Source organism: Perna viridis, chromosome 15 (genome assembly GCF_037379345.1).
Source record: "Perna viridis isolate PV_CMFRI_1.1 ecotype Kerala chromosome 15, ASM3737934v1, whole genome shotgun sequence".
NCBI lineage: Eukaryota > Metazoa > Mollusca > Bivalvia > Mytilida > Mytilidae > Perna > Perna viridis.
Genome location: NC_142459.1, coordinates 26,774,462 through 26,918,640, shown reverse-complemented (window position 1 = coordinate 26,918,640; position 144,179 = coordinate 26,774,462). Strand labels below are relative to the sequence as shown.

Below are 144,179 nucleotides of genomic sequence, written 5' to 3'. Positions count from 1 at the left end.
TGCTGCTGTACTTGAATTTCTGTATAATTCAAATCACCAGTTTACAGCTTAAATATGTAAATATATCTGACATATAAGATTGCTTTAGGAGTTTCTCTTCCCTTTTCTCTCAGCTGATTTATGTACCAAGTTATTTCTTTAACATGGTCCATTGCAAGTTCACTTTTGTAGTGAAGAAATATATTTGTCCTGAGAATATTGCATGTTTTATTTCAGGACATGTAGCGAAAGAATCAAGAAATTAAAAAAAAAAAAAAATACATCATGACATAGGAAAAAGCATTTCCAAAATTAGCCAGGCTAATGTGAAAATATGTTAAAAACGTCAATTAATATTATTTTCGCTTCAGTAACTCAAAATAAGCCCCTAGTATTTAAGCTTTGTCATTCTTTTAAAGGTAACACATGTTCAACTTTGCAATATATTATGAGTTATATATATACAAGAGTATTGCACTTGTCTGGAGATTTAGAGATGACAGAGTATTAGTCAATGAGAAGTTTCCTAGTGACTGATGTTAAAATATCCTGATTTAAAGTTGCCGTTAGAAGCAAGAATGGTGTCTCCGTCAGATGGCTTCTTATTTCAACAAGCTTTGAGAATGTGGGTCTAAATTTTTCACCCCTATAATGTACAAAAAAACTCATGCCTGATTTTAAATGGACACTCATTGATTTAAATTGAGAAAAGTATTATAGTATACCATCTGATTGATTAATATATTTATAGTATCACAATTTCTTTTGCATGAAATTTTTATTTTCTATCGAAGATTTATGCAAATAAAGTTTAGTGTTAGTCTCCCGTCCTATGTATTACTGTTTTTTTTTTTTTTAATAGAATAATTTAGTGTGATTGGTCTATTGATTAACTCCAGATTACATGGTGTTTATTCCTGTTTTGAATTTCTTTGCTTCAATAATAATTTCACGATGTTGTTATATATGCATTTTTAAGGTTGAGCTTTATATTGTTGCTCTGTTGTTGGACTTCATTTGTTATGATCAATTTAGGCCTGCAATTAACTTTAAAATTAAATTTCTTTTTTCTGTAAATATCTTACCAGGTTTCCAGTAAATGGGCATTATCTATTACTATGGCACATATATTTTGTTGATAAATGTCAGACTTTAATAATACTTTCTACCACTCACTATCGAGAAGCATTTCAGGAGACATATACACTAATGCAAATTTTCCTGTTTTAATTCCTGCAATTTTACAATTTAAAATTATACAGACTTTTATTTTCATTGTAAACACGAGAAAGGTCCGATAAAAACAACGATTACAATGAAAAACCGGCGGCATCTTAGTTGATCAGACGCTTTTTATGGGACAGGATAGATTTTACATTTCGCCAGGGAATTTCGAAAGGTTTTCATACATGTAAGATACTGGTTGATAATTAAGCAGACCCAGATCTGGTTTGCTAGTGTGACTTGCTTTTTCTGTATGGAATCTTCTATACACTAATCATCCCCTTAAATGCCCTTATAGTAACTACACAAAATATATGTTTATAAATGGCATGCAGTGATTATATTTTGTGTGCATTAACGATGATCATAAGAAGTTTAAATGCTATATATATATGTACAAAAAATTTAGCTACATTTATTAAAACATGTATATACATGTGTGGAGGCACTCTACTGTTCACCTCAGAACATTATGGACAACAATTTTTACCAAAGCAACAAATCTACATGAATATTGTAAGATAATAATGATGATAAACACAAACATATACAGTACATGTACATGTAGATTGACATTTTTGTTTGAACCCACATTACTGAACATTTACTACAAGAAAGTATGCAAACGTATGGTATTGATAGTGTTTTGGGCTACTTACCGAGGGAATATATACTTATTAATTGCACATTCTAGTAACTTATATAATTCTACATAATACGTTGATATACGAAATATAGATTGCTCCTGGTCTGTTACTTATTAACCAGTCTTAAACGGAAGTGAGACAATCAATGTTTTGTTCAGGCTAAAAACAATTTGTAACGAAAAAGAAAAGTATTTGTACATCCTGATAGCGTCTTGGATACTTATACATGTACTTGTACATTGTAACAAAGCGTTTTTATAGGCAACAATGTCATTTTTTTAAAGGATAATTTATGTCTTAGCACAAGTTTGTACTCGTGTCATTATTAGTTTGAAATATGTATGCATGCATACGTCATTGTACATGTACTTTTGACCATAACATTTATGTATTATACTTGGTATTTTCCTGATTATCGTACTACATACATGTTTAAGCATCAAAGAATTGAAATGCTAAAAAGTATTGTGACATGGGGTCTCACTTGCTTTCCATGAACTTTTGTATTGAATCATGCCTAGCAAGTACAAGTACTTGAACATGTACATTTTCATTTAGGTGCTTGAGAATTATATGTGCTGGCCAATTAGGTCACTAAGTCAATAGTAATTGGGGTACATTATCTGATGTGGCATGTTCATGATGTTGACAAAACTATTTTTCGATCATTAAACTAGATTGAATGCAATGCATATGGTTAACACTTGGGGACAGTAATTTTTTATCTCGAGGTGTGGGTTGGCATTATATAAATTTACCTTATAAAAACACATTACGAATGTCCCCTGTCTTGACATTGCCCTGTATGATACTGTTCGTGTGTTTGTGTGTGTCCTGCTTGACATTGCCCTGTTAAGTACAGTACATGTCTTCCCTGCCTTAGACATATTCGATTTTCGAACAAGGAGTCTATGAAGTTTTCCATTTTTTTTTCTGTATACGCAATGTTCATTGCACGTTTTATTTATAGTCGTCGGTGTGTAGATGGACGAACGAATTCGCCTTAAAATCTCGGTATCTGATGGAGGTGCGGGTTGGTCCTTTGGATCCGCCTACCAAGACTTACATGTACCCAACTGGGCAAAGTAAAAAAGAAAGTAAAAGGAAATGATTCTAGAACAAAGAAAGTCAACTCCTTGACTACAGTTCCGACTACATGTACATTTCAACTCGACATAGTGTAATATTATACTACTATCATTAACTTATTTCTCTTTTTTTACAAAAGATAAATAAAGAAATAAATAAACAACTATACGTCAGTTCAATTTTAATGAGCTTCATTTTAATTCAAAATCGCTTTCAGTAGGTTTGTTTACCACTTCAGTTAGCATATTGTTAAAGTACAAATTATCACCGTTTTGTTTTAAAGTACGCGTTTTATCCCTTTCCAATACATAAGATGGGTAAAGGGACTTATAGGAAAAAAAATTCCCCAAAAATATGTATTGAATTTAAACTCGAAATTAAAATCGAACTTTAACTCAAACTGTGAAAAAAAACCTTGGATCCAGTTTTTCCCGTACCCTCAATAGATATTTCCGACTGGAGTAGCGCAAGATGAAATGATAAAATATGAACAATAATGCCATTCTTAATTTTATCAAATTTCCGTTAATATGAAGTGCATGACGAAAGACTATTGATACTGATACATGTAACTATCGGTTTGCACGATAACGATCATTGAGTTTGATACTTGTATTTTAATTTTTTTTCTCGCGGTTAGAATCAGACGTACATGCATATACAATTTACAAGTATCACTGAAACTCTAGAATTCTACTTCCGAAATAAGACAAAAAACCTGATGATGTACAACCTCAAACTCTTATTCTCAAGGCCCAGGCTCAGTTCCAGATTGTTTTTGGAATGGCTTCTAATTTCCTGCAGGATTTCTTCACGTATCGATTCGTACAACAATGTGCGATAAAGTTTAAGTACTCCTCTGTATCAGAATCAAGCAATGGGTGGCGCATCATTATTCTAAATATTGTCTTTCTTGTCGCAAGTTTATTTATGCAATAATTCTAGAAAACAAACGAAAAGCTATTAAACATTTGTTGTATCTGTGATGTATAGATATTTGTTTGACTGCAGAGATATGAAGCAAGTGCGGGAAAACTAAATTTGACATTTATTAAAAAGGCAAATTTTATAAACACTTTGATGTTTATTTCTGGGAGTTATCAAGTAAAAATACTTGGTAAATGCAATTTTTTTTTCTTCATATGCCATACCTTATGCATATTCTGCCTGATTCTTAGACAGAGGAGTACTTTTAAAAATACATAACTATGATCAAATGTATCAATGTCTTGTTTTGTTCTAGAGCCTACAGGGGTTCCAGTCGTCTAGAGCCTGCAGGGGTTCCAGTCGTCTAGGGCCTGCAGGGGTTCCAGTCGTCTAGAGCCTGCTAGGGTTCCAGTCGTCTAGGGCCTGCTGGGGTTCCAGTCGTCTAGAGCCTGCAGGGGTTCCAGTCGTCTAGGGCCTGCAGGGGTTCCAGTCGTCTAGGGCCTGCAGGGGTTCCAGTCGTCTAGAGCCTGCTGGGGTTCCAGTCGTCTAGAGCCTGCTGGGGTTCCAGTCGTAGGGGGCCTGCTGGGGTTCCAGTCGTCTAGGGCCTGCTGGGGTTCCAGTCGTCGAGAGCCTGCTGGGGTTCCAGTCGTCTAGGGCCTGCAGGGGTTCCAGTCGTGTAGAGCCTGCTGGGGTTCCAGTCGTTTAGGGCCTGCAGGGGTTCCAGTCGTCTAGAGCCTGCTGGGGTTCCAGTCGTCTAGCGCCTGCTGGGGTTTCAGTCGTCTTAACCCAGTTTGTAAAAATGTACGGGTTTCAGACGTTGATTATCATTAGGAAACATAGTGTATATAACATTAATTTAATATACACAATGTTTGCATATGATAGACTAAGACAATCATACTTCTTTTTTTTCAATAACAGAACTTCGAATCAAATAGTAGTGAAATCGTATGATCCTTTCATGATCCTTGACATCCTCCGTTCACGATCAAGATGTAGTATTTGACCTGTATTATAGATCTTTTCACGATCATTCCTTTCGCTTGACAGTGTGACGGGGAGGCACTGTTTCTCTTACAGATCCATTCTTAGAACAAAGGGATGACTTTGTCGCCTATAGGTCTCAGTATCGTATTAATATTCCCATAGACTTCTGTAGTGAAGTGCATATGTTTAGGATTTTTTTTAATATGTAAATTGATTCAATAAAACTTTCACATGTGAAAAAATAATTTACTGCAAAAAAAAGTAGGGTGAGTCCACGAATATCGGATAGAAAGGTAGTCTGAACTATAAATAACCATTTTCTCTACTTTAACTTTCGTTTTGCACTCATCAAAGCAAACTTTTCAGTGGAACATTTTTATGTTATTACGTTAGATATTCATAAAAGTTTGTCGTCTTATAGTGCTCTATTCTATAAGTCATTGTTCATACCTTTTGACAAAAACATTAGTTTTTAGAGAGGCAAAAAGAAAATGCACTTTATTTTTATAGCATCCATGTTTTGAAGTATACCCTCTCAGGGATATGTAATGCAATACTGGTACCTACATGTATACCTCATGATGGGACAGTAAATATATACGATGTAGGCACCCCCGAATTTCCGAAGATGTAACAAATTTGGTTATTGAAATAGTAGCGGATTTTCATTTAACCAGATTTGGGAAGTCTCAGTAATTAGGTGTAAGTATTTGCTAGAATCAGGCAAAATTAGAAAAATCATATACATGCATGTCAGAAACCCACCGATCTGACAATATAGTTTCCCTCAAAGATGCTTTTATATTTGAAAAGACCATTATTCGATCTCCACATCACTTGATTTTCTCAGAGATTTTTCAATACAATGATAAAAAAACTAGAATTTTGACAGAGTTATCTTTCCCTGAAATGTTCATTTTCAATGAAAAGATAATTCACTACAAGGACATGGAAAGTATATTTATTCCCCTTTATTCTGATGGTACAAATAGTCAATATTAACTATCACAATGGTTTTTTTTTCATACCCTGTTTCACTCACTGCCAGATTCTTACGAAGACTGCTGACACTTTAGTTAGGAATAACCCCTCACACAACAGGGCGGGGTTTTACATATTCACAGATTTTATTGAATTTGGAATATTACTTTTTGATATTGAAAGTGAATGCACATCTACAAATGTATTATATACCGTCTCTGAAAAAAAACTTGCTTGATAGTAATCCAAGTTAAAACTGCATGTAAAATATGACAGACTTTCCAATTTTATAATGACTAAAAAGGATACTAATTGTCAATATATCATTTCAACTAGCTCTATAAACAACAGTAAACTTTCGTGTTATACACATCAACTGTACTTATGTAGCAATATCGAGAAATTAACACACACACACACATCAATACCACAACGTGAAACAAGAAACAGACATGTTGACGTATTTGTCTAGATTGTCCACTTTTTTCAGTGTAAAAGTGGAAAATATGAAATTTTCTTGGCATAATATGTAGTGTGTTTGATATGTGAAATATGCTTGTGTTAACATATTAGCTGGAAAGATAACATTTTTCAAAATTGTATCCCAAAACGAGCTCAACAGTTTTACGTAGCGCAACCTCGACTTATATTGGTTATTAAGAAAACATGGCGCGATAATGACAAATCAGCATGTTTTAATCCCGCCCGAAGTTGGAGATACAAATATCAATATGTTTGTTTACATCTGTAAGTCCGTCCGTCTGTCATACTTTTTTGCAACAGTTACTCTACGACTTTTCCTGATATTTTGACGCAACCTCTTATATGGGTGTATCATATTATGGGATTTGATTTGGGGTTTAAGAATTAACAACTGCATGTTTGCCGGTTATATTTTGACCACAGCCATGAATTGGTATGTGGGGTATCACTTGCAATGATCTGCTTTCATCTTTCTGTTTTTTCTTTGTTCAACTTGCTGTTTTTTGCTTGCATTTTTTTGTTTTGTTTTGTTTTTTTTTTTTTTTTTGGTTCGGGTAAAAATGGGTCAAGAGTCATATTAAGTTTGAAGATGTCACAAATATAATGCACCCGTCAGCATATTACCCCGATTACCCTGAGTGTAAAAGAATAGAAATGGGGAAAGTGACTAATTGGTAACACAGATGACTCGGTCTGTCTCACGGGGATTTAAATAACCGTGGTCTCCTATATAAATGTATGTTACAATAACAAACTGCAGGGAACACGTGTAAATTTTGAGGTGGTAGACGACTTTGTGAATGCACTGGAAAAATGACAAGACTGTGACTATGTATTGTGACAGACAGACAGACAGATTGACTTACATTTACATTTTGTATTTAATTAATATAGCTTCCCACATCAATTCATTAGTAAACGATCCTAGGAAAGAAGTTACTTTGACAGGCTGACAATAAGTACGACTTTCAAACAATAAATACCACGTTTTACGTCTTAGAAGCGGTGATTACCAAAGCAAGTACCAAGTTGTGTGGCTTTGAGTCATTGCCTGTCATTCTTTATATCTTTAAAGCAGTGGCCACCAAGTTTTGACTTTTTCATAAGATTTGAAAAAATCGGTTTTTTTTTCAATAGGACATAAAAATAATTATCTTTTCACTTATGGAAAAAATATGCGAAAAAGACTATACATTTTTTTATAAAGAAGCTATATGTACCCATTTAGACCTAATGTGATATCTTACTTAATGTTTTCACGATACCGTATGTTTTCTTTTTTTTTATTCGATTAAACATGAACAGTATGTATTATTGGGCTTCATCATTTCTCAGGCAAATGTTCAACTTCCAATAGTTTGACATATGTTGTAAGTTAGACTTTTTTTCGCTGTGTTGTTTTTGCAGCGGTTGAATTATTATAGTTTTGTGTTCCTATAAACCGGTTGTTGTTATCGTCAATAAAAATATTTCCGCCGATGTGTGGAAATCTTAAAACCTGGGAAACATATTGTAGTCGATATCATATCAATGAAAAATTATTTAATCCAGAATTAAAATGATTTTCGATTAATTTCCCGAAAATCCTAAATGTGTAATACATGTTTTTCCTCTTTTTGTTGTTTGTTTTGAATTAAAAAATATTAAACTGACCTACATGACTGTGTTGCATGGTGTACTTCAATGCACGTGGAGTTTTCTATAAATTAGTGTTTTTTAAGACGAATACCTTCCTGTCGACTGCTGCGTTTTTACCCATAATGCTTGACATGTTTTAGGTGAACTATTACTATCGGTGTGGATTTTCACCGTATGAATGAAATGTGAGACAATTGCGGATCCAGATTTTATAACAAGGGAAGGGTCTAATCCCGAAATTATCAAATCATTGTTTAAAGGCTACCGTTTGCTCGTATTTTTCCACACTCAGACAATTTTCCAACGAAAAGACCAAACCAACTACCGGAACCCCCTTTCTGAATCAAGCTTGTGCTGATCAAAATAAGTTGTTTAGTGGTATTTGGCCCTGGGGTTGTATATATATATATATATATATATATTTTATTGTTAATGTCTTTGTTTTTGTTTTTGTATTTTTAGGTTTTTTTTATGAAATAATCATTTTTTTACAATTTGATGTGATAGTTACTGATGTTAAAAATTGTTCCTTTAGTTTTTTCTTTCCATACTAATACGATAAGAGCTGCAGAAAATCAGGGCCGAGTATATCTTTTATAATGACAATTGTTTGTTTACTTACTTTTTTCTTACTTCTCTTAAATAAATGATTTCTTCGTCGTCCATGCCTTCAACAGAATCATCAACTAGCATGTCCTCTAATGATCGGACTGTTCCATCCAAGGCCTTAATAGTTATTTTTGGTGCTTTTATCGCTGTTGTCTGTTTAATTGGAAAGGGCAATGCTTCTGTTTCATCATATCTTGATTTTCTGTCTGAGAGCTCCTCATTTGCGCTGAAACCAGGTGCCAAAACTGACTTGCTAAATGGCGGTTTGTCTCTTGGTTCAGATGTCGTTAGGATCTTTTTTGTATCCTCATTAAGAGTCCTTTCATACGCTTCAATTTTTAATAATGGTAAAACATGGAACGTTACATCTGACCTTATATATATTGTCATATGTTGATAAGTTAATAAAGTTGTGAGTTAAGGACGTAGGCCTAAGGTAAGGGACACAACTTTTGCATATCATTGTAACGTTTGTATTCAAGCTCTTTAGATCAATCTAATGTAAGCAGTACCTTGCGTTGATTTTATTCTGTTTCAAGTGAAAGATTGGAAGGTGTTGGTAAAAATGAATATGATACAAAAATATAACTGATTTAAAGAGTTATGTCCCTTACACTAGGTCTACCTCCTTAAGTACTCATGCCATGTACAAACGTTAGATCCACGATAGAAAGCTTAATTTCGCCATCAAAATCGAGATATGGATGACGGATTTGCCATTATGATTGCTTCAATAAGGTAGAGACAAAATGACAGATTCAATTTGGATAGGGTAAAATTAATGAGCGTGATTCAGTAGGGAGTACGCTGTCATATGTGAAAACATGCCCAAAGGGTGGTATGTCATACTCATCCGTTTCCAGTCCTTTTATTTTTGAAAAGTCGTTTTAGTATGTTTTTGTTTTAAAAATGAAGTCGTTATAACGAAAATGTTAACGATTTCTTGTGGTTGTAGTTATTTGGAAAAAAGAGGTTTTACAATTTTGCTTAATTTTCTTATATCTGAAACACTTTAATGTAATGATTGAACGAATTTCACACATAATACCGTTTCAAAAAAGCACATATTTCTCTCAACATTATGCAATATCTATATTGTTTTGTCACAATCTATTAATTCAAAACCATGTTCATTCTAGAGATAGGAATATAACTTTTTCGTACATTTATTTATCCAAATTCTGATGTATATAATAATGAATTGAATGTAAAAAAAAATAACTCACATCCTTCTTCAACACACATGTCCTTTTCCCTAGGAACCGATAAAAACATGCAAATGTTAATTTCATAATGAACATCATTCAAATTACATTTTTAAAATAATTTATGATAAAAAAAAATGTCAAAAATTCATTTGGTTTTTATACGTAAATTATGATTCCATATTTTTTTCTTTTATTTTAAAAACCGGTTTTTAGAAGTTGGCAATTAAACTTAAAATCTTGATTACTTCATTCTTAAGATATTTCCTTAAAATAAGATGAAAGGTTCTTTAAAATCGCAATGACAGCAAGTTTCTTTTTGAAAACAGTATTTATTTCGTATTGGTTCTATGGGGGGAAATAAAAAATTCGACACAATTTTGGAACGGTGCTGTAGTCAAGTCAGAGAAACTATTCAATGTAAGACTTACTCATATGTGATACAATCATCAATGTCAGATATGTTAAATGACTTTGTTCTGACGAGGACCTCCTTTGCGGCAACAATCCTCTTGGTACCATCTAATTTATTAATAGTTATACTTGGAAGGGACATTCGTTGACCTTGAAGAGGTTTGCATTTCCAGGAAGGCATAACAATGTCTGGAAATTCATGTTTATCCTCTATACGGCCATCAGTCGTTGTTTCATGGAACATTTGGTCGTCATCCAATCTGGTTGTTCCAGTTGCAGTCATACAACTTCCCGTATCTGTCTTGTGCTTCGGATTCTGAATATCCGTGGTGTCTTGTTTCTTATCGCTTTGTTCATGTACAACAGTCAAGGGATCATTAGGATCTAATGATATCGAAATATTGTCCAGTGGTTGAGGGCAAGGGACAACTGTAGAGGTCCTGTCTAAATAGTTTTGGTCTTCATTTATATCTCCTTCAAATGGAACTCCGACGACATTTTGAAGATCGTGAGACTGTTGTGTACCCACATCTAAAGAATTTGTCAGATAATTTGCACCGGTTTCGTTTTTTCGCAAACTTTCATCTGAAGAAGATGAAACATTCTCCGAACAATTTATTGTGTCATCTGACGAAACTATCAAATCTAAATCTGATTTTATCGCTTCTCCGTCAAGTTGGTGTTCTCCCTTTTGGTGCTTTTGATGCAAATAATATCTTCTGACTGGCTAAATGCCAAACCCTTAAGTTCTTCATTTTCACCTATAAAAGAAAAAAGATAAATCTACAGAATGTGTCGATCTTTCTTCTTAATAGACATATCTGCTCTATTAATAGAAAGTGTCATTGTTTTATTCAACGTATCATAGTTTCTTTTCCTTGTTTGTTTATCAAGGACTTGACTTTTTTTAGCAACTCGTCTGGTTTTTCTAGAAAAGCTGAGGACGTTTACCCTACCGGTGCATCTGTTCCATGCTCCAAGTTTTGAGTGGAGTCCGAGTTGCTCATTTGCTTTTGTTACTTAGTAAGTCCGATTTCATTTACTTCATGTTGTTCGTTGTTTTCATTTTGATTACCGCTATATCCTTGGTATCCTTTATTACTGTTTTGAACCAAGTTTTAAAAGCATCTACTAAATTCATAATCTTAGATATATATTTAAACTGAAACAATAATGTTAAAAACAACCGCAAGAACGAAAAAGTAATACACAGATAAATGTGCCACAGATAAGAATCATATTGTTTGCATCATATGACTGTCATGTAAATCGAGCACCATATGATAATTATATGATTCGTTCTACATATGATAATCGCATGATTTCATATGATAATCATATGCTTTTTCACAAACATATGATTGTCATATGTTTTCAAACCAACATTAACACATGAGAACCATATGATAATTGTATGACTATCATATGTTAGATATCATATGATTTTCATATGATTACCATATGATTATCATATGAATCGAGGACCACATGATTATCATGTGTGGCACATATGACTGTGTAATACATTTTGTAGTTACGTTATGCTTATATCGTTCATACGTTTAAATGTTGTCTTCACCTTAATTTTATTCGTAATATTTATTTTCTGAAAGGTTGCTTCCCTGATATCAACTCTTCATATAATGTATAACCTGATTTGGTACTGTGTTTTCATGTAAATATTAAATATGTTTCATATAATAACTATGTGTTTTGTTTCACTTAAAGTAACAATTACTTAAGAATCATTATTCAAATGAAATTCAAACATCATAGAAAGCCCTCCATCGTATAATCAGTGCCCAAAACTAACATAAAAAAATAGGCTAATTACGATAATATGATAACAACATGAGAACAATTATCACGAACAATAAGTTTACAATCAACATGCTAACCTTCTTTAACAACTACATTTATTTTCCCTTTGAACAAGACTCCATCAGGCAAGGTGGCGTCGCACTCCATACTATCTAAAAAATAATTTTAATGAAACTGAAGTATATGCAATATTGTACAAGTTTTGAAACGTTTAATATGGGCATTTTACCATGTATACACCATGCATCGTACACGTGGCATCCTGAAATGCATTATGTATATTTCAAACTGATTTATTCAATGGGTCATGGTTTTCCTTTCCTCGTTTGACTTGACTTTTTATGAGCAACTCGGCGGGTGTTTCTAGAAAAGCAGAAGACTCTTACCCTAACGGTGCACCTGGTCCATGCTCCCAGTTTTTATTGGAGTCCGAGTTGCTCATTTACTTTTGTTACTTTGTATGTATGATTTTAGTTACTTTATGTTCTTTGTTGTGTATGTCTGTTTTCCATGTCTTTGGTCTTTGGTCTTTGTCCCTGGATTACATTCTTTTGATTACCGCTATAACATTGGTTCCCTTGAATACTCTTTCAAAAATAATTACTGATCGAATAGATCTTTGATGTAGGTTGAAATTGTTTCTCTTAATTTCAGCACGAAACTGCATGTTAATACAAATCGCTCATAAGAGAATTACTAATATTACAGGGTTTTTAAAAAAAATAATAAAAACTAATTCATTCCATTATTGTAATTTGTTTCCACTATTTTTTCATCATTTAGAAGAACGTGCATTTAACGCACTTTGTGCAAGTGAACAATGTCAAAGACGATCACCGAAAGAGTGAGCGTTTTCCATTGTATAAATGTTGGAAGGATTATCTTTCTATAAAGTTCAGTTCACTTGTTATATGTGTTACATGTGTATTTACTTAGGTATTTAATTCAAATTCACTGAAAACAATATTTTTTTTAAATATCATTGTCCTTCCTTTTACAAACTCCCCCTTTATTGTACATGAATGGATGATTTATTAATTATTAAATTATACTTTATTATATATTACCTTCATTACTCCTTTCGTCATCCCGGTTAGATGGCTCTAGAACACCAGACACGATAGTATCAAGGTGATTTAATAACAAGGCATCAATCAATGTTAAGACGTGTTCGGTCTTTCCTTTGAAAATGTCTATAAGGAATTCGAGACATTCTAGATTACCATTTTGACATCCGTCAATCAGTTTACAAAACTTATGTTCATCTATCATGTTACGATCTCTAAACACGTCCGCTATACTATCAAGATTCATCTCCTCTATTATAATGTCAACTACTCTCAGTAGATTCTGCCGAAGTGTGTTTATATCTAATAAATTTAATTACACATTATATGTATATTGTGAATATGACTTCATGTGTTCAGAGTGTTACGGCTTTTTTTTTAAATAAAACATTTACATTCACATGTAAACAACACAGGCGAAATTATTTCACAAGACTTTCACCCGGACTGAGCAAATAAACTTTGTGACACAGTTCACATTAAATTCGCGTGAATCGAGTCTTCACATGCAATTCGTGTTGAGTGAATTTTACGTGAAAATTAGGGCAATTTCATGTGAAGTTCACGCGAATTTCATGTGAAGCTCTATTAACACAAATTGCAGATGAAAAATATTTGCTCGTGTAGTTATTAATTGACAGACTTCGTATGATTATGGTCATATGACATTTCAATATTTATATTAAAACCCCAGACATATCACATACAGTGTACATTCCAGATGTACAGGCTTTTTGTCAATAGATTTTTCCTATATTACAGAGTGTTTTATGGGTTCTGAAATTACTGTTAAAACTAAATCTCTTTGGTTAAAAACTACCATCCATAAAGAAATTTAATGATACATTTTTTGTATATCGGCGTGTAAAAGCATTTTTTGTGTTATATCGGCGTGTAAAAACATTGACAGTAGCATATTTTATATTACACATCAAACTTTCTATTGTTTTTATTACATTTGAAATATTCCTTTATTTAAATTCTATTTTATTTTTAGTAATAAAAAGACAATAAGCGATACATTGTGTTCAATTAGAATAGTCGACTTAATTGTTGTCGAGGCCTATACAAATAACAAGAAGAAGTACTTTCCAATTCATAATGATTTACATCATAAAACATCATTTGTAAAAACGATTATATACCAAATAAGAAAATCGTATCGAATCATCTATACAGTAAATGAAATTATTAATTAAATAACTATACAATACAAAAGAAACAATCACATATAAATGATGCAAAAATATACCTATAGCTCTACTCCTTTCTCATAAATTTATCATCCGTGATACATAATGCATTTTCCTCTTTTCAATTACGTCAACTAGTATATCAAATGATTGTTCCGCTTCAATAATCTGTAGAAATGTTTCTGTCCTTTTTCGTCTGTCTTTGATGTCTCGAAAGTTGATGTTTACAAATGCCGTAAAATTGGCAGGAAACGACTCCACAAGAAGCAGCGGTTCTTATTTCCTCAACCAAAATTTGCCTGCTTGCAATTAAGATATTGGTATATTCTTTAGAAGATTCTAGCAAACAATAGGACGAAGTTGCAAAATCACCTGTAAAATTAAATGTTGTTTTCATAAAGTGTAAGTGTCAGGCAAAATGGAGAAAATCTAAAACATGCATGTCAGAACAATACCGATCTGATAGTATAATTTTATTCAAGGGTGTTTTCTCTTTTTTTGTAAAAGACCATTATTTGATCTATGCATTTGCTCAGATATTTGTCAAAAGAACCTTAGAAAATTAGGTTTTTGACAAAGTTATCTGCCGTTATAATGTTCATTTTCAATGTATTGCAATGAAATTGCCTCATGATATGAAAAATCTTGTCTGTTTTCTATTATTCTGATGGTTCAAATAGTCAAATTACACTGTCAAAATATTTTTTATTCACACCATGTTTCACTTACTGCCTGATGCTTACAGAGACTGACACTTAATATTCTTTGCAGTTTAGAGTATGTACTACATCTTAATGACGATTCAATTACAGTGAATATTGCCTATACTAATACTTTGTAGGATTTTTGAATTGTTTGGTTTCGATAATTTAAATCGATATGATTGATTGATTGATAGTTGAGGTTTAACGTCCGAGCAGCAATAGTTCAGCTATATTCAAACTATGAACATGAAATAATGATGAAATAAAAAAATGGAATAGACACAAGGATAAAAGGACAAATTTTGAATGTCACTAGAAAAAGGGGGGATGGGTAAGGTCGAGCAATTTAGCCCCTTGTGGTGGAGCGGAAAGGTTCCTACTCCTATCGAATACCACAGCAGGGTTCTTTAACGTGCGAGGAATGTGGCATCGTTCCCAACAAGATTAATCGATATGAAAATACGTTTAAACAAAGTCTGCTGTAGATAAGTTTCAGGAATATTCACGCTATGTCAAACCTCTCGTTATTTTCCTCTTGTGTTTATTTAGACAATAGCATTATTTAATACCAAAAAAAATACCAATTATGTATACGTGTATATTGCTGTACACGTTTTTTTAAGGAATAATCTCTTGTCAGCAGATTTATAATCAAATATGTAGAAAGATCATAGTTGTAAACAAGAAGTACTCATAACCAAAACTAAAAGGTTCTACCACGTGCAGTAAAAGGAATGAAGCATCAGTGTTTAAATATATTTAAAATTTGTAATGGTAAATATGACAAGTAAAATATGATATAATTCGGGTTCATACAAGACTGAGTACTAAATTTAGTACCTAAATCGCCTAATCGAGACAAATATTTGTGAAACATGATACTTATAGTAACATAAAGACGTTTATAATTCTTTGTAAACCTACTTGATATTTCTTTTACAGTAAGTTTATGTTCCGTAAGAGTGATGCCAATTGAAAATTCTCCACAAGGTAGACGATATTTCACTTCATCTTTTTCCAAAGCTTGTTTCAATGCTGTGACCAAGTGGCCCTTGGTAATGCTTTGCTTAAAATTTCTTGTACAAGCACTAGTTAGTGGTTCAATGAAAATAATTATGGAACCATCCTTACATCCAGTTATTTTAAATCCGTCTTTCATCAACTGTGAAAATACTTCCTCTTTGATGGAATCTACAATTCTCTTGTTGTTCCCAATTTCAGGAGGAAATTTTATAGTCATTATTAACGGAACTTTTAAACCATGTTTTCCTTCTGACACAATGAAATTGGCCATTGAAAAATCTGTTTTTAATGAAATGATGTTTGCGTTGTTTTTTGTTCAAGTTTCTTTTTTTTTATTTTATTCTATTTTTTTTTCTTTTATATTCTTCCTTTGTTTGTTTGTTTGTTTGTTTTGAAAAATTGTATTACGACTTTAAGTACTCTTCCATTTGTATAATTATCAAAGTTAATAAGCTTAAAAACGGCTAAATTTATATTGATTGATTAATTGTCGTTTAACTTCCCATAGCGGGTATCCTGCCATATAATATTCCAACATACTTTGTTGTACTAGACAGAGTAATGAAGGGAACCAAGATTATAGGGTAATCAAAAGAATGTAATCCAGGGACAAAGACCAGACATGAAAAAGAGGCATACGCAAGAAAGAACATAGAGTAACTAAAATCATACATACAAAGTAACAAAAGTAAATGAGCAATTCGGACTCAACTAAAAACTGGGAGCATGGACCAGGTGCACAGGTAGGGTAAGCGTTCTGTGCTTTTCTAGAAACACACGCAGAGTTGCTCATAAAAAGTCAAGTCCAGGGTAGACGAAAGAGGAAAGGAAAACTATGACAGCAACCCATACTATATTCTAACTTGGATCGTCGATCTATTCGCTAAATTCCGCTATTTGCCGGCGAAGCAGCGAGTATCGGTTCAGTTCAGTTCAGTTTAAGCTAGCAAACTGGCTTCTGGAAGAGGGTTATGTAGCTACAAAATCGAAGTCACAACTACAGAAGTTTTATGGTCGTCATCATGAACTCGTGGATTGTTTTGGTGTATCCATCTGCGCCATGAAAACATATTTATTCAACGTGTCATAGTTTTCATTCATCATTTGTCTACCCCTAACTTGACTTTTCATGAGCCCCTTGGCGGGTATTTAGTGGAGTCCTAGTTGCTCATGTGCTTGTGTTAGTTTGTATATATGATTTTAGTTACTTCATGTTCTTTGTTGTGTATGTCTGTTTTCCACGTCTGGTCTTTGTCCCTGGATTACACTATTTTGATTACCGCTATAACCTTGGTTCCTTTGATTATTCTTTAAATTTTTTTATGTGTCTCAGACGAAGATCGATACAATCCACGCTAGTCCGTGACCATTTGGGCGGTTCTTATATAGTACTAAGATTATAGCTTATCTTATGCCGGAGAAAATTAAACATCCGGATGTGTCAATTGTGGGACAATACTCATTCGAGTTTGTGTCATACGTGTCAGTTTGCTAGTACTTTCGATGCAATCGTATATGGCCATTGCGTTTAGATCCATACGAAAATATTTAGAGAAAAAACATACCATCAGTGTCACAAGATATATAAAACCTATCCTCCATATTAACAACAGTAGTTTGACTTCTATCATGCCCTGAAGAATAATAACGCAGACGAGAATCATTTATTATTTGAAATTTGAAGACAAAGTCGGTACATAAAAAAACATTTGTGAATTATGATCAATGCTATTTTTGTCACTTTCTGTTTTTGTATTTTGTTAGGGGGGGTGTTTTTGTGTTTGTTTGTTATTTGTTGTCTTTTTCTCGTATTTCAGTTTTTTAACTTTCCGTTACCCGCCAAATGAATGTTCTAAATTTTTTCGCCATTTGTTGTTTTGTATGTTTTCACAATTTTGGATTATGTTCTTTTTTATGTTTGTATTATATTCAATTTCACCAAAACCTCTCAAGCTTTTGTTTGAAGGTGAATAAAATGAATTCATGTGAATTAGATGCTTACATGAGATGGATGTAAAATGCTGAATACAAACGTTTGAGTGATTTTTAAGAGTCCTCCGCCAACCAAAGGTTCTCTTTCAAGAAGATTATTTAAATCTCTATCCCTTGAAAGGTACTGATCACTGTGGAAGATTCGGTTAAGGGTGATTATACCGATTTAAATCTCTGTCACTTGAAAGGCATTGATCACTGTATAGGATTCGTGTATTCGTTCGAATTTCCTTGATTCCATTTCCAGTAATATCATCTAACAAAAAATACTTTAAAGGACATGTAATACTTTTTTTATTTGGAAACTTATAAATTAATTTTACAAACCTGTAACTGGTGTTCGTTGAAGAGCTTCTAGAATGCGTTTATATCCCCTCGCATCGGATGAATTCAGAGTATGTATTAGGTATTGATATGAACCATTACTAATCGTTTCTAGAACAGCTTGGACGAACATTTCTGACATCTCTTTCCTCGTTTGTGTAGAATTCAACAGATCTTCATGTTGGTCCAAATCAAATATGATGTTTTCTAGGAAGTCATCTATATGTTTTTTAGGCATCAATTCTTTCTCCAATACAGAGCGTACCGTAGTTATTTGCTGTTTACACTGTTCAGAATCAATGCCTTAGTATAACGATAAAAAAGGAATTTATGTGTTTTACGAGCTTTAATGTTAATTCTGAAATTATTGCAATGTTGTTATTATTGAACAAAATACAAATTGCTGTTGCAATAAGCCAGGCAGAAGTTTTTAGATTACTAAAGCGGAATTCTGGAACTATAAAACATAGAACCCATTTATTCCTGTAGAAAATCTCATATAGCAATGACTATTGCATGCAATATTTTTATTATACATGGATTTTACTATTGCTCACTAAAATGCCAATAACACGTGACATGATACGTCAGTTCAAACATTTTAAATAATATATCTGTAATATTTCAGTTCAACAGTGGAGTCCGAGTTGCTCATTTACTTTTGTTACTTTGTACGTATGATTTTAGTTGCTTTATGGTCTTTGTTGTGAATGTCTGTTTTCCATGTCTGGTCTTTGTCCCTGGATTACATTCTTTTGATTACCGCTATAACCTTGGTTCCCTTGATTTCTCTTTCAAACATTTTTAACAATATATTTGTAATGACTTCAGGGAATTCTTTGACGAAGTATATGGTGTGTTACCAGAATAATTGGGTTACAATATGATCTGCCCTCATATGAAATTGGACATGTTTGTGGCAAGGTACATGTACGAATCTTAGTCTTACATATATATATACATCAGAATGGGGTGTGTTGATCAGGTACCCATATGGATTAGCTTAGGGCCCACCCTTAAGAATTCATATTGAGTTTTGTAAAGCATTGAAGAGTATCTACAGTCGGTTTTATGTCCGATATAAGTCGTGTGACAGTATTTGATTAAGGATTACGTGCAATGCTTAGCCGATTCAGTAATTAGTGATAATCTTCCAACTATGTAATGCCACACAAGTACATTTTACCAAAACCATTATTTTATTGTGCTGGATGAAACCATCATATTTAGCTTGAGTAGTAAAATATACACGTACCTTCAGTACTTAATCTGAAGAGCTCACAGCACGGTGAGGGCAATTTACTTTTAGTACCTACAAAGTACAAAGAAAAGATGCAGTCAAGATTTAAATCCAACATAGAATGAAAACTTGAGTCAAACATTAGTACTACATTATAAGAATAAAGATACATGATGTAATCAATCAAAATTCAGCTTTCCCAGCTTCCGAACAACGATTAGTTATGATGATAGCTTTAATTTGCTACAAAATCTATTATTTTAACTTAACCTATATAAATATGAAATATACTTAAATTTTAAGCTTTGTGTATTTAAATAGTATAACACTATCATTAATAGCTTATTTAACGAAGCATGCAAGCAACAAAAATTTGTAACTTCCCCAGATTTATTTATATGATCAAATTTCTTAAAAGACACATAAATTCCTTGACCATTAAACAGATAAAAATGATTTCACTTCCTACAATGTGTTGCTTGAAGTTGATTTAGAGGTCAATATTAATTAAGGTTAATATCCAGTACGTAGTTAATTTATGTTATTGTTTATCTTAATTTCCTTTAAGTCGCTAATATGTGTTATTGAAAGAGTAATCAAGGAAACCAATGTTATAGCGGTAATCAAAAGAATGTAATCCAGGGACAAAAACCAGACATTGAAAACACATACACAACAAAGAACATGGAGTAACTAAAATCATATATTCAAAGTAACAAAAGGAAATGAGCAACTCGGACTCCTCTAAAAACTTGGAGCATGGACCAGGTGCACCGGTAGGGTAAGCGTCCTCCTCCTTTCCAAGTCAAGTCCGGGATAGACGAAAGAGGATAGGAAAACTATGACATGGCGCAGATGAATACACCGTGACGATCCACGAGTTCATAGTGACGACCATACAACTTTTGTAGCTATGTCTTTAATCATGTAGCAACATAACCCTGCTCCATATAAAACCATATAAAATAGAAATTGTAGTATGATTGTAAATGAAACAGGTATCCACCAAATACAAAGAAACAATAATTAAAGATTAAACTTTGGCAGGTCACCCTACGGTCTTCAATGATGGGCAAAACCCATACCATAAAGCAAACTGTAAAAAAAAACTAAAACATATGAAGAGAATCTATTCATAAAAGACAAAAATCGATCTATATTTCATAAGGTAGAAATAGAGCTAAGAATGTCCATAGATTTTTAATTTTAAAAAGTTCGGACAAGCATGGTTCCTATTACATAATACATTACATTTAAGTGTATATAAAAGTCAGAATAAAATATTCTTGATTAAAACTATTTTACCTATCTGATCATTCGAAATATCCTTATTCAACAAACAATGAGAGGTATTTGTCACCAAAAGAATGTTTATGGTGCAAATGGTAATAAATCAATACTGCAAGGAACACTTAGTTCCTTAAGCTTATCTACATAAATGTCAACACATTTCAGTCCAAATAAGATGAAAGTGGTTGTGTGTACCCTTTTGTGTATCAATTTCACATGGCGGGATGTAAAACGTTAATCGATGGGGTCATATTCAATGACAAAGGTTGCTTAACATTGTGATCCTGAATAGATTACTTACTATCATAGTATTTAATTCGATTGTTAATTCCTCGAATGGACAAAATACTAGTACGTGTATGCTTTTTTTTTACTTGCTACTGTGGCGTCATTAACATCGATCGGTCTGCGGTCCGCAGTTCCAATTATTCCAAACTGGAGGACGCTTTGACGAAGGGACAATTTTAAGAAATGGTTAGCTTCAATATATCCACCAGAGTTCGAGAGAACAGATATTACAGAATTTAGTGGTTCACCAATTTATGCTCGCAAAATCAATCTTGGGGCTGTTTACGCTTGTTTTTACCGCTTCGCTGTCCATGAAGCATCAACTACTTCAAAGTCGAACCTGGTCGTCTTTCTGTATAGATAATATTTCTTTTATATGTTGTTAATTGTCCACATACAATGAATATAGTGATTCGAATGTGCATGGTCTTTGTATAATTGATGTGACAGCTAAGTTGATAAATCAAATTAATATGATGGCTATTGCAAATAATTATATGTCGCATTCCTTCTATAAATTGTCTTACAAAATAAAATTCAAAACCCATTGTTGACTTCGGGACAAACTTGTAAACCTTTCAAATTTAAGCAGGCGCTACTTGTGATTCAAAGGGAGCATTATGTTTTTTATTGTGTATTTTAGTTTATTATATTATTACATTAATTATATTATTTATTAAACCTAGTTTTTATCTAAATAATGTTTCGAATGAGAATTATCAGAAATTAAATCATAAGTACTAATTTTTAAAAGATTATATGAAATATCATATTCACTGATAGATATAAATGACGTAAAGTGCCGCTAACCAGGTTATCTAATATTGCCTGTTAAAACATTATTGTGCTATCAAAGTAAATAAGAGCTGAAGCTTTAATGTGGATATTTTTTGCAATTTCGTAAGCATAACGTTGGAGTCGATGGTTTGCGGAAAAGTTCAGCACAACACAAATTGTCACAATACTCATTTAACACTCTCAAAAACCTGTTAAAATCGGATGAGTCATCAATATTTCCTACTGCAAACAAAAGCAACATTTGATGTTTTCCTTGCTGTACTCATCCTCTCTGATTCTTTGGTAAAGGATTCGCACTCTTCCAGAGAAATAAGACATTTTTTAAAGAGGCCATCTTTCATTGTTTCAACATCATTTTTTTTAAGATCGCCCCATCTGCCAACGATAAGCTTTCTGATGTTGTCTCGCTCTAAAAATAATACATGAATGAAAATCAAAGATCAATATATCGTTCTTTTCATTTTCATCTATATACAAGTTTTCGTCATTTAGATTTGTTTTTTATTTATTTTTTTTTTCAATCAGGATGCTTCTATTATGTGACAATACTCAATACTAACTATAAATGTTTCTAAATTGAATTTTATAATTCTTTATAAGAAAATCTCATAGTAATTCCACTATTTTTGTTTCGAACGGATCATCGTTATTAAATAGTATAACTTTTTTTTTTCTAATTGTCTGTTCACCCATAATAGTCTATACTTTTTCAGTGTGTACGTTTTTCATATACTTATTTTAAATGAAGGCAAAATGGTACCCCTCGATAAATCAAAAATAGTGTCCTAACGGATAGCCTCAGCGGAAGGTGAATTTCCGGAATTTATCACATTCCGCTTCCTCGTTTTTCGAAAGCATTTTCACACCTTTGCATTCATTTCAGGAAAACTTGTTAACACAGAAAGACACGATGGAAGAAGCCCTCGTTCATGTTTTCAAAGATACCTGAATTTAAGTATGTGATAAACAGATTATTACATAACTTTTATCACATCATTTGATTTGTCAACCCTCGCTCAATTTGATATCACTCCAGCGCCTGGGCTGATACTATGACCTTGGGTTGTTGAATTTCCGGTAAAGTCGTAATGGCTTGACATGTATCAAATATTGTGACGTTATACCCTTTATCACAGCCCTGTATCAATTGGCTTATCTTTATCACACCCCTTTTCTACATGGCTTAATCTTTATTGCATCCCTACTACGATACTAAAGATATTAATACATGTATACTACATGAAAGTTAAACCTGTCTTTGTAGTAATTGTAACATGCACCTTCAAATCAATGCGAAAGAGTAATCAATGCAAGGGAATCAATAATCTAGCTGAAATCAAAAGAATGTGATTCAGGGACAAAGACCAGTCATAGAAAACAGACAGGAAAGAACATAAAATAACCAAATAAATGCAAACTAAGTTACAAAAGTGAATCAGCAAATCGGACTTCGCTAAAACTGGGAGCATGGACCGGGTGCACCGATAGGGTTAGCGTCCTCTGCATTTGTAGAAACACCCGACGAGTTGCTCATAAAAACAAGTCAGGGTAGACGAAATAGGCATAGAAAACTATGACGCATTGAACCAAAGAATGCAAGAACTAATTTTGGACTGTTGCTGTTGAGGGTCTATTAGTGTAGTACACATGTAGATGTTATCTATAGTGACAAAGCTTTAAGATCATGACCACTGAATGATTAGTTACATGATCTGACCGATTGTTCAAAATCATCACATTGTTTTTCAATCAAACATGTACAATTGTTTGTAAGACCCGATATGCTAATAATGTAACCTAGGTTTACGTCGGATGATTCAGCAATAAATTTGGGGAAAAGTACAGGTATGACACTGTGGGGTTTATATTATACTGAATCATTATATCTTTACTCTCCTTTTTTAGTATTTATTAGAATCGTAACACCCAAATCTCAATTAGTACATAATTTTGGGTCTTTTATTTCACTTTACCTGGATAAGTTCAGGCAAGGCTTGATTTTCAAAAATGCAATGCAACCCCTTATTTTAATAGTAAAGTACCACCTCCGGGTCTAGGATACAGTCATCGTCTCTGTCATGACTAATATACTGTTAACTACATTGGATGACACGTGGTACTTTCTTGCTTTCACGCGCACAAGACGTATCGACGCGATAAACAGTTCTTATTAAGCATGGTTTTTACCAATTCTCAATGCGTTGTATTGATGATAAATTTCACAGTGACTTACTAAAGACAAATTATACAAGTTTGTCCTACTACATATACATGTAAAAGCTGTCTGGACGTACGTCAATTATCCTAGTGCGAATAACGAATGTTCTTCGTCTGTTTACTTCATCGAAAAAAGTTTGATTTAGTAAAACTTATAATTTAGAAAAAAAATCCGATACATGCTCCTTTTATGTATTTGTTTTGTTTGATAAGGGGCTAATGTCCTTTACTAGGCAATTATGTATGTAATTATGCAAGGACGGACCTAGAACAAGCCCCGCTTCTTTGAATATTGTCAAAAAAATATTTGGATCAAAGATATGTCCGTCTTGAAGAAGAAGTGAAATAATATAGCGGCTATCCGTGCATGCACAGTCCTTGAACCGATCCACGCAACGATTTGACGGATCGATGACCGTTAACTGATTGATCGCTGACGGATTCGATGACCGGTGACTGATCTGATTGCAGTTTTGTTATGTAAAATGACGTAAGATCTGTTTGAAATAAAAGAAAAGTAAAATAAAAGTATAAATCGATGTTTACATCTATTACATTATGTAAATATGTGTAAAATTGACAAAGAAGACAATAAAAACCGTAAAATACAGTGACCGCTTTGTGGTTACGTGATGCGATCACCGGTTGAATTGATCGGTTTGACGGATCGATTACTGACCGGAAACTGATAGGTGACCGATGACCGATCGCAATTTTTGTTGCACGGATCGGTGCAGGTATTGTAAGTGTCAAGTTGACGGTGTTTTCTAAAACTATCCTTATTTTATATCATACAAAGCTTTCATTGACTCAGTACTTCAGTACATTGATTTTATATCTCTTACGGACAACATGTAGCATCAGTACAATGTTTACTATATCCTTATCTTGATATCATACAGTCATCATTGCCGCAGTACTTAAGTACTTTGACTTTGTATCTCACACGGACATGTAGCATCAGTACAATGTTTACGTCTATAAGTATCAATGCGAATTCCTTATTTGGCCAATTAACTACACTAAACGAAAGCATGCTGAAGGGTCGTTTTAATAATCTTAGAATTAATTCACAATAGTCGGTCTTAGATCGCACCCTTGGATTTTTAATTGTTAACAGAACTTTGTTACAATGTATTACAAATAATGTATATCACGGCAATATATCAAAACACGGGAAATCAAATTTTATAGTAAGTGGCGGATTCGAGGCGGATTCGCCCCATACCACCTCTTAAACCAAAGCATACGGAAGGGTCGTTTTAATAATCTCAAAATTGATTCCTTATAATCTAAGATTGCGCCCTTGAATTATTATTTTTAACAGAACTTTATGACACATAGTTTGTATCAAATCACGGGAACTCATACCTTATAGTCAGTGGCGGATCCAAGGATTGGTGTCGGGCCCCTCTTTTGTGTAAACTTTTGTAAAATCTGTGCACTTTGGGCAAAAACGCACATATAGCCAGGAACCTCTTTTCATCGGGAACCAATATAGGACCCCTGTGTTAAACTGTCTGGACTGGTATCCTCACTGATAGAATAATTGAAGGCAAAACACAAAAAAATTAGAAAGATCTACTTACTTTTTTATCACATGAATATACTTACCTCTCTTCAATATTATTGACGGTAAAGGTGTTGACGGCTAGCTTGCTTGCAGGCTGGTATTGCTGGCAATTATTAGCTACATGTATAAGAGCGTCAAGTAAAAAAGAGTCATGTCCTTTGTGAGAAAGCTTATTTTCTGTACCCTGCAGCTTAACATTTTCCCGAAGAGGCAAGCTCACCGCTCTTGAATAAATATGTTCATTAATTGGTCCCAGTTCCGAGCTCAGGCGTTCTTCTTTATAATATGTGTAAAGCATACCAAAGAATTCTTTTGGGAATATTTGAAACGGTCTACTACGGCTACTACGTCTGCCTATTGTGTGTTTTACATGGATTTTGATTTTTACTGAATCCCAGTAAACACGGACAAGCCACTGTGTGCACGGCGGTCCTATAAACAATCACCTTACCTCATCCTGACCGCACAAAAATAACACCTGTGACCATTATATCCGCTATATATATATATAGTAAATAGAGGAATCAAGGTTATAGCGGTAATCAGAAGAATGTAATCTAGGGACAAAGACCAGACATGGAAAACAGACATACACAACAAAGAACATAGAGCAACTAAAATCATACATACAAAGTAGTGATGACTTCAATCTTGCAGCATCATAACCCTGCTCCAGAAGCCTATTCTAGCGCGATACAAAAAGTCTGTGTAGTCTCGGCAAGCCTTGGCTTATATGAGTTGTGATATGAACATTCCATACGCAGGTGTTGAAGGGATGTTGCCACAGATGAAAGGAAAGTTGACAATTTTGAATGAAAAGTCATCACGTTTGTCGTAAAGTTTGGTCAATAGTTTTCCTATACCATCGATTTCTAAGTGTAGGTCACGATATGAGGCTGACTCCAGAGTGACTGTAGTATCGTTTATCTCAAATTCTTTGGGGTAGATGCGATGTATCAAATCCCCAAAATAGAGTTCTTTTTTCATTATTTTGATTAGTATATTTTTTTACACCAAAAAGTTGAATGATAATGGAACGTTCACATATGTGTTTATGTTGTACCTAGAAGTACATGTACATGTATGCACAAATAAGCTGTAGACAAGTAACAAAACCACATGTATTCTTTGATTAAAGCGGGACTACTCCTACTAATATTTACTCTTACTGATACTTAGCTTCTTTTTAAAAAAATATATATATAACGCATTACGCAAATCTTTTTCATAGCCATAATTAAAATATATTTGAAAAAGATTTCCGTGATCCGGTAACTATGCGATGCTGTTAAGGAATCTACTGGTTTGGTGCCACCATGGTTTATACCACGCAACAGCTTCCCAAAACATCTTTTGCCTCTTTAACCGTTCTCCAATTCTCTGAGCTAACATTCTCGTGTGGTGACTGACTAAGTTTATTTGCCGCATTACAATCCGACGCATGAAAAAAAAATGAAATAAACAAATATTTCTTTGTCAAAGAGAATTACCAATAACAGCCAAGGTCATTAAAAACCTTAGTGCACTTCTATCAGGGTGTCGCTTGTAATGTAAATTACTTATACATGTAGAAGCCCAAAAGTGGATGTGAAGGAAAATATATACTCTGACACATGTCCTTTGTTTACATGTAAATAATCTAGGGTTCATAGGTCACCACCAACTACGGAAATGTACATGCTTGTAATGCAGTACATGTACACTTACATGTAGTCCACTGTTATGTTTTATTTCAAAACGAGCAAAAGGCGGATATTTTGGGATATGATTACAATACACTAAGTCTGAATATTTAGCCATTATTAATTCTATGTGTACCTAGACGTCCATGGAGTAAAATCTATACATATTGTTTACATGTATATATATGCATTATTTGGCGGTATTATGTAATACGGAAACAACAAAACAATAACTTACAATAACAATAAATTAAAAATTAAATGATATAAGAATCTATTTATAAATTGTGTTCTCTGTTTTATTCAATGTCAAATTAGTACTTAGTACAAACTCACATATATAGGTGTACATGTATAGGAGTCAATATCAATGGTTACCAGTTCAATACTCCGAGTTGTAGTATCTCTCTATGGACATGTATGACACACTGACAGGTTACCAGTTCACCACTCCGAGTTGTTGTCTATTGGTTTCTCTCATTTTCCACACCTGATATATGTTTACTTTTATTAAATGTCAAGTTAATACTTAGCACATTATCATATCTAGTCAGTAGAGATGTACATGTATAGGCTGATTGGCAACTGAAAGTAGAAAATTCAAGAGAATTCATTTTTTTTATATTCTCGTTAATTGTTAATGATCGAGCGTAAAATGTTTTAATTAATTATGATAAGCTCGAGATGGCACTCGTGAAATACTTGCTAGGGAGAAGTCTGTTGAGTTTTGACATGATACAAGACAGTTTTTTTAGCATTTAGATATATAAAGCGCCCAAACTTCTTAACCCACGTAGTTGTACTAGAAATTATTCGAAAAAAATGAGAAAAATATCAGTTATGATGCCTTATAGTAAAACAAAAAGTGGCGTTAGACCCCCTTTTGTTAGTTTTGTGTACAACAAAGGCACAAATGTACAAATAATGACCCGAAACTCGTCTGGATACGCCCCCGTGTACTTGCTTTCCCGTAGCTACATGTGTACACTCGTAACCTGCGCAACGGGTTTGCTTGGTTGTTACATGCATAAATATACCCTTTTCGTAGCTCCACAAAATCAAAGTATGTCACATGAGTTACATGTACATTGATATAGTTAACCGGGGTCCCTCAACCAACATGGAGAAAACCAAATCAGTTCTTTTTCAAGAAAAGGGAAAAAAACTCTCGGGCAATTAAAGCAATATCATTTTGGAATGTATAGTAACTGCTTTTTATCTTAGTTTTTTTACGATTTCACTTAAAACCCATGCCGCTTTGGTTGCTTATGCTTTCACTCCATGCCCATGCCGCTGTGGTTGTTTATGGTTTAACTCAATGTCCATGTCGCTTTGGTTGTTTATGGTTTAACTCAATGTCCATGCCGCTTTGGTTGTTTATGGTTTAACTCAATGTCCATGCCGCTGTGTTTTTTATGGTTTCATTCAATGCCCATGCCCCTTTGGTTGTTGTTAAGGAAATTATTGGTTTGCATTTCATTTTCCCGGTGAAAGGGTAGTTGATATTTAAATCTAGAATATAACTTGTCTTAGCCAATAAAATTAAATGCACATTGATATTCCACTCAACAACTTACAAAACCAGCAAAAAAAACAGATAGCTCCCTTCTTAACAAACTTTTAATTCGCCAATAATTTATCATAAAAACGCTTGAAAACGAAGAATAAGCTAAGTTGGTCATACGTGTACTATGGTTTGTAATGGATATGAATAAAGAAACCGTCTCAGCTGTGTCTGTAGGTTTCATTTTTATATACCATGCATGATTAACCATAGTATAACCTAATCATGAAAATAAATACATCAGGTACAAAATTTGTATTTAATTTCTCTACCTTGAATACATGTACATGTAGTAAAATTATTAAGTTCCGCCTTTAATATTTCTATCGAAAAAATAAAATAGCTTTTTTAGATTTTGGGACGTAATTGTAAGTTACTACACATGCGTATGATAATTTAATTAAAATTCGAGACAGAAAATCAAAGGGCGGACCCGGAGCTTTGTTCTTTATTTCAAATATACATCAATTAAGAATACTTTTTGAAATATTTAGGTGGCCCTTAGAAGGACCGTTTTATATCTGTAAACTCAGTATCTATTTTTTGAACCACTGACTGGATACATGTCTATTGGCATATCTAAATAAAGTATCTCTCCATGAAGCCTATGACACGCAGGCTGGTTACTGGTGCACCACTCCGAGTTGTAGTATCTCTCTATGACATGTATGACACACCGGCTGGTTACCAGTTCACCACTCCGAGTTGTAGTACATCTCCATGACATATATGACACACCGGCTGGTTACCAGTTCACCACTCCGAGTTGTAGTACATCTCCATGACATATATGACACACCGGCTGGTTACCAGTTCACCACTCCGAGTTGTAGTACATCTCCATGACATATATGACACACAGGCTGGTTACCAGTGCACCATTCCGAGTTGTAGTATCTCTCTATGACATATATGGTACATAGGCTGGTTACTAGTGCACCACTCTAAGATGCCAGAACTTAAGACTTGGTTTCTCTCAATTTCCACGTCTGGACAGTTTTCTTTTATTCCATGTCGAATTACAGTATCATATCTACAGGTTGAAAGGCACATTTTTTTCCACAACTGCGGACTGAACCGCGATTGGAACTGAAAGTAGAAAATTGAAGAAGAATTTTTTTTTTATTTCTAGTTAGTTGAAAAAATGCGAATATAACGAATATAACGAAAACATATAGTTAATGCTCTTAAAAGGAAGTTTTAGAAACGTTTGATTTTGCTCTGTTTCTTTCGCTCTGAAATTTTGTCCGACCGTGATCTCAAAATACGCAAGGTGGTACAATACAGTTAGGTCATTTCTGAAAATTTGGTCTCATTTTGTTGAAATAAAGCTGTTTTGAGGCAGTCCACACTGAAATTTCTAGTAAATAAAAAAGGGCACGTTTTTTAAATCCTTGGTGTGTTGAGGTTCAAGTCATTTATAAGAAATTTGTTGATTATTCTTATAAAATCCAGTAGCCATGGTAATATACTGAAAAAAAATATAACTGAGTTTTAGTACAAATCAGGGGTGCCTTTCCAAAACTAACAGCCAAATACTATGTTTTATAAAATATCAGGCACTTAGACACTACCACAAGATGAAAGCATGCATGGAGTCCCAGACAGCATGCCTCCGTTGGGCCAACTTTGGCTGATGGCTGAATCGTTGGCTTTTTGAGTTGGCGTTGGCAAGACAACATTGGTCCAACGTTGGCCAAATGTAGTAGTCCGTAGTTATGGAAATGTTTCTTTTTGATTTATTTTTAAACACGACATTTTGAAGTTTCAAATTCTTTCATATCATAAAAAGGTTCTACGTTGGCCCACCGATGGTCCAATGTTGGCCCTACTGTATTTGAACAACCATTTCATTTTATGTTTCTCTTTAAAAACTAGTTTTAGAAGCGAATTCTGCGTAAGAGTATTGTTAAATTTAGATTTTTAAATTAAAACCATGATTAATTATTGTACATTAGTCCAACCCAGAGCCAACAGTGAGCCAACATTGAACCAACATTTAACCAACGTCGACACGACTTTGGTAACAAACATGTTAAAAAAGACTTAATATTATTCTTGATGCATAAATGTATGTCGGTCTCAAGAAAGTAAAACTAAAGAGCAAATCAGGATGTATGAAAGCAAATATTGTGTTTCATCTAAACTGCGATACTAAGTTGGGCCAACGTTGGCCCAACGTTGAAAACCAAAATATACATATTTATTAATATAATTTTACTTCTTTCAAAAAAAATGTTATTTGCTCTTTTATCGAGTTTGTTAACTGCATGTTCAATATTCATGCAACAAGTATTCGCATTAAATATAGAGACCTCAATAACACAAAATAACTATTATGAATAACCAAATCTAATTTATGATAACAACAGTGTACATGATTATTTCCCCTTATGCAGCTTTGTGACTGAGACCACAATACACCTTTTAAAAACAAAAGTTGTGTCTCATTTTAAACAAATGTATATATATTTCAATGTAAATTCATCCTAAACACAAAACATCGACAGATATTATCACATGTCTATTAAATGCAGTATACCAATGGTGATAGTATCTGTTATTATATAATAGATTTCCTTGTTGTAAACTACAATCAGCTGCTTGTCATTGGTATATTCTTACTGTAAAGAATTTATATGATAAACTTACGCTGTAGGAGTGCACAGCACTCTGTGGCATGACCAGGAAATACATAATAAAATTATGTTCTAATATCTTAAGGAATACAATCGTCTGCCCATATGGCTGGGTTAACGTTGGGCTTATGTTGGGCCAACATTGGGGATGCGTTGGGTCAGGGCTGGCATAACGTTGGGCCAAGGTTGACTCTCTTTGCACTTACAGCGTTGGGCCAACATTGGGTACCCTACGTTGGCCCAACGTAAGTGACTCCGTTAAACCAACGTTGGCCCAACGTAGGAATGCTGTCTGGGATAGGTAAAAAAGAAAGGTAAAAAGAGCGTTTTAGGAATCCTTAATGATCCCCCAGATCTTGATTTTCTCAGTAAAAATTGGGCGGTACATTACATTTTATTAGCTGCAAAACTAAGAATCTCTCTCTTTTCAAGAAAATAAACTGAATGAAAATAAAATCTTCAATCCAGGTTCGTCGAGGTCGACACAAATTTGGTTTATTTATTAATTTAATTTTGTTTTCGTTTTTGTTGTTGTGAGAGACATGTTTATTGTGGTAAATTCGGTTTGACAATCCAAGTTGAGGTGACGCAGTATACTAGGATGACACTTACTTGAAGCAATACATGTAAAACATTGTACGAGTTTTAAAGATATTTTTTGTACAAAACGTAATCAGTTGATGCATATAAATATAACGTATGATTTTGGTACTGAGGAAATAATTTGAAATTTGTTCACGATCATATTCACGATCTACAATTTTATTCGCCCCCTCCTTCACGATTATAAAGGTGTTTTTATTTCGTCTAATAAATGTATTTTTAATGGACATTTAGAACATGCAATCTAAAATGACAGGGTCAAGAAGTAATATTTTTACTTTAGCATTTTGAAAGAAAATACGTGAGCCTGTACAAAATGTATATATCAATGAAACTCTGGCATTTTACTTCATCAATAAGACAAAGCCTTGCGACACAGCTTATATTTATACGCTTATTAGCAAGTCCCAAGCGTAGAACCAGATTTCTTTAGGTGGGGCGGTTTCAGACTCACTAAGGCTCCGCCACTATGTGGCTGGCGCCCATAGTAATACCCGCCTAGGTGGTCTAAGAATATCGTGCTCGCCTCGAGTGCGGGAGGCCGTTGGTTCGAACCTCGGCCGAGTCGCAAAAAATTTTAAATTGGTAGCAACAAGAACACAGTATACGGAGATTGAGTGCCGACTGGTTGGCTCGTGGTCAGAATAATGTGTCTGAATGAGGAGACATTTCTATTTGTCCTGTGGGCTGTGGCTTCTGTGAGCTAGTACATGTACAATAAAAATCGAGCTTAGCGTGTCGGACTGGTACAATTTAAAACAAGGTCTGTTCGATTGGTCAATCGTTCTAGTCCTGAAATGCATGAAATATCTGCCCTATGACGTTAAACTATAATCAATCAATCAATCCCTATAGTAATTACTCCGTCCTTCCGTCTGTAATAAATCGTGACCAGCCTGTTGCTTTGTTCTTGTGTAAGCTTTTGACATTTGACATTAGGTTAGATCACAACTCAAGACGATGTGTGGCGTACCATGGTTGGTGATCTTCGACCTTGAATGTTGATGTCAATATCAAATTAATGATCTTTTTTCTGCATACATTGTAACTGTGTTGTGTTTGGGCTGTAATGTGTTTTGCGCGATACATTTTCGTAAGTTGAATATGTTGTGCATTGCTGATGCGTAAGATTTTTTCCTCATAGGGACTCAAACAGATGGATTCCATCTCAATGATACATGTATCTATTATTTTTAGTGTTTACCCTAAAATGTAGTATTTATTTCTGTAGTCGATGATCTATGACTGTTGTACATATGTTTTTTTCCGTTACAACTTTCTCTATTTGTCACAATCACTTGATATTTTAAAACGCAAGCACCATACCGGTGCATCTGGTCCACGCTCTATTTTTAGTGGAGTTATTATAACTAGTTATTATATTTGCTTTGTAGTGTTTGAATATTCTCTTTGACAGGTGGACAGGGAGGTACTTTATCCCACTTCCCTCTCTATATACCACCGCCTCCCACCCTCCCAACAAACGCTTCCCGACCCTTTAAATTTACCCCTGGTTAATTTTCCCAACCATAATCCCCGCTTCTCGTATTTGCCACATCCCGTTCGCCGCCTCCTCGACCACCGTTCCCCGTCCCTTCCAACGCCGTTCTCCAACCTTTAAACCACCGATTCCCCCATCAACGTCCACCCTGCCCTCCCAGTCTTGTCTTTATCTTTGGAATCATTCGAATCTTAGTTCCCTTGATTAATCTTGCATGTCCCTCCATGTAAGTTTATATTAGACCCCGAACACCTGTCTAAACCATTTTTTCCATATAAGTTTATTTTGGACCTTGGTTAATCGCACACCTATCTAAACCAGTTCCTCCATATCAGTTTAGTTTAGACTTTCGTATACCGAACATCTGTCTAAACCAGTCTCTTCAAATAAGTGTATTTTGAAACTTGGTTAAACGAACACTTGTCTAAACCAGTCCCTATATAAGTTTTCTTTATTCCTTTGTAAATTCAAAACCTGTCTAAACCAGTCCCTCCATATAAGTTCATTTTTGAACCTTGTTAAACCGAACACTTGTCTAAACCAGTCTGTCCATATAAGTTTAAATTAGACCTCGGTAAACCCAACACCTGTCTAAGCCAGTCTCTCAATGGAAGTTTATTTTGAATCTTGTTAAACAGAACACCTTTCTAAACCAGTCTCTCCATATCAGTTTATTTTATACCTTCGTATACCAGGCACATTTCTTAACCAATCTATCCATACAAGTTTATTTTAGACCTTCATATACCAAACACCTGTCTAAACCAGTCATTCCATACAAGTTTATTTTGAATCTTGCTTAATCGAACAAGTGTCTCAACCAGTCTCTTCATCTGTTTTTTCATCCTTGGAAAACCGAACACCTGTCAAAGCCAGTCTCCCCATATCAAACACCTATCTCAACCATTCTCTCCATGTAATTTTACTTTGGACCTTCGTAAACCGAACACCTGTCTTAACCAGTCTTTTCATCTGTTTTTTTACCTTGAAACCGAACACCTGTCAAAACCAGTCTCTCCATATCGAACACCTGTCTAAACCATTCTCGCCATATATAGTTTATTTTGAACCTTGGTAAATCGAACACCTGTCTAATCCAGTCTGTTCATGTTTTTTTAACCTTTGTAAACCATACAATTGTCTAAACCAGTCTCTCCATATAGTTTATTTTAGACCTCGGTAAACCGAACACCTGTTTAAACCAGTCCCCCTATAAGTTTACTATACACCTGCACCAGTCTCACCTTACAAGTTTATTTTGAACCTTGTTAAACCAAACACCTGTCTAAACAAGTCTCTCCATATCAGTTTACTTTAGACCTTCGTGAACCGAACATGTTTAAACCAGCCCCCCCATATAAGTTTACACCTTTATAAATTTAACACCTGTCTAAACCAGTCTATCCATACAAGTTTATTATGAACCTTGGTAAACCGATTACTTGTCTGAACCAGTCCTTCCATATAAGTTTATTTTAGACCTTGGTAAATCGAACACCTGTTTAGACCAGTTCCTCCATATAAGTTAATTTAAGACCTTCATATACAAAACGCCTGTCTTAACCAGTCCCTCCATATTAGTTTATTTTACACCTTATACTGAACACCTGTCTACACCAGTCTATCCATACAAGTTAATTATGAACCTTGGTTAACCAAACACTTGTTTTAACTAGTCTCTCCATATAAGTTTATTTTAAACCTTTGTATACCGAACACCTGTCTAATCCAGTCCTTCCATATAAGTTTATTTTAGAACTCGGTAAACCGAACACCTGTCTAAACCAGTCTCTCCATGAAAGTTTATTTTGAACCTTGGTAAACCGAACACCTGTCTAAACCAGTCTCTCCATAAAAGTTTATTTTGAACCTTGGTAAATTGAACACTTGTCTAAACCAGTCCCCCCATGGGGCAGATCCAGGACTTTTTTTAAAGGAATTACGAGAATAACTATATAAAAGGAAACCAGATTATGATATGTTAATGAGTATGACAAATTGCCACAACACAATATTTAGCAGAATACGAAAGCTTTTTTTTTTGTTTTTTTTTTTAAGGGAGGTATGCGCCCATTATACATTCACCATGGACCCACCCTGTGGATTGAATGGCATAAAAAATTATTTTCTCCCCTCCTCCACCTCAAAAAATAAGATCCATGCCACACTATATCACTTTTGAGGAAAAAAACACTGAAACTGATAATATTTTTATTTTATCCTAGAAATCTCTATTTACACCAAATAATAAGAATGTACAAAGTAATATGAACTAGATTTACAGTTTAAAATATTTTTTTTTATACCTCAAAAGATTTTGAATATAAAAATTATAAAATGTTGTCAAAGATGACTGCTTATTAATTTTGTGATATTTGAAGCAGAGAAATTTTGAAAAAACAATTTTTTTTACCAAATCTAAAAATTATTACTTTAATCTGAAGCAGAACGATGAGTTGAGTAAAACAAGACCCCACAACATGGGTCAAAAACTTAAAATATAAAAATTAAATCACTAAAATCAACTCAAAATACAAAACTTCCACTGTACAGAACATTCCAGAAAATTTTGAAAAACAACTTTTTTTACCAAATCTAAAAATTATTACTTTAATCTGAAGCAGAACGATGAGTTGAGTAAAACAAGACCCCACAACATGGGTCAAAAACTTAAAATATGAAAATTAAATCACTAAAATCAACTCAAAATACAAAACTTCCACTGTACAGAACATTCCAGAAAATTTTGAAAAACAACTTTTTTTACCAAATCTAAAAATTATTAATTTTAACTGATGCAGAACGATGAGTCGAGTAAAACAAGACCCCACAACATGGGTTAAAAACTTAAAATATAAAAATAAATCACTAAAATCAACTCAAAATACAAAACATCTACTGTACAGAACATTCCAGAAAATTTTGAAAAACAACTTTTTTTACCAAATCTAAAAATTATTAATTTTAACTGATGCAGAAAGATGAGTCGAGTAAAACAAGACCCCACAACATGGGTCAAAAACTTAAAATATAAAAATAAATCACTAAAATCAACTCAAAATACAAAACTTCCACTGTACAGAACATTCCAGAAAATTTTGAAAAACAACTTTTTTCTCACAAATCATAAAAATAATTATATATTCTGATTCAGCATAAAAAGTTGATTAAAACAAGACCCCACAAGTGATATCTCATTCTTAAAATAAAAGAAATAAAAGGTCATAAAAAATAAATCATGTGTAGATTATTGATATAAAGAATGAATATCAATGTTTAATGTAACTCCATAAAAGTTGTTTAATTGATTCATCAACCCAATCTTTATCTAAAGGTGTGTGACCCCACCTGGTTCTCTGAGTTGGGTCAGCATTATTCTGTAACAACAATCTTACAATGTCAATATGACCCCCCAGACATGCACCAAACAGTGGAGTCTCTCCATCACCACCACTATTACACTGTGACACATCAGCATTTCTATCTAACAACAATCTTACAATGTCAATATGACCCCTCACACATGCACCATACAGTGGAGTATCTCCATCACCACCACTATTACACTGTGACACATCAGCATTTCTATCTAGACACATTCTCACAGTATTAATATCACCATGGCGACATGCCTCCCACAAAACATCTTGAATGTTTACACCATTTGTTATTAACAGTTGTGCAATATTTACATGGCCATTCTTATAACTGTAGTACAAAGGTGAACGTCCCAATATACTATCTGTTTTGTTTACATTACATTTTATAGAAATGAGATATTTAACTAATTCATAAAAACCAATCTTTGAGGCTTCAATCATTGGTGTACTAGTATAATATTTACGTTTGTTAAAAAAGTATCTATTTTTAGCTATAAGACCTTTATCATCCAACTCAAGGAATAATTGTTTACATGAATCTGTGTGTTCTTTTATATATCCCATCACTTTATCTTTATATCTTTTTTCTTTCAACTGTTGATTATAAAAGGACTTTCCATCTTGTTCTTTGAGATCTCTGAATATTCTGTCAAAGTAAACAATCTCAGTATCATCAGATAAATACAGGAAGGAATCATCTTGTTCTAGATTTTGACCTGATTTAAGTTTGAATCTTTCTGCTATGAATGATGAAGGTGAATATTCAATGAAAAGTTCCACAAGTTTTTGACCACAAGTTACAGCAACCATATCATACAGTTTATCATGGGCTATACTGTAGACTGATCCTGTTTTCTTGATATATGTTCCATCAAGTTTATGGAAGGTGTCAACAAGTTGTTTTCTTTTCAGTTCTATTTTTAGATTGATATCAAAATTAGCCACTATTTCTGTTACTTTCACTTTAACATTTTCTGGTGTTGTTCTTGGATTCATATACGATTCTTCTAATTCATTTGGAAACAATACACATAATACCAAGGCACAGAACTCAAAATGTTTATTTTCTATCATGTCTTTGATATCATTCTTTATACTATCAACAGGAGATGTGAAAAGTTCAGTCAACTGCTCTACTTGTTTTCCCTTCGACATTTTACACAGCAATGGAAAAAAGGAGCACCTGTCCATCACTTTATCCATTATTTGTAAGTTATATTCTGATAGAGTTGTGTACTTGCTGATCATATTATGTCTTTCTTTAGGCAGTAAGCAATAATTCTTGGATTGTAAGTCTACTGATGGTTTGTTGAACATCTTCATTGACTCGAATTTTGCATCCTTTGATATTTGCAAACGACATGAAATAAGAATTATCATTCGTCCATAAGTTACCCCCTTTTTATCTGATTTTGCATCTTTTCGGTTTTTATTTTCAGAAAGAAGTAATTGCTCAATTTTGTCAGCCTGTTCTTTCCATGCTTGTAAGTCTTGTTCATTAATAAAATTCTTCCCACAAAAATCATCTATGACAAAAACTTGATTCTTTTTTAAATCTCTGTATTGTACAATATCAGCAGGAGAGGATACAATTGGGATAACATCATATTTCTCTTTTGATTGTAATTCTAGTGCTACATGGTGTATAATTGAAGATTTCCCTGATCCAGAACTTCCAGTAACAAGAACCACACCATTTTCTTGAACCAATCTGGTCACCTGTTCTGTTGCCCTAGTAACAATAAATGTTACTTCATCTTCCTGCCATTGTTCAATGTAACTCTGATATTTTTCTATAATAAAAAAAAAATTATGTTTAATTATTTGTGTATCAAAAATAATAAAATGTTTAGCAGAATGACACAACAATTTAATTTGAAACCTGAATAGTATGGAAAAGTATGGCAAGCCAAAGTGGACAAAAATAAGTCTTTTCTAATATTAAAAAAAATGATTTTTTTTTAATATTACAAATTCATTTTTTTAATATCACAAAACCTTTCTTTAATTTTAAAAAAATATATTTTTGATATTAAAAATTCAATAAAATTTCCAATTTTAAAAATGGTTTTAATATTAGAAATTATCTGGTACTACATGTTGGATTTGTTGTATTCAATTACGATTAGAAAATCAATTTATAATATAAAAACTTGTGACTGATTTTGCAATATTGCAAAATGATTTTTTAATACATTTGTATTACAAAATCAATTTCTAATATTACAAATTCATTTTACAATATTACTAAATGTGTGATATTTTGTAATTTTACTAAATCAGGAATTTGTAATATTAGAAAATGAATTTTTAATATTACTAAATGAATTTCTAATATAATATCAAAAAATGTTTTTTTTAATATTACAAATTTATTTTTATGAGCAAATTGGCGTGTTTATAGAAAAGCAGAGGACGCTTACCCTACCAGTGCACCTGGTCCATGCTCCCAGTTTTTAGTGAAGTCTGAGTTGCTCATTTGCTTTTGTTACTTTGTATGTATGATTTTGGTCGCTTTATGTTCTTTTTTGTGTATGTCTGTTTTCCATGTCTGGTCTTTGTCCCTTGATTGCATTCTTTTGATTACCTCTATAAGCTTGTCGCCTTGACTACTTTTAATATTAGAAAATCATTTTGTAATATAAACAAATGTGACTGATTTTGCAATATTGCAAAGTGATTTTTTAATTTTACAAATTGATTTTCTAATATTACGAATTGATTTTCTAAAATTACAAATTCAATTTGTAATATTACTAAATGTGTGATATTTTGCAATATTAGAAAATTAATTTTTAATATTACAAAATAAATTTCTGATATTACAAAATATTTTCTGATATAAAAAAAATGATTTTGTAACATTAAAAAATTATTTTCTAATATTACAAAATATTGATTTTTGTCCACTTCGACTTGCCATAGACAAAGATGGGTATTCTATATGCTGCAGCCACGGCACAAAGTATGTTTCCTGTTCATTTTGTCTTGATATTGTCAGTATTGTCTCTATTCCATTGTCTCAGTATTGTCTCTGTTCCTATTGTCTCAGTATTGTCTCTGTTCCTATTGTCTCAGTATTGTCTCTGTTCCTATTGTCTCAGTATTGTCTCTATTCCATTGTCTCAGTATTGTCTCTGTTCCTATTGTCTCAGTATTGTCTCTGTTTCTGTTGTCTTTGTATTGTCTCTGTCACTGTTGTGTCAGTACTGTCTCTGTTCCAGTTGTCTCACTATTGCCTCTATTTCTACTGTCTCAGTATTGTCTCCGTTGCTGTTGTCTTTGTATTGTCTCTGTCCCTGTTGTATCAGTATTGTCTCTGTACCAGTTGTCTCAGTATTGTCCCTGTTCTTGTTGTCTCAGTATTTGTGTCTGTTCATATTGTCTCAGTATTTGTGTTTGTTCATATTGTCCCTGTTTCTGTTGTCTTTGTATTGTCTCTGTTCCTGTTGTCTCAGTATTTGTGTCTGTTCACATTGTCTCAGTATTTGTGTCTGTTCATATTGTCCCTGTTCCTTTTGCCTTTGTTTTGTTCCTGTTCCTGCTGTTTCAGTATTTGTGTCTGTCACATTGTCCCTGTTCTGTCACTATTGTCTCAGTATTGTCTCTGTTCTTGTTGCTTCAGAATTGTCTCTGTTCCTACTGTCTCAGTATTGTCTCTGTTTCTGTTATCTTTGTATAGTCTCTATTCTGTTGTGTCAGTTTTGTCTCTATTTGGGTTGTCTAAGTATTGTCTCTATTCCTGTTATGTCATTTCTACCTATGTTCTTGTTGTCTCAATATTGCCTCTGTTCATGTTGTCTTCATATTGTCTCCGTTCCTGTTGTCTCATTATTACCTTTATTCGTGTTGTCTTTGTATTGTCTCTGATTCTGTTTTCTCAGTAATAGGGTCTGTTAATATTGTCTCAGTATCGTCTCTGTTCTTGGCTCAGTATTATCTCTGTTCTTGTTGTCTCAGTTTTGTCTCTGTTCCTATTGTTCCTCTATTGTCTCTGTTCCTGTTGTCTTTGTATTGTCTCTGTGTCTGTTGTCTTTGTATTGTCTCTGTGTCTGTTGTCTTTGTATTGTCTCTGTTCCTGTTGTCTCAGTATTTGTGTCTGTTCATATTGTCTCTGTTCCTATTGTCTCAGTATTGTCTCTGTTTCTGTTATCTTTATATAGTCTCTGTTCTCTTGTGTTAGTATTGTCTCTATTCGGGTTGTCTTTGTATAGTCTCTGTTCCTGTTGTCTCATTATTACCTTTATTCTTGTAGTCTTTGTATTGTCTCTGATCCTATTGTCTCGGTATTAGTGTGTGTTCATAATGTCTCAGTATTGTCTCTGGTTCAGTTAATTCAGTATTGTCTCTGTTCCTGTAGTCTTTCTATTGTCTCTGTTCCTTTTGTCTCAGTATTGTGTCTGTTCCTGTTGTTTTTGTATTGTCTCTTTTCTTGTTGTCTCAGTATTGTCTCTGTTCCTATTGTCTCTGTTCCTATTGTCTCTGCACCTGTTGTCTTCGTATTGTCTCTGTTCTTCTTGTCTCAATATTGTATCTGTTTCTGTTGTCTTTGTATTGTCTCTGTTTCTATAGTCTCAGTATTGTCTCTGTTCCTATTGAATTTGTATTGTCTTTGTATCTGTTGTCTCAGTATTTGAGTGTGTTCATATTGTCTCTGTTCCAGTCATCTCAGTATTGTCTCTGCTTTTGTTGTCTTTATATTGTCTCTGTCCCTGTTGTGTCAGTATTGTCTGTTATAGTTTTCTCGGTATTGTCTCTGTTCCTTTTGTCTCTTTTCATGTTGTCTCAGTATTTGTGTCTCATCATACTGTATGTCCTTTTCTGTCCTCCCAGAATTGTCTGTTTATATTGTCTCAGTGTTGTCTCTGTTCCTGTAGTGTCAGTATTGTCTCTGTTCCTTTTGTCAAAGTATTGTCTCTGTTATGCCAGTATCATCTCTGTCTCTGTCTATGCTGTCTCAGTATTGTCTCTGTTCCAATTGAACCAGTATTGACTGTCCCTGTTATCTCAGCATTGTCTCTGTTTCTGTTGGCTAAATGCTGCCTTTGTCGCTGTTGTCTTAGAATTGTCTTTTTCACTTTGGTCTCCGTATTTCTTATCCTGTTGTCTCAGTATTTCCTTTGTTACTGTTCACAGTATTGCCTCAGTTTATCTTGTTTTTGTATTGTGTCCTGTTTGTTTCAGTATTGTTTCTGTCCTTGTTGTCTCGGTAAAGCTACTGTCCCTGTTGTCTCAGTAATGCCTCTGTTCACGTTTTTGCATTGTCTCTTCTCTATTGTTAGAATAACGCTTCTGTTCATGTTTTTTATGTAGAGCCTTTGTCCCTATTGTCTCAGTAATACTTCTGTTCTGTTTGTCTCAGTATTGTTTCTGTCCCTGTTGTTTCAGTTTTGTCTCTGTCCCTGTAGTTTCAATATTGTCTTTGTTTCTGTTGTTTCAAAAACGTCTCTATTCATATTGTCTCAGTATTGTGTTTTTGTCTCAGTCTTGTCTCTTTCCCAGTTGTGGTAGTTTTGACTGTCCCTGTTATTTCATTGTTGTCAATGTTCCTGTTGTCTTAGAATTGTGTTTTTTGCTCTGGTCTCAGTATCATCTCTTATTCTGTTGTCTCAGTATTGTTTCTGTTCAAATTTACTCAGTATTGTCTCTGTACCTGTTGTCTCAGTATTTATGTCTGTTCATATTTTCTTTGTTCCTGTTGACTCAGTATTGTCTCTGTTCTTGTTGTCTCTGTATTGTCTCTGTACTTGTTGTCTGAGTATTTGTCTGTTCATATTCTATCTTTTCCAGTTGTCTCTGTATTGTCTCTTTTTCTGCTGTCGTCGTATTGTCACTGTTCTTGTTGTCTTAGTATTGTCTCTGTTCCTATTGTCTCAGTATTGTCTCTGTACCTCATGTCTTTGTATTGTCTCTGTTCTGTTGTGTCAGTACTGTCTCTGTTCCCTGTTTTCTCGGTTTTGTCTATGTTCTTATTGAATTTGTATTGTCACTGTTTCTGTTGTCTAAGTATTTGCATCTGTTCATATTGTCTCTGTTCCGGTTGTCTCAGTATTTGTGTATGTTCATATTGTCTCTGTTCCTATTTTCATGGTATTGTCTCTATTCCTATTGTCATGGTATTGTCTCTGTTCTTACTGTCTCAATATTGTCTGTTCCTGTTGTCTTTGTATTGTCTCTGTCCCTGTTGTATCAGTATTGTCACTGTTCCTGCTGTTTTTGTATTGTCTCTGTTCTTGTTGTCTCTGTATTGTCTATGGACCTGTATTATGGACCTGAGTATTTGTGTCTGTTCATATTATCTCTGTTCCAGTTGCCTCAGTATTGTCTCTGTTCCTGTTGACTCATTACTACCTATGTTCTTGTTGTCTTTGTATTGTCTCTGATCCTGTGGTCTCAGTATTTGTGTCTGTTCATATTGTTTCTGTTCCTTGTGTCTCAGTATTGTCTCTGTTCCAGTTAACTCAGTATTGCCTCTGTTCCTGTTGTCTCAGTATTTGTGTCTGTTTATATTCTCTCTTTTCCAGTTGTCTCTGTATTGTCTCTGTTCCTATTGTCTCAGTATTGTCTCTGTACCTCATGTCTTTGTATTGTCTCTGTTCTGTTGTGTCAGTATTGTCTCTGTTCCCTGTTGTCTCAATATCGTCTCTGTTCTTATTGAATTTGTATTGTCACTGTTTCTGTTGTCTAAGTATTTGCATCTGTTCATATTGTCTCTGTTCCGGTTGTCTAAGTATTTGTGTATGTACATATTGTCTCTGTTCCAGTCGTCTCAGTATTGTCTCTGCTTCTGTTGTCTTTATCAGTTTATACTGTCTCTGTCCCTGTTATGTCAGTATTGTCTCTAGTCCAGCTTTCTCAGTATTGTCTCTGTTTTTGTTGTCTCAGTATTTGTGTCTGTTCATACCGTCTGTTCCTATTGTCTCAGTATTGTCTCTGTTTCTGTTGTCTTTGCTTTGTTTCTGGTGTGTCAGTATTGTCCATGTTCCAGTTGTCTCAGTATTGTCTCTGTTTCTATTGTCACAGCATTGTCTCTGTTCCTGTTGTCTTGGTATTGTCTCTGTTTCTTTCCTCTCAGTATTTGTGTCTGTTCATATTGTCTCTGTTCCTGTTGTCTCATTGCTACCTATGTTTTTGTTGTCTTTGTATTGTCTCTGTTCCTGTTGTCTCAGTATTTGTGTCTGTTCATATTGTCTCTGTTGCTATTGTCTCAGTATTGTCTCCAATTCTGTTGTCTCAGAATTGTCTGTTTCTATTGTCTCAGTGTTGTCTCTGTTCCTTTTGTCAAAGTATTGTCTCGGTTATGCTAGCATCATCTCTGTCTATGCTGTCTCAGTATTGTCTCTGTTCCAATTGAACCAGTATTGGCTGTCCCTGTTGTCTCAGCATTGTCCCTGTTCCTGTTGGCTAAATGCTGCCTCTGTCGCTGTTGTCTTAAAATTGTCTTTTTCACTTTGGTCTCAGTATTTCTTATCCTGTTGTCTCAGTATTTCCTTTGTTACTGTTCGCAGTATTGCCTCAGTTTATCTTGTTTTTGTATTGTGTCATGTTTGTTTCAGTATTGTTTCTGTCCTTGTTGTCTCGGTTAGCTACTGTCCCTGTTGTCTCAGTAATGCCTCTGTTCATGTTTTTGCATTGTCTCTTCTCTGTTGTTAGAATAATGCTTCTGTCCATGTTTTCTATGTAGAGCCTTTGTCCCTATTGTCTCAGTAATACTTCTGTTCTGTTTGTCTCAGTATTGTTTCTGTCCCCTTTGTTTCAGTTTTGTCTCTGTCCCTGTAGTTTCAATATTGTCTTTGTTTCTGTTGTTTTAAAAATGTCTCTGTTCATGTTGTCTCAGTATTGTGTTTTTGTCTCAGTCTTGTCTCTTTCCCAGTTGTGGTAGTTTTGACTGTCCCTGTTGTCTCATTGTTGTCAATGTTCCTGTTGTCTTAGAATTGTGTTTTTTGCTCTGGTCTCAGTATCATCTCTTATTCTGTTGTCTCAGTATTTGTGTCTGTTCCAGTTTACTCAGTATTGTTTCTGTTCCAATTTACTCAGTATTGTCTCTGTACCTGTTGTCTCAGTATTTATGTCTGTTCATATTTTCTTTGTTCCTTTTGTCTCAGTATTGTTTCTGTTCCAGTTTACTCAGTATTGTTTCTGTTCCAGTTAACTCAGTATTGTCTCTGTGCCTGTTGTCTCATTACTACCTATGTTCTTGTATTTGTATTTTCTCTGTTCCTGTTGTCTCATTACTACCTACGTTCTTGTCTTTGTATTTTCTCTGTTCCTGTTGTCTCATTACTACCTATGTTCTTGTCTTTGTATTTTCTCTGTTCCTGTTGTCTCATTACTACCTATGTTTTTGTTGTCTTTGTATTGTTTCTGTTCATGTTGTCTCAGTATTGTCTCTTTTCTTTTCTTCTCTGTCCCATTTGCTGTAGTTTTAACTATCCCTGTTGTCTCATTGTTGTCTATATTCCTGTTGTCTTAGAATTGTCTTTTTTTTACTCTGGTCTTAGTATAATCTCTTACCCTGTTGTCTTATTATTGTTTCTTTTCTTGTTGTGTTAGTATTGAATCTGTTTCTGTAGTCTCAGCATTGACTCATTTTCTGTTGTCTAAGTACCGTCTATGTCCCTGTTGTCTCAGTATTGCTTCTGTTCAAATTGTCTTTGTATTTTCTCTTTTCTATTGAAAGTATTGATTCTGTCCCTTTTTTCTCCGTAATGCTTCTGCCCCTGTTGTCTCAGTAATGTATCTGGTCTGTTTGTCTTTATATTGATTTTGTTCTGTTTGACTTAGTATTGTTTCTGTCCCAGTTGTCTAAGTATTATCTCTGTCCCTGTTGTCCCATTATTGTCCCTTTATCTGTTTGGTTATTGAATCTGCACTTCTTGTCTGAGTATTGTCTCTGTTCCGGTTGTCTAAGTATTGTCTCTGTCCCTGTTGTCTCACTATTGCCTCTGTCCCTGTTGTCATTATTGAATCTGTTCTTGTTGTCTCAGTATTGTCCCTGTCCCTGTTGTCTCAGTATTGTTTTGTCCCTGTTGTCTCAGTATTGTCTCTGTCCATATTGTCTCAGTATTGTTTTGTCCCTGTCGTCTCGGTATTGTATCTTCTTCTGTTGTCTCAGTATTGTCTCTGTCCATATTGTCTCAGTATTGTTTTGTCCCTGTTGTTTCATTTTTATCCATATAACTATTGTCTATATTTCTTTGATTCTTATTTCTAGAGGATGAAGTCAATTCAACCTTTGACCTTAGAAGCAGGGAGACTAAGTTAGTCCTATATTTTTTCTCCTACCTTTCATATGCCTAGGAATGCTACTGTCTAGTTCATCTGAAAGTATAAATAACATCAGTTTCTACTATATGGACAAAAGCAGTGATCAACATCGCCTGCCTAGCAAAAAACAGCAATTATTTTTTTAAGATATTAAGAATCTAACAACCACAGGAATGCAAGACTGAGATATCTCAAGCATCCAATAATAAAGTTTTAAGTTCCTTGATGAGACTCAGCTGAGATATCTCAAACATCAAATAATAAAGTTTTAAGTTCCTTGATGAGACTCAGCTGAGATATCTCAAACATCCAATGATAAAGTTTCAAGTTCTTTGATAAGACTCAGCTGAGATAAAGAACTTTCAAATCTTACCAAAGAGTGTCTGTGATTTCATAGTTTTATTTTCTTGTGGTTCTCGACAGTTAATGCAAAAGGGATTTTGTCAAATTTGTAATTTCAAAGGGGAATAACTCCTACAAAAATAAGGGGATCAAAAATTCCTGGTAATATGCACAATAACATATGATGTTCTTGCTACATACCACGTTTCATAAAATTTGGTACAAAAATTTCAGAGGAGTTAGTCTGACAAGGTAGTTTTTGAGAATTTTTGGCAAATTTATTAGTTCAAAAGGGCATAAATCCTACAAAAACTGGGGGATAAAAATTTTCAGGTAATATGCACATTATATGATGTTTTTGTTATACATCACGTTTCACAAGATTTGGGATTAGAAGTTACAGAAGAGTTGCGCTGACAAAGTAATTTATGAGGATTTTGACAAATTTATTAGTTCAAAGGGCATAACTCCTACAAAAAATAGGGGATAAAAATTTCCTGGAAAATTATGCATAACTACATATGACATTCTAGCTACATAGCAAATTTCCTAAAATTCGTTTCAGAAGTTGGAGAGGAGTTGCACTGAAAAACTTTGTGACGGACAGGCAGACAAACACCAAAGTGTGGGAGACATAAATATGTATAATACACGAACAAAATTTTAAAAGGAACAAATCAAAAGGACAAATTATCAAAATTAAATGACAAATAAGCCTTCTACACTAGTTTTTAATAAACATCCTATGATATTATCCCATTTGATCCAGATTAGTAGGGGCTGATGACACAAATTTTTACAAGCAAGGGTCAATGTTCCCAGTTTTTAAAGTACAAAAGTATACTCATTTCCCTTGGTTTCTATGTGTTACTCCATGTTCTTTGTGTCTCTATTGTCTATGTATGTGTTACTTCATGTTCTTTGTGTCCCCATTCTCTATGTATGTGTTACTTCATGTTCTTTTGTGTCCCTATTGCCTATGTATGTGTTACTTCATGTTCTTTGTGTTCTATTGTCTATGTATGTGTTACTTCATGTTCTTTGTGTCCTATTGTCTATGTATGTGTTACTTCATGTTCTTTGTGTCCCCATTGTCTATGCATGTATTACTTCATGTTCTTTTGTGTCCTTATTGCCTATATATGTGTTACTTCATGTTCTTTGTGTCGCTATTGTCTATGTATGTGCTGATTCATGTTCTTTGTGTCCCTATTGCCTATGTATGTGTTATTTCATGTTCTTTGTGTCCCCATTGTCTATTTATGTGTTACTTAATGTTCTTTCTGTCCCCATTGTCTCTGTATATGTTACTTCATGTTTATGTTCTTTGTTTCCCCATTGTCTCTGTATTCTTTGTGTCTCTTTTGTCTATGTGTTACTTCATGTTCTTTGTGTCCCTATTGTCTATGTATGTGTTACTTCATGTTCTTTCTGTTCTATTGTGTATGTATGTATTACTTCATGTTCTTTGTGTCCCAATTGTCCATGTATGTGTTACTTCATGTTCTTAGTGTCCCAATTGTCCATGTAAGTGTAACTTCATGTTCTTTGTGTCTCTATTGTCCCTGTATGTGTTACTTCATGTTCTTTGTGTTCTATTGTTCCTGTATGTGTTACTTTATGTTCTTTGTGTTCTATTGTCCCTGTATGTGTTACTTTATGTTCTTTGTGTTCTATTGTCTATGAATGTGTTATTTTTGTGTTACTTCACTTTCTTTGTGTCTCTATTTGTCTATGTATGTGTTACTTCATGTTCTTTGTGTCTCTATTGTCTATATATGTGTTACTTCATGCTCTTTGTGTCTCTATTTGTCTATGTATGTGTTACTTCATGTTCTTTGTGTCTCTATTGTCTATGTATGTATTACTTCATGTTCGTTATGTCTCTATTGTCTATATATGTGTTACTTCATGCTCTTTGTGTCTCTATTTGTCTATGTATGTGTTACTTCATGTTCTTTGTGTCTCTATTGTCTATGTATGTATTACTTCATGTTCGTTATGTCTCTATTGTCTATATATATGTTACTTCATGCTCTTTGTGTCTCTATTTGTCTATGTATGTGTTACTTCATGTTCTTTGTGTCTCTATTGTCTATGTATGTATTACTTCATGTTCGTTATGTCTCTATTGTCTATATATATGTTACTTCATGCTCTTTGTGTCTCTATTTGTCTATGTGTGTGTTACTCCATGTTCTTTGTGTCTCTATTTGTCTATGTGTGTGTTACTCCATGTTCTTTGTGTCTCTATTGTCCCTGTATGTGTTACTTCATGTTCTTTGTGTTCTATTGTTCCTGTATGTGTTACTTTATGTTCTTTGTGTTCTATTGTCCCTGTATGTGTTACTTTATGTTCTTTGTGTTCTATTGTCTATGAATGTGTTATTTTTGTGTTACTTCACTTTCTTTGTGTCTCTATTTGTCTATGTATGTGTTACTTCATGTTCTTTGTGTCTCTATTGTCCATGTATGTATTACTTCATGTTCGTTATGTCTCTATTGTCTATATATGTGTTACTTCATGCTCTTTGTGTCTCTATTGTCTATGTGTGTGTTACTCCATGTTCTTTGTGTCTCTATTGTCCCTGTATGTGTTACTTCATGTTCTTTGTGTTCTATTGTTCCTGTATGTGTTACTTTATGTTCTTTGTGTTCTATTGTCCCTGTATGTGTTACTTTATGTTCTTTGTGTTCTATTGTCTATGAATGTGTTATTTTTGTGTTACTTCACTTTCTTTGTGTCTCTATTTGTCTATGTATGTGTTACTTCATGTTCTTTGTGTCTCTATTGTCCATGTATGTATTACTTCATGTTCGTTATGTCTCTATTGTCTATATATGTGTTACTTCATGCTCTTTGTGTCTCTATTGTCTATGTGTGTGTTACTCCATGTTCTTTGTGTCTCTATTGTCTATGTATGTGTTACTTCATGTTCTTTGTTGTTTTATCTTTGGAATATATTCTTTTTTATTACCATTTTAATGTTTGTTACCTAGTAGGAAGTTGTAATAAAAAAAATCATGACAGTCGTTTATCTATAACTTCTATGGTCGGCCACATCATAATTACATGTCCGGTTGTATTAGTTTTACTAAGAATAAATAAACACCATGATATAATATATAATATTAGCAAATCATGGTTTAGGGTCTTACCCATCTTTTTTTCTAGTTTCCTAGTAGATGCTGCATTCTCTTGATTATTCTGCAAAATAAAATAAGATGTTGCACACTATGTCATGTTAAGAATATCCCACTCAACCATCTCAGTCAAAGCTGTTAAAGGGAGACAATGTACAATACCCCCACTCAACCATCTCAGGCAAAGCTAGGAAAGGTAGACAACGTACAATACCCCCACTCAACCATCTAAGTCAAAGCTAGGAAAGCTAGACAATGTACAATGAAGCCCCTTTCTGTACTGAGAGGAGGAATAATAGAGAGAATTTCTAAAATAAACAAACACCTAAAGCATGTGTACACCTACCCAATTTTAACATTCAACTTTTTGTACAAATTATTAAAGCAGAAAGTACATGTTCTAAAAATTGAAACCATCAAAATTATTCTGCTAAAATAGCTACTCTACACATGCAACTAGGTACAATGTGTGTAATTCATTACTTCTGACAAGGTGTACTGTAAAGTTTGTGGTTATGTTTGCAAAATATATGCCTCCCCCTACCGCGTCCCTCCAACTGTGGGGACATCATAGACATTACTAGTAATTACAGCATATCACAGTGATGTGGGGGCATTATAGACAGTACTGTCAATGACAGCATAGCACAGTGATGTGGGGCATTATAGACAGTACTGTCAATGACAGCATAGCACAGTGATGTGGGGGCATTATAGACAGTACTGTCAATGACAGCATAGCACAGTGATGTGGGGGCATTATAGACAGTACTGTCAATGACAGCATAGTACAGTGATGTGGGGGCATTATAGACAGTACTGTCAATGACAGCATAGCACAGTAATGTGGGGGCATTATACACAGTACTGTCAATGACAGCATAGCACAGTGATGTGGGGGCATTATGGACAATACTATTACTGACAGCATATCACAGTGATGTGGGGGCATTATAGACAGTACTGTCAATGACAGCAAATCACAATGATGTGGGGACATTATAGATAGTACTATTAATGGCAGCAAATCACAATGATGTGGGGACATTATAGACATGACTATTAATGAAAGCATATCACAGTGATGTGGGGACATTATAGACAGTACTGTTAATGACAGCATAGCAGTGATGTGGGGCATTATAGACAGTACTGTCAATGACAGCATAGCACAGTGATGTGGGGGCATTATAGACATGACCTTTAAATGTTCAATGACAGCAAATCACAATGATGTGGGGACATTATAGATAGTACTATTAATGGCAGCAAATCACAATGATGTGGGAACATTATAGACATGACTATTAATGAAAGCATATCACAGTGATGTGGGGACATTATAGACATGACTATTAATGAAAGCATATCACAGAGATGTGGGGACATTATAGACATGACTATTTATGACAGCTTATCACAGTGATGTGGGGACATTATAGACAGTACTATTAATCATGTTAATGACAGCATATCACAGTGATGTGGGGGCATTATAGACAGTACTATTTATGATAGCATATCACAGTGATGTGGGGACATTACAGACATCACTAAGTGGAATATTATAACATACTATACTGTGTAAGAATCAGGCAAAGGGTGGCAAATACTTTTTCTCAATTTGGTCTTTTTTACCTCAAATATATTCAATACAACTAGTTAATGAACAAAAAGAGATACAAATTTATCCTGAAGCATCTGTGATATAGATATATCTTTACTGATTATATAGAGAAAAGTGTGGGAAATTTAACTCAAGTTTCCATACATGAACAAAAGTTAATGAATGCCAAACACAATTATAGCAACAGGGTAACACCATCACACAGCAGAAATAAATATTTTGAGGTCATATAAAAAGTTTGGGTCTGGACAAAATAAGTGCCTAAAATAAATCATTGTTTGATTGCCACATTTAAGTTAAAGGTCAAATGTCATTGATAATGGTACAGGGCACCCTGTTTTATCATGATATACCCACATACCAAATATAAATGTCCTTAGTCAAGAGACACAAAAAGTCTGGACAGAGTTCTAATAATTGACCTTTACCATGTTAACATAGTTCTAATATTTGACCTTTACCATGTTAACATAAAAGACTACTGTCAAAGGTCAACGAAAAAATAGTAGATCCCACATGGCATTATCAAGATATATCAAGATATATTATATGCGCTGTGCTATTCTAGTTATCGATGCCATGTGATTCAAAGGATAGTCAGCGTACCTTAAGCTATATTTCTTTTATAAATATATGGGCACAGTGTTTCTCCTCATATATATCAGGCCAAAAAAATGTATGTGTGTTTACTGTACCCAGCTGAAAAAAAATATATGGTCGATAGTTCGATTTTTTTACAACTTCCCCTACCGTAAGGGTCGGAGTAACCATGGCTTCAATTTTAGCTGTGATAAAACACTCCTTGTATTTCACATTAAAATGATGGTGTCCATGAAATATATCCACAAACTTTTAATTGTCACTGACAGGGACTATTACATTCGTTTTTCCTTTCAGTGTGCATTCTTTGAAAGTTATAGAAAAGACACTTGACCAGGCATGGAACTCATACTAGGCGGTCACTGTGTCTGATTGAGTTGGTAATAGACAAAAGCAGATGCGGATGGAGTAAATGTTCTGAATTTTTCATTTTCTGCTAATTTTTCCGATAAAAATGTTAAAGGTCAGCGTTGGAAAATAGGGTCAGTCAGGATACTGTAAACACACATATATTTTTTTTGGCCTCATATTGACGTTATGTTTCTATAAAATATTATATATATAGGAACTTGAAACTAGTAAAGTTCAACATGCTGAATAAGATTACAAAGATTGTAAAGACCTAAACAAACTAAAGACTATCAGTAATTTGGTTCTTTTTTCTTCTTCTCAGATTTTGTTTCACAGACATCTTTCTATCATTCATACAGGACAAAATATTTGAAAATAATATCTACATGTATCAAAACATTGAGAGTGATGGTAACATTGTCAGATCTTCTGTACAGATTTAAATGAAAATGATACACACCAAGAAGTTAAATATATCATTCAGACAATATCATGCACTCATCGAGACATTCCACATGATATTATCAGGATCAAAATTTAAAGTACCTATTATTCTATATATATTTCCATGACATAACCTTGAGGGCTCCTTTGGAGAGTATTGAAGGACCATGAATTACCTTAGTTTGTTCTGCAAATTTTGATGAATGGTCTGCAAGTGTGGTTGAAAGGTCTGTGAGTGTTGTTGAAATATCTGTGTGTATCTTGTTTAACTCTTCATCTACAAACCAAATCATGGCAAATGAAATAGAGAGTAATGATAAGTATTTTCCAAATTAATATTTTAGATGATGTTTGCTTACATTTTATAGGTGTTAAACAAGTATAACAAAATAAACTAAAAATACCGTGAGTAAGCTCAATGAGAAAATACATCTGCTTTAAATGGACTTCAAAGAAAAATGCTTGATGAATTATCTCCTTTTACCATCCAACAGTAATTTTATTTCTTTATGCACATCTTCATATGATATCCAACCTTTCTGTAAAATTGTATCTAAATCCTTTATGAGGTTTAGGAGATGTGCTAATGATGTTTGAACATGATGTAAAATCCTTAATTTGAATTATCTCCCCTTAGTGCCTTGCGACAGTAATTGTATTCCTTCCTGCAAAAATATATACAAAAATGTACAAATGATACCCAACCTTCCTTTTAAGTAGCTGTCTTTGTAAGAATCATGCAAAATCTGAATAGAGTGATACACCCCCAAAAAGGCAACATATTTTTATTTTTGTAATCAAGTTATTTTATGGGTCTATACTATGAAATATGTGATTATTCATTCAAGTCTGCCTGCTCTTAGGAGATAATCAACATTAAAAATTCAATAGGTTCTATTGTATTTGAGTGTCATTTACAGAGTTATCTCCCTTGATTTTGAATTATACAGTGCATTCTATACAATTTTTATCTCCTATGAGCACAGGTTATATGAAAAACCAAATGTTAATTTTTGTTTACTAAAGCATTTTAAACAAAATATCAAAAATAAAAATATGTAGGCTTTCCAACCATGAATCACATTTTGCATGATTCTTAGCTGGAGTGCTACTTAAATTTCAAAACATTCCCTTATCATATGAGGTTTAGGAGTTGTGCTGATGAGGTTTTTAACTTGATTATTTCCCTTTTGAGTTCTCTGACAGTATTATACCTTCATGCACATCGTCATATGATATCCAACCTTCCTGTAAACCTGTGCGCAATGATTACTAACTTTCTATGTGAGATCTCCAAATTGATTCGGATCAAAATCTAAAATAGGAGATGCACAATGGGAAGATTCAACTAGACATTGCCCCGATAGAAACTAATACCCTGCAACCTGCTGAACCCTGTACATTTGGGGACTAAGGTAAACAAATGATTCATATTGGACTTAATCTTTATGGGGATAGACTAAGAACGTTCGGCACACAATTCTGCTCATATTCTAAAACACCCAAACTAAAATCAGAAATCAGTAGTATTTTTGTTATTGTTGACAACACAATAACAGAATATAATTGTACATTTGCTGTAAACATACAATGTAAGTTCCTGACAATATAGTTATAGTAATTAAACACTCCATCAAGCCTCATAACAAAAGTTGTTTAGGAGGAGTCACAGACAAGGCATGAGACCAACTTTTTATGAAAAAACGCCCAAGTCCATCAGCCTTTATTTCTACAATTTTTGCCCAAACTTAAATCCTGAAAGATTTTGTATATCCATAAGGTTATATTACATCCCAGAAAGCTGCATAATAATTCTACAAGCTGCTTAGAAAATAGTATCTGAAAAACAGAAAGGGTGAAATCTAATGCACCCAGATCTGTCCAGGATTGGTCCTGTTTCTGCTATATTGGTTCTGGCGGTGTTAATCTTAGTTTAGGAAACCTCAATTCATTTTCATCTGCAAGCAGTGTGACTGTCCTTTAAAATGAGACTACCTGACATAGAGTTTCATTAAAAAAATAATGACTGGAGAGCTGAAAAAAGAGGTCATGAATTTCCGCTGCCAAAAGAAGTGAGATTTTTTAGAGGGTAGGGTTCATTTCTCAGCAAAAAATTGTAAAGAAATCCTCATTTTTTCCCTAAGAGTGACCCTTCAGGGGACTCCTGACCTCCCACTCATGACTGTAACTAACTTTATTTGGCTTCAGTGAACTTCATGGTGTACAAGCTGTGGGATGAATGTTTTTGGATTTTAAACATGCTTGAGTTTTTTGCTGTGGTATAAAATGTTATAGATTATCAAAATAATCTCACCTATCAATGTCTTTATCATGTCTCTATATACATCTCTATCAAACCTATCAAGGGAGGCTACTCTCAAATCAAAACAGTCTTTGCAATATCTACCAGCACCCAGTCTTCTGATTGCCTGCAATTGAATATAGTATTTATTTTTCAAATGTTTTATTAATGTACATGTATGATCAGAAAAAAAAAACAGCAAAATTAGCCATAAGTCATGATATGCTGTGTGAGTAGACACTGACTGTGGAATGTCCATTCATCTTTTCCATTTGGAGGTAGACTTTGATTTGATTGGTTGAGTGAAAAACAAATACATAACCAGTGTTCATCTTGAAATGTAAGTCTTGCAAAAAAAACTTGAATAATTGAGAGATAGGTCATATCCAACAATTAAATAAAGGGGTTCATTTTTTTTTTTTATTTTTAACTTCTAGCATCAGGTTTGTTGAAATTAAGCACACTGTAATCCTATTGTTGCAACCCATACAACAGTACTCAATCCCCCAATTTCCTTACTAGTTCAAGTCGTGACCCAATCAACCCATACAACAGTACTCAGTGCCCCTATTTCCTAAATAGTTCAAGTCATGACCCAATCAAAATAAATCAATTCTTCCTTTTGGTGGTATGGCATATTACGGAATAATATCACAGACATCCATATGTTTTTACTCAAGTCATTGGGCACACACCGGAATACAAATAATCTTTCTCATAACAGTTCAAGTCATAGCCCCAATCAATTTCAGCCTTTCTTTTTTTAGAGTTTTTTTTTTATATTGTGAGGATCAATGATGAACTGGCCATTGCTGATGAAGACATAAAGGCAGCTTCACACTGCTTTATGACTGCAATTACTGACAGTCTTATCAATGTTGCAATCTCTGTTTAGAAAAGATTTCTTTACACAAACTTAAACATTATGATGCAACAACATCTTATGTATATACGCTTTACCTCACATAAATTCGACCAAGCCACATTAAAATCCATTTTGCCTATAGTAGCTTCTTTATTGTGAGCAATATTATTTCTGTAGTGTTTGATCCTGGCAAGGTCAGCCCCCTCAGATGAATCAGTAATTGGTGGGAGTTGATCAAATCCTGTTGATGGCTGTGCTACGGCAGGAAATAGTGATCCAAGTGGATTTATGTTCCGTAACAAACAAATCAGTAAAGTGACATCATATACTGTAGACGTAGTGGTATTTCCTGTAAAACAAATCAGAGCATAACGTCATATATAATGATGGGTAAAATTGTGATCTTTCAAAGTTACTAAGGATACCCTCTACAGAATCCATATTGTTAGTGTCACCAAGCTGTTCGAAGCTCTTGAGACTGATATTGAATCTCATGCTACAGCGACCTTAAGCTACAAATGTATTTTGACAAGATATCAAGTGGCTTTGGCAGATAAAAACAGTATCCTTTGTTAAAGCCAGACAAAAGTCAAGTGTTAGATCATGAAACCACAAAATACACATGTAAGGATACTCCCCCCCCCCCACTTTCAGATGAATTCATTGCATAATCATTATCTAATAATTCTAATCATAAGACTCTTCAAACTTATAGCCGTTTTTGATTGGTTATGAATGTCTTTGTCAGAAAGTTTGTAATTGCATGCTTGAACTTCACCAGATCGTTCATACATGCATGAACGCCTGTCAACTTGAAACCAATACAGCGGCCATGTAGTTCAAAAGAGTGTAGCAACAACCTAAACAGCATAATATAGCCATGAGAATAGTTTAAATTTCATCCACATTGATTTTATCGGTACAGTTTCTTTATAGAGAGTAATTTTCAGCTCGGGGAAAGAAACTTATAAATGCTTAAAATCTAACTATAAGTAAAATCGGCCCAAAATCAAATTGTCCCAGAACTAGATTCTATAAACACATTTACCAATTCAACACATTTCCCCAAAAAATAATTCCCAAAGGTCGGGATGAAATTATAAGGATTAAACCGCTATTTTTCGTCGTTCATGCACGTACATGTATGAATTGATCTCTCCACGCCAAAATATTACATGAACAGCCTTTCGCTCCGAGATCCGTTCATACATGCATGAATGACCAAAAATAGCTGTTTAATCCTATGATGAAACCACGTATGTAATTCAGATTGAAATGTAAACTAGGAATTTCATGACACTGGCATCATGTGATAAAAATTCATTCAAAATGAAAAAAGTGCAAATAGAAACTAAGAAAGACAGATGAATCACCATATGTGCAGACAGACAGTATCATTACTTTATCTTTTCCACGGATCGACACTAACAGTAGTCCGGTAGTCCTGTGCCACCCTAATTTTGGAGAGGACTACTTGAAAATTTTCATGGTAGTCCAATGGGCTATCTAATTTTGCCTTATTTTTCATAAGATCTAAGAACAGAACCATCATTACCATCTGTGGACTACTGTTTTACCTCTGAAATAGTCCTGTTGACCACCAAACACATGAAGTTAGTGTCAAACCTCTTTTTTTCCACTTTTCAAACAGGCATAAAAAGAAAACAAAAGAGATAAAGAATCAGTGTCATATTAACTTTTGTTTCTGATTGTATAGAAAGAGAATCACCTGATGGAGGAAACAGTAAATCCCACTGTGCTGCATTGATTATCCTTTTACTTTTAAGTTTTTTCAGCTTTCCCAAGTTATTCTGGACTATTAATGTCAGATCTGCTGGAGGGAATCTCTGATCAAACAAATATCTGACAGCTTGTGGTGCCACCTTTACTACCAGGTTAACCAGTCTGAGATAATCTGTCTCTTCTTCTGATACTGACATTATTAAAGTTGACTAACTGTAACTTCAAAGATTGGACTTAGCATATCATGTCATCAGAGGAGTTGATATTTCTGTACTGTTCTGATGTTCGTGATGTTAAATTGAAGGTACACGTATGTATGGCTGAAATGATAAAATGACAACAATTGTGTAGCAATTCTCTTGCATGTTTTAATATAGTCTTTTTTTTTATTAGATAATACTACATTGTTTTTATATGGCCAAGTAAACTTCTCATCCAACCTTCACATTACCATGATTATGTGGCGTATCAGAGGATTTTTTCTTTTTTTTTTCTAATTTTTTACAGGATACTTGCAAGGCTAATTTCAGTTATTCAAAGTACCTTGTATAGAAAATCAATTGTTCTATATCCATGGCCATCAGTTTCAGAGAAGTAACATTGTTTTAGTCAGCAACAAATAACAAAATTAATTTGGTGTTATGGTAACTCAATGCTAGAAACTGACACAAAAATAATCCTGGTTTTGAAATTTCCACCCAAATTTTCTTTATTTTTTGTCATTTTTCTGGAGTGGGAGGGGATAAGAAATTCACATCCCATATTACTTTTAAGCATTAAATGTTTGGGTATTGTAAGCTTTTAAGAGGGAGTCCTTGCAAACACCAGGCAGTGGGTGGCACATGACATATTTGGTTTTCTACAAATCATTTCATCTAATTTCTTTCACAAATGAATCTTTTTCCAATGATGAACATTGGTTTTTGATTTATTGCAATGATTTAAGATTGAAAATTGAAAGCGTTTTTATATCATTTCAATTCATCAATCAAATGTGTTTTCATATCATTTTAATTCATCAATCAAAACACTTTTTTCCAAGCTACAAATGTATTTTTGTTTTCAAGATAATGTAAAAACAGTCATTTTTCACCTTTCTCAGGCACAGATCCAAGGACTGGTGTACCGGGCATACGCCCCCCTTAAATTGGTAAGAAAATATTCTTTTACCACAAGTTTCACCCCCATAATATTTTTGCCTTGCTTTGCACTACATTTATTTCAATTAACGCTCCCCCCTCCCCCAACTCAAATCCTAGATCCTCTCTTGTTTCTATAGCAATACCTGTACAAAAGTCGTTCCACCACTTTGAAAAATGAGGACCTTTCTATGCTTTATCATATGGATCATTTATCAATTGAAAGTTTTTTTTCAATCTATAATAACTTTTAAAATATTGGCTGAAAACCGCAAAAATGGTCATTTTTCACCTTCAAGGGCAGTGATTCTAACAAAGAGTTGTCAACAACTTTGACACAATTGAGTCTTTTGTAAGACTTTTTGCACTCCAGTTAAAACATCGAGTGGGAAGTGTGATTCCTTTTCCTAAATACTTTCCTAACCCCAAAGAAAGATTTAGTTTGTTCTCAATGGCGGCATGCCACCATATTATCCATAAAACTGACACTATTTTCATTATCAAATATTTTCTTTCAAGTTTATCTTTTATTTAACCAATTTTTTTTGTCAAGCTTTCTTACCATTGTAAATTCTCAGATACACTTTACATATGATGAATGAGACCCTTCCAAGGATTTATTCTGACACTAAGAAATATCTGGGTATCAATTGTAATTACATGTACATGTATGTTCCTTTACATAAAATTAACATATTTTCAAATATTGCACCTACACTGAAGTGTCACCTTTTTTAAATGGTGTTATAGTCCAGAACTAAATTTAGAAATATAGCTTCAATATACAAGTTAATATTAATAGAAACATACATATGTAGCATCAATATCATTAAAAATAGAAGTAAAGGCTTCATGTACATGGAACATCCTTTGCATCATGTGATCATAATAAGCAATTAGAACATAGAAGACTGTGACACCATTTTTAGTATATATATACAAAATATACAGCCTAGCTGGCCGACAGGTCTAGGGGGCTTGACTCAGTTCAGGGGGTATTGCCATAGATGTCAGAGAGGTACATGTACATATGTAAAACTTCATGGTCTGTGGTGGTAACAACCTGTAATGGCTTTGGCTTATTGTTGACATATTTCTATTCTGGTTATTATTAATTTAAAGGTCAATAGACGGTTTCCTATTACCTTGTGGACTTCGTCAGTCGCAACCCAGGCAGCTTAGTTGGCCTGGTACATGCCAGGACAGCTAGTTTGGTGATGCAAGAACAAACGGTACTTATGGCTTGGACTTAAACGGAAAACTATTCCGTCCAAAATATTGTTGTCAAAATCACTTCTTCAGATGAGATAACATAAGCGCAAGTAGAATAAGGGCCTGATTGCAAAATGTACATGTATTTTATGACACTATTTCGTCTCTAATAATAAATTATTGTAACTTAACTGCTTGTATTCAATGCCAAATATTATGAGAACTGGGAGAAATTCTAATTCATGTTACATTGGGACCCAACGAAACAAACAACAGGCTGATGAGCTAGTGTTAGAGTTGTACGTGGTATGAAGACTCTTAAGGTGGGGGATATGTGGCAGGATAGCCTATCTGTGTTGTAGTACGTTGTTTGTAGTGTGATTTAAAAGTTAATTGACTTGGCTAAAGGATTAATTCTTTAGCCAAATCGGTTTGTCGGTGGCTTGTCACCGAGCGGTCTATGGTACAATCCTCAATTGCCAAGTATACATGTAATTTCTGCAACAAACCAAAAATTTGACAGTTCTAACATTATTGGGAAATTTTCAGACCTTTACAGAGAGGGAAGGGAGAGACCTCAGCAATATTACAACAAAAGTGGTGCATTTTCAACAAAGTCAAAGTTGTCTGAGTACAAAAAGTACTGTCCCTCATACATGTACTGTACATCTACAGAGAATAAATTCACATTCCAAGTTACTTGTAGACCTACAGTTATACAACCGTGACGTCTGTACATGTATTCCCAAATGTTAAATAAAATAAAATTTCCGTTTATCATTACTACAGACTCGAGAGAAATAACTATATTTACAGTTTTTCTTTTAAGGCGAATAATACAAGGCCAAACAGGTCAAAGAAAATATTTTACTTTCGGTTTTGATTTCCTGGATATTGTTTTTTTTTCCGTATTCACCTCAAAACAAAAGGCGGTGGTACTGTAGAACTAGCCCTAGGAATCGACGTTAAGAACACCACAAATGACCTCAATAAAACAGAAACTGTTACAAAAATACCTCGAAAAGCATGATAGGGCGAGGTCCAACTGGAAAGTCCCACCTTCCGTTCCTTAAACTCAGGTTTATATCTTACTGGTATGGAAACCGGACAATTCGGCCCCCTGACAACTCGGTCCATATCTCTGGACCACTACGACTGTACATTAGGGACTCGGACCGTCATATAAGACAACTCGGACCGTCATACAAGACAATACAGCCAGTTTTAAATGAGTGCTATTTAAGGATTGTTTGGATGAAACAATTAAGCGAAGGCAAGGAAATTGTATGTGGGACCCAGTCCATGAAACAAGACAACCCGTGCTATCGAAATCCTTGTCAACAGTTGTTTAAAAAATCTTTTTTTAAAATAAAAACAAATCAAACAAAAAATCTGCATAACAAAATCTTTTATTTTCATTTTTTTTTATTTTAATTTATTTGAACTTTTTGCTTAAAAGCGTATTTTTGAATTACGTAATAAAGAAAATGTTAATAAGTTTTACTTTTTGATTACCGCTATAACCTTGGTTCCCTTGACTACTCTTGACATGAAATCATAAGAAAATAATATATTTGATGAGCTTATTGTATTTTTTTTTAATCCACATTGACCGAGCCAGTACCAAGAAAAAAAATCCCAAGAAACATGAAAAAAAACCTATACGGACAAAGGGTTACACAGGTTATTTTTTTCTATCAGAAAATAAGTAGATCCATCCATGTTAACTAGTTCAAAACAAAAAATATCTCCAGCGCCGAATCCCAAAAGGGATTACAGACAAAGATGATTTATTCACTTCGAAATATGACCCAGTTCACTTAGTCCGAGTGGGCCTGTAACACAGTCCGAGTTGTCCTGTAACATAGTACTATTAGTCCTGTAACATAATCCTCGTGGTCCAGAGACACGGTCCGAGTGGTTTGTGGACCGAGATGTCCGTAATTCATACCCTACTACCAGTCGTCGCAACTTCGACCGAGCGGAGTCACCCGAGTTTTGTCGATCGTGGTTTATCTCACCATGTTGGGAAAATCCCCGAGACTGCACTAAAAAGGGGAAATAGTACTTGTAACCTAAGTTGAATTTTTGACTATTGGAAATATAAACACATCGTTTCTACGAATGTAGATAAAATTCCAGAATTGGACGGATGAGGTATGTAACATGTACCACTAAATTGCGCTTGGTAGAAAAAAAATCAGTGTGCGACATATAGCACGATTGGTTGCCTTGCGTAAATTCAAAAAAAATGTATTTAAATTATGATATTGTGAAGGAAATACTTTTAATGAGCGACCTATGTCACGATCTGGCGCACAAATGTTGATCTAAAACAGCTAGCGTAATGGAGCGAGGTTATTAAATTGCCAGGTTTATTTGTTGTGTATTCTCATTCTTGTGTAAAATTCCAGAGGGATATTATCCCATTCTTGGTCCGTAAAGCGTGAGTTTTGAACTTGTTTAATTAGTAAAAGAGAAAATACTATCCTTTATTTCTTTACAAGAGTGTTAGGTACACTACAGCTAACGATCGTTTTGACGTTGTCACTTTGCCCACGGTGGACAATTCAAGTTGTCCACGCTTTGCCCACCCTTAATGCCCACGGTGGACAGATGTCCACGTGCCCACCGTGTCAGGTGGACAGTGTAGTGTCCACGCCTACGGTATCCGATGGATGCATGATAACCTGTTGATTGGATTTAATCCATGATTGGCAGTTTTATTACAGTGTTCAAACGGTGGACCAATAAAAGAACAATTGATATAATTAGGTTTTTATATGAATTAAATGCTTTAAAGGTTACAGACCACCAATTCAACCAATGAGCATTTGGAACGTACGCAAAAATAGTCCTACGCAGAAATTACCCCTGTTCCTCATAGTGCTGTGAAAAAAGTTCTCATCTCATTTAAAAATTTTAAACAGTTTCTGAAAGGAAAAGCATTTCTGTACATTTTATAGGTGCATTTTGCTTCTTGTGATGTGAAGCCTAATCTCCATAATGATTTCTAAATATACCCCTATCTTGTGAAAACACTGGGATTTCCCATGCTATTTATAGACACTTCACTTCCGGTGACCAGTACTGCACTGCAAGTCTGCTAACCCCACATGCCATTCTGAGGATTGTGAGCTGACATATGTAGAATCATGCTGATATAGAGTCCTCTGCAGGTTAAAGTTAAGGTAAAGTCCAGAGAAGCCATTGAATATTGTGAAATTAGCATAGAAGCCTATGGGAAGTGGAATTAGTCGTTTTTAGCCTTTAAATTCTTGTTTTTTTGTTTTGTTTTTCTTTTTTTTCTATTTCTTACGGCCCACATTGTACTTAAGTCTACCATTATTATCATCAAAATGTTAACCTGGATTAATCGGAAACCAAAGTTGATATAATTTTCAAAGAAATTCATAAGGCCTTAATTTTATCATTTCCAGTTGCTACATGTATCATGTAATAATATCATACACCTGACCTGTCACCAGATTGTTACGATTTGTAAATTACAATGTTCAAGTAAATCGAGTATTTGCGAACTCCTTATTTTACTGACAATCTATTTAACACAGTTGTATTTTCTAAGTGAAAGAACGGATTTGAAGCAGACACGTGCAACTTTAACTTACGGTCTATGAATAACCAATTTCGATATCGTGTCATTTCATCAAAATTTGAAAGCGGGAAGCATCGTTGGAAGATAATATATGATCCAGAATTATTGAACCGCATACTTCATGAGTTTTCAAATGGCAACGGATTTAACCGCCTATTATACCAGCATACGTTAGCCAACTATAGTGATGGGTGAAAATTTTCCCTCTTAAGTTGAATATGCAGTTAGTTCTTTTAGATTTAGCGCACAATAGACAATTGAACGACATATTTCTTCCTAGTCCGAATTTCCTCTGACCCGACATATCAATATCCAAATAAAAAAGAGGAGGGTTGTAGGGTCAGAGGAAATTCGGACTAGGTTTAGGTATGCAGACTAAAGTGTCAACATCCATCTGGATTGATCATGGATTAATTTTATATTCAGACTTAGGCAAAAATAGAATACAAAATACACAGGAAGTAATTGTATAAACAAAATGGAGTATAGAAGTGTGTTCTACACAAGCATCCATAGGCAAGTAAAAAAGTGTATGTTACATATTCAGAGAGCAATTCTAAATGTAGTCTGGGGTTTAAAATGCCCATAGCATACACAGGGCATACTTTGGGCATACATGTAAAAACACATATTACATTTTCTGGCATAAATTTTATTTGTACCATATAACCATAAACGATTCATATTAAAAGAAAATCATGATCTCCCCTCCCCCATTAAAAAAAAAGAAAATTTGTATTTTTTTTCTTTGACACCCCCCGCCCCATTTTAGCTATCCAACCCCTGGAGATAAATAATGACCAGTCCGTTAATATTATAACCCCACTCAAAGAATGGGAGTATATTGCAATCAATTTCTGTATTCTGTGATTTTTTTTTTGCCCTTATTTCGGCTCTCAAGTTTCGTATTTGGTTTTGTATAGATTGCCCCATATCCATACCTGTACTAACAGATTTACATGTACCTTGAACAAACTTTCTGTTTCAAATATTTGATAAGTACTGGTATGTACATCGTACATGTGTGCTTGTATATATCAATTCTTTATTTGCAGACATCAAAGTTGAATTGAATGGACCTTTGAATTACTACATTCTGGTTGGTAACCATTTGCCTCTATTAGTGCCTAGATTATGCACTTGATGTACACAGCATGGACTATTGAAATTCAGGTATTTAAAAAAAATGCTTTTAACAGTAAAAGCTTGAAAATTGTCTTTGACTATCTGGATGAAAACAGCAGTGCATTTTACATTTAGTTTTCTTTTGCATATTTTGTATCATATGATTTTTGTAAGGACATGTATGGGTAAAATAACATGTATGTACATAACACATGTACAATATACATCAGTGTAGAAAATGTCTATTCCTGTAAAAAAATATGAAATGTGATAATCAAACCATTATTCTGTACATAGATCTTGTGAACACAACCTCCAGTATTATTTAATCACTTGAGAGAAACAAAGTTTTCTATATGACAGTTTGATAACATGTATGTAGTACACTTGTACCTGAACATACACTATGTTACCAGTATCAGGGGCGTAGCTAGACCTGTTTTAGTTGTACGCAAAATTACGGCGAGGGGTCTGGGGGGATGGTGGTCGCTCTGATAAGGCAAAGCCCTGAGGGAAACTCCTGAATTTTAACGATTTTGGAGCCAGTTTTTCATAGCCTATACTACGTTCATGTTATGCATATGTGATCAATAACCTTTATTTCATCTTTAAAATGTGTGTTTTTATTTTTGTTACTTTTTCCGAAAGTACGCAACTGCGTATTTGCGTATAGGCAGCTACGCCCCTGAGTATATCTGGAAGGTAGCAGATTGAGATAATCAAGTTATCTTTTTTGTTAATAACAATCTTTAGAGTAAATTCTTGGATTCTAATTACTGTATTTTAATCAAATTTTGATCACCATATACATGTACATATATGAACATGTAGATCATGAACATACTAGGCATGCTAAAGAAATAAAGATTTTATGAGAAAACATAATCTTTATACAAATATGCATTGTCATAACTGTGTTCAGTACTGAATAGGTTGAACTTAATTATTAGGTTACATGACCTGTATCAATTATCATTGTTTTGCACACGTTCATGTATTTCAGATGCAGTTTGTTCTTGAGATGAAATGATGCTGTGTCTGTTACATCACATTATTGAAAGCCTTGCAGGTACATATACATTTGTGATTAAGTGGATGTGAGTGCCCTCTAGCAGTAACTTTGTCTAGTTAGTTAGTTCATTAAAAGTTTTCAACACCAGTCCTGGAGAGAGGTATTGTTGTTTACTTTGTGTGTATCTTTAGCTTTCATCCTTATGATAACTCAAACATTTTTTTTATTATTATCTGAAAACTTTTAACATTTTACTCAGTTTTAATACTGTGTTTGTTTTAAAAAGGGGAGGAATGTTATGTGCTTCAATCCAGCTGTTCATTTTTAGTAAACTCACAATCTTTTAAAATTATAAAACCAGTTTTGATAATATATGCTGCAACTTCAGTTAAAAAATAAAAAAAAACATGTTTAGTGGAAAGCATTTTCAGTCTGTAGCCTGCAAGAAGTTTTGCACTCTATGATAGGCAGGTTTATTACATCTTTTTCAAATTAAGAATTGGGACACTGTTTTCATTTTGGTTCTCATATATGTAAAAGGGATAAAATCAAACTTTGTTTTGATTACTAATACATTGAGTTCTTTGATATCTTCAATATGCTGTATCTTACTGTATTGCTAAAATATTCTTTGTATGTTGTTTTTTTCAGCAAATTATTTAAAGTTTCCATAGATACCAGTTACATTGGCCTGAACACCAAGTAGTATTACCCTTGTGGAGAAAGCTTTATGATAAATACATAGTACTTGAATGCTCTAGTCACATTTTTGCAGAATTAAAAACATCTCAATAATCCCTAATTTAAGGTATATTATACTACTTCAGTAAAATATTTAGACAGATAATTTTTTATACTATAATATGAATTACTGAATACACTGTATATGTATGCCTCTCTTTTGAATTAACTGCATACTTAAATTGAGTTTGCATATTCAGATGCAGAAGTGATAAAAAATTTGTTTTTAAGCAGAATAAAACTTTTTCAAACCCTATATATTACAATTGTGTTTCCTGTTTTAGTGAATACATTTTCTTCTGATTTTTCCACTTTCTGCTTTTTTATTGGTTACCTAAAACTTAGTATCTAGAACATAGACTCACTTGACAACAATATTTAACTTTTAGTTTAACATGATATTTTAAATTGCATCATCAAATCAAGGATGTGGCTTATATTAAAAAGGGACATAATAAATGCATGCTAAAGGCACATCATTTCAATTTAATTTATATAATGTTGAGGGAAAAACAATATGTTGCTGTGGTTTAGGACATAAAGAGTACAAAAGGGAATTTTATCTTACTTTAGAGAGTGTATGGATATGTATCATAAATTTCTATTATAATTACTGAACTATTTAAATTGTAGTTTAATGAGTGCACTTTCTTTTTATTTGTAGGTTGACAGCAGTCATAAGGATCAAAATAAGCTGGAACCATTGGATTGTTAGAACAGTGGAAAAGTATTAAAGACTGAACTTTTATTGAAATAAAATTTTATATAATTTTATGAAAGTATTTTAAAGTATACGAAAGCTTTGTTATCTTACAAGTCAATCATAATAAAGTCATCTGATTAAATTATGATTAGTTTTAGTTGCTTTTCTGTAGATTATCAATTGTCCAATGTCTGTCCAACTTCAGGTTGTAAGCACCACAATTAAAGTGGTCAATGGATTTCAAAAAATTTCTAAGAAGGTTAGGCATTATAGTCTGAATAATAGATCATAAATGGAAGTGTATGAGAAGACAATAATTCTTCAAACCTGCAAAGGGAGATAATCCACCATAATGGTTTTACATGCATAAAAGCATTTTTGTCTTTAATAACCCCTTAATGAAATTTTGATATCAAATTGAAAGTAATGCAACATTAAGGGAAATTAAATAATGTCTGATACTTTTAAGGGGACAACATCATCAGGGGTAAGACAATAAATGCACTTGAGTAGTTGGTTGTTGTTCTCTTAGGCCAGAGAAAACATGTTTTAAAGGTTATCCTACCTGTGCTATTTTTTCTCTACTCTAGCACATTTTTTGGTATTTTCCTTTTCATGAAATGATGCTAAGTTGTCATTTTTCAGTTGAGCACTATTAAAGTCAAGACATCCTACCATATGTGTCCATAAAATAATTTAACCTATACCTACCCTATTTTTTCTTCCAGTGAAACCTGAAACTGACATATAAATTTTCTGGGCCTCAGTGAGGATGCCTACAGTACTATCCAAGTTTTCTTGCCAATAATTACTCGTGCTTAAACTTACCTGTAATATAAGATGTTTGTTTGTTGGGGTTTAACATCCGAGCAGCAATATTTCAGCAATATTCAGACGATGAACATGAAATGGATGATAAAATGAACATGAAATTAAAAAAAAAGGATGGGACACATAGATAATAGGGTCGACAAATTTTGATTGCAACTAGAAAAAGGGGGATGGGTAAGGTCGGGCAATTTAGCCTCCTGTGGCGGAGGGCAAAGGTTCCTACTCCTATCGAATACCACAGCAGGGGTCTTTAACGTGCGAGGAATGTGACATCTTTCCCAACACGGTGCACCACTTTGGTTTGCGGTCAGGTTTTCGTATTATAGCCTGACAACCCCTACATGTAACATGCCAGGGGTACACCATTCCACCCTCGGGGCACACATCTCGGTTGCTCTGTGGGCACAGCGCCTAGCCCCCGGCTAGGTTTCTGAGCTCTATTTAGTCGCCTTTTACGACAAGCTTAGCTCTGCTGCAGGCCTATTCTTTTAAACACCCGGGCCTGCACGGGGCGTAATATAAGATTTTCAGTGTACCTTACTAAGTAGTTCTTAGGAAGAATATGCTTGCAAACTTAAATACCACTTTTGGTCTGGGAAAAAAGTTTGTTTTTTTATGTTTACATTGCTGTGCATTTCATGGAGATATACTTCACACATTTAGCTAGGCCAGTGAGAGGTAATGAAATTAATTTCCTGAGTGGTACATTTTGTCGTCTTTTATAAGATAAGGAGAAATCGGGAATATTTTGATCGGGGACGTGGGGCTTTGCGAGAGGCAGGTGAATTGGGGCATAGTAACTTGTTCTTTTTCATATTTGAAACCTTTTTGACTTCTTTGATATGAATGTGAGAACAGCAAACTTGGACTCAATAAAAAATCCCCAATGGAAAGGGCGAACTAGCGTAGGAAAAAACATGTAATATTGGTCCTAGTATATGCAGTGGGGTTAGAAACAACCTTTCGTTGGAAAATTTTGTTACTTTCGTGAAAATACTGGGGAAAGTGAGCAATTCGCCCCTTTCAAATCTGAAAAATTCCAGATATAGAAAACCGTTTATGATTCAACTAAACTTCCAACTGTCCCTGGTTATACCTACAGTTTTGTCTGCACAAAAATGACAGAACGAAGTCTAAACATGAATACTGCCCTTAGTGCATATGTCAAGCAATCTTTTTGAAACCGACTGTGAAAATCAATTTTGAATTATTTTATGTCGACAATACAAATCCTATATATACAAAGGATGGTTAGTCCTATTGGTATTAAAAACGTAAGTTCCAGATACAGATGCAGAGAAAGAAGAAGGGTAATTGAATCTGCTTGTGGAATTTGAGGGTACGCAATTAGAAAAGGCGCATCAGCCATACGCCCACTAAGACTGAGTAAACTTTATTTTTCGAATGAAATTTTTATTTTTGCTTGCCTCACTTCGCTTGGTCTTTAATTCTAATCAAATGTAGGCGCCCCTAACTTGAAATCCTGGATACGCCCTTATCGAATATATATATATCGAAAAACTGAAATTGTTGTGCTTTTATAATAGGGACAAGATATTCAATTCTTTTTCTTAGCTATGTTCAGGGGCGGATCCAGGATTTTAGATTAGGAGGCGCACAATTAAAAATTATTTAGGTTAATTTTATGAAATATTCTGAAGTGGGTACAATGTAGATATCTTTTGTGGTAAAATTAGCGAGAAATTAAAATTTCAACCGCCTAAATCTACCCCGTGACATCCCATGCTTTGCAAATTTTAGGAGGGGGCACGCCCGCCACGCCCCCGCCTGAATCCGCCCCTGGTGTTGTAGGCTAAACTCGTGAATCGGTGAGTTCCAGATCTTTAATCTATACATTTCAGGTATTTTTCAAATATGGCGTGATCGCAACCTAAAATGTGCAAGATATGAACAGAGAGTAGTGTTAATATTTTCAGCTGATGTATGAAGGCCATTGTAATCTGACGGAACAAATAGGTAAATCCCGCATGGAGTAGTGGATTGGGTCGATAATCCGTTCCTCCCATGCACTATTATCTGGTCGAATCTATGGGTCCAGCAGTGCTAGAGGTTGTCTACGAACTGGGCCGTTTTCCTTGTCGAATTATTCGAATAGAAAGGCTCTTAAAATGGTGAATGAAAATTATTTCGCTGGATTACAGTAACATTTTGAAAATAGTTTATAACTACACGAAAGCAGAATCCGAAAGTGGCAAGCACAATTGGGCTAGTGAAGTTAAAAATATTTTAGAGGAATTAGGAGTTTGTTACTTGTGGAATCAACAAGACCAATCTTTACCGTCAATACATGTCATACAACAAAGGCTGCGTGACCAATACATCCAGCGGTTTCTTGCCGAAATCAACAATTTGCAAAAACTAGAACAGTATTCACAAATGTTAAACTGGAACATACGTTTGAAACTTATTTAGATTTGTATAGGATTGGCTTATTCAAGTTGAGATGTAGTGCACATAAGCAAACCTGGGAACAAAAACTCTGCAAATTATGTAGCTACAATCAAATAGAGAATGAATACCATTTTTTTTATTGGTATGTCCTACTTAAAGCATTATTAGACGTAAAATATGACCGAAAATAGGTGATCTAGTATTCACAAACTTGAGTTTCGTTTAGGTACAGAATCAAATGTTCTCCCGTGTTAAGTAAGTAAGTTTATTGGCTGTGCTTTGACATTGAGACAACAAGCTTATTCTTGCCTCCCTAGTTAACTAAAATGAACTGTAATTTATATTCTCTGGTTATAATCATTTGTAGAGACAAACATGTCTCTACATTTAATATTTCATGTTTAAAGTGACTTGCTATAATACACATAATTTTTAAAGAGATGTAAATTAAGACTTAAAACACTTCTATAATTCAAATATGCTCATTTTTGTAGATTTATTAGAAAATCTTCATTTCAATGCTTTTCTTGTAAATATGCTATGATTGTATTATAATCACAACTTATGGTGAGGAACTGTAAAAGTTTACAACCAACAATGAGTTAAATATAGATCCTTGCAACCAATCAACGGAATCTGAATCTGAGAATCTGATAGAAATTAATAAGATTGATTGATTGATTAAGGTTTGACGACCTACGGTAGATTTTACAGGCATTTCAACCCGACAACGATTGACTAATCGAACAGACCCTGCCTTATTTAAATTAGCCCAACATACCGAAGCGGATCTTCATTGTGGTAGCTTAGAGAAACAACAGTCCGCAGGTAGCATGCCATTCCATTCGGACACATTCTGATTCCGAGCGCACCAGTTGTCACTTTAACCTCTTAATAGCGCGAGTTTTGCGACGAATCAGTGACTACTAATTTTAAAGTCTTTGGTGTGACTCGGCGCATGACTGTCCGCACTTGAGGCACGCTACCCTAAGACCATTGATGCGGTTAATAAGAACAAAATAAATTAAATTGGAATTTCGTAAATTATTTATATTCACCAAAAGGTCTTTTTTCCACATTACCACATTGTACAAGCATTTCAAATCCACGTATAAATAAAACAATTTATAAGCATTTCAAATCCACATATAAATAAAACAATTTACAAGCATTTCAAATCCACGTATAAATAAAACAATTTACAAGCATTTCAAATCCACGAATAAATAAAGAAATGTACAAGCATTCCAAATCCACGTATAAATAAAACAATTACAAGCATTTCAAATCCACGAATAAATAAAACAACGTTTGATGAGTGAGAGTCAGAATAAAATGTCTGTTGTATACTTGTGCAGATATTGTAAATGTACACTTTTTCTTAGTTTTTACTTGTATGTCATTAGGCTACACGTCTTTTGTCTCGTGCCGTTGAAATATTTGAATATACCACAGTTTGGATACCTTTAGGTTTCACAAAGTGTAGTTTTTTAACGGTCTAATTTCCATTTAAGGGCAAAAAATTAGAAAAGTACCACAGCTTTGGTGCTTTAAGGTATAAACAAGTGGCGTTAGACATTTTTTTTGTGGCAAATTTTCTTAATTTTGTGTACAATAAAGGCACAATTGTGAAAATAATAGCCTGGAATCCATCCTGACACGACCCCGTGTATCTGCTTTTCCAGAGTTACAATGAGACGCAATGACTCATAACGGGCCAAACGGGTTTGTTTCGTTGTTTTATGCATAAATGGTACCTTATTGTAACTCCACAAAATCAGAATATGCCACAAGAGCTACAAATGACATCCGTTCTAATCTCTCAGGGGAACTGTCAGAGGAACGGTTCTAGAACAGTTCTAAAAGTGTCATAGAACAGTTCTGGAGCTGGCTCTTCTGACAGTTCTGATAGCAGAACCGGCTCTACGAGAACAATTCTGCTACTAGAGTCAGCTCTTCTGACAGTTCTGATAGCAGAACCGGCTCTACGAGAACGGTTCTGCTACTAGAGTCAGCTCTTCTGACAGTTCTGATAGTAGAACCGGCTCTACGAGAACAATTCTGCTACTAGAGTCAGCTCGTCTGACAGTCCTGATAGCAGAACCGGCTCTACGAGAACGGTTCTGCTACTAGAGTCAGCTCGTCTGACAGTTTTAGCAGTTCTTCTAGTAGCACCGGCTCTGCTAGAAATGTCCGAGAACTGTTCTAAATCTGTCATAGATCAATTCTTCTGACAGTTCTAGGTCAGTTTTATGAGAAGTTAAAACTGATCTCATCTGTACATTGTTATTTCTCAAAGCAAAACACGTAAGTTCCTTTTTCAAGAAAGGAACAAAACTTTCGTGCAATTAAAGCAATATAATTTTGGAAGATTCATCTGCTGCTTTACATCTTTGGTTGTTTATGGTTTTATTCAATGCCCATGCCGCTTTGGTTGTTTATGGTTTCACTCAGTGCCCATGCCGCTTTGGTTGTTTATTGTTTCATGCAATGTCCATGCCGCTTTGGTTGTTTATGGTTTCATTCAATGCCCATGCGCCTTTGGTTGTTTATGGTTTCATGCAATACCAATGCCACTTTGGTTGTTTATGGGTTCATTCAATGCCCATGCCGCTTTGGTTGTTTATGGTTTCATTCAATGCCCATGCGCCTTTGGTTGTTTATGGTTTCATGCAATGCCAATGCCGCATTGGTTGCTTATGGTTTTACTCAATGTCCATGCCGCTTTGGTTGTTTATGGTTCATTTCAATGTCCATGTCACTTTGGTTCTTTATGGTTTCATTCAATACCCATGCCGCTTTGGTTGTTTATGGTTTCATTCAATGTCCATGCTGCTTTGGTTTTTTTATGGTTTCACTCAATGCCCTTGCCGCTTTGGTTGTTTATGGTTTCATTCAATGTCCATGCTGCTTTGTTTTTTATGGTTTCACTCAATGTCCATGCTTCTTTGGTTTTTTTATGGTTTCACTCAATGCCCATGCTGCTTTGGTTTTTTATGGTTTCACTCAATGCCCATGCTTAAAGAAATTATTGGTTTGCATTTCATTTTCCCGGGGAAAGGGTAGTTGATATTTAAATCTAGAATATTACTTGTCTTAGCCCATAAAATTAAATGCACATTGATATTCCACTTAACAACTTACAAAACCAGTAAAAAAACATATAGCTCCCTTCTTTACAAACTTTTGATTCGCCAATAATTCATCATAAAAACGCTTGAAAACGAAGAATAAGCTAAGTTGGTCATATGTGTACTATTGTTTGTAATGGATATGAATAAAGAAACCGTCTCAGCTGTGTCTGTAGGTTTCATTTTTATATACCATGCATGATTAACCATAGTATAACCTAATCAAGAAAATAAATACATCAAGTACAAAATCTGTATTTAATTTCTCTACCTTGTATACATGTACATGTAGTAAAATTATCAAGTTCCGTCTTTAATACTTCTATCGAAAAATAAAATAGCTTTTTTAGATGTTGGGACGTAATTGTAAAATATTACACATGCGTATGATAGTTTAATTAAAATTCCGGACAGAAAATCAAAGGGCGGACCCGGAGCTTTGTTCTTTATTTCAAATATACATCAATTAAGAATACGTTTTGAAATATTTAGGTGGCCCTTAAAAGGGCCGTTTTTTATCTGTAAACTCAGTATTTATTTTTCGAACCACTGACTGGATACATGTCCATTGGCATATCTAAATAAAGTATCTCTCCATGACGCCTATGACACACAGGCTGGTTACTGGTGCACCACTCCGAGTAGTATCTCTCTATGCCATGTATGACACACCGGCTGGTTACCAGTCCAGCACTCTGAGTTGTAGTACATCTCCATGACATGTATGACACACAGGCTGGTTACCAGTTCACCACTCCGAGTTGTAGTATCTCTCTATGACATGTATGACACACAGGCTGGTTACCAGTTCACCACTCCGAGTTGTAGTATCTCTCTATGACATGTATGACACACAGGCTGGTTACCAGTTCACCACTCCGAGTTGTAGTATCTCTTTATGGCATGTATGACACACAGACTGGTTACCAGTGCACCACTCCGAGTTGTAGTATCTCTCTATGATATGTATGACATACAGGTTGGTTACCAGTCCACCACTCCGAGTTGTAGTACATCTATATGACATGTGTGGCACACAGGCTGGTTACTGGTGCACCACTCCGTATTGTAGTATCTCTCATTGACATGTATGACACACAGGCTGGTTACCAGTTCACCACTCCGAGTTGTAGTATCTCTCTATGATATGTATGACATACAGGTTGGTTACCAGTCCACCACTCCGAGTTGTAGTATCTCTCTATGATATGTATGACATACAGGTTGGTTACCAGTTCACCACTCCGAGTTGTAGTACCTCTATATGACATGTGTGGCACACAGGCTGGTTACTGGTGCACCACTCCGTATTGTAGTATCTCTCATTGACATGTATGACACACAGGCTGGTTACCAGTTCACCATTCGAGTTGCAGTATCCCTCTATGACATGTATGGCACACAGGCTGGTTACTAGTGCACCAGTCTAAATTAGTTGACTTCCCTTAGTATTATTCAGATAACAGAACTTAAGGCTTAGTTTCTCTCAATTTCCACGTCTGGAGACACTTCACTTTTATTCCTTGTCGAATTAGTACATAGTACAATATCGTATCTACAGGTTGAAAACCACGACTGCGGACTGAACCGCGATTGGAACTGAAAGTAGAAAATTCAAGGAGAATTTTTATATTTCTGGTTAGTTGAAAAAAATGCGAATACATGTATAACGAATATAACGAAAACATATAATTAATGCTCTTAAAATGAAGTTTAAGAAACGAATGATTTTGCTCTGTTTCTTCCGCTATGAAATTTTGTCCGACCGTGATCTCAGAATACGCAAGGTGGAGTATTATGAAACTTTGTACACATATGCGGTTCAACCAGAAGTTAAGTCTAAGAATATATATCAACCAATATGTTGCCCGTTGCCATAGAAACCGACTTTACCGCTAAAAAAATAAATTCTCCAATTAGGATGAAATTTTCTTTTAAGGGTAAAAATGACATGGCGAGTGAAAAAAATATATTTTTGGCAGTTTAGATTTTTTTTAGAATCACAGATAAGATCACAGATAAGGAGCGTTTTAGAAATCCTTCGTGATCCCCCAGATCTTCATTTTCTCAGTAAAAATGGGCGGTACATTACATTTTATTCGCTGCAAAACTAAGAATTTCTCTCTTTTCAAGAAAATAAAATAAACGAAAATGAAATCTTCAATCCAGGTTCGTCGAGGTCGACACAAATTTGGTTTATTTATTAATTTTGTTCTCGTTTTTGTTGTTGTGAGAGACATGTTTATTGTGGTAAATTCGGTGTGACAATCCAAGTTGAGGTGACGCAGTATACTAGGATGACACTTACTTGAAGCAATACATGTAAAACTTTGTACGAGTTTCAGAGATATTTTTTCTGTACAAAACGTAGTCAGTTGATGCATATAAATATAACGTATGATTTTGGTACTGAGGAAATAATTTGAAATTTGTTCACGATCATATTCACGATCTACAATTTTATTCGCCTCCTCCTTCACGATTATAAAAGTGCTTTTATTTCGTCTAATAAATGTATTTTCAATGGACATTTAGAACATGTTATCTAAAATGACAGAATCAAGAAGTAATACTTTTACTTTTGCTTTTTGAAAGAAAATATGTGAGCCAGTACAAAAAATATCTATATCAATGAAACTCTGGCATTTTACTTCATCAATAAGACAAAGCCTTGCGACACAGCTTATATTTATTCACTTATTAGCAAGTCCCAAGCGCAGAACCAGATTTTTTAGGTGGGGCGGTTTCAGACTCACTAAGGCTCCGCCACTATGTGGTTGGCGCCCTATAGTAATAACCGCCTAGGTGGTCTCAGGATATCGTGCTCGCCTCGAGTGCGGAAGGTTGTTGGTTCAAACCTCGGCCGAGTCGCAAAAATTTTAAAATTGGTAGCAACAAGAACACAGTATACGGAGATCCAGTGACGACTGGTTGGCTCGTGGTCAGAATAATGTGTCTGAGTGAGGAGACATTCCTACTTGTCCTGTGGGCTGTTGCTTCTGTGAGCTAGTACATGTACAATAAAAATTGAGCTTAGCGTGTCGGACTGGTACAATTTAAAACAAGGTCTGTTCGATTGGTCAATCGTTCTAGTCCTGAAATGCATGAAATATCTGCCCTATGACGTTAAACTATAATCAATCAATCAATCAATCAATCCCTATAGTAATTACTCCGTCCTTCCGTCTGTAATAAATCGTGACCAGCCTGTTGCTTTTTTCTTGTGTAAGCTTTTGATATTTGACATTAGGTTAGATCACAACTCAAGACGATGTGTGGCGTACCATGGTTGGTGATCTTCGACCGTGAATGTTGATGTCAAGATCAAATTAATGATCTTTTGTCTGCATACATTGTAACTGTGTTCTGTTTGGGCTGTAATGTGTTTTGCGCGATACATTTTCGTAAGTTGAATATGTTGTGCATTGCTGATGCGTAAGATTTTTTCCTCATAGGGACTCAAACAGATGGATTCCATCTCAATGATACATGTATCTATTATTTTTAGTGTTTACCCTAAAATGTAGTATTTATTTCTGTAGTCGATGATCTATGACGGTTGTACATATGTTTTTTTTCGTTACAACTTTCTCTATTTGTCACAATCACTTGATATTTTAAAACGCAAGCACCATACCGGTGCATCCGGTCCACGCTCTATTTTTAGTGGAGTTATTATAACTAGTTATTATATTTGCTTTGTAGTGTTTGAATATTCTCTTTGACGGGTGGACAGGGAGGTACTTTATCCCGCTTCCCTCTCTATATACCACCGCCTCCCACCCTCCCAACAAACGCTTCCCGACCCTTTAACTTTACCCCTGGTTAATTTTCCCAACCATAATCCCCGCTTCTCGTATTTGCCATATCCCGTTCCCCGTCTCTTCGACCACCGTTCCCCGTCCCTTCCAACACCGTTCTCCAACCTTTAAACCACCGATTTCCTCATCCCCGTCCACCCTGCCCTCCCAGTCTTGTCTTTATCTTTGGAATCATTCGAATCTTAGTTCCCTTGATTAATCTTGCATGTCCCTCCATGTAAGTTTATATTAGACCCCGAACACCTGTCTAAACCATTTTCTCCATATAAGTTTATTTTCAACCTTGGTTAATCGAACACCTATCTAAACCAGTCCCTCCATATCAGTTTATTTTAGACCTTCGTATACCGAACACCTGTCTAAACCAGTCTCTTCAAATAAGTGTATTTTGAAACTTGGTTAAACGAACACTTGTCTAAACCAGTCCCCATATATGTTTACTTTATTCCTTTGTAAATTCAAAACCTGTCTAAACCAGTCCCTCCATATAAGTTCATTTTGAACCTTGTTAAACCGAACACTTGTCTAAACCAGTCTCTCCATATAAGTTTAAATTAGACCTCGGTAAACCCAACACCTGTCTAAGCCAGTCTCTCAATGGAAGTTTATTTTGAATCTTGTTAAACAGAACACCTTTCTAAACAAGTCTCCCCATATCAGTTTATTTTAAAACTTTGTATATCGAACATCAGTCTTCAGCAGTCTCTCCATATAAATTTATTTTATACCTTCGTATACCAGGCACATTTCTTAACCAATCTATCCATACAAGTTTATTTTAGACCTTCATATACCAAACACCTGTCTAAACCAGTCATTCCATACAAGTTTATTTCGAATCTTGCTTAATCGAACAACTGTCTCAACCAGTCTCTTCATCTGTTTTTTCATCCTTGGAAAACCGAACACCTGTCACAGCCAGTCTCCCCATATCAAACACCTATCTCAACCATTCTCTCCATATAATTTTACTTTGGACCTTCGTAAACCGAACACCTGTCTTAACCAGTCTTTTCATCTGTTTTTTTTACCTTGAAACCGAACACCTGTCAAAACCAGTCTCTCCATATTGAACACCTGTCTAAACCAGTCTCGCCATATATAGTTTATTTTGAACCTTGGTAAATCGAACACCTGTCTAATCCAGTCTGTTCATGTTTTTTTTTAACCGTTGTAAACCATACAATTGTCTAAACCAGTCTCTCCATATAGTTTATTTTAGACCTCAGTAAACCGAACACCTGTATAAACCAGTCCCCCTATAAGTTTACTATACACCTGTCTAAACCAGTCTCTCCTTACAAGTTTATTTTGAACCTTGTTAAACCAAAGACCTGTGTAAACAAGTCTCTCCATATCAGTTTACTTTAGACCTTCGTGAACCGAACATCTGTTTAAACCAGTCCCCCATATAAGTTTACTTTACACCTTTATAAATTGAATACCTGTCTAAACCAGTCTATCCATACAAGTTTATTATGAACCTTGGTAAACCGATTACTTGTCTGAACCAGTCCTTCCATATAAGTTTATTTTAGACCTTGGTAAATCGAACACCTGTCTAGACCAGTTCCTCCATATAAGTTAATTTAAGACCTTCGTATACAAAACGCCTGTCTTAACCAGTCCCTCCATATGAGTTTATTTTACACCTTATACTGAACACCTGTCTACACCAGTCTATCCATACAAGTTAATTATGAACCTTGGTTAACCAAACACTTGTTTTAACCAGTCTCTCCATATAAGTTTATTTTAAACCTTTGTATACCGAACACCTGTCTAATCCAGTCCTTCCATATAAGTTTATTTTAGAACTCGGTAAACTGAACACCTGTCTAAACCAGTCTCTCCATGAAAGTTTATTTTGAACCTTGGTAAACCGAACACCTGTCTAAACCAGTCTCTCCATAAAAGTTTATTTTGAACCTTGGTAAATTGAACACTTGTCTAAACCAGTCCCCCCATGGGGCAGATCCAGGACTTTTTTTAAAGGAATTACGAGAATAACTATATAAAAGGAAACCAGATTATGATATATTAATGAGTATGACAAATTGCCATAACACAATATTTAGCAGAATAGGAAAGCTTTTTTTTTTTGTTTTTGTTTTTTTTAAGGGAGGTATGCGCCCATTATACATTCACCATGGATCCACCCTGTGGATTGAATGGCATAAACAATTATTTTCTCCCCTCCTCCACCTCAAAAAATAAGATCCATGCCATACTATGTCACTTTTGAGGAAAAAAAAAACACTGAAACTGATAATATTTTTATTTTCTCCTAGAAATCTCTATTTACACCAAATAATAAGAATGTACAAAGTAATGTGAACTAGATTTACAGTTTAAAATTTTTTTTTTTATACCTCAAAAGATTTTGAATATAAAAATTATAAAATGTTGTCAAAGATGACTGCATATTAATTTTGTGATATTTGAAGCAGAGAAATTTTGAAAAAACAACTTTTTTTACCAAATCTAAAAATTATTACTTTAATCTGAAGCACAACGATGAGTTGAGTAAAACAAGACCCCACAACATGGGTCAAAAACTTAAAATATAAAAATAAATCACTAAAATCAACTCAAAATACAAAACCTCTACTGTACAGAACATTCCAGAAAATTTTGAAAAACAACTTTTTTTACCAAATCTAAAAATTATTAATTTTAACTGATGCAGAACGATGAGTCGAGTAAAACAAGACCCCACAACATGGGTCAAAAACTTAAAATATAAAAATAAATCACTAAAATCAACTCAAAATACAAAACTTCCATTGTTCAGAACATTCCAGAAAATTTTGAAAAACAACTTTTTTCTCACAAATCATAAAAATAATTATATATTCTGATTCAGCATAAAAAGTTGATTAAAACAAGACCCCACAAGTGATATATCATTCTTAAAATAAAAGAAATAAAAGGTCATAAAAAATAAATCATGTGCAGATTATTGACATAAAGAATGAATATCAATGTTTAATGTAACTCCTTAAAAGTTTTTTAATTGATTCATCAACCAAATCTAAAGGTGTGAGACCCAACCTGATTCTCTGAGTTGGGTCAGCATTATTCTGTAACAACAATCTCACAATGTCAATATGACCCACCAGACATGCAACATACAGTGGAGTCTCTCCCTCCTCACCACTATTACACTGTGACACATCAGCATTTCTATCTAACAACAATCTCACAATGTCAATATGACCCCTCACACATGCACCATACAGTGGAGTATGTCCATACACACCACTACTACACTGTGACACATCAGCATTTCTATCTAACAACAATCTCACAATGTCAATATGACCCCTCACACATGCACCATACAGTGGAGTATGTCCATACACACCACTACTACACTGTGACACATCAACATTTCTATCTAGACACATTCTCACAGTATTAATATCACCATGGTAACATGCCTCACACAAAACATCTTGAATGTTTACACCATTTGTTATTAACAGTTGTACAATATTTACATGGCCAGTCTTATAAATATAGTACAAAGGTGAAAATCCAAACCTATCTGTTTTGTTTACATTACATTTTATAGAAATGAGATATTTAACTAATTCATAAAAACCAATCTTTGAGGCTTCAATCATTGGTGTACTAGTATAAAATTTACGTTTGTTAAAAAAGGATCTATATTTATCATCATCCAACTCAAGGAATAATTGTTTACATGAATCTGTGTGTTCTTTTATATATCCCATCACTTTATCTTTATATCTTTTTTCTTTCAACTGTTGATTATCAAAGAAGGACTTTCCATCTTGTTCTTTGAGATCTCTGAATATTCTGTCAAAGTAAACAATCTCAGTATCATCAGATAAATACAGGAAGGAATCATCTTGTTCTAGATTTTGACCTGATTTAAGTTTGAATCTTTCTGCTATGAATGATGAAGGTGAATATTCAATGAAAAGTTCCACAAGTTTTTGACCACAAGTTACAGCAACCATATCATACAGTTTATCATGGGCTATACTGTAGACTGATCCTGTTTTCTTGATATATGTTCCATCAAGTTTATGGAAGGTGTCAACAAGTTGTTTTCTTTTCAGTTCTATTTTTAGATTGATATCAAAATTAGCCACTATTTCTGTTACTTTCACTTTAACATTTTCTGGTGTTGTTCTTGGATTCATATACGATTCTTCTAATTCATTTGGAAACAATACACATAATACCAAGGCACAGAACTCAAAATGTTTATTTTCTATCATGTCTTTGATATCATTCTTTATACTATCAACAGGAGATGTGAAAAGTTCAGTCAACTGCTCTACTTGTTTTCCCTTCGACATTTTACACAGCAATGGAAAAAAGGAACACTTGTCCATCATTTCATCCATTATTTGTAAGTTATATTCTGATAGAGTTGTGTACTTGCTGATCATATTATGTCTTTCTTTAGGCAGTAAGCAATAATTCTTGGATTGCAAGTCTACTGATGGTTTGTTGAACATCTTCATTGACTCGAATCTTGCATCCTTTGATATTTGCAAACGACATGAAATAAGAATTATCATTCGTCCATAAGTTACCCCCTTTTTATCTGATTTTGCATCTTTTCGGTTTTTATTTTCAGAAAGAAATAATTGCTCAATTTGGTCAGCCTGTTCTTTCCATGTTTGTAAGTCTTGTTCATTAATAAAATTCTTCCCACAAAAATCATCTATGACAAAAACTTGATTCTTTTTTAAATCTCTGTATTGTACAATATCAGCTGGAGAGGATACAATTGGGATAACATCATATTTCTCCTTTGATTGTAATTCTAGTGCTACATGGTGTATAATTGAAGATTTCCCTGATCCAGAACTTCCGGTAACAAGAACCACACCATTTTCTTGAACCAATCTGGTCACCTGTTCTGTTGCCCTAGTAACAGTAAATGTTACTTCATCTTCCTGCCATTGTTCAATGTAACTCTGATATTTTTCTATAATAAAAAAAAATTATGTTTAATTATTTGTGTATCAAAAATAATAAAATGTTTAGCAGAATGACACAACAATTTAATTTGAAACCTGAATAGTATGGAAAAGTATGGCAAGCCAAATTGGACAAAAATAAGTCTTTTCTAATATTAAAAAAATGATTTTTTTAATATCATAAATTCATTTTTTTAATATCACAAAACCTTTCTTTAATTTAAAAAAAAAAAATTTTTGATATTAAAAATTCAATTAAATTTCTAATATTAAAAATGGTTTTTAATATTAGAAATTGATTTTCTGGTATTACATGTTGGATTTGTCTTATTCAATTACGATTAGAAAATCATTTTATAATATAAAAAAAATGTGACTGATTTTGCAATATTGCAAAGTGATTTTTTAATACATTTGTATTACAAAATCAATTTCTAATATTACAAATTCATTTTACAATATTACTAAATGTGTGATATTTTATAATAGTACTAAATCAGGAATTTGTAATATTCGAAAATGAATTTTTAATATTACTTAATGAATTTCTAATATAATATCAAAAAATGTTTTTTTTTAATATTACAAATATATTTTCTAATATTACAAATTCATTTTCTGATATTACAAATTGGACTTTTGATATCACAGAACCCTTTTTTAATATTAAAAATTCAACTGAATTTCTTATATTAAAAAAGGACTTTTTAATACAATTACAATTCTTTTCCTTGTTTGTCCAGCCCAAACTTGACTTTTTATAAGCAACTCGGCGTGTGTTTCTAGAAAAGCAGAGGACGCTTACCCCACCAGTGCACCTGGTCCATGCTCCCAGTTTCCAGTGGAGTTGCTCATTTGCTTTTGTTCCTTTGTATGTTTGATTTTAGTAACTTTATGTTCTTTGTTGTGTATGTCTGTTTTCCGTGTCCGGTCTTTGTCCCTGGATTGCATTCTTTTAATTACCGCTATAACCTTGGTTCCCTTGATTACTCTTTTAATATTAGAAAATCATTTTGTACTATAAACAAATGTGACTGATTTTGCAATATTGCAAAGTGATTTTTAAATTTTACAAATTCTTTTTTTTAATATTACAAATTCATTTCCTAATATTACAAATTCAATTTGTAATATTACTAAATGTATGATATATTGTAATATTAGAAAATGAATTATTAATATTTCAAAATCAATTTCTGATATTAAAAAATATTTTCTGATATAAAAAAATGATTTTGTAACATTAAAAAATTATTTTGTAATATTACAAAATATTGATTTTTGTCCACCTCGACTTGCCATAGACAAGGATGGGTATTCTATATGCTGCACCCAAGGCAGAAAGTATGTTCCCTGTTCATATTGTCTTTATATTACCAGTATTGTCTCTATTCTATTGTCTCAGTATTGTCTCTGTTTCTGTTGTCTTTGTATTGTCTCTGTTCCAGTTGTTTCACTATTGTCTGTTTTTATTGTCTCGGTATTGTCTCTGTTCCTATCGTCTCCATTTCTGTTGTCTTTGCATTGTCTCTGTCCCAGTTGTATCAGTATTGTCTCTGTACCAGTTGTCTCAGTATTGTCTCTTTCTATTGTCTCAATATTGTCCCTGTTCTTGTTGTCTCAGTATTTGTGTCTGTTCATATTGTCTGTGTTCCCGTTGTCATTGTATTGTCTCTGTTCCTGTTGTTTCAGTATTTGTGTCTGTTCATATTGTCTCAGTATTTGTCTCTGTACATATTGTCTCTGTTCTTGTTGTCTTTGTATTGTCTCTGTTTCTGTTGTCTCAGTAGTTGTGTCTGTCATATTGTCTCTGTTCCTATTGTCTCAGTATTGTCTCTGTTCCTGTTGTCTCAGTATTTGTGTCTATTCATATTGTCTCAGTATTTGTCTCTTTACATATTGTGTTTGTTCTTGTTGTCTTTGTATTGCCCCTGTTCTTGTTGTCTCAGTATTTGTATCTGTTCATATTGTCTCTGTTCCTGTTGTCTCAGTATTTGTGTCTGTTCATATTGTCTCGTTCCTGTTGTCTCATTATTACCTTTATTCTTGTTGTCTTTGTATTTTCTTTGATCCTGTTGTCTCAGTATTAGTGTCTATACTTTGTCTCCAACCCCATTATCTAACAACAGTCTTTGCCCAGCTGTATAACCACTGTCTTTATCTCTTTTGTCTCTGTCTAACCACTGTCTCTGTCCCAGTTGTCTATACTTTGTCTCCAACTCAGTTGTCGAACCGCAGTCTTTGCCCGGCTGGCTAAACATTTCCTGTAATTCTGTTATCTAACCACTGTCTCTATCTCTGTTGTCTCTGTCCCAGTTGTCTAAACTATGTCTACAACCCCAATGTATAACCAGAGTCTTTGCCTGCCTGTCAAATCACTGTCTTGAACTCTGTTATCTAACTACTGTCTTTATTTGCTTTCTGACCACAATCTCTGTCCCAGGTGTCTAAACCTTGTCTCTGTCCACATTGCCTAACCACATTTTTAATCTCTGTCTCCATCCTCAACGTCTCCAACCCCTTTGACTAAACACTGTCTCTGTCCCATTTATTCATTTGTCCACAACCAGAGTGTCTAAAAACTGTCTTTATCGTACTGTTTCTGTCCCAGTTGTCTTAACTTTGTCTCCAACCATACTGTCTAACCACAGTTTCATTCTCCTCTGCCTTTACTTTGATTCCAACCCGTTTGTCTAACAACTGCCTCTGTCTTAGTCTAAACTTTGATTCCAAACCCTCTAACAACTGTCTCTGTCTTAGTTGACTTAACGTTGTCTCCTACATTACTGTCTCACCACTGTCTCAGTTGTCTTTACATGGTCTCCAACCCAACTGTCTAACTACTGTCTCTGTCCCAGTTGTCTTAAGTTTGTATCCTACCAAACTGTCTATCCACCGTCTATATTTCTGTTGCCTAAACACTGTCTTTGCACCTCTTGTGTAAACTTCTTCTCCAACTCCACTGTCTAACATTTGAAGTTGTCTCTTTTATCTTACCACTGTCTCTGTCACAGTTGTCTAAAATTTGTCTCCAACTTTACTGTCCAACAACTCTTTCTCCATTGTCTAAACCTTGTCTCAAACCCATCTGTCTAACCACAGTCTCTGTTCCATTTGATAAAAGTTTGTCTCCAACCCCACTGTCTGTCTCAGTTGTCTAAACCTTGTTTCCAACACCAATGTCTAACCAATGTCTCTGCCCCAGTTTTCTAAACTTTGTCTCCAAATCCTCTGTCTCTGTCCTTATTGTATAAACTTTGTCTCTAACCCTACTGTCTAACCACTGTATTTGTCTCTCTTATCTAGCCAGTTTCTGTCCCAGTTGTCTAAATCCTGGTGTCCAATACAAATGTTTAACCAATATCCCTGTCCTCATTGTCTAAAATTTGTGTATGTCCCCATTGTCTAACCACTTTTTTTTTCTCTGTTGAATAAACACTGCCTCTGACCTAATTGTCTAAACTTTGTCTCCAACCCCACTGTCTAACCAAAGTCTTTTCCTGGCTGTCTAACAACTGTTTCTGACCTCAGTGTCTAAACTTTGTCTCCAATCCCCACTGTCTGACCACAGTATTAGCCTTGCTGTCTCAGACCCTTCTATCTAACTACTGTAATTATCCTTGTTGTCTGACCACTGTCTATGCCCCAGTTGTCTAAACAATATCCTTGTGCCTCCTATCTAACATCTCTACCTCAGTCCTTTCAACATTCCTGTATCCCTCCTATCTAACATCTCTACCTCAGTCCTTTCAACATTCCTGTATCCCTGCTGTCTAACATCTCTACCTCAGTCCTTTCAACATTCCTGTATCCCTGCTGTCTAACATCTCTACCTCAGTCCTTTCAACATTCCTGTATCCCTGCTGTCTAACATCTCTACCTCAGTCCTTTCAACATTCCTGTATCCCTGCTGTCTAACATCTCTACCTCAGTCCTTTCAACATTCCTGTATCCCTGCTGTCTAACATCTCTACCTCAGTCCTTTCAACATTCCTGTATCCCTGCTGTCTAACATCTCTACCTCAGTCCTTTCAACATTCCTGTATCCCTGCTGTCTAACATCTCTACCTCAGTCCTTTCAACATTCCTGTATCCCTGCTGTCTAACATCTCTACCTCAGTCCTTTCAACATTCCTGTATCCCTGCTGTCTAACATCTCTACCTCAGTCCTTTCAACATTCCTGTATCCCTGCTGTCTAACATCTCTACCTCAGTCCTTTCAACATTCCTGTATCCCTGCTGTCTAACATCTCTACCTCAGTCCTTTCAACATTCCTGTATCCCTGCTGTCTAACATCTCTACCTCAGTCCTTTCAACATTCCTGTATCCCTGCTGTCTAACATCTCTACCTCAGTCCTTTCAACATTCCTGTATCCCTGCTGTCTAACATCTCTACCTCAGTCCTTTCAACATTCCTGTATCCCTGCTGTCTAACATCTCTACCTCAGTCCTTTCAACATTCCTGTATCCCTGCTGTCTAACATCTCTACCTCAGTCCTTTCAACATTCCTGTATCCCTGCTGTCTAACATCTCTACCTCAGTCCTTTCAACATTCCTGTATCCCTGCTGTCTAACATCTCTACCTCAGTCCTTTCAACATTCCTGTATCCCTGCTGTCTAACATCTCTACCTCAGTCCTTTCAACATTCCTGTATCCCTGCTGTCTAACATCTCTACCTCAGTCCTTTCAACATTCCTGTATCCCTGCTGTCTAACATCTCTACCTCAGTCCTTTCAACATTCCTGTATCCCTGCTGTCTAACATCTCTACCTCAGTCCTTTCAACATTCCTGTATCCCTGCTGTCTAACATCTCTACCTCAGTCCTTTCAACATTCCTGTATCCCTGCTGTCTAACATCTCTACCTCAGTCCTTTCAACATTCCTGTATCCCTGCTGTCTAACATCTCTACCTCAGTCCTTTCAACATTCCTGTATCCCTGCTGTCTAACATCTCTACCTCAGTCCTTTCAACATTCCTGTATCCCTGCTGTCTAACATCTCTACCTCAGTCCTTTCAACATTCCTGTATCCCTGCTGTCTAACATCTCTACCTCAGTCCTTTCAACATTCCTGTATCCCTGCTGTCTAACATCTCTACCTCAGTCCTTTCAACATTCCTGTATCCCTGCTGTCTAACATCTCTACCTCAGTCCTTTCAACATTCCTGTATCTCTGCTGTCTAACATCTCTACCTCAGTCCTTTTCCTGTATCCCTGCTGTCTAACATCTCTACCTCAGTCCTTTCAACATTCCTGTATCCCTGCTGTCTAACATCTCTACCTCAGTCCTTTCAACATTCCTGTATCCCTGCTGTCTAACATCTCTACCTCAGTCCTTTCAACATTCCTGTATCCCTGCTGTCTAACATCTCTACCTCAGTCCTTTCAACATTCCTGTATCCCTGCTGTCTAACATCTCTACCTCAGTCCTTTCAACATTCCTGTATCCCTGCTGTCTAACATCTCTACCTCAGTCCTTTCAACATTCCTGTATCCCTGCTGTCTAACATCTCTACCTCAGTCCTTTCAACATTCCTGTATCCCTGCTGTCTAACATCTCTACCTCAGTCCTTTCAACATTCCTGTATCCCTGCTGTCTAACATCTCTACCTCAGTCCTTTCAACATTCCTGTATCCCTGCTGTCTAACATCTCTACCTCAGTCCTTTCAACATTCCTGTATCCCTGCTGTCTAACATCTCTACCTCAGTCCTTTCAACATTCCTGTATCCCTGCTGTCTAACATCTCTACCTCAGTCCTTTCAACATTCCTGTATCCCTGCTGTCTAACATCTCTACCTCAGTCCTTTCAACATTCCTGTATCCCTGCTGTCTAACATCTCTACCTCAGTCCTTTCAACATTCCTGTATCCCTGCTGTCTAACATCTCTACCTCAGTCCTTTCAACATTCCTGTATCCCTGCTGTCTAACATCTCTACCTCAGTCCTTTCAACATTCCTGTATCCCTGCTGTCTAACATCTCTACCTCAGTCCTTTCAACATTCCTGTATCCCTGCTGTCTAACATCTCTACCTCAGTCCTTTCAACATTCCTGTATCTCTGCTGTCTAACATCTCTACCTCAGTCCTTTCAACATTCCTGTATCCCTGCTGTCTAACATCTCTACCTCAGTCCTTTCCTGTATCCCTGCTGTCTAACATCTCTACCTCAGTCCTTTCAACATTCCTGTATCCCTGCTGTCTAACATCTCTACCTCAGTCCTTTCAACATTCCTGTATCCCTGCTGTCTAACATCTCTACCTCAGTCCTTTCAACATTCCTGTATCCCTGCTGTCTAACATCTCTACCTCAGTCCTTTCAACATTCCTGTATCCCTGCTGTCTAACATCTCTACCTCAGTCCTTTCAACATTCCTGTATCCCTGCTGTCTAACATCTCTACCTCAGTCCTTTCAACATTCCTGTATCCCTGCTGTCTAACATCTCTACCTCAGTCCTTTCAACATTCCTGTATCCCTGCTGTCTAACATCTCTACCTCAGTCCTTTCAACATTCCTGTATCCCTGCTGTCTAACATCTCTACCTCAGTCCTTTCAACATTCCTGTATCCCTCCTATCTAACATCTCTACCTCAGTCCTTTCAACATTCCTGTATCCCTCCTATCTAACATCTCTACCTCAGTCCTTTCAACATTCCTGTATCCCTGCTGTCTAACATCTCTACCTCAGTCCTTTCCTGTATCCCTGCTGTCTAACATCTCTACCTCAGTCCTTTCAACATTCCTGTATCCCTGCTGTCTAACATCTCTACCTCAGTCCTTTCAACATTCCTGTATCCCTGCTGTCTAACATCTCTACCTCAGTCCTTTCAACATTCCTGTATCCCTGCTGTCTAACATCTCTACCTCAGTCCTTTCAACATTCCTGTATCCCTGCTGTCTAACATCTCTACCTCAGTCCTTTCAACATTCCTGTATCCCTCCTATCTAACATCTCTACCTCAGTCCTTTCAACATTCCTGTATCCCTCCTATCTAACATCTCTACCTCAGTCCTTTCAACATTCCTGTATCCCTGCTGTCTAACATCTCTACCTCAGTCCTTTCAACATTCCTGTATCCCTGCTGTCTAACATCTCTACCTCAGTCCTTTCAACATTCCTGTATCCCTGCTGTCTAACATCTCTACCTCAGTCCTTTCAACATTCCTGTATCCCTCCTATCTAACATCTCTACCTCAGTCCTTTCAACATTCCTGTATCCCTGCTGTCTAACATCTCTACCTCAGTCCTTTCAACATTCCTGTATCCCTGCTGTCTAACATCTCTACCTCAGTCCTTTCAACATTCCTGTATCCCTGCTGTCTGGGTCTTTGACATTGTTGTTTAACCTCTATATTTGCTCATGTTTTCTTAACATTGTTTGAGCTAAGTGTCTTTCTTGTTATTGTTGTCTCTGACCCTATCGTCTTCCAATTGTCTCTGTCCCTATCGTCTTCCAATTGTCTCTGTCCCTATCGTCTTCCAATTGTCTCTGTCCCTATCGTCTTCCAATTGTCTCTGTCCCTATCGTCTTCCAATTGTCTCTGACCCTATCATCTTCCAATTGTCTCTGTCCCTATCGTCTTCCAATTGTCCTTGTCCTTATCATCTCCCAATTGTCTCTGTCCCTATCGTCTTCCAATTGTCTCTGACCCTATCGTCTTCCAATTGTCTCTGTCCCTATCGTCTTCCCTCCCTGTTGTTTTTAACAATGTCTCTGTACCTGCTATCTTATAATTAACTCTTATCTGTTGTCTCAGTATAGTTTCTGTTCAAATTGTCTCTATACCTGTTGTATCTGCTATGTCTCTGTATCTGTTATCTCAGTATACCCACTTCCCATGTCATCTTAGCATTGTCTCTTTCCTTGGTGTAGCAGGAATGTTTTTTGTTTTCTTAGTATATTCTCGTACCCTCTTGTCTCAGTATTGTATCTGTTCTTGTTGTCTCAGTTTTGTCTGTTTCTGCTGTCTAAAGTTTGTCTCTGTATCTGATGTCTCAATATAGCATTTGTCACTGTTCAGGTTGTCTCAGCCAGTATTGTCTCTGTTCTTGCTGTCTAAACTTTGTCTCCAACCCCACTGTCTAACCATGTCATCTTAGCATTGTCTCTTTCCTTGGTGTAGCAGGAATATTTTTTTTCTTAGTATATTCTCGTACCCTCTTGTCTCAGTATTGTCTCTGTTCTTGTTGTCTTCGTTTTGTCTCTGTATTTGATGTCTCATTATAGCATTTGTCCCTGTTCATGTTGTCTCAGTTTTGTCTGTTTCTGCTGTCTAAAGTTTGTTTCTGTATCTGATGTCTCAGTATAGCCCTGTCCCTGTTCAGGTTGTCTCAGTATTGTCTCTGTTCTTGCTGTCTAAGTTTTGTCTCTGTATCTGATGTCTTAGTATAGCCTTTGTCCCTGTTCAGGTTGTCTCAGTATTGTCTCTGTTCTTGCTGTCTAAGTTTTGTCTCTGTATCTGATGTCTCAGTATAGCCTTTGTCCCTGTTCAGGTTGCCTCAGTATTGTCTCTGTTCTTGCTTCCTAAGTTTTGTCTCTGTATCTAATGTCTCAGTATAGCCTTTTTCCCTGTTCAGGTTGCCTCAGTATTGTCTCTGTTCTTGCTTCCTAAGTTTTGTCTCTGTATCTAATATCTCAGTATAGCCTTTTTCCCTGTTCAGGTTGCCTCAGTATTGTCTCTGTTCTTGCTTCCTAAGTTTTGTCTCTGTACCTGATGTCTCAGTACAGTATTTGTGCCTGTTCAGGTTGCCTCAGTATTGTCTCTGTTCTTGCTTCCTAAGTTTTGTCTCTGTACCTGATGTCTCAGTACAGTCTTCTTTGTGCCTGTTCAGGTTGTCTCAGTGTCGTCTGTTTTTGCTGTCTAAAGTTTGTCTCTGTATCTGATGGACCGTATAACCTTTGTCCCTGTTCAGGTTGTCTCATGTATTTTCTCTGGTCTTGCTGTCTACGTTTTGTCTCTGTATCTGATGTCTCAGTATAGCCTTTGTACCTGTTCAGATTGTCTCAGTTTTGTCTGTTTCTGTTGTCTAAAATATGTCTCTGTATCTGATGTCTCAGTATAGCATTTGTCAATGTTCAGGTTGTCTCAGCCAGTATTGTCTCTGTTCTTGCTGTATAAGTTTTGTCTCTGTATCTGATGTCTCAGTATAGCCTTTGTCCCTGTTCAGGTTGCCTCAGTATTGTCTCTGTTCTTGCTTCCTAAGTTTTGTCTCTGTACCTGATGTCTCAGTATACCCTTTATCCCTCTTCAGGTTGTCTCAGTATCGTCTGTTTTTGCTGTCTAAAGTTTGTCTCTGTATGTGATGTCTCAGTATAGCCTTTGTCCCTGTTCAGGTTGCCTCAGTATTGTCTCTGTTCTTGCTTCCTAAGTTTTGTCTCTGTATCTAATGTCTCAGTATAGCCTTTTTCCCTGTTCAGGTTGCCTCAGTATTGTCTCTGTTCTTGCTTCGTAAGTTTTGTCTCTGTACCTGATGTCTCAGTACAGTTTTTGTGCCTGTTCAGGTTGCCTCAGTATTGTCTCTGTTCTTGCTTCCTAAGGTTTGTCTCTGTACCTGATGTCTCAGTACAGTCTTTGTGCCTGTTCAGGTTGTCTCAGTGTCGTCTGTTTTTGCTGTCTAAAGTTTGTCTCTGTATCTGACGGAACAGTATAACCTTTGTCCCTGTTCAGGTTGTCTCATGTATTTTCTCTGGTCTTGCTGTCTAAGTTTTGTCTCTGTATCTGATGTCTCAGTATAGCCTTTGTACCTGTTCAGATTGTCTCAGTTTTGTCTGTTTCTGTTGTCTAAAATTTGTCTCTGTATCTGATGTCTCAGTATAGCATTTGTCACTGTTCAGGTTGTCTCAGCCAGTATTGTCTCTGTTCTTGCTGTATAAATTTTGTCTCTGTATCTGATGTCTCAATATAGCCTTTGTTCCTGTTCAGGTTGTGTCAGTATTGTCTCTATTCTGGCTGTCTAATTTTTGTCTCTGTATCTGATGTCTCAGTATAGCATTTGTCCCCGTTAAGTCTGTCTCAGTATTGTCTCTGTTCTTGCTGTCTTAGTTTGTCTCTGTGTCTGATGTCTCAATACAGTCTTTGTCATTCAGTAATGTCTTCATTCCTTGATGTCTCTCCAGACGTTTTTTCTGCCTGTTGTCTCAATTTGTCACTGTATCAGTCATCAGTATTGCCTCTGTTCTTGTCTCAATATTTTCTCTGTTCCTGTCACCCCAGTTTTGTCATTGTTCCTGTTGTCTTAGTGTTTTTTCTCTATCATCGCAGAATTCTCTCTCTTCCTGGTATAAAGTATTATTCTATTTCTGTTGTCTCTGTATAGTGTTGTCTCAGAATTGTCCCTGTTCATGTTGTCTCAGTATTGTGTCCCTCCCTGTTGACTCAGTATTATCTGTCATTAATTTGTTCAATTTTTTTGTCAAAACTGTTTTTCTTCCAGTCGTCTCAGTATTATCCTTGTTCCTCTTGTCTCACAATTGATTCCAATGTTGTTGTCTAAAAATGCATTTTCTCTGTCCCTGTTTGAAACCTGAATAGTAAGGAAAAGTATGGCAAGCCAAAGTGGACAAAAATAAGTGTTTTCTAATATTAAAAAAATGATTTTTTAATATTACAAATTCATTTTTTTAATATAACAAATTTGATTTCTAATATTACAAAACCCTTCTTTATTATTAAAAATCATTTTTGATATTAAAAATTCAAAATGAATCTTTAATATTACTAAATGAATTACTAATATTAAAAAAATATTTTTTAATATCAGAAATTGATTTTCGAATATACAAAATTAATGTCTGATATTTAAAAAAATATTTCCTAATATGACAAAAAATAATTTTAATATTAAAAAATTGTTTTCTAATATTACAAAATATTGATTTTTGTTCACTTTGGCCTGCCATAGACAAAGATGGGTATTATATATGCTGCATCCATTGCAGAAGGTATGTTCCCTGTTCATATTGTCTTTATATTGTCTCTGTTCCAGTTGTCTCAGTACTGTCTTTGTTCATGTTGTCTCAGAATTGTCTGTGTTCCTGTTGTCTCAGTAGTTGTGTCTGTTCATATTGTCTCATTCCTGTTGTCTCATTGTTACCTTTATTCTTGTTGTCTTTGTATTGTCTCTGTCCCTGTTGTGTCAGTATTGTCTCTGTTCCAATTGTCTCAGTATTGTCTCTGTTTCTATTGTCTCAGTATTATCTCTGTTCCTAATGTCTCAATATTGTCTGTTTCTATTGTCTCTGTTCCTATTGTCTCAAAATTGTCTCGGCTTCTGTTGTCTCATTACTACCTATATTCTTGTTGTCTTTGTATTGTCTCTGTTCCTGTTGTCTCAGTTTTGTGTCTGTTCATATTGTCTTTGTTCCTATTGTCTCAGTATTGTCTCTGTTTCTATTGTCTCAGTATTGTCTCTGTTCCTTTTGTCTCAGTATTGTCTCTTTTCATATTGTCTCTGTTTCTGATGTCTATGTATTGTCTCTGTTGTGTTGTCACAGTATTTTCTTTGTTCCTGTTGTCTCATTACTACCTATGTTCTTGTTGTCTCAGTACTGTCTCTGTGCCTGTTGTTTTTGTATCGTCTCTGTTCCTGTTGTCTCAGTATTTGTGTCCTGTTCATATTGTCTCTGTTCCCTTTGTCTCTGTATTAAATGATTTTTTAATATTACGAATTCATTTTTTTAATATAACGAATTTGATTTCTAATATTACAAAACCCTTTTTTATTATTAAAAAACATTTTTTGCTATTAAAACTTCAATTGTTGTGGGATTTTTTTAATATTAGAAATTCATTTTGTCATATTAAAAAAATGTGATTGATTTTGCAATATTGCAAAGTGATTTTTTAATATTACAAATTAGTTTTCTAATATTACAAATTTAATTTGTAATATTACTAAATGTGTGATATTTTGTAATATTACTAAATCAGGAATTTGTAATATTAGAAAATAAATTTCTAATATTAAAAAATGTTTTTTTTTTATATTAGAAATTGATTTTCGAATATCAAAAAAGTATATTTTCTAATATTACAAAATAAGTGTTTTATAATATTAAAAAAATGAATTTTTATTATTAGAAAATGATTTTCTGATATTACAAATTGAATTTGTTGTATTCAATTAGGATTTTTTAATATTAGAAAAACATTTTGAAATATAAATCATTATGACTGATTTTGCAATATTGCAAAGTGATTTTTTTAATTTTACACGTTCATTTTCTAATATTACAAATTTATTTCCTAATATTCCAAATTCAATTTGTAATATTACTAAATGTGTGATATTTTGTAATATTACTGAATCAGGAATATGTAATATTAAAAAATGAATTTTTAATATTACAAAATTAATTTTTAGGATTACAAAATATTGATTTTTGTCCACCTTGGCCAGCCATAGACAAAGATGGGTATTCTATATGCTGCATCCATGGCGGAAAGTATTGTCCCTATTCATATTGTCTTTGTACTGTCTCTGTTCCTGTTGTCTCAGTATTGTCTCTGTTCCTATGGTCTCATTACTACCTATGTTCTTGTTGCATCAGTACTGTCTCATTACTACCTATATTCTTGTTGTCTCAGTACTGTCTCTGTTCCTGTTGTCTTTGAATTGTCTCCGTTCCTGTTGTCTCAGTATTGTCTCTGTTCCTATCGTCTCTGTATTGTCTCTGTTCCTATTGTCTCAGTATTATCTCTGTTCCTGTTGTCTTTGTATTGTCTCTGTCCTTGTTGTGTCAGTATTGTCTCTGTTTCTATTGTCTCAGTATTTTTCATGTTCCTATTGTCTCAGTATTGTTTGTGTTCCTGTTGTCTCAGTATTTGTGTTTGTTCATATTGTCATGGTATTGTCTCTATTCCTATTGTCTTTGTATTGTCTCTGTCCCTCTTGTCTTTGTATTGTCTCTGTTCTTGTTGTCTCTGTATTGTCTCTGTACTTGTTGTGTCAGTAAAGTCTCTGTTCCTATTGTCTCAGTATCATCCCTGTTCCTATTGTCTCAGTATTGTCTCTGTTCCTGTTGTTTATGTATTGTGTCTGTTCCTTTTGTCTCATTTTTGTCTTTGTTCCTGTTGTTTTTGTATTTTCTTTGTTCTTTGTTCCTGTTGTCTAATTATTGTCTCTGTTCCTGTTGTCTCAGCATTGTCTCTGATTCCGTTGTCTTTGTATTGTCCCTGTTTCTATTGTCTCAGTAATGTCTCTGTTTCTGTTGTCTCAGTATTGTTTTTGTTCCTGTTGTATATGTTTTATATCTGTCACTGTTGTCTATATATTGTCTCTGTTCCTGTTGTCTCAGTATTGTCTCTGTTCCTGTTGTTTATGTATTGTGTCTGTTCCTGTTGTCTTTGTATAGTCTCTGTTCCTGTTGTCTCATTTTTGTCTCTGTTCGTGTTGTCTCATTATTGTCTCTGATCCTGTTGTCTTAGTATTGTCTCTGCCTTTGCTGATTTATCATTGTTGCTGTTCTTTGTTGTCTTAGTATTGTCTTTGTATTTGTTTTCTTACTATATTTTCTTACACTGTTGTCTCAGTTTTTGCCTTTGAATCTGGTGTCTCAGTTTAAAATCTCAGTTTTGTTCTTTACTTGTCATCTCATTAAAGTGTCTTACCCTGTTGTCTCAATATGGTCTTTTTTCTGGTTGTCTCAATATTCTCACTGCTTCAGATATCTCAGAATTGTTCCCATTCCTGTTGTCTCAGTATTGCCTATGTATCTGGTGTCTCAGTCTAAAATCTGTTACTGTTGTCTCAGTTTTGATTCTTTACTAATTGTCTCAGTATAATCTCTCACACTGTTGTCTCAATATCGTCTTATTCAAGTTGTCTCAGTATTGTCAATGCTTCAGTTATCCCAGAATTGTTCCCAATCCTGTTGTCTTAGTGTTGCATTTGTTAATGTCACCTCAGTATTGTCTTTGTTCCTGATGTCTTAGCATTGTCTGTTGCTGTTGTCTCAGTATTTTCTCTTACCCTATTGCTTTAGCATTGTCTCCAGCTATGTCATCTCAGTAAATTCTTTTCCCTTTGTCGTGTTAGCATTGTTTTAATGTTGTCTGTGCTCCTGTAGCCTCATTTTTGCTTTTTAATATATTGTCTCAGAATATTCTCTTTCCCTATTGTCTTAGCATTGTCTTCAATCCTATTGTCTCAGTATATTCTTTTTCTTTTGCCTTAGATTTATCCCTGTATCTGTTGTTTGAGTATTGTCTTTTTTCCTGTCGTCTCAGTATTGTCTCTGTTCCTGTTGTCTAAGATATCTTAGAATTATGCCAGTCAGAGTCTATCTCAAATATTTCAGTATTGTCTCTGTTCCTATTGTCTAAGATATCTTCGAATTATGCCAGTCAGATTTTATCTCAAATATTTCAGTATTGTCTCTGTTCCTGTTGTCACAGTATACTCTTTGTTCCTGATGTCGCAGTATTATCTCTGTTTCTGTTGTCTCAATAATGTTTCTGTACATACTGTCTCAGTATTGTCTCTGTTCCTGTTGTCTCAATGTCTCTGTACATATTTCTCCGCTCAGTATTGTCTCTGTTCCTTTTTGTCAATGTATTGTATCTGTCCCTGTTGTGTAAGTATCATCTCTGTCCCTGTTGTCTCAGTATTGTCTCTGCCCTGTTGTGGCAGTACCAACTGTCCCTGTTGTGTCAGCATTGTTACTGTCGAATCAGAATTGTCTCTGTCCATGTTTCCTCAGTACTGTCTCTGTTCTTGATGTCTCAGTTTTATCTCTGTTTCTGATGGCTAAGTGTTGTCTCTGTTTCTGTCGGCAAAGTGTTATCTCTGTCCCTGTTGGCTTAGAATTTAGTTTTACTTTTGTCTCAGCATTTCTTATCCCGCTGTCACAGTATGGTCTCTGTTTTCTTTGTCTCAGTATTGCCTCTGTTTATGTTGTCATTGTATTGTCTCGGTCCCTGTAGTCTCAGTATTGTTTTGTCTCTGTTGTCTCAGTATTGTTTTGTCCCTTTTGTTTCAATTTTATCCATTAGTACTATTGTCTATACTTCTTTGATTCTTATTTCTAGAGGATGAAGTCAATTCAACCTTTGACCTAAGAAGCACGAAGACTAATTTCGGTCTAACTGGAATTTATCTTGTAAAGCCAAGTGCAATATAAAATAAAAATTACTTTATATTAGTTTCTATCAACACAAAATGTTTATAGCTCATGTCAAGATTTTGTCAAATTATCAAGAAAATAAATCCTTGTTGTAAAACTGAAACAGGCCTTTTATTTTTTATTATTTTTAAATATTGATTTATTCAACTTCGTTTTCTTACAGGTAACACCTGCCTCATATTACTATGAAAATTGTTGATTGTATAAACCTTTGATTTCCTCACACTTAATTTGATTCATTCAGTCCTATACTTTTCTCCTACCTTTCATATGCATAGGAATGCTACTGTCTAGTTCATCTGAAAGTAAAAATAAAATCATTTTCTATTAAGTGGACAGGAGCAGTATGCAAGGTCACTTGCTTACAAAAACCAGGAAGTAATTATAAGATTTAGATATTAAGAATCTAACAACTTTAAGAATGCAATACTGAGATATCTCGGACAATATCCAATGATAAAGTTTCAAGTCCTTTAATGACCCAGCCGAGATAAAGAAGTTTCTAATCCAACCAAAGAGTGTCTGTGATTTCATAGTTCTATTTTCTCTTGGTTCTTGGCAGTAAAATGCTAAATGCTATGTGAAATATGTTATTTTTCAGAATAGTAGGGGCCGGTGACCCAGTTTTAAAAATAGTCTTGTTTCCCTTTGTTTCTATGTATGTGTTGTTTTGGTGATGTCATGATCTTTATTTACAACTTATGGTTGACATATTTGCATGTGTGGTCGTATACAAAATGAGAGTAAATGTACACCATGATATAAGTTGAAATTTTTACAACATATGACAGACTCACCTATCTTTTTTTCTAGTTTGCTAATATATGCTGTTTTCTCTTGATCGTTCTGCAAAAAAAATATAAAAGATTGAATTACCAAAATATTAACGAAAAAAGATTAAGCATGTGATATGCAAACCTGTTTTCAACAATCAAAGTTTTTTTGTACAAATTAAACTTGACTAGACATGTTCATGGCATAGAAAAGAAGCTGAAAAATTTAGTTAATAAACTTACAAGCAAGTGTACCATTAAAATACTCTTAGCCTCATATCAATCCCAAGAATCTTATAAGGAAGACTTGAGCTTAATGACATGGTAGTTATTGTTGTGTAGCAGACGACGTTTAGATAGTGGGTGGAGCTACATACATATAAGTCATGTGATGAAGAGATTGAAAGAGAAAAGTTCTCAAACAGTTTACACATTTGAAATGAAAATATAATGATTATAGGTATGGCAAATATGTCAGAGACACCACTACCACTGGAATGAAAATTTCTATATATTTATACATATTTTATTGACCAAACTTTGTGACAGCTTACATAATAACGGTAAACTTGCTCAGGTTCTAACAAGGGGACAGCTATAACATGTGATATGCAACAGAAACAACATAAAAAATATTTTGGTTGAATAAGAATAAACAGAATAAAATGCCTCACAGGGTGCAGCTTGATATGACCGAAGTTGTCAACCATGAACAGAGTAGGCAAATATGGGCATATCATTCAAGCTTAATACAATTCAGAATGGATTATGATAAAATATTGGACATATAATACAATTCTGAAAAATTAAAATGGCTCAAAGATCTTTAAATTTTCCATTGCAACATTTCCCTAATTTGACAAAATATCCATAAATAAAATGTAGACAAGCGAAACGTTGTACCCTGGGTTGTGTTAAGAATACCACCACTCAACCTGGGAAGCGAGTGGCTGTCCCAATCAGTAAATAGATTGTAGATGAAGGAGGAACCTGAAAAGGGAAGTCATTAAGCAAAAGTAATACATATTTACCAAACACATGTATCTAAGCATTCCCCCATATGGAAGCTGAAAAATCTGGTAAGAAAATTTGCACAATGTACTGTTTGAAAAATGACAAGTAGATGAGAAACCTATGATGGGGAGACGCGGCACAATTTATCATGCAAAAATAATATATCATATATCTAATCATTACCTTCAACAGAAGCTTGAAAAACCTGTTTCAAAAAATGTATCGAACAGACAGACAGACTGACAAGGTGATTGTAATATTATAGCCCCTAAAAAAGTCAAAGAATACCCACAGTTTTTCCATGGGATAATTCTTTGATACACTCCCTGAACTGAATTGTGCACCGATTTGACGGATTGATGACTGCTGACTGACTGATCGCTGACGGATCGATAATCAATGACCGGTGACCGATCTGATCGCAGTTTTATTATGTAAAATTACAGATGATCTGTTAAAATTTAAACAAATGTATAATAGAAGTATTAATTGTTGTTTTAATCTACTACCTTACGTTTATATGTGGAAAATTGACAAATACAACAGTCGGTCAAATATATTTAACGCTCTATGGTCACATGATGCAATCACCGGTTTAATGGATTGGTTTGACAGATCGATGACTGATTGGAAACTGATTGTCGATTGATGACCCATTGCAATATTTGTTGAACAGACCAGTTAAGGTACTGTATTATGATTATATCTGTGAACATCTTACAGTGTTAACAATACAATAAAATCAACAAATTCATTGAATATTTTGGGTCCTCATTCTCTGAAATGCTTGAAGTCACAACACCCCCCCACCTCCCCAACCCAAAAAATAAATCTGGGCCTTCCTTTGGTAGTGTGGCACCTTATGTAACAGATCTATACACTGATACTCAAGTTACATGTAAAAGCCTGTTTCTGGTCCTTTTTTGTTCCCCTAATTCCTAAACTGCTAGAGTCACAACCCCAAAAATTAATTGTTATTGTATGGCACTGTGTGGTATAATTTCATAAATATCTGTTCAGTTATACTCATTAGTTATTGAGTGGATGTGGAAGTGTCTATGGAAAACGACAACAGCATACCATCAAATGACTGCAATTTTTCTGGCGGTCGTATAATAATAACTGCTATCAATTTTTATACTGACAATATCGCATGCTCGTCAAGATATTTCACATGATACAATCAATATCAAAATTGAAGGTAACTTTTATTCTGTATATATACATTTTGTATTTCAATGACATACAGCCTTGAGTGCTTCTTTGAAATAACCATAACTTACCATAGTTTGTTTTGCAAGTGTTGCTGAATGAACTGCAAGCATTGAAGTATGATCTGTGAGTGTTGCTGTATTGTCCGTGAGTGTTTCTGAATGATCTGCAAGTGTCCCTGAATGATCTGTGAGTGTTGCTGTATGATCTGACAGTGTCGCTGAATGATCTGAGAGTGTTGCTGAATGATCTGTCAATGTGGCTGAATGATCTGTGAGTGTTGCTGTATTGTCTGTGAGTGTTGTTGAATGATTTGCAATTGTCGTTGAATGATCTGAGAGTGTCGCTGAATGATCTGTCAATGTGGCTGAATGGTCTGTGAGTGTCGCTGAATGATCTGCAAGTGTCGCTGAATGATCTGTGAGTGTTGCTGTATTGTCTGTAAGTGTTGCTGAATGATTTGCAATTGTCGTTGAATGATCTGTGAGTGTCGATGAATGATCTGCGAGTGTCGCTGTATGATCTGTTAATGCCACTGAATAATCTTTGAGTGTCTTGTCCAATTCTTCTTCTAGTAACCAAATGAAACAGAAAGTTATTGAAGTTAAACTGCGTAAATAGTTCAATGGATCGGGTTGAAAGAATGTTAACAGATTTGATTCCAATAAAATGCTTTGCATGGCACAGCTTGATAAAATTACAATGGCCCAACTCTGAGCATTTAAGACAAATATAGACACAACATTTACGCTTAATGCAGTTGAGAGTTTGGATGTAACTAACTTTTGACACAGAATGCAACAGTTAAAAAAATATTTTCATTCAAACATCTTCAGTGTGACTCAATATATACAATTAAACAAATAAACACGCCAAAGAATACTTAAAGTTTCATCACAAGGAGAACAAACTTTGAGATATAATTATATAAACAAATTGTACTCTTTTCCTTTCCTCATTTGTCTACACCAGACTTGACTTTTTATGAGCAACTTGGCGGGTATTTCTAGAAAAGCAGAGGATGCTTACCCTACTGGTGCACCTGGTCTAAGCTCCCAGTTTTTAGTGGAGTCCGAGTTGCTCATTTACTTTTGTTACCTGTATGTATGATTTTAGTTACTTAATGTTCTTTGTATGTATGTCTGTTTTCCATGTATGATCATTGTCCCTGGATTACATTCTTTTCATTACCGCTATAACCTTGGTTCCCGTGATTACTCTTTCTAAATATTTTCAGGTTTTGACATAATAAAACACTTAGAAAGATTTTCAATTTCATAAGAGGCCAATGCCCACCTCCCTGCAGGATCAACCTATTAGAACAAACTATGTTATAAACAAGTAAATAATAAATGCAAGTCCCAAAAAATCAAAATGCAGCACGGTGCTGAAGCCCAGTTGCGTCCATATAACAGAGATAGCAAAATTTTATATGTGATTTTCTCTCTTATTAGAACCCATATATTGGGAGTTGTGAAGGATATGACATTTTAAAACTATTTTGAATACAATTATCTTGAATTTTAGTCTTAGGGGCAGTAGAAATGTAGGTCAAGTGGACCTTGACCTGTTGATCTACTGACCCCAAAATATATAGGTGTCTTTTTTACCTTATCAGCCTTCAACTGAGTCAGTTTTATGAAATTACACAAAATTTGAACGAAAAACCCCACCTGTGTAAATGGGGGTCATATGGAGATATTTCCTAGTTTCATTTTAGATAGATATGTTTTATAAGTATTATACATGTACCCCTAAATTACATTGCGATATCAGTGATAAAACATGAGGCTCCCAGGAGCCTGAATAGCTCACCTGGTTAAATTTTGTTTTTAAAGGGCAATAAAATTAACAAGGAGTTGTCCAACAATTTTGAATGAGAGGACTTTGGTAGGACTTATCATTAGGACCTATTCAGCAATTGAAAGTTTCTTTCTATCTATTGTAGTTTTCAAGATATGAGCTGAATACTGTAAAAAACAAAACCGTCATTTTTCATTTTTCAAGGGCAATAACTCTGACAAGGCGTTGACCTAACAACTTTAACCTCTGAGAGACTTTTGTAGGCCTTATAATGGGGATCATTTCAGCAATTGAAATAATTCAGTTAAACCTAACGGTTTCTGAGATATAATATGTGAAAAACTACTGTCTGACCCTGATGTTCTATTCTTTTTAACGGCAGCCATGTTTTTTTGCGGATCAAAATATCCCAATCTCAGTTGTATGCAGGATACAAAATGGCACATTCAAACCAAGTTTGGTTCCAATTGGTCAAGTAATGTCAGAGGAAAGATTTCAGAAAGCAATAACATCAAAAATAGCAAAACATGTTGAAAATGGGCAATAACTCGAATATGGCGTAACAGATTACAATGAAAATTTGACCACAGATAGATCTCATTATGTTGAACACCTTTACACTGTTAGAATTTCACTAAACCTAACGATTTAGGAGATATATGCGAAAAACTACTGTCTGATTAATAATATCAGTGACCATACTTTTTGATAGATCAAAAATCCCTCCACCAGTTCTATGCAGGATACCCCACAAAACATTCATACCAAGTTTGGTTCCAATTGGTCAAGTAATGTCGGAAAAGAAAAGTTTTGAACAAATGTTACCGTCAAAAATAACAGAGGGCAAGTGATGGCAATAGCTAACATGGCAACAGTTAATGTTGTTACTGACTTTTTGGCATCAAAACATGTTTTTTTATTTGCTGTGGTATAAAACTAATTTTTATTGATTTTCAAAATAATCTCACCTATCAATGTCTTGATCATGTCTCTGCAGACTTCTCTATCAAACCTATCAAGGGAGGCTACCCTCAAATCACTACAGTCCTGGTCATATCTACCAGCACCCAGTCTTCTAATTGCCTGCAATAAAATAAAAAAATTCTTTTTAGAATTTTTTTTTTAATAGATCCAGTGAAATTTGTATTAATAGATAAAATTGTTTCATTGGACAGAAATTGGTGTATTTGTAAACATTTTCCATTTGGCTTTTCTGTAAGGCAGTAATATTTCATGGTCTGGCAGGATCCATCATGCACCCCCTCCTCTGTTAGGCAGTAATAGTTCATGGCCTGGCAGGATCCACCATGAACCCCCTCCTCTGCAAGGCAGTAATAGTCCATGGTCTTGCAGGATCCACCATGCACCCACTCCTCTGTAAGGCAGTAATAGTCCATGGTCTGGCAGGATCCATCATGCACCCTATCCTCTGTTAGGCAGTAATAGTAAATGGCCTGGCAGGATCCACCATGCACCCACTCCTACTCATCAACTTCAAGTACCTCCCCTTACAAAATCAATCAGTCACCAAAGAATATTCTCCCAGATTCTTTTTTACATTGTAAGGCCACACCAATTCAATTTCTTGATCTATGGATTATTCCACCTTAAAAATTGGGGGCAAGCCAGTGATTTGAAAATGTTTATAAAAAAAAATTGTTTTACTTATTAAGACAAAGCTAAAAAAATAAAGGCGAGCAATTTTTTTTTGCAGAACATAAAATTGTAGGCTTTAACAGTATGTATAAAAAAAAAAAAGATTGTACGAATCTTCTTTAATTACTAAAATTTTATCACTTTTAATTTAATATATATATTGCTGAGATATTTTATTTCAGTTCACAAAAAATTCTGTGACAACATAAACTGACCACTTTCATATAAGGATGTACTTGCCATGTCTATTTTGTTTTGGTATTCTCAGATTTGTGCTTTGTTCCTTGATCTTTCCTCTTTCTGATATTAGACCTAAACAAAGACCTTTACAAAAGCCATTGAACCATATAATGTAGGTCAAAGTGACTTGCAAGTTATTTAATTGTGGAGCACTTCTCAAGAAGCCTTAATTGAAGACATACATGTATCATCATTAAACCATGGTGATAACATGTCTAGTCAAATATAAGGAACTAAATTAAAATTTTTACCAGTGATTTCAAAACTAATCAAATCAACCCAATATTCATTGGTCAGTAAAACATTATTACTATACACATTGATACAATGTCTACTTCAACTTGACAAAGATTGACAAGCAATATTCACTAGAATGTGGTCAGACATGCGGTGCCAAAGTCATCATATAAATGGTAATCAATGAGAATTTAACCTTTGACCTTAGAAGCACTAAGAGCCTGATTACAGTCTGACAAGAAGTCAACCTGTGATAGTAATGGTAATATAAAGCAAGTACAATGTACATCTTTTTAACAGTTTTGTATCTTCTTCATCATTTAATTTTCATTGCTTATATCTTAAAATTTTGTTCAGTTGAAAGAAAATAAATACTAGTTGTAAAAGGACATTACAATTTTTACTACATATCAGTATATTCAACTTTGTCCTCTCTCAGCTTAAACCTGCCTTGTATTAATTCTAAGCCTTTCTCTGTCATATTATCAGTGGACTTATAAAGCTTTATTATGTGAACACAAAATAGAAAATAAATCTACAAAAAGTATATTGGTTATCTCAGCCCACATACTATAAACTTTAATTTATCTGTTTGAGTGGAAAACAAAATATAACCATATTGTGTGGATGTCAATGTTGACCTGGTCGCCTCTGACAAATACTGGCAGTCATAAAGATATTTCAATCTTTGATTCTAAATATGTATGTACATAAATTTAAACATAGGAATGCATCAACATATTCTGCATATACACTTTACCTCACATAAATCCCACCAAGCCACATTAAAATCCATTTTGCCTATTGTAGCATCTTTATTGTGAGCAATATGATTTCTGTAGTGTTTGATCCTGGCAAGGTCAGCCCCCTCAGATGAATCTGTAGTTTGTGGGAGTTGATCAAACCCTGTTGATGGCCTCGCTACTGCAGGTGATGGTGATCCAAATGGAACAATATTCCGTAACAAACAAATTAGTAAGGTGACATCATAAGTTGTAGATGTAGTAGTATCTCCTGTAAATAAATCAGTAGCATAACATTATTCACTGTAGATGTAGTAGTATCTCCTGTAAAACAAATCAGTAGCTTAACATCGTATGTTATAGATGTAGTAGTACCTCCTGTAAAACAAATCAGTAGCATAACATTATATGTTCTAGATGTAGTAGTATCCCCTGTAAATAAATCAGTAGCATGACATCATTCACTGTAGAGATAGTGGTATCTCCTGTAAAACAAATCAGTAGCATAACATTATTCACTGTAGATGTAGTGGTACCTCCTGTAAAACAAATCAGTAGCATGACATCATACTTAGTATGTTGTAGATGTAGCAATACCCGTATTTCCTGTAAATACATCAGTGTAGTAACATCATATGGTGAAGAACTAGTTTTTCCTTTTGAAATCTTCAAACGCATACCCTACCGGTGCAACTGGTCCATGCTCCCAGTTTTTAGTGAAGTCCGAGTTGCTCATTTGCTTTTGTTACTTTGTATGTATGAATTTAGTTACTTTATGTTCTTTGTTGTGTATGTCTCTTTTCCATGTCTGGCCCATGGCCCTGGATTACATTCTTTTGATTATCGCTATAACCTTGGTTCTCTTGATTACTCTTTCAAACAAATCTTATGCAAAAAAGTTGTACATAATAAACAAATAAAGTAACAGTAAAAATCTGATCCACTGGTAAAATTGTGATCATAAGTTACTAAAGAATCTGTCAGTGTCACAAAGTTGTTTGATGGTGTCGACACTGATATTGAGATAATTACCAACTGTTAAGTGGTTTCAGCAAGTAATTGCAGAGAAAACTGTACACCTCTGTTGCAGCAAGACACAGTCAATATGTTTGATCATGAAATCACAAAATAAGGACATGCCCCCATCCCTGATGAATGTGCGGCCTGGTTAATCATAGTATCATGAATCCCAACAGATTGAAATGTAAGATAAGAGTTTCACAACTGCATCATGTGATAAAGAATATGCATGTAGTATCTTGTCGAAGTTGTAGATATATAGGTACTAAGAAAGATGGACAAATTAACAGATGAACATCATGTGATAAAGAATATACATGTAGTTTCATTCAATTAAATTCACCGGTCTTGTCAAAGTTGCAGACGTATAGCAACTAAGAAAGGAGGACAAAATTACACATGTTATATGTAGTAGATGAACAGACAGACATACGGACATCTTTTAATCAAACAGGCAATATATATATAAAAAAAAATAAGAGAGAGAAATAATTGGTGTCATAGTAACTGTTTGTATAAAAAGAGAATCACCTGATGGAGGAAACAGTAAATCCCATTGTGCTGCATTGATGACCTTTGAACTTTTAAGTTTATTCAGCTTTAACAAGTTATTCTGCAGGACAGTTGTCAGATCTGCAGGAGGAAATCTCTGATCAAACAAATATCTGACAGCTTGTGGTGCCACCTTCACCACCAGGTTAACCAGTCTGAGAAAATCTGTTTCTTCTTCTGACAATGACATTATTGAAGGTGTTGACTGACAATGGCTTTAAAAATTGGAACAAGCATATATCATCTCACCCAAGAGGTGGGTTACTCTGTACTGCTCTGATGATCGTAATGTTGAATTGTAGGTACATGTACGTATGGCTGAAATGATAAAATGACAATTACTTAGCGATTCTCATGTGATAATAAAGATTTTTTAAAGAATTTATTTTTCTCCTTAGTACATACCGGTATGGTCATTTATGACCTTGCAGTGCTAGAGTTATCTCTCTTTGTTTAGAAAACACTGACTTCAATTCTATTGAAAATACAACAGCTGACAACTTTTAACTATATTTTTTTTAATTCTTGCAACTTAAACCTATTTCACTGCCTAAATTATGCCCTATGCCGAAGATGTATGCATATTTTTATGAATATTTTATCTACACCGCATGTACTAAAAGTTATGGCTCACACTAACTTGGGCTCAAAGGGGTCACTTTTGTTAAAATTGGGTACAGGGAGGAGCTGGGGCTGGAAAAACACATCCATTCATGTATTTGTCTGCAAGAAATACATACCCGTGCATATATTCTACTACTGAGTACAAGTCAAGGGACTTTATATTACACACCCTGTGTGTACCTTAAATCTTTGAATTAAGAGACCCATGGATAAATAACAGCCCATTGACATAGAAAAGGGAAAAAATATGACCCAATTATATAGTTCAACTCTAGAAAAACAGACCCATTATAGTGGCACCACTGTATATAATTGTAAATAAGAAGTGACCCCCCCCCACCCATGCTCAGGTTTTCTTCAGTTAAGCAGGAATATTCAAGTAAAATTTGAACATGTGAACAAATTTCAGTAAGCATTTGTTGAGACAATGTCATGTTTGAAATCTTAGTACAGTTGTAATGCTATACAACAAAATTGTAATGGTATTAAGTGTTTTTCTTATGAAAGCCAATCTCCGCCTTATAGCCCTATAGTCACTACCTAATTAACCATGTATCAACTTGCAAGTTTATATGCTATACAGGATGTGAAAAAAATCAGAACGCATGAGTACTACTTATTACAAATCTGCAAACTATTTTGGTTATCCTGTTTCAATTTGCATAAAGAGGCTTGTTTAATAGGTGTATAGCTTTAGAATATTGAATATACCCTCTATAGGAGATTGATGGAAGATTGAAGCATGTACAGATTGTGGCAATATTCAGCACTATACAGAACAGTACCACAACCTATCTGTTCAGCATATATTGATATATGTACATGTATATACTGATCCTCTACAGAGGGGAGGGGGATCAGACATATCAGATACAGTATACATGTAATTGTACATTATTTTGTGCCAATAGAATTAATATTATGAGGATAATATGAGATGCCAATGTATTATTTTTCTGCTTGTTCTAATTGTATTATTTATTTCTAAATTTGATCCCAACCAGCCCCCCCCCCCTTAAATCATAGTAATATGGCATTTCCCTGTAATAAATCAGAACAAACAGCCCAGTAAATATTCAGTCACGTTACATGTAGGTGTAAACAAACAGTCTAGTTACATGTAGATATTAATAAAACAGCCCAGTAAGTATTCAGTCAGGTTACATGTAGATGTAAACAAACAGCCCAGTAAGTATTCAGTCCGCCTACTCTTATTACGGTTCAAAATGTCAACAAAACAGGGTCTCTCGTGGAAAATTATCGAAACTTCAATATTAAATGTAATTTTTGTAACAAATTTGGTATCAGCATACAGGAAAATGATTTCGGAATCGAACTAGGTAGGTGTGACATGCACAATTTCAACTTGAAAGTCATTACAAGCGGCTGAAGCCTGAAGGGCGGTACTGCGCGGTACCTCTGAATCTCCAACTTTTTGTATTGCACATCGTTCTGACCCCAACCCGACACATAAATATCCAAATAAAAAAGAGGAGGGTTCCAAGGTCAGGGGAAATTCGGACTAGCTCCGCGGTACAGCTGAATCTCCAACTTTTCGTATGGCACATCGTTCTGACCCCAACCTAACATATCAATATCCAAATAAAAAAGAGAAGAATTGCAGGGTCAGAGGAAATTCGAACTAGGGTCGACTATCAACGCCCAAGTGGAAGCATTGATAGTCGCCCCTTGTTTCATAGTATTTCCCCCAGACAGAAACAAATGCCTGTGCAATGCCTACCCCTATTTAAATTTATCTTTATCTTCACTGTAGACTCGAGAGAAATTCATATTATTACAGTTGCCTTTTAGGTGAATAATACAAAGTCAAAGGATTTTTTTACTTTCGGTTTTGATTAATCCTGGTTGTCTTTTTATTCGTAATCACAACAGTAGGCGTTGCTACTTTAGTATTAGAGAAGTCGACGTTCAGAACTCGACGCATGTCTCAGTAAAAAACAGAAACTCTTACCAAAATACTTTAAAAAGCATGAAAGACCGAGATCCAACTGGAAAGCCCCACCTTCTCTTCCTTTTATTATGGGTCATCTGGTAGGGTCTAAAATGTGTAACTTTTATCCGTACCCGCACCAAATTTTCCCAGTACTCAAAAGAATGTTTTGCTAAAATATTCATTCTTATGGTATGTTAAGAACTGAAAATAGCATGAGATGTGAAAAAGTCCGTTTTAGTTCATTTTAAATAAAAAAAAAATGATGTATATTTTCCTGATATTTCTTGTTTGATCGGTTTTCTGAAGTTATTATGTCTGAAATGTGTAACCGGAAGTTACCGTACCCAACAATTTATTTACTATTTCTCACATTCCTGTCCGAATTTTTCGTTTTTCTAAAATTATTAAGAGGTTAAAACTCCACCTTAAGACTTTGGATAAAGTTTAAAAGATTTGATATTGTTTTAAAAAAAAGAAGTGATTGAGTTTGAAATCTGTACCGTACCAATTATGCGTCTATCCCCGTACCAGCAAAGGTAGTACAATACGGTTAGGTCATTTCTGAAAATTTGGTCTCATTTTGTTGAAATAAAGATGTTTTGAGGCAGTCATCACATAATTTTCAAGTGTTTTGTCATAAAAAGTTCTTATTTTTTAAATCCTTGGTATGTTGAGGTTCAAGTAATTTTTAAGTAATTTTAGTAGTGATTATATATTGTTATAAAATCCAGTAGCCATGATAACATACTGAAAAAAATATTACTCAGTTTTAATACAAATCATGGATGCCTTTTCAAAACTAAAAGCCAAATACTATGTTTTTTTTTTAAATTTCAGACACTCGGACACTTCCACAGGATGAAAGCATGCATGGAGTTGGTGGGAAAAGGGTTACAATAATATGATTCGTTTTGATTCATTCTCTCGCAAAATAATTAATTCTAGCCTCATCATAATGTCATTTAGTAAATGTGTATCAACTTTCAGCGAGAAATATCGAATAATAATTAAAAGAAAATGGCAAAATAGTATTTTGATTGGGGGAAAGTTGGCACAAGTACGGATGCGGATTACACATTTAAGGCTAAAAACCACTAAATCCACTTCCCATAGGCTTCTATGCTAATTTCACAATATTCAATGGCTTCTCTGGACTTTACCTTAACTTTAACCTGCAGATGACTATATATCAGCATGATTCTACATATGTCAGCTCACAATCCTCAGAATGGCATGTGGGGTTAGTGAAGGGTCTATAAATAGCATGGGAAATCCCAGTGTTTTCACAAGATAGGGGTATATTTAAAAATCATTATGGAGATTAGGCTTCACATCACAAGAAGCAAAATGCACCTATAAAATGTACAGAAATGTTTTTCCTTTCAGAAACTGTTTAAATTTTTTAAATAAGATGAGAACTTTTTTCACAGCACTATGAGGAACGGGGGTAATTTCTGCGTAGGACTATTTTTGCGTACGTTCCAAATGCTCATTGGTTGAATTGGTGGTCTGTAACCTAAAGAGTCACTTTTTGTCTTAGAAAAAATAAATAACTATACAGGTATCTTCCTACACACATACTGAATGCATTTGCAAAGTTTCAGTGAAATGTGACAAGCACTTTTTTAAATATTTGATTTTTAAATATAGGGTAACCAAGTTGTGCGAGCAAAAAAGTGAAAATATTCTACCATACTGAAATGCATTAAATATTTGCAAAGAACTTTTTCTGACTTTTCAAATAAAAAATATCAATCACAACTTGTTTTTTAACAATATTAATGAAGAAATAGTTTTAAAAGTAATCATTTTCTGAGAAATTGGTCTATTTTTAAAAATTTATTTCTGACATGCCTCCCCCTTTTTCTTGATCACATGTCAAAAATCCTAAATCTTTAAATTTTCACAAAAGGTGATATATTTGGCTTTAAATTTGTAAATACAGTGTTTTCACATTAAAACATGACCAGTAAAGGGCACCTAAAGCAAAAAAAGTGCTCAATAATGGATTTTCCATGTTGCCATAGGGGAATGCTTATATGGCCTTAACCACAGTAATGAAAGTGAGTTTTTCCTCATTTCTAACCTAATTTTTGCTCAAATCTACACAAAACTTGATTTCAAGTGCTTATTACTACCATATTTAGGTAAATATAGCCCTCAAAGTTTAATATTTGATATTTTTACTAAATTTTCTACACTTTTTACAAGATAGGACATAAAAATCAGCCAAAAAGACCAATTTTCCATAATTTGGACCTATAACTTAAAAATATGCATATTTTGAATGATTTTTGTAGTGTATTCCTCTTATGGCAAAGTTAACAAGATCTTCAAGTAGTTTAAAGCTATTTCAAGAAACTTTTCATTTTGCCATGGCTTCATCTTAAGGCTAAAAACCACTAATTCCACTTCCCATAGGCTTCTATGCTAATTTCACAATATTCAATGGCTTCTCTGGACTTTACCTTAACTTTAACCTGCAGATGACTATATATCAGCATGATTCTACATATGTCAGCTCACAATCCTCAGAATGGCATGTGGGGTTAGCAGACTTGCAGTGCAGTACTGGTCACCGGAAGTGAAGGGTCTATAAATAGCATGGGAAATCCCAGTGTTTTCACAAGATAGGGGTATATTTAAAAATCATTATGGAGATTAGGCTTCACATCACAAGAAGCAAAATGCACCTATAAAATGTACAAAAATGTTTTTCCTTTCAGAAACTGTTTAAATTTTTTAAATAAGATGAGAACTTTTTTCACAGCACTATGAGGAACGGGGGTAATTTCTGCGTAGGACTATTTTTGCGTACGTTCCAAATGCTCATTGGTTGAATTGGTGGTCTGTAACCTAAAGACCATACCGGTTTATCTTGCTATGATGGTATGAGACCACAATTATCTGCCCTTAGTCTCCACCATAACACTGGACTGTAGTTGAAAGGATGGTAGGTAATTTTTTACATACTTTTTCTGTGTCCTTGTTATATTCATTCATTAACTGGTTCAATATCATGGAACTGCAACACTTCAAGTCCAGGCTAAACATTTTCTTCAAGTCTTTGTTCTCTTCTTTAGTTTGTCCATGAAACATGGTCTCACTAAACTCAGCTCGCATTCCCGCTCGGAATTGATGTTGGCTTAGATGTACTGGGTCCGCCAGTCTCTGCACTTCCCACATAGGATACAGTACATGTATGGCATCTTCTACTCCTTTAGCGGAACGTGCATCTCCATCTGTTGTGGCATAACGGATAAGCATACCTTGCAGTGCAAGCTGATTTCCAATTTCTTTTCCCATGGCATATTCTGATATTGGTATAGTTCTATGAAGGGTAGCAGTACAGCCTTCATGGCCTGGGCACTCTGCATCAAATCCCTTTCCTCTGAGCCAAGCTCCCTTCCAACATAGCTGGTTTAGTGAAGATGATGCGACTACAAACTTCCATGGAGTATTTTGTTCAATCGCAAGCATCTGTGCCTGTGATGCATTTAACCCTGGTTTCTTCCTGCTGGACCTTGTTGCAGTTGGGTACCTGCCATCTAAGGTCACATCTATCACATTTTCTGGTTGTCCCTTCTTTTTGTTGTATGCCTTCACTTGTTCAACCTTATCTTTCATGTCGTCCTTGTTCTGCTTTACCATAACTTTAGAAATTCGGTCGGTGTTTCTCTGCATACCACTCTTGCATGGAGGTGGAACACTTACACGCGCTAAAATCTCCTGGGTCTTGGTGCTTCCTATTGGACTATCTAGTCCTGCTGAAACTAGCGCAATGTTAGTACCGGCTGGATTTGGCCCTGGCTTGTTGTTTTCAACTTCTGAGTACAACTTTGCTAGTGTTGGAGTCGCAAACCAACAGTTTGCACACCGAACTCTGTACATGATACAGGCACCCCATTTTCTGTCACTATGTGGCTCCATTCATGGCCTCTTACAAGTTTTTGGTGTTTCCCTGTGCTGTTGGTACGCCAAGTTGAACATGTCAAATATCTTTTCACTCTCAATAATATGAGAATTATTTGATGTCACCTTTTCTTTGTCTGCTTTCAGGAACCGTGGCCGCAGGATCATACTGGATTTAATCACACCACTTCCATCTTCTTTTACCACTTGTGAGCTGTCAGTCCTGGATACGGAATCAGCTTTGATGTCGTCTTGTTGGTGATCTTGCAGATTCATTCGGATGTAAGCTTTTGACTCTTCTTCATCTGATGAAACTGCATTCTCAAAAACGAGACCTTTCGACCACGGAGTATGACCTTTCTTGAACTGTCCAGCATTACTAACCTTGTGGCTTCCTGCTAGACCAGTTTTGCCTTTGTTGTGTGGAGTATTACCACCAGTAAACATATTTGAATCTTCTTCTTGTATGGTTCCGCAACAAAATTTGGTATGATTTTAGTCTCAAAAGGGCTACTATTTGTACTTTTTGGTTCTTTTGATAGTTTAGGTGAGAATTTCTAGATGCTGACAATGTTTACTTAGTTCTAATAAGGCTCAGGGTCCAGTCTTTTACTCATTAGATCAGATAATTTGATCCTAATAGGATACTAGACTGCCCCCTGAGTGATGGGGGGTTTTCAAAGAATCATCAAAAGAAAGCCAATATGGTGGTTTAATTCCGTATTATTGATAACAAATATTTGATTTGGGATTGTTTTTGTACTTTTTAAGTAGATACTAAATGCCTTTAGAATAAAATAAAATAAAATTAAATTGACCATTTTTGCACCACTATATTATAATTTTCGTTCTTTGAGACCCAAATGTGATAAATCAATTTTGTTTTCTTTAAAATGTGAAGAAAAAAACTTGCTGTGATGAAAATTTCCTAAAATACCTGTGTAATTATTCAAAAATTTTCTTATCTGAAGAACTTTATGTATGAGTATGCAACCCTGAGCCTTTAGATTATTGGTCATATTGGCACCTGTAGAAAATAATTATTTACACAAATACTTTTCAACTTATCAAGAATCTGTAAATTGGGGCTGTTTTCTGAATCATTAAAGTAATTTACAATATTTTTTTCTATTTTTTTTATGAAGTAGAAGTATTTTTAATTTTAGCTTCATTTGATTCAATTCTATTTTTTTCCATATTTGGAATTTGAAAAAAAAAATTAAACCACTTTAAAACTATTTTGATAAAAGAAAATTTGTAATTCAAATACTATAATTATCCAAGAGAACAAAACACTTTAGTTTGTGAAAATATCTCCAAAAGTAAAAAAGTTATTGCAATATTGATAAAAGTGGTCATATCTAACTTTTTGAATTTTTCAGATAAGAAAGAAGAGCTGAAAACAGTTTTGGGTAGCTGTCTTTGAAGCTGGTTTGTGGACATGATAATGGACCGATTTGATCGAAACTTTGCAGAATGATTGGAAATATGATGAAATAACAGAAGATGGTTTTTTATTACAATATTTTAACTTTAGCGCATCTAATAGGTACGAGACCACAATTATCTGCCCTTAGCTTTTCGTTGTATACGAATATAGTTCCTATAATAATAGGGGATTTTTCAAAAATTTTTTAGAAACACTTCCTTTCAGAATTTCTCATACTTTTTGTGCTCAAATGGAAGAGGAATAATGAAATTATTTTAGTAGATGTGTTGAAATGAAAACTTTGACATTTAGGTTGTGATTTGGTGAGGTCAAAAAAGGTCAAGTTTGTGACATCCAGAAGCCATTTTGGGTCATTTTTTAGGGTATCTCTGTGTTTATGCATAAAATTTGAAAAAAATAATGATAAATTTTTATATATTTTTTATATAAGTTGTTGGAAGGTTCAAATTAACGTCCCTGAAAATCTGAATTGAATTGTGCCGGTGGAATTTTTTTAAATTACAGAAAGGCTATAAAGAAGACAGTGGGAAAATTAATTGTGGTTTCGTGCCTAATAGAGAGGTATGTTTGCATACAAAAACAGCTGATATGGCTACATTTTTATATTGGTGAGTATTTTTATGTTTCATATGTGTAGTAGAGGTACAGTACTATTGAAATATATCAAATTTACTATATTTTGAGGAAATTTTGCATAATTTAGCCATTTTTCAAAAGATAGGGGTTGGATATCTCAAATTTGGACTTTTTTTTTGTGGTTTTGAGGAGTACCAAATCCTCGTTTTGAGAAATATTCCTACTCAATCTTGCTGGAAAAAGTAACTTTACAAAATGGATGCCTTTTTTCAGAAGTACCATCAAAAGCTAGAGGAAAAATGTGCCCTTGGGCTAAATGGAGAGTGTTTTATTTGGACAGGGTCATGTACACCAAATGGCAAATATGGGGTCATAAATTGTAGATTTCCTGGTGCCATTGGGTGGAAATTATTATATGTGCACAGGCTTGCATACATGATACAGCATAGGGCTGCACAGTTAGCAGCTGTTGATGTATCACACCTGTGCCACAATACCAAATGCATAAATGTAGCTCATCTGGTGTTGGAACCACATGGTATCAACAACAGTAGGCAAACATGTGTGTCGAAAGGGGAATGTATAGGTCACATTGCCCCTTTTCCGCCCTGTTTAGTGCACCTTAAGATGCCAGATAATAATTTAGGTATTTTAATGGATTTAAAAGAAAATGGGCAGGGGAAAGTGTTCATTTATTCATTAAATTTCATTTTATTTGTATCAATATAAGAAATCTTTTTGAAAGATTTGGGTGGTCCTTAAAAGGACCTTTGATTTTTTTAAGCTGTCTGTCTTTTACTTAGGCATCTTCTTCTTGCAGTATGCATCATGCATCAGCTCATCTGGTACAGGATCTAGTTGCCCTTTTACATAGTCTGGTCTCTTTTTGTGGAGCTCTTTATGAATCTTGTGTTCCTCCAGTCTGACAGCTGTCTGTTGTAACCTTCTTATCTTTACTTCAGGTTTCTGCTCATAATTCCTTTTGTAAGTATACTCTCTGCCCATTTTATCAAAGAAGGACTCACAGTCACAATATTTTTTTCTATTTTTTTTATGAAGTAGAAGTATTTTTAATTTTAGCTTCATTTGATTCAATTCTATTTTTTTCCATATTTGGAATTTGAAAAAAAAAATTAAACCACTTTAAAACTATTTTGATAAAAGAAAATTTGTAATTCAAATACTATAATTATCCAAGAGAACAAAACACTTTAGTTTGTGAAAATATCTCCAAAAGTAAAAAAGTTATTGCAATATTGATAAAAGTGGTCATATCTAACTTTTTGAATTTTTCAGATAAGAAAGAAGAGCTGAAAACAGTTTTGGGTAGCTGTCTTTGAAGCTGGTTTGTGGACATGATAATGGACCGATTTGATCGAAACTTTGCAGAATGATTGGAAATATGATGAAATAACAGAAGATGGTTTTTTATTACAATATTTTAACTTTAGCGCATCTAATAGGTACGAGACCACAATTATCTGCCCTTAGCTTTTCGTTGTATACGAATATAGTTCCTATAATAATAGGGGATTTTTCAAAAATTTTTTAGAAACACTTCCTTTCAGAATTTCTCATACTTTTTGTGCTCAAATGGAAGAGGAATAATGAAATTATTTTAGTAGATGTGTTGAAATGAAAACTTTGACATTTAGGTTGTGATTTGGTGAGGTCAAAAAAGGTCAAGTTTGTGACATCCAGAAGCCATTTTGGGTCATTTTTTAGGGTATCTCTGTGTTTATGCATAAAATTTGAAAAAAATAATGATAAATTTTTATATATTTTTTATATAAGTTGTTGGAAGGTTCAAATTAACGTCCCTGAAAATCTGAATTGAATTGTGCCGGTGGAATTTTTTTAAATTACAGAAAGGCTATAAAGAAGACAGTGGGAAAATTAATTGTGGTTTCGTGCCTAATAGAGAGGTATGTTTGCATACAAAAACAGCTGATATGGCTACATTTTTATATTGGTGAGTATTTTTATGTTTCATATGTGTAGTAGAGGTACAGTACTATTGAAATATATCAAATTTACTATATTTTGAGGAAATTTTGCATAATTTAGCCATTTTTCAAAAGATAGGGGTTGGATATCTCAAATTTGGACTTTTTTTTTGTGGTTTTGAGGAGTACCAAATCCTCGTTTTGAGAAATATTCCTACTCAATCTTGCTGGAAAAAGTAACTTTACAAAATGGATGCCTTTTTTCAGAAGTACCATCAAAAGCTAGAGGAAAAATGTGCCCTTGGGCTAAATGGAGAGTGTTTTATTTGGACAGGGTCATGTACACCAAATGGCAAATATGGGGTCATAAATTGTAGATTTCCTGGTGCCATTGGGTGGAAATTATTATATGTGCACAGGCTTGCATACATGATACAGCATAGGGCTGCACAGTTAGCAGCTGTTGATGTATCACACCTGTGCCACAATACCAAATGCATAAATGTAGCTCATCTGGTGTTGGAACCACATGGTATCAACAACAGTAGGCAAACATGTGTGTCGAAAGGGGAATGTATAGGTCACATTGCCCCTTTTCCGCCCTGTTTAGTGCACCTTAAGATGCCAGATAATAATTTAGGTATTTTAATGGATTTAAAAGAAAATGGGCAGGGGAAAGTGTTCATTTATTCATTAAATTTCATTTTATTTGTATCAATATAAGAAATCTTTTTGAAAGATTTGGGTGGTCCTTAAAAGGACCTTTGATTTTTTTAAGCTGTCTGTCTTTTACTTAGGCATCTTCTTCTTGCAGTATGCATCATGCATCAGCTCATCTGGTACAGGATCTAGTTGCCCTTTTACATAGTCTGGTCTCTTTTTGTGGAGCTCTTTATGAATCTTGTGTTCCTCCAGTCTGACAGCTGTCTGTTGTAACCTTCTTATCTTTACTTCAGGTTTCTGCTCATAATTCCTTTTGTAAGTATACTCTCTGCCCATTTTATCAAAGAAGGACTCACAGTCACAATATTTTTTTCTATTTTTTTTATGAAGTAGAAGTATTTTTAATTTTAGCTTCATTTGATTCAATTCTATTTTTTTCCATATTTGGAATTTGAAAAAAAAAATTAAACCACTTTAAAACTATTTTGATAAAAGAAAATTTGTAATTCAAATACTATAATTATCCAAGAGAACAAAACACTTTAGTTTGTGAAAATATCTCCAAAAGTAAAAAAGTTATTGCAATATTGATAAAAGTGGTCATATCTAACTTTTTGAATTTTTCAGATAAGAAAGAAGAGCTGAAAACAGTTTTGGGTAGCTGTCTTTGAAGCTGGTTTGTGGACATGATAATGGACCGATTTGATCGAAACTTTGCAGAATGATTGGAAATATGATGAAATAACAGAAGATGGTTTTTTATTACAATATTTTAACTTTAGCGCATCTAATAGGTACGAGACCACAATTATCTGCCCTTAGCTTTTCGTTGTATACGAATATAGTTCCTATAATAATAGGGGATTTTTCAAAAATTTTTTAGAAACACTTCCTTTCAGAATTTCTCATACTTTTTGTGCTCAAATGGAAGAGGAATAATGAAATTATTTTAGTAGATGTGTTGAAATGAAAACTTTGACATTTAGGTTGTGATTTGGTGAGGTCAAAAAAGGTCAAGTTTGTGACATCCAGAAGCCATTTTGGGTCATTTTTTAGGGTATCTCTGTGTTTATGCATAAAATTTGAAAAAAATAATGATAAATTTTTATATATTTTTTATATAAGTTGTTGGAAGGTTCAAATTAACGTCCCTGAAAATCTGAATTGAATTGTGCCGGTGGAATTTTTTTAAATTACAGAAAGGCTATAAAGAAGACAGTGGGAAAATTAATTGTGGTTTCGTGCCTAATAGAGAGGTATGTTTGCATACAAAAACAGCTGATATGGCTACATTTTTATATTGGTGAGTATTTTTATGTTTCATATGTGTAGTAGAGGTACAGTACTATTGAAATATATCAAATTTACTATATTTTGAGGAAATTTTGCATAATTTAGCCATTTTTCAAAAGATAGGGGTTGGATATCTCAAATTTGGACTTTTTTTTTGTGGTTTTGAGGAGTACCAAATCCTCGTTTTGAGAAATATTCCTACTCAATCTTGCTGGAAAAAGTAACTTTACAAAATGGATGCCTTTTTTCAGAAGTACCATCAAAAGCTAGAGGAAAAATGTGCCCTTGGGCTAAATGGAGAGTGTTTTATTTGGACAGGGTCATGTACACCAAATGGCAAATATGGGGTCATAAATTGTAGATTTCCTGGTGCCATTGGGTGGAAATTATTATATGTGCACAGGCTTGCATACATGATACAGCATAGGGCTGCACAGTTAGCAGCTGTTGATGTATCACACCTGTGCCACAATACCAAATGCATAAATGTAGCTCATCTGGTGTTGGAACCACATGGTATCAACAACAGTAGGCAAACATGTGTGTCGAAAGGGGAATGTATAGGTCACATTGCCCCTTTTCCGCCCTGTTTAGTGCACCTTAAGATGCCAGATAATAATTTAGGTATTTTAATGGATTTAAAAGAAAATGGGCAGGGGAAAGTGTTCATTTATTCATTAAATTTCATTTTATTTGTATCAATATAAGAAATCTTTTTGAAAGATTTGGGTGGTCCTTAAAAGGACCTTTGATTTTTTTAAGCTGTCTGTCTTTTACTTAGGCATCTTCTTCTTGCAGTATGCATCATGCATCAGCTCATCTGGTACAGGATCTAGTTGCCCTTTTACATAGTCTGGTCTCTTTTTGTGGAGCTCTTTATGAATCTTGTGTTCCTCCAGTCTGACAGCTGTCTGTTGTAACCTTCTTATCTTTACTTCAGGTTTCTGCTCATAATTCCTTTTGTAAGTATACTCTCTGCCCATTTTATCAAAGAAGGACTCACAGTCACAATATTTTTTTCTATTTTTTTTATGAAGTAGAAGTATTTTTAATTTTAGCTTCATTTGATTCAATTCTATTTTTTTCCATATTTGGAATTTGAAAAAAAAAATTAAACCACTTTAAAACTATTTTGATAAAAGAAAATTTGTAATTCAAATACTATAATTATCCAAGAGAACAAAACACTTTAGTTTGTGAAAATATCTCCAAAAGTAAAAAAGTTATTGCAATATTGATAAAAGTGGTCATATCTAACTTTTTGAATTTTTCAGATAAGAAAGAAGAGCTGAAAACAGTTTTGGGTAGCTGTCTTTGAAGCTGGTTTGTGGACATGATAATGGACCGATTTGATCGAAACTTTGCAGAATGATTGGAAATATGATGAAATAACAGAAGATGGTTTTTTATTACAATATTTTAACTTTAGCGCATCTAATAGGTACGAGACCACAATTATCTGCCCTTAGCTTTTCGTTGTATACGAATATAGTTCCTATAATAATAGGGGATTTTTCAAAAATTTTTTAGAAACACTTCCTTTCAGAATTTCTCATACTTTTTGTGCTCAAATGGAAGAGGAATAATGAAATTATTTTAGTAGATGTGTTGAAATGAAAACTTTGACATTTAGGTTGTGATTTGGTGAGGTCAAAAAAGGTCAAGTTTGTGACATCCAGAAGCCATTTTGGGTCATTTTTTAGGGTATCTCTGTGTTTATGCATAAAATTTGAAAAAAATAATGATAAATTTTTATATATTTTTTATATAAGTTGTTGGAAGGTTCAAATTAACGTCCCTGAAAATCTGAATTGAATTGTGCCGGTGGAATTTTTTTAAATTACAGAAAGGCTATAAAGAAGACAGTGGGAAAATTAATTGTGGTTTCGTGCCTAATAGAGAGGTATGTTTGCATACAAAAACAGCTGATATGGCTACATTTTTATATTGGTGAGTATTTTTATGTTTCATATGTGTAGTAGAGGTACAGTACTATTGAAATATATCAAATTTACTATATTTTGAGGAAATTTTGCATAATTTAGCCATTTTTCAAAAGATAGGGGTTGGATATCTCAAATTTGGACTTTTTTTTTGTGGTTTTGAGGAGTACCAAATCCTCGTTTTGAGAAATATTCCTACTCAATCTTGCTGGAAAAAGTAACTTTACAAAATGGATGCCTTTTTTCAGAAGTACCATCAAAAGCTAGAGGAAAAATGTGCCCTTGGGCTAAATGGAGAGTGTTTTATTTGGACAGGGTCATGTACACCAAATGGCAAATATGGGGTCATAAATTGTAGATTTCCTGGTGCCATTGGGTGGAAATTATTATATGTGCACAGGCTTGCATACATGATACAGCATAGGGCTGCACAGTTAGCAGCTGTTGATGTATCACACCTGTGCCACAATACCAAATGCATAAATGTAGCTCATCTGGTGTTGGAACCACATGGTATCAACAACAGTAGGCAAACATGTGTGTCGAAAGGGGAATGTATAGGTCACATTGCCCCTTTTCCGCCCTGTTTAGTGCACCTTAAGATGCCAGATAATAATTTAGGTATTTTAATGGATTTAAAAGAAAATGGGCAGGGGAAAGTGTTCATTTATTCATTAAATTTCATTTTATTTGTATCAATATAAGAAATCTTTTTGAAAGATTTGGGTGGTCCTTAAAAGGACCTTTGATTTTTTTAAGCTGTCTGTCTTTTACTTAGGCATCTTCTTCTTGCAGTATGCATCATGCATCAGCTCATCTGGTACAGGATCTAGTTGCCCTTTTACATAGTCTGGTCTCTTTTTGTGGAGCTCTTTATGAATCTTGTGTTCCTCCAGTCTGACAGCTGTCTGTTGTAACCTTCTTATCTTTACTTCAGGTTTCTGCTCATAATTCCTTTTGTAAGTATACTCTCTGCCCATTTTATCAAAGAAGGACTCACAGTCACAATATTTTTTTCTATTTTTTTTATGAAGTAGAAGTATTTTTAATTTTAGCTTCATTTGATTCAATTCTATTTTTTTCCATATTTGGAATTTGAAAAAAAAAATTAAACCACTTTAAAACTATTTTGATAAAAGAAAATTTGTAATTCAAATACTATAATTATCCAAGAGAACAAAACACTTTAGTTTGTGAAAATATCTCCAAAAGTAAAAAAGTTATTGCAATATTGATAAAAGTGGTCATATCTAACTTTTTGAATTTTTCAGATAAGAAAGAAGAGCTGAAAACAGTTTTGGGTAGCTGTCTTTGAAGCTGGTTTGTGGACATGATAATGGACCGATTTGATCGAAACTTTGCAGAATGATTGGAAATATGATGAAATAACAGAAGATGGTTTTTTATTACAATATTTTAACTTTAGCGCATCTAATAGGTACGAGACCACAATTATCTGCCCTTAGCTTTTCGTTGTATACGAATATAGTTCCTATAATAATAGGGGATTTTTCAAAAATTTTTTAGAAACACTTCCTTTCAGAATTTCTCATACTTTTTGTGCTCAAATGGAAGAGGAATAATGAAATTATTTTAGTAGATGTGTTGAAATGAAAACTTTGACATTTAGGTTGTGATTTGGTGAGGTCAAAAAAGGTCAAGTTTGTGACATCCAGAAGCCATTTTGGGTCATTTTTTAGGGTATCTCTGTGTTTATGCATAAAATTTGAAAAAAATAATGATAAATTTTTATATATTTTTTATATAAGTTGTTGGAAGGTTCAAATTAACGTCCCTGAAAATCTGAATTGAATTGTGCCGGTGGAATTTTTTTAAATTACAGAAAGGCTATAAAGAAGACAGTGGGAAAATTAATTGTGGTTTCGTGCCTAATAGAGAGGTATGTTTGCATACAAAAACAGCTGATATGGCTACATTTTTATATTGGTGAGTATTTTTATGTTTCATATGTGTAGTAGAGGTACAGTACTATTGAAATATATCAAATTTACTATATTTTGAGGAAATTTTGCATAATTTAGCCATTTTTCAAAAGATAGGGGTTGGATATCTCAAATTTGGACTTTTTTTTTGTGGTTTTGAGGAGTACCAAATCCTCGTTTTGAGAAATATTCCTACTCAATCTTGCTGGAAAAAGTAACTTTACAAAATGGATGCCTTTTTTCAGAAGTACCATCAAAAGCTAGAGGAAAAATGTGCCCTTGGGCTAAATGGAGAGTGTTTTATTTGGACAGGGTCATGTACACCAAATGGCAAATATGGGGTCATAAATTGTAGATTTCCTGGTGCCATTGGGTGGAAATTATTATATGTGCACAGGCTTGCATACATGATACAGCATAGGGCTGCACAGTTAGCAGCTGTTGATGTATCACACCTGTGCCACAATACCAAATGCATAAATGTAGCTCATCTGGTGTTGGAACCACATGGTATCAACAACAGTAGGCAAACATGTGTGTCGAAAGGGGAATGTATAGGTCACATTGCCCCTTTTCCGCCCTGTTTAGTGCACCTTAAGATGCCAGATAATAATTTAGGTATTTTAATGGATTTAAAAGAAAATGGGCAGGGGAAAGTGTTCATTTATTCATTAAATTTCATTTTATTTGTATCAATATAAGAAATCTTTTTGAAAGATTTGGGTGGTCCTTAAAAGGACCTTTGATTTTTTTAAGCTGTCTGTCTTTTACTTAGGCATCTTCTTCTTGCAGTATGCATCATGCATCAGCTCATCTGGTACAGGATCTAGTTGCCCTTTTACATAGTCTGGTCTCTTTTTGTGGAGCTCTTTATGAATCTTGTGTTCCTCCAGTCTGACAGCTGTCTGTTGTAACCTTCTTATCTTTACTTCAGGTTTCTGCTCATAATTCCTTTTGTAAGTATACTCTCTGCCCATTTTATCAAAGAAGGACTCACAGTCACAATATTTTTTTCTATTTTTTTTATGAAGTAGAAGTATTTTTAATTTTAGCTTCATTTGATTCAATTCTATTTTTTTCCATATTTGGAATTTGAAAAAAAAAATTAAACCACTTTAAAACTATTTTGATAAAAGAAAATTTGTAATTCAAATACTATAATTATCCAAGAGAACAAAACACTTTAGTTTGTGAAAATATCTCCAAAAGTAAAAAAGTTATTGCAATATTGATAAAAGTGGTCATATCTAACTTTTTGAATTTTTCAGATAAGAAAGAAGAGCTGAAAACAGTTTTGGGTAGCTGTCTTTGAAGCTGGTTTGTGGACATGATAATGGACCGATTTGATCGAAACTTTGCAGAATGATTGGAAATATGATGAAATAACAGAAGATGGTTTTTTATTACAATATTTTAACTTTAGCGCATCTAATAGGTACGAGACCACAATTATCTGCCCTTAGCTTTTCGTTGTATACGAATATAGTTCCTATAATAATAGGGGATTTTTCAAAAATTTTTTAGAAACACTTCCTTTCAGAATTTCTCATACTTTTTGTGCTCAAATGGAAGAGGAATAATGAAATTATTTTAGTAGATGTGTTGAAATGAAAACTTTGACATTTAGGTTGTGATTTGGTGAGGTCAAAAAAGGTCAAGTTTGTGACATCCAGAAGCCATTTTGGGTCATTTTTTAGGGTATCTCTGTGTTTATGCATAAAATTTGAAAAAAATAATGATAAATTTTTATATATTTTTTATATAAGTTGTTGGAAGGTTCAAATTAACGTCCCTGAAAATCTGAATTGAATTGTGCCGGTGGAATTTTTTTAAATTACAGAAAGGCTATAAAGAAGACAGTGGGAAAATTAATTGTGGTTTCGTGCCTAATAGAGAGGTATGTTTGCATACAAAAACAGCTGATATGGCTACATTTTTATATTGGTGAGTATTTTTATGTTTCATATGTGTAGTAGAGGTACAGTACTATTGAAATATATCAAATTTACTATATTTTGAGGAAATTTTGCATAATTTAGCCATTTTTCAAAAGATAGGGGTTGGATATCTCAAATTTGGACTTTTTTTTTGTGGTTTTGAGGAGTACCAAATCCTCGTTTTGAGAAATATTCCTACTCAATCTTGCTGGAAAAAGTAACTTTACAAAATGGATGCCTTTTTTCAGAAGTACCATCAAAAGCTAGAGGAAAAATGTGCCCTTGGGCTAAATGGAGAGTGTTTTATTTGGACAGGGTCATGTACACCAAATGGCAAATATGGGGTCATAAATTGTAGATTTCCTGGTGCCATTGGGTGGAAATTATTATATGTGCACAGGCTTGCATACATGATACAGCATAGGGCTGCACAGTTAGCAGCTGTTGATGTATCACACCTGTGCCACAATACCAAATGCATAAATGTAGCTCATCTGGTGTTGGAACCACATGGTATCAACAACAGTAGGCAAACATGTGTGTCGAAAGGGGAATGTATAGGTCACATTGCCCCTTTTCCGCCCTGTTTAGTGCACCTTAAGATGCCAGATAATAATTTAGGTATTTTAATGGATTTAAAAGAAAATGGGCAGGGGAAAGTGTTCATTTATTCATTAAATTTCATTTTATTTGTATCAATATAAGAAATCTTTTTGAAAGATTTGGGTGGTCCTTAAAAGGACCTTTGATTTTTTTAAGCTGTCTGTCTTTTACTTAGGCATCTTCTTCTTGCAGTATGCATCATGCATCAGCTCATCTGGTACAGGATCTAGTTGCCCTTTTACATAGTCTGGTCTCTTTTTGTGGAGCTCTTTATGAATCTTGTGTTCCTCCAGTCTGACAGCTGTCTGTTGTAACCTTCTTATCTTTACTTCAGGTTTCTGCTCATAATTCCTTTTGTAAGTATACTCTCTGCCCATTTTATCAAAGAAGGACTCACAGTCACAATATTTTTTTCTATTTTTTTTATGAAGTAGAAGTATTTTTAATTTTAGCTTCATTTGATTCAATTCTATTTTTTTCCATATTTGGAATTTGAAAAAAAAAATTAAACCACTTTAAAACTATTTTGATAAAAGAAAATTTGTAATTCAAATACTATAATTATCCAAGAGAACAAAACACTTTAGTTTGTGAAAATATCTCCAAAAGTAAAAAAGTTATTGCAATATTGATAAAAGTGGTCATATCTAACTTTTTGAATTTTTCAGATAAGAAAGAAGAGCTGAAAACAGTTTTGGGTAGCTGTCTTTGAAGCTGGTTTGTGGACATGATAATGGACCGATTTGATCGAAACTTTGCAGAATGATTGGAAATATGATGAAATAACAGAAGATGGTTTTTTATTACAATATTTTAACTTTAGCGCATCTAATAGGTACGAGACCACAATTATCTGCCCTTAGCTTTTCGTTGTATACGAATATAGTTCCTATAATAATAGGGGATTTTTCAAAAATTTTTTAGAAACACTTCCTTTCAGAATTTCTCATACTTTTTGTGCTCAAATGGAAGAGGAATAATGAAATTATTTTAGTAGATGTGTTGAAATGAAAACTTTGACATTTAGGTTGTGATTTGGTGAGGTCAAAAAAGGTCAAGTTTGTGACATCCAGAAGCCATTTTGGGTCATTTTTTAGGGTATCTCTGTGTTTATGCATAAAATTTGAAAAAAATAATGATAAATTTTTATATATTTTTTATATAAGTTGTTGGAAGGTTCAAATTAACGTCCCTGAAAATCTGAATTGAATTGTGCCGGTGGAATTTTTTTAAATTACAGAAAGGCTATAAAGAAGACAGTGGGAAAATTAATTGTGGTTTCGTGCCTAATAGAGAGGTATGTTTGCATACAAAAACAGCTGATATGGCTACATTTTTATATTGGTGAGTATTTTTATGTTTCATATGTGTAGTAGAGGTACAGTACTATTGAAATATATCAAATTTACTATATTTTGAGGAAATTTTGCATAATTTAGCCATTTTTCAAAAGATAGGGGTTGGATATCTCAAATTTGGACTTTTTTTTTGTGGTTTTGAGGAGTACCAAATCCTCGTTTTGAGAAATATTCCTACTCAATCTTGCTGGAAAAAGTAACTTTACAAAATGGATGCCTTTTTTCAGAAGTACCATCAAAAGCTAGAGGAAAAATGTGCCCTTGGGCTAAATGGAGAGTGTTTTATTTGGACAGGGTCATGTACACCAAATGGCAAATATGGGGTCATAAATTGTAGATTTCCTGGTGCCATTGGGTGGAAATTATTATATGTGCACAGGCTTGCATACATGATACAGCATAGGGCTGCACAGTTAGCAGCTGTTGATGTATCACACCTGTGCCACAATACCAAATGCATAAATGTAGCTCATCTGGTGTTGGAACCACATGGTATCAACAACAGTAGGCAAACATGTGTGTCGAAAGGGGAATGTATAGGTCACATTGCCCCTTTTCCGCCCTGTTTAGTGCACCTTAAGATGCCAGATAATAATTTAGGTATTTTAATGGATTTAAAAGAAAATGGGCAGGGGAAAGTGTTCATTTATTCATTAAATTTCATTTTATTTGTATCAATATAAGAAATCTTTTTGAAAGATTTGGGTGGTCCTTAAAAGGACCTTTGATTTTTTTAAGCTGTCTGTCTTTTACTTAGGCATCTTCTTCTTGCAGTATGCATCATGCATCAGCTCATCTGGTACAGGATCTAGTTGCCCTTTTACATAGTCTGGTCTCTTTTTGTGGAGCTCTTTATGAATCTTGTGTTCCTCCAGTCTGACAGCTGTCTGTTGTAACCTTCTTATCTTTACTTCAGGTTTCTGCTCATAATTCCTTTTGTAAGTATACTCTCTGCCCATTTTATCAAAGAAGGACTCACAGTCACAATATTTTTTTCTATTTTTTTTATGAAGTAGAAGTATTTTTAATTTTAGCTTCATTTGATTCAATTCTATTTTTTTCCATATTTGGAATTTGAAAAAAAAAATTAAACCACTTTAAAACTATTTTGATAAAAGAAAATTTGTAATTCAAATACTATAATTATCCAAGAGAACAAAACACTTTAGTTTGTGAAAATATCTCCAAAAGTAAAAAAGTTATTGCAATATTGATAAAAGTGGTCATATCTAACTTTTTGAATTTTTCAGATAAGAAAGAAGAGCTGAAAACAGTTTTGGGTAGCTGTCTTTGAAGCTGGTTTGTGGACATGATAATGGACCGATTTGATCGAAACTTTGCAGAATGATTGGAAATATGATGAAATAACAGAAGATGGTTTTTTATTACAATATTTTAACTTTAGCGCATCTAATAGGTACGAGACCACAATTATCTGCCCTTAGCTTTTCGTTGTATACGAATATAGTTCCTATAATAATAGGGGATTTTTCAAAAATTTTTTAGAAACACTTCCTTTCAGAATTTCTCATACTTTTTGTGCTCAAATGGAAGAGGAATAATGAAATTATTTTAGTAGATGTGTTGAAATGAAAACTTTGACATTTAGGTTGTGATTTGGTGAGGTCAAAAAAGGTCAAGTTTGTGACATCCAGAAGCCATTTTGGGTCATTTTTTAGGGTATCTCTGTGTTTATGCATAAAATTTGAAAAAAATAATGATAAATTTTTATATATTTTTTATATAAGTTGTTGGAAGGTTCAAATTAACGTCCCTGAAAATCTGAATTGAATTGTGCCGGTGGAATTTTTTTAAATTACAGAAAGGCTATAAAGAAGACAGTGGGAAAATTAATTGTGGTTTCGTGCCTAATAGAGAGGTATGTTTGCATACAAAAACAGCTGATATGGCTACATTTTTATATTGGTGAGTATTTTTATGTTTCATATGTGTAGTAGAGGTACAGTACTATTGAAATATATCAAATTTACTATATTTTGAGGAAATTTTGCATAATTTAGCCATTTTTCAAAAGATAGGGGTTGGATATCTCAAATTTGGACTTTTTTTTTGTGGTTTTGAGGAGTACCAAATCCTCGTTTTGAGAAATATTCCTACTCAATCTTGCTGGAAAAAGTAACTTTACAAAATGGATGCCTTTTTTCAGAAGTACCATCAAAAGCTAGAGGAAAAATGTGCCCTTGGGCTAAATGGAGAGTGTTTTATTTGGACAGGGTCATGTACACCAAATGGCAAATATGGGGTCATAAATTGTAGATTTCCTGGTGCCATTGGGTGGAAATTATTATATGTGCACAGGCTTGCATACATGATACAGCATAGGGCTGCACAGTTAGCAGCTGTTGATGTATCACACCTGTGCCACAATACCAAATGCATAAATGTAGCTCATCTGGTGTTGGAACCACATGGTATCAACAACAGTAGGCAAACATGTGTGTCGAAAGGGGAATGTATAGGTCACATTGCCCCTTTTCCGCCCTGTTTAGTGCACCTTAAGATGCCAGATAATAATTTAGGTATTTTAATGGATTTAAAAGAAAATGGGCAGGGGAAAGTGTTCATTTATTCATTAAATTTCATTTTATTTGTATCAATATAAGAAATCTTTTTGAAAGATTTGGGTGGTCCTTAAAAGGACCTTTGATTTTTTTAAGCTGTCTGTCTTTTACTTAGGCATCTTCTTCTTGCAGTATGCATCATGCATCAGCTCATCTGGTACAGGATCTAGTTGCCCTTTTACATAGTCTGGTCTCTTTTTGTGGAGCTCTTTATGAATCTTGTGTTCCTCCAGTCTGACAGCTGTCTGTTGTAACCTTCTTATCTTTACTTCAGGTTTCTGCTCATAATTCCTTTTGTAAGTATACTCTCTGCCCATTTTATCAAAGAAGGACTCACAGTCACAATATTTTTTTCTATTTTTTTTATGAAGTAGAAGTATTTTTAATTTTAGCTTCATTTGATTCAATTCTATTTTTTTTCCATATTTGGAATTTGAAAAAAAAAATTAAACCACTTTAAAACTATTTTGATAAAAGAAAATTTGTAATTCAAATACTATAATTATCCAAGAGAACAAAACACTTTAGTTTGTGAAAATATCTCCAAAAGTAAAAAAGTTATTGCAATATTGATAAAAGTGGTCATATCTAACTTTTTGAATTTTTCAGATAAGAAAGAAGAGCTGAAAACAGTTTTGGGTAGCTGTCTTTGAAGCTGGTTTGTGGACATGATAATGGACCGATTTGATCGAAACTTTGCAGAATGATTGGAAATATGATGAAATAACAGAAGATGGTTTTTTATTACAATATTTTAACTTTAGCGCATCTAATAGGTACGAGACCACAATTATCTGCCCTTAGCTTTTCGTTGTATACGAATATAGTTCCTATAATAATAGGGGATTTTTCAAAAATTTTTTAGAAACACTTCCTTTCAGAATTTCTCATACTTTTTGTGCTCAAATGGAAGAGGAATAATGAAATTATTTTAGTAGATGTGTTGAAATGAAAACTTTGACATTTAGGTTGTGATTTGGTGAGGTCAAAAAAGGTCAAGTTTGTGACATCCAGAAGCCATTTTGGGTCATTTTTTAGGGTATCTCTGTGTTTATGCATAAAATTTGAAAAAAATAATGATAAATTTTTATATATTTTTTATATAAGTTGTTGGAAGGTTCAAATTAACGTCCCTGAAAATCTGAATTGAATTGTGCCGGTGGAATTTTTTTAAATTACAGAAAGGCTATAAAGAAGACAGTGGGAAAATTAATTGTGGTTTCGTGCCTAATAGAGAGGTATGTTTGCATACAAAAACAGCTGATATGGCTACATTTTTATATTGGTGAGTATTTTTATGTTTCATATGTGTAGTAGAGGTACAGTACTATTGAAATATATCAAATTTACTATATTTTGAGGAAATTTTGCATAATTTAGCCATTTTTCAAAAGATAGGGGTTGGATATCTCAAATTTGGACTTTTTTTTTGTGGTTTTGAGGAGTACCAAATCCTCGTTTTGAGAAATATTCCTACTCAATCTTGCTGGAAAAAGTAACTTTACAAAATGGATGCCTTTTTTCAGAAGTACCATCAAAAGCTAGAGGAAAAATGTGCCCTTGGGCTAAATGGAGAGTGTTTTATTTGGACAGGGTCATGTACACCAAATGGCAAATATGGGGTCATAAATTGTAGATTTCCTGGTGCCATTGGGTGGAAATTATTATATGTGCACAGGCTTGCATACATGATACAGCATAGGGCTGCACAGTTAGCAGCTGTTGATGTATCACACCTGTGCCACAATACCAAATGCATAAATGTAGCTCATCTGGTGTTGGAACCACATGGTATCAACAACAGTAGGCAAACATGTGTGTCGAAAGGGGAATGTATAGGTCACATTGCCCCTTTTCCGCCCTGTTTAGTGCACCTTAAGATGCCAGATAATAATTTAGGTATTTTAATGGATTTAAAAGAAAATGGGCAGGGGAAAGTGTTCATTTATTCATTAAATTTCATTTTATTTGTATCAATATAAGAAATCTTTTTGAAAGATTTGGGTGGTCCTTAAAAGGACCTTTGATTTTTTTAAGCTGTCTGTCTTTTACTTAGGCATCTTCTTCTTGCAGTATGCATCATGCATCAGCTCATCTGGTACAGGATCTAGTTGCCCTTTTACATAGTCTGGTCTCTTTTTGTGGAGCTCTTTATGAATCTTGTGTTCCTCCAGTCTGACAGCTGTCTGTTGTAACCTTCTTATCTTTACTTCAGGTTTCTGCTCATAATTCCTTTTGTAAGTATACTCTCTGCCCATTTTATCAAAGAAGGACTCACAGTCACAATATTTTTTTCTATTTTTTTTATGAAGTAGAAGTATTTTTAATTTTAGCTTCATTTGATTCAATTCTATTTTTTTTCCATATTTGGAATTTGAAAAAAAAAATTAAACCACTTTAAAACTATTTTGATAAAAGAAAATTTGTAATTCAAATACTATAATTATCCAAGAGAACAAAACACTTTAGTTTGTGAAAATATCTCCAAAAGTAAAAAAGTTATTGCAATATTGATAAAAGTGGTCATATCTAACTTTTTGAATTTTTCAGATAAGAAAGAAGAGCTGAAAACAGTTTTGGGTAGCTGTCTTTGAAGCTGGTTTGTGGACATGATAATGGACCGATTTGATCGAAACTTTGCAGAATGATTGGAAATATGATGAAATAACAGAAGATGGTTTTTTATTACAATATTTTAACTTTAGCGCATCTAATAGGTACGAGACCACAATTATCTGCCCTTAGCTTTTCGTTGTATACGAATATAGTTCCTATAATAATAGGGGATTTTTCAAAAATTTTTTAGAAACACTTCCTTTCAGAATTTCTCATACTTTTTGTGCTCAAATGGAAGAGGAATAATGAAATTATTTTAGTAGATGTGTTGAAATGAAAACTTTGACATTTAGGTTGTGATTTGGTGAGGTCAAAAAAGGTCAAGTTTGTGACATCCAGAAGCCATTTTGGGTCATTTTTTAGGGTATCTCTGTGTTTATGCATAAAATTTGAAAAAAATAATGATAAATTTTTATATATTTTTTATATAAGTTGTTGGAAGGTTCAAATTAACGTCCCTGAAAATCTGAATTGAATTGTGCCGGTGGAATTTTTTTAAATTACAGAAAGGCTATAAAGAAGACAGTGGGAAAATTAATTGTGGTTTCGTGCCTAATAGAGAGGTATGTTTGCATACAAAAACAGCTGATATGGCTACATTTTTATATTGGTGAGTATTTTTATGTTTCATATGTGTAGTAGAGGTACAGTACTATTGAAATATATCAAATTTACTATATTTTGAGGAAATTTTGCATAATTTAGCCATTTTTCAAAAGATAGGGGTTGGATATCTCAAATTTGGACTTTTTTTTTGTGGTTTTGAGGAGTACCAAATCCTCGTTTTGAGAAATATTCCTACTCAATCTTGCTGGAAAAAGTAACTTTACAAAATGGATGCCTTTTTTCAGAAGTACCATCAAAAGCTAGAGGAAAAATGTGCCCTTGGGCTAAATGGAGAGTGTTTTATTTGGACAGGGTCATGTACACCAAATGGCAAATATGGGGTCATAAATTGTAGATTTCCTGGTGCCATTGGGTGGAAATTATTATATGTGCACAGGCTTGCATACATGATACAGCATAGGGCTGCACAGTTAGCAGCTGTTGATGTATCACACCTGTGCCACAATACCAAATGCATAAATGTAGCTCATCTGGTGTTGGAACCACATGGTATCAACAACAGTAGGCAAACATGTGTGTCGAAAGGGGAATGTATAGGTCACATTGCCCCTTTTCCGCCCTGTTTAGTGCACCTTAAGATGCCAGATAATAATTTAGGTATTTTAATGGATTTAAAAGAAAATGGGCAGGGGAAAGTGTTCATTTATTCATTAAATTTCATTTTATTTGTATCAATATAAGAAATCTTTTTGAAAGATTTGGGTGGTCCTTAAAAGGACCTTTGATTTTTTTAAGCTGTCTGTCTTTTACTTAGGCATCTTCTTCTTGCAGTATGCATCATGCATCAGCTCATCTGGTACAGGATCTAGTTGCCCTTTTACATAGTCTGGTCTCTTTTTGTGGAGCTCTTTATGAATCTTGTGTTCCTCCTGTCTGACAGCTGTCTGTTGTAACCTTCTTATCTTTACTTCAGGTTTCTGCTCATAATTCCTTTTGTAAGTATACTCTCTGCCCATTTTATCAAAGAAGGACTCACAGTCACAATATTTTTTTCTATTTTTTTTATGAAGTAGAAGTATTTTTAATTTTAGCTTCATTTGATTCAATTCTATTTTTTTCCATATTTGGAATTTGAAAAAAAAAATTAAACCACTTTAAAACTATTTTGATAAAAGAAAATTTGTAATTCAAATACTATAATTATCCAAGAGAACAAAACACTTTAGTTTGTGAAAATATCTCCAAAAGTAAAAAAGTTATTGCAATATTGATAAAAGTGGTCATATCTAACTTTTTGAATTTTTCAGATAAGAAAGAAGAGCTGAAAACAGTTTTGGGTAGCTGTCTTTGAAGCTGGTTTGTGGACATGATAATGGACCGATTTGATCGAAACTTTGCAGAATGATTGGAAATATGATGAAATAACAGAAGATGGTTTTTTATTACAATATTTTAACTTTAGCGCATCTAATAGGTACGAGACCACAATTATCTGCCCTTAGCTTTTCGTTGTATACGAATATAGTTCCTATAATAATAGGGGATTTTTCAAAAATTTTTTAGAAACACTTCCTTTCAGAATTTCTCATACTTTTTGTGCTCAAATGGAAGAGGAATAATGAAATTATTTTAGTAGATGTGTTGAAATGAAAACTTTGACATTTAGGTTGTGATTTGGTGAGGTCAAAAAAGGTCAAGTTTGTGACATCCAGAAGCCATTTTGGGTCATTTTTTAGGGTATCTCTGTGTTTATGCATAAAATTTGAAAAAAATAATGATAAATTTTTATATATTTTTTATATAAGTTGTTGGAAGGTTCAAATTAACGTCCCTGAAAATCTGAATTGAATTGTGCCGGTGGAATTTTTTTAAATTACAGAAAGGCTATAAAGAAGACAGTGGGAAAATTAATTGTGGTTTCGTGCCTAATAGAGAGGTATGTTTGCATACAAAAACAGCTGATATGGCTACATTTTTATATTGGTGAGTATTTTTATGTTTCATATGTGTAGTAGAGGTACAGTACTATTGAAATATATCAAATTTACTATATTTTGAGGAAATTTTGCATAATTTAGCCATTTTTCAAAAGATAGGGGTTGGATATCTCAAATTTGGACTTTTTTTTTGTGGTTTTGAGGAGTACCAAATCCTCGTTTTGAGAAATATTCCTACTCAATCTTGCTGGAAAAAGTAACTTTACAAAATGGATGCCTTTTTTCAGAAGTACCATCAAAAGCTAGAGGAAAAATGTGCCCTTGGGCTAAATGGAGAGTGTTTTATTTGGACAGGGTCATGTACACCAAATGGCAAATATGGGGTCATAAATTGTAGATTTCCTGGTGCCATTGGGTGGAAATTATTATATGTGCACAGGCTTGCATACATGATACAGCATAGGGCTGCACAGTTAGCAGCTGTTGATGTATCACACCTGTGCCACAATACCAAATGCATAAATGTAGCTCATCTGGTGTTGGAACCACATGGTATCAACAACAGTAGGCAAACATGTGTGTCGAAAGGGGAATGTATAGGTCACATTGCCCCTTTTCCGCCCTGTTTAGTGCACCTTAAGATGCCAGATAATAATTTAGGTATTTTAATGGATTTAAAAGAAAATGGGCAGGGGAAAGTGTTCATTTATTCATTAAATTTCATTTTATTTGTATCAATATAAGAAATCTTTTTGAAAGATTTGGGTGATCCTTAAAAGGACCTTTGATTTTTTTAAGCTGTCTGTCTTTTACTTAGGCATCTTCTTCTTGCAGTATGCATCATGCATCAGCTCATCTGGTACAGGATCTAGTTGCCCTTTTACATAGTCTGGTCTCTTTTTGTGGAGCTCTTTATGAATCTTGTGTTCCTCCAGTCTGACAGCTGTCTGTTGTAACCTTCTTATCTTTACTTCAGGTTTCTGCTCATAATTCCTTTTGTAAGTATACTCTCTGCCCATTTTATCAAAGAAGGACTCACAGTCACAATATTTTTTTCTATTTTTTTTATGAAGTAGAAGTATTTTTAATTTTAGCTTCATTTGATTCAATTCTATTTTTTTCCATATTTGGAATTTGAAAAAAAAAATTAAACCACTTTAAAACTATTTTGATAAAAGAAAATTTGTAATTCAAATACTATAATTATCCAAGAGAACAAAACACTTTAGTTTGTGAAAATATCTCCAAAAGTAAAAAAGTTATTGCAATATTGATAAAAGTGGTCATATCTAACTTTTTGAATTTTTCAGATAAGAAAGAAGAGCTGAAAACAGTTTTGGGTAGCTGTCTTTGAAGCTGGTTTGTGGACATGATAATGGACCGATTTGATCGAAACTTTGCAGAATGATTGGAAATATGATGAAATAACAGAAGATGGTTTTTTATTACAATATTTTAACTTTAGCGCATCTAATAGGTACGAGACCACAATTATCTGCCCTTAGCTTTTCGTTGTATACGAATATAGTTCCTATAATAATAGGGGATTTTTCAAAAATTTTTTAGAAACACTTCCTTTCAGAATTTCTCATACTTTTTGTGCTCAAATGGAAGAGGAATAATGAAATTATTTTAGTAGATGTGTTGAAATGAAAACTTTGACATTTAGGTTGTGATTTGGTGAGGTCAAAAAAGGTCAAGTTTGTGACATCCAGAAGCCATTTTGGGTCATTTTTTAGGGTATCTCTGTGTTTATGCATAAAATTTGAAAAAAATAATGATAAATTTTTATATATTTTTTATATAAGTTGTTGGAAGGTTCAAATTAACGTCCCTGAAAATCTGAATTGAATTGTGCCGGTGGAATTTTTTTAAATTACAGAAAGGCTATAAAGAAGACAGTGGGAAAATTAATTGTGGTTTCGTGCCTAATAGAGAGGTATGTTTGCATACAAAAACAGCTGATATGGCTACATTTTTATATTGGTGAGTATTTTTATGTTTCATATGTGTAGTAGAGGTACAGTACTATTGAAATATATCAAATTTACTATATTTTGAGGAAATTTTGCATAATTTAGCCATTTTTCAAAAGATAGGGGTTGGATATCTCAAATTTGGACTTTTTTTTTGTGGTTTTGAGGAGTACCAAATCCTCGTTTTGAGAAATATTCCTACTCAATCTTGCTGGAAAAAGTAACTTTACAAAATGGATGCCTTTTTTCAGAAGTACCATCAAAAGCTAGAGGAAAAATGTGCCCTTGGGCTAAATGGAGAGTGTTTTATTTGGACAGGGTCATGTACACCAAATGGCAAATATGGGGTCATAAATTGTAGATTTCCTGGTGCCATTGGGTGGAAATTATTATATGTGCACAGGCTTGCATACATGATACAGCATAGGGCTGCACAGTTAGCAGCTGTTGATGTATCACACCTGTGCCACAATACCAAATGCATAAATGTAGCTCATCTGGTGTTGGAACCACATGGTATCAACAACAGTAGGCAAACATGTGTGTCGAAAGGGGAATGTATAGGTCACATTGCCCCTTTTCCGCCCTGTTTAGTGCACCTTAAGATGCCAGATAATAATTTAGGTATTTTAATGGATTTAAAAGAAAATGGGCAGGGGAAAGTGTTCATTTATTCATTAAATTTCATTTTATTTGTATCAATATAAGAAATCTTTTTGAAAGATTTGGGTGGTCCTTAAAAGGACCTTTGATTTTTTTAAGCTGTCTGTCTTTTACTTAGGCATCTTCTTCTTGCAGTATGCATCATGCATCAGCTCATCTGGTACAGGATCTAGTTGCCCTTTTACATAGTCTGGTCTCTTTTTGTGGAGCTCTTTATGAATCTTGTGTTCCTCCAGTCTGACAGCTGTCTGTTGTAACCTTCTTATCTTTACTTCAGGTTTCTGCTCATAATTCCTTTTGTAAGTATACTCTCTGCCCATTTTATCAAAGAAGGACTCACAGTCACAATATTTTTTTCTATTTTTTTTATGAAGTAGAAGTATTTTTAATTTTAGCTTCATTTGATTCAATTCTATTTTTTTCCATATTTGGAATTTGAAAAAAAAAATTAAACCACTTTAAAACTATTTTGATAAAAGAAAATTTGTAATTCAAATACTATAATTATCCAAGAGAACAAAACACTTTAGTTTGTGAAAATATCTCCAAAAGTAAAAAAGTTATTGCAATATTGATAAAAGTGGTCATATCTAACTTTTTGAATTTTTCAGATAAGAAAGAAGAGCTGAAAACAGTTTTGGGTAGCTGTCTTTGAAGCTGGTTTGTGGACATGATAATGGACCGATTTGATCGAAACTTTGCAGAATGATTGGAAATATGATGAAATAACAGAAGATGGTTTTTTATTACAATATTTTAACTTTAGCGCATCTAATAGGTACGAGACCACAATTATCTGCCCTTAGCTTTTCGTTGTATACGAATATAGTTCCTATAATAATAGGGGATTTTTCAAAAATTTTTTAGAAACACTTCCTTTCAGAATTTCTCATACTTTTTGTGCTCAAATGGAAGAGGAATAATGAAATTATTTTAGTAGATGTGTTGAAATGAAAACTTTGACATTTAGGTTGTGATTTGGTGAGGTCAAAAAAGGTCAAGTTTGTGACATCCAGAAGCCATTTTGGGTCATTTTTTAGGGTATCTCTGTGTTTATGCATAAAATTTGAAAAAAATAATGATAAATTTTTATATATTTTTTATATAAGTTGTTGGAAGGTTCAAATTAACGTCCCTGAAAATCTGAATTGAATTGTGCCGGTGGAATTTTTTTAAATTACAGAAAGGCTATAAAGAAGACAGTGGGAAAATTAATTGTGGTTTCGTGCCTAATAGAGAGGTATGTTTGCATACAAAAACAGCTGATATGGCTACATTTTTATATTGGTGAGTATTTTTATGTTTCATATGTGTAGTAGAGGTACAGTACTATTGAAATATATCAAATTTACTATATTTTGAGGAAATTTTGCATAATTTAGCCATTTTTCAAAAGATAGGGGTTGGATATCTCAAATTTGGACTTTTTTTTTGTGGTTTTGAGGAGTACCAAATCCTCGTTTTGAGAAATATTCCTACTCAATCTTGCTGGAAAAAGTAACTTTACAAAATGGATGCCTTTTTTCAGAAGTACCATCAAAAGCTAGAGGAAAAATGTGCCCTTGGGCTAAATGGAGAGTGTTTTATTTGGACAGGGTCATGTACACCAAATGGCAAATATGGGGTCATAAATTGTAGATTTCCTGGTGCCATTGGGTGGAAATTATTATATGTGCACAGGCTTGCATACATGATACAGCATAGGGCTGCACAGTTAGCAGCTGTTGATGTATCACACCTGTGCCACAATACCAAATGCATAAATGTAGCTCATCTGGTGTTGGAACCACATGGTATCAACAACAGTAGGCAAACATGTGTGTCGAAAGGGGAATGTATAGGTCACATTGCCCCTTTTCCGCCCTGTTTAGTGCACCTTAAGATGCCAGATAATAATTTAGGTATTTTAATGGATTTAAAAGAAAATGGGCAGGGGAAAGTGTTCATTTATTCATTAAATTTCATTTTATTTGTATCAATATAAGAAATCTTTTTGAAAGATTTGGGTGGTCCTTAAAAGGACCTTTGATTTTTTTAAGCTGTCTGTCTTTTACTTAGGCATCTTCTTCTTGCAGTATGCATCATGCATCAGCTCATCTGGTACAGGATCTAGTTGCCCTTTTACATAGTCTGGTCTCTTTTTGTGGAGCTCTTTATGAATCTTGTGTTCCTCCAGTCTGACAGCTGTCTGTTGTAACCTTCTTATCTTTACTTCAGGTTTCTGCTCATAATTCCTTTTGTAAGTATACTCTCTGCCCATTTTATCAAAGAAGGACTCACAGTCACAATATTTTTTTCTATTTTTTTTATGAAGTAGAAGTATTTTTAATTTTAGCTTCATTTGATTCAATTCTATTTTTTTCCATATTTGGAATTTGAAAAAAAAAATTAAACCACTTTAAAACTATTTTGATAAAAGAAAATTTGTAATTCAAATACTATAATTATCCAAGAGAACAAAACACTTTAGTTTGTGAAAATATCTCCAAAAGTAAAAAAGTTATTGCAATATTGATAAAAGTGGTCATATCTAACTTTTTGAATTTTTCAGATAAGAAAGAAGAGCTGAAAACAGTTTTGGGTAGCTGTCTTTGAAGCTGGTTTGTGGACATGATAATGGACCGATTTGATCGAAACTTTGCAGAATGATTGGAAATATGATGAAATAACAGAAGATGGTTTTTTATTACAATATTTTAACTTTAGCGCATCTAATAGGTACGAGACCACAATTATCTGCCCTTAGCTTTTCGTTGTATACGAATATAGTTCCTATAATAATAGGGGATTTTTCAAAAATTTTTTAGAAACACTTCCTTTCAGAATTTCTCATACTTTTTGTGCTCAAATGGAAGAGGAATAATGAAATTATTTTAGTAGATGTGTTGAAATGAAAACTTTGACATTTAGGTTGTGATTTGGTGAGGTCAAAAAAGGTCAAGTTTGTGACATCCAGAAGCCATTTTGGGTCATTTTTTAGGGTATCTCTGTGTTTATGCATAAAATTTGAAAAAAATAATGATAAATTTTTATATATTTTTTATATAAGTTGTTGGAAGGTTCAAATTAACGTCCCTGAAAATCTGAATTGAATTGTGCCGGTGGAATTTTTTTAAATTACAGAAAGGCTATAAAGAAGACAGTGGGAAAATTAATTGTGGTTTCGTGCCTAATAGAGAGGTATGTTTGCATACAAAAACAGCTGATATGGCTACATTTTTATATTGGTGAGTATTTTTATGTTTCATATGTGTAGTAGAGGTACAGTACTATTGAAATATATCAAATTTACTATATTTTGAGGAAATTTTGCATAATTTAGCCATTTTTCAAAAGATAGGGGTTGGATATCTCAAATTTGGACTTTTTTTTTGTGGTTTTGAGGAGTACCAAATCCTCGTTTTGAGAAATATTCCTACTCAATCTTGCTGGAAAAAGTAACTTTACAAAATGGATGCCTTTTTTCAGAAGTACCATCAAAAGCTAGAGGAAAAATGTGCCCTTGGGCTAAATGGAGAGTGTTTTATTTGGACAGGGTCATGTACACCAAATGGCAAATATGGGGTCATAAATTGTAGATTTCCTGGTGCCATTGGGTGGAAATTATTATATGTGCACAGGCTTGCATACATGATACAGCATAGGGCTGCACAGTTAGCAGCTGTTGATGTATCACACCTGTGCCACAATACCAAATGCATAAATGTAGCTCATCTGGTGTTGGAACCACATGGTATCAACAACAGTAGGCAAACATGTGTGTCGAAAGGGGAATGTATAGGTCACATTGCCCCTTTTCCGCCCTGTTTAGTGCACCTTAAGATGCCAGATAATAATTTAGGTATTTTAATGGATTTAAAAGAAAATGGGCAGGGGAAAGTGTTCATTTATTCATTAAATTTCATTTTATTTGTATCAATATAAGAAATCTTTTTGAAAGATTTGGGTGGTCCTTAAAAGGACCTTTGATTTTTTTAAGCTGTCTGTCTTTTACTTAGGCATCTTCTTCTTGCAGTATGCATCATGCATCAGCTCATCTGGTACAGGATCTAGTTGCCCTTTTACATAGTCTGGTCTCTTTTTGTGGAGCTCTTTATGAATCTTGTGTTCCTCCAGTCTGACAGCTGTCTGTTGTAACCTTCTTATCTTTACTTCAGGTTTCTGCTCATAATTCCTTTTGTAAGTATACTCTCTGCCCATTTTATCAAAGAAGGACTCACAGTCACAATATTTTTTTCTATTTTTTTTATGAAGTAGAAGTATTTTTAATTTTAGCTTCATTTGATTCAATTCTATTTTTTTCCATATTTGGAATTTGAAAAAAAAAATTAAACCACTTTAAAACTATTTTGATAAAAGAAAATTTGTAATTCAAATACTATAATTATCCAAGAGAACAAAACACTTTAGTTTGTGAAAATATCTCCAAAAGTAAAAAAGTTATTGCAATATTGATAAAAGTGGTCATATCTAACTTTTTGAATTTTTCAGATAAGAAAGAAGAGCTGAAAACAGTTTTGGGTAGCTGTCTTTGAAGCTGGTTTGTGGACATGATAATGGACCGATTTGATCGAAACTTTGCAGAATGATTGGAAATATGATGAAATAACAGAAGATGGTTTTTTATTACAATATTTTAACTTTAGCGCATCTAATAGGTACGAGACCACAATTATCTGCCCTTAGCTTTTCGTTGTATACGAATATAGTTCCTATAATAATAGGGGATTTTTCAAAAATTTTTTAGAAACACTTCCTTTCAGAATTTCTCATACTTTTTGTGCTCAAATGGAAGAGGAATAATGAAATTATTTTAGTAGATGTGTTGAAATGAAAACTTTGACATTTAGGTTGTGATTTGGTGAGGTCAAAAAAGGTCAAGTTTGTGACATCCAGAAGCCATTTTGGGTCATTTTTTAGGGTATCTCTGTGTTTATGCATAAAATTTGAAAAAAATAATGATAAATTTTTATATATTTTTTATATAAGTTGTTGGAAGGTTCAAATTAACGTCCCTGAAAATCTGAATTGAATTGTGCCGGTGGAATTTTTTTAAATTACAGAAAGGCTATAAAGAAGACAGTGGGAAAATTAATTGTGGTTTCGTGCCTAATAGAGAGGTATGTTTGCATACAAAAACAGCTGATATGGCTACATTTTTATATTGGTGAGTATTTTTATGTTTCATATGTGTAGTAGAGGTACAGTACTATTGAAATATATCAAATTTACTATATTTTGAGGAAATTTTGCATAATTTAGCCATTTTTCAAAAGATAGGGGTTGGATATCTCAAATTTGGACTTTTTTTTTGTGGTTTTGAGGAGTACCAAATCCTCGTTTTGAGAAATATTCCTACTCAATCTTGCTGGAAAAAGTAACTTTACAAAATGGATGCCTTTTTTCAGAAGTACCATCAAAAGCTAGAGGAAAAATGTGCCCTTGGGCTAAATGGAGAGTGTTTTATTTGGACAGGGTCATGTACACCAAATGGCAAATATGGGGTCATAAATTGTAGATTTCCTGGTGCCATTGGGTGGAAATTATTATATGTGCACAGGCTTGCATACATGATACAGCATAGGGCTGCACAGTTAGCAGCTGTTGATGTATCACACCTGTGCCACAATACCAAATGCATAAATGTAGCTCATCTGGTGTTGGAACCACATGGTATCAACAACAGTAGGCAAACATGTGTGTCGAAAGGGGAATGTATAGGTCACATTGCCCCTTTTCCGCCCTGTTTAGTGCACCTTAAGATGCCAGATAATAATTTAGGTATTTTAATGGATTTAAAAGAAAATGGGCAGGGGAAAGTGTTCATTTATTCATTAAATTTCATTTTATTTGTATCAATATAAGAAATCTTTTTGAAAGATTTGGGTGGTCCTTAAAAGGACCTTTGATTTTTTTAAGCTGTCTGTCTTTTACTTAGGCATCTTCTTCTTGCAGTATGCATCATGCATCAGCTCATCTGGTACAGGATCTAGTTGCCCTTTTACATAGTCTGGTCTCTTTTTGTGGAGCTCTTTATGAATCTTGTGTTCCTCCAGTCTGACAGCTGTCTGTTGTAACCTTCTTATCTTTACTTCAGGTTTCTGCTCATAATTCCTTTTGTAAGTATACTCTCTGCCCATTTTATCAAAGAAGGACTCACAGTCACAATATTTTTTTCTATTTTTTTTATGAAGTAGAAGTATTTTTAATTTTAGCTTCATTTGATTCAATTCTATTTTTTTCCATATTTGGAATTTGAAAAAAAAAATTAAACCACTTTAAAACTATTTTGATAAAAGAAAATTTGTAATTCAAATACTATAATTATCCAAGAGAACAAAACACTTTAGTTTGTGAAAATATCTCCAAAAGTAAAAAAGTTATTGCAATATTGATAAAAGTGGTCATATCTAACTTTTTGAATTTTTCAGATAAGAAAGAAGAGCTGAAAACAGTTTTGGGTAGCTGTCTTTGAAGCTGGTTTGTGGACATGATAATGGACCGATTTGATCGAAACTTTGCAGAATGATTGGAAATATGATGAAATAACAGAAGATGGTTTTTTATTACAATATTTTAACTTTAGCGCATCTAATAGGTACGAGACCACAATTATCTGCCCTTAGCTTTTCGTTGTATACGAATATAGTTCCTATAATAATAGGGGATTTTTCAAAAATTTTTTAGAAACACTTCCTTTCAGAATTTCTCATACTTTTTGTGCTCAAATGGAAGAGGAATAATGAAATTATTTTAGTAGATGTGTTGAAATGAAAACTTTGA

The 144,179-nt window shown here is 34.2% G+C and overlaps 4 protein-coding genes and 1 long non-coding RNA gene across 11 annotated transcripts; 1 reads left to right on the top strand and 4 right to left on the bottom strand.

The window, feature by feature from the left end:
* Positions 1-8,406: 8,406 nt before the first annotated feature.
* On the bottom strand, positions 8,407-10,845 carry LOC148597636 (uncharacterized). The gene is made up of 3 exons (XM_088562742.1): positions 10,201-10,845; positions 9,791-9,819; positions 8,407-8,893 (listed from the first exon to the last, which is right to left on the bottom strand). Exons 1-3 carry the CDS (start codon positions 10,464-10,466, stop codon positions 8,574-8,576), a joined length of 615 nt encoding a protein of 204 aa, XP_088418868.1. The 5' UTR covers positions 10,467-10,845; the 3' UTR covers positions 8,407-8,573.
* On the bottom strand, positions 10,830-19,858 carry LOC148597635 (uncharacterized). Of its 2 annotated transcripts, XM_088562740.1 has the most exons (6): positions 19,563-19,858; positions 18,311-18,610; positions 17,557-17,625; positions 15,893-16,240; positions 14,324-14,636; positions 13,243-13,374 (listed from the first exon to the last, which is right to left on the bottom strand). In XM_088562740.1, exons 1-5 carry the CDS (start codon positions 19,717-19,719, stop codon positions 14,425-14,427), a joined length of 1,086 nt encoding a protein of 361 aa, XP_088418866.1. In that variant the 5' UTR covers positions 19,720-19,858; the 3' UTR covers positions 13,243-13,374; positions 14,324-14,424. The 2 variants fall into 2 exon arrangements, with proteins under 2 accessions (XP_088418867.1, XP_088418866.1); XM_088562741.1 differs by lacking the exons at positions 15,893-16,240; positions 17,557-17,625; positions 18,311-18,610; positions 19,563-19,858 and adding exons at positions 10,830-10,944; positions 12,082-12,156 and having other exon boundaries at positions 13,072-13,374; positions 14,324-14,457.
* A 16,038-nt stretch (positions 19,859-35,896) lies between these two features.
* On the bottom strand, positions 35,897-61,259 carry LOC148597634 (uncharacterized). Of its 3 annotated transcripts, none has more exons than XM_088562733.1 (8): positions 61,135-61,259; positions 57,754-58,087; positions 56,120-56,373; positions 55,172-55,286; positions 53,034-53,134; positions 49,851-49,899; positions 46,368-46,403; positions 35,897-38,875 (listed from the first exon to the last, which is right to left on the bottom strand). In XM_088562733.1, the coding sequence occupies exons 2-8, from the start codon at positions 57,962-57,964 to the stop codon at positions 36,972-36,974; spliced, it is 2,670 nt and encodes an 889-aa protein (XP_088418859.1). In that variant the 5' UTR covers positions 57,965-58,087; positions 61,135-61,259; the 3' UTR covers positions 35,897-36,971. The 3 variants fall into 3 exon arrangements, with proteins under 3 accessions (XP_088418859.1, XP_088418860.1, XP_088418861.1); XM_088562734.1 differs by having other exon boundaries at positions 61,035-61,223; XM_088562735.1 differs by lacking the exon at positions 61,135-61,259 and adding an exon at positions 60,052-61,022.
* An 820-nt stretch (positions 61,260-62,079) lies between these two features.
* On the top strand, positions 62,080-67,460 carry LOC148597633 (uncharacterized). 2 transcript variants are annotated; one of them, XR_015918826.1, is made up of 5 exons: positions 62,080-62,275; positions 64,790-64,907; positions 65,863-66,031; positions 66,523-66,679; positions 67,277-67,460. It is a non-coding gene; the product is annotated as an uncharacterized LOC148597633 (long non-coding RNA). The 2 variants fall into 2 exon arrangements; XR_015918827.1 differs by having other exon boundaries at positions 62,082-62,275; positions 65,863-65,928.
* Positions 67,461-79,776: 12,316 nt separating this feature from the next.
* LOC148597632 (uncharacterized) lies at positions 79,777-109,833 on the bottom strand. Of its 3 annotated transcripts, none has more exons than XM_088562728.1 (8): positions 109,450-109,833; positions 106,833-107,171; positions 105,299-105,552; positions 103,374-103,488; positions 100,674-101,167; positions 98,401-98,449; positions 97,867-97,902; positions 79,777-82,482 (listed from the first exon to the last, which is right to left on the bottom strand). In XM_088562728.1, the coding sequence occupies exons 2-8, from the start codon at positions 107,041-107,043 to the stop codon at positions 80,492-80,494; spliced, it is 3,150 nt and encodes a 1,049-aa protein (XP_088418854.1). In that variant the 5' UTR covers positions 107,044-107,171; positions 109,450-109,833; the 3' UTR covers positions 79,777-80,491. The 3 variants fall into 3 exon arrangements, with proteins under 3 accessions (XP_088418854.1, XP_088418853.1, XP_088418852.1); XM_088562727.1 differs by having other exon boundaries at positions 100,674-101,170; positions 109,450-109,830; XM_088562726.1 differs by having other exon boundaries at positions 100,674-101,173; positions 109,450-109,829.
* Positions 109,834-144,179: the final 34,346 nt, after the last annotated feature.

Coding starts and splice junctions, on each gene's coding strand:
- LOC148597636 (XM_088562742.1), bottom strand. CDS start 10,466: ATGACTGCAACTGGAACAACCAGATTGGATGACGACCAAATGTTCCAT. Junction 9,820..10,200: donor GATGATTGTATCACATATGA/GTAAGTCTTACA, acceptor ATCGGTTCCTAG/GGAAAAGGACATGTGTGTTG. Junction 8,894..9,790: donor CATGTGTGTTGAAGAAGGAT/GTGAGTTATTTT, acceptor TAAAAATTGAAG/CGTATGAAAGGACTCTTAAT.
- LOC148597635 (XM_088562740.1), bottom strand. CDS start 19,719: ATGTATCTTTATTCTTATAATGTAGTACTAATGTTTGACTCAAGTTTT. Junction 18,611..19,562: donor CTTCAGATTAAGTACTGAAG/GTACGTGTATAT, acceptor CGTTATACTAAG/GCATTGATTCTGAACAGTGT. Junction 16,241..17,556: donor TATATCTTGTGACACTGATG/GTATGTTTTTTC, acceptor TCATTGTGTCAG/AAGGAAAACATGGTTTAAAA.
- LOC148597634 (XM_088562733.1), bottom strand. CDS start 57,964: ATGTCAGTATCAGAAGAAGAGACAGATTATCTCAGACTGGTTAACCTG. Junction 55,287..56,119: donor CTTGGTCGAATTTATGTGAG/GTAAAGCGTATA, acceptor ATTCAATTGCAG/GCAATCAGAAGACTGGGTGC. Junction 49,900..53,033: donor AATTTGCAGAACAAACTAAG/GTAATTCATGGT, acceptor TTTATTTTGCAG/AATAATCAAGAGAATGCAGC.
- LOC148597632 (XM_088562726.1), bottom strand. CDS start 107,043: ATGTCATTGTCAGAAGAAGAAACAGATTTTCTCAGACTGGTTAACCTG. Junction 103,489..105,298: donor CTTGGTGGGATTTATGTGAG/GTAAAGTGTATA, acceptor ATTTTATTGCAG/GCAATTAGAAGACTGGGTGC. Junction 101,174..103,373: donor CATGATCAAGACATTGATAG/GTGAGATTATTT, acceptor TTTGGTTACTAG/AAGAAGAATTGGACAAGACA.